Source organism: Denticeps clupeoides, chromosome 13 (genome assembly GCF_900700375.1).
Source record: "Denticeps clupeoides chromosome 13, fDenClu1.1, whole genome shotgun sequence".
Lineage (NCBI taxonomy): Eukaryota > Metazoa > Chordata > Actinopteri > Clupeiformes > Denticipitidae > Denticeps > Denticeps clupeoides.
Window position 1 is genome coordinate 1,300,813 of NC_041719.1, and position 144,179 is coordinate 1,444,991.

Consider the following 144,179-nt stretch of genomic DNA (forward strand, 5'->3'; position numbering starts at 1 on the left):
CGCGTTTTGGGTGAAGAAAGTGTGTGTGTGTGTGTTCACTAAATCTTTACATGAACAGCTGGGGCAAGTTAGAGAAGCAACGACTGGAGCTAACGAACAATTAAAGTCTATCATTTCACAGCACGGTGATGGGAACACAGAACCGCGAGAACCCAGGAGAACCACAGCGCAATTAGAATTAACAGAAGACGTAAAGCAAGTTGCAGTTTTAAAAACGCATAAACCAAGTTGGAACAGAACAGACTCTCCGGTTCTCCAATGCTGCCACCTGGTGGATCTGGTCCACGTCTGGACCTGAAACCCAACGTCCGGTTGTCCGGAGGACTTAGACCCGCCCTTTCAGCTTCTATCATGACTTGAGAAGTAATTAAAATTGTGCTTATTTGGGAAAAGAATATTAATGTGTAGACAAGTGATTTATGATCCCTTTAAACCCAGTGTGTCGATTTTTCAGCCTGAGGTTTCAGTCCCAGCAGGTGTAGGCCCCGCCCCTCACCTCCGAGGGGGCGGGGTCCGGAAACAAGACGAGGAGAGCGGGGCTCAGACTTCACACCTTTAATGAAAGTGACTTCCCCCCCCCCACAGTTTCCTGTGATGGACCACCCGAACGCCAGGGTACAATTCAGATCATGTGCAAAAAGGTCAAAGGCCACGCCCCTACAGAGGGAGGGCGTGGCACGTGTGCAAATGATACAGGCAGCTTGTTAAAGGGTTACAAACAAAAAAAAAACAAAGGAAAACCAGCAGGAAGACGACGAAATACAAAGAAGAGCGTACGAGCCGGCCGCAACATCCCCCTGCATTCACAGCAACTTGAGAAAGAAACAGAACCGGGTTCGTTCTTCAGGGTCTATATTGGTGGCAATAAGTTACACACACACAAAAAAAAAAAAAAATTATAACAATATTTCAATTCAAAATTCAAACCCTCAGGGGTAGAAATAACAAAACAAAAGAACCAATGGCATGGCGTGTCGACCCTCATCGTCCCCATGAAGCGGACATGACGGACAGATGGCGGTGGCACCAGCAACAGAAACATCCTCCGAACTCTCAACCCCGACAGCGTCGTCGTCCCTTTCGTTCTCAAACAAACATTCTCGTCAATCAAAGGCCACATAAGCGTGTACGATTACTGCAGTGCTAAACTATTAAACAGAAAAAAAGAAACCCAGATATATTTATATATAGATATAGATATTTACTCCTCCGCTTCTCTATAGGAGCATCTACATGGAAAGCAATGCCACTGCAACATATAGACAGGAGGGTGGGGGACAACGTCCATGCAGTGGTGCACAGCCAGCTCTGCCGATGGAGGACGCCACCAAGTGCTCGGAGTCCGCCAGGCCCCTCAGCCCGACTTGAAGAGCAGGATGGCCACCTGGCCCAGGTAGAAGTAGATGAAGTGCTTCGTCTCGTGGGTGACGTAGCTGCCGAAGTTGCGGCCCACGATGCAGTGCCACGTCGGGTTGTACTTCTTGTCGAACTCCTGCGAGGGGACGAGAGGAGACAAGACAAGACACGGTTTTAGACACGTTTCAGGGACCCGGCGTCTCCACGCCCACCGCTGGACGCGACGGGACCTCCACCTTTTTTATGTAGGCGGCGATGTCCTTCTCGATGTTGTACTTCTCCATGGCCTGCGTGGCACAGTCCACCGCGTCCTGCTGCATGTCCTCCGACATGTCCGCGTTCTTGATGACGGCCTTCCTGTCGGTCATGGTGCCTGGAGGGAGCGGGATTCGGGCCTCGCAGCTTCGGTAAATAAAACGCGGCGCTCGCCTGGCTTCGCGGTCCCTGCTGCAGCGGCGCGGCGTCGCTGGACGTTCTCTGGCGGCGCCCCGCCCCCGCGACGCTCCCATTGGCTGCGCTCGGCGGCGGCGCGCGTTTTCCTCCCGCGCCATTCCGCCCGCATCCTGTTTCATCCCACAATGCAACGAGGACGAGCGCGGGGCGGCGCGCACCTGCAAATTTACACATCTTCTCCACCTTCACCTTCATCTTCATCTTCACCCGCCGCTCCTGGTCCCAGGGCGGCCATTATTCCGACTTTACGGCATCACGCGTCCATATTTTGCGTGATTAGTCGGGGTCCAAGGCGCGAGTGATTGGGTGAAACGTGCGTGACCCGAGCCAATCAGAAGCAGAGTCTCTGAGTGGAAGGCGGGGCGTTGGTCAGAAGTGGGAGGGGCCTTTTTTTATGAATGGTAATCCTGTCTTCGAGCCGCGGTTATGATTTCGCCCCGTTTACAGAGATGGAGTGACTAGTGACAGTCCCCATGCGTCTCCACCAATCAGATGCAGCTCAGTATAAAATCAAATGTACGCGATCCTCTCCTAAAAAGTAAAAGTTCAGGTAAGTTGGCGGGTAAGGTTGCGGGTTCGAATCCCGAACCGCCAGGGTGCCACACTTCTGCTAACAGGGAGTGGTGTTTAAATGCAGTTTTTAATTAGATTTTTTTACTTGTCTAGACGCCAGTATTGTTTGTAAACGTGTCCGTGTGTGTGACGTCATGGACGCGGGGCGGGGCCTGGTGGGGCGGGGCGGGGCGCTGAAAGCGGCTTGCGGCTTGGTGCGATAAGCCCGCCTGTGTGGAGTTGCGAGGCTGTAAATTCCGCAGCTCGGGGCCAGATTAGGTTCTTCTGCTGCTGATGGGCGCAAATCGGCTTCAGCTCCTCCTGGTCCTGCTCCTGCTGGGACTCGCATCTTCAGGTCGGTGTCAGAGCTCCAGGAACCCTGCACGGTGACATCTAACGAAGGCAGCGTTTTACAGGGGGTTGGACTTGATGTTTCTCCTGGAATAAGACCTGGTAACCTTGTTTTAATCCCGGCGTGTGCCTCAGGGTTTAAGTGGATTAGGTGTGAAGGTGCAGTGGTGGGTGAGGTTTGCTGGAAGCTCCTCCACCCAGCCCTGCTGGTGTTTCTGCTGTGGCTTCTCTTGGTATTTCCTCCAGTCTAGCTCGCATTGTCCTTCTGGACACTGTTCCCACCGGGGAATATTTCTATATAGAGTTAAAATCGTTTCCTGACCGCTCGGGCCGCTGCGTATCTGATCTTGTGGAGTGAAGGTTGTTGGGGGTTTTCTGGGCTATGCAAGTTCCAGGGAGACATCCAGCGCTGGACCGAAACCGAAATGTCTTTCCTGCTGACAAGCACCTGCTATCTGGGGGTCGTGGGGTTTTTATCACACGTCCTTATCCAGAGCGCCTTACAATCTGTAGTTACAGGGACAGTCCGGGTTAAGTGTCTTGCTCAGGGACACTTGCTCGGGTTTGAACATGGGATTTTGGGGTCTTCTGGTTTATAGGTGAGTGTGTTAGTACCCTCTAGGTATTATCACCCTGATGCAGGTTTGGGGGTGGGGTCTCTTCTGGTTCGGAGGGGGTGTGTTCTCTGGACCGGTTCTGAGGAGGTTCGGTTTCTGGCTCGGGTTGGGGGGGTGGGTGGTGAGGTTGTCTCTGGTCCGGTCCGGAGGGGGTGTGGTCTCTGGCTCGGCTCGGGGGTCGGCTGGGGTGGGTGGTTAGGTTGTCTCTGGTCCGGTCCGGAGGGGGTGTGGTCTCTGGCTCGGTTCGGGGGTCGGCTGGGGTGGGTGGTTAGGTTCAGAGGGGGTGTGGTCTCTGGCTCGGTTCGGGGGTCGGCTGGGGTGGGTGGTTAGGTTCAGAGGGGGTCTGGTCTCTGGCTCGGTTCGGGGGTCGGCTGGGGTGGGTGGTTAGGTTGTCTCTGGTTCGGTTCAGAGTGGGTGTGGTCTCTGGCTCGGTTCGGGGGTCGGCTGGGGTGGGTGGTGAGGTTGTCGCTGGCCCAGTTTGAGGTGGGTATCTACAGACATGCAGCTGTTTCAGTACTGTGTGTGTGTGTGTGTGTGTGTGTGTGTGTTGATACTTGCCCAAATATTCCTGCAAGCTCCCACAGGAACGTTCTCCCACTCCCTCATATACAAACACATAGCTGAGGACGAGGCTCTTCATCGTCCAACGTTACTTGACTGATCAGATAATACTTTATATTTTCACCTTATTTCTCCTTTGTTTTATAAAGCATGTTGAATGTGAGAAAGGACCAACATGCATGTTGGTCTAATTTCTATTTGAATAACTTTCAGGTAGCCATGCATCCATGTCTAACCGCAGAAATGGACACGATCGCACTTTTGTACAGAACGTACGACTTATGCAAACTGAAGACAAGTGTTTGTTTAGTATTTAAATCATTCATAATTTCACCAGCAAATTGAAATAAATATTTTTGCTTCAGCAGAAAGATGGGTTATCCAGTTAAAACTTGAGTAATGGAGTCACATTAGTAGTATGTGACTTTTATGAGACTGTATAAAAGAAATGTGATTTAAAAGAAAAATGTTAAATGTAATTAAACTCATAATTAATCTGAGTTGATTCCAGCTGCTGCAGTTTACTGGCCACACCCGCGTCCCGATGAGGACCGGGCCCAAGAACTTATAAAGGAGTCTTTCCTCAGCGATGTGACCCCCCAGAGAAGGATGAGATGATTGGTCACGTGGTTCCATGATGAAGTCCACGTCGCTCCTGACCATGTTTGTGTTCGATGTTGAACGATGATCTTGTGCTGCATGTGAGTTTCTGCGGGCTTCAGCTTTAAGGACGCAGGGGTGAAGACGTGTGGACGTGCCGCATATCGTTCTGCTGATCCTGAGGGCCAGATGCTAATCTGCTCATGAGATGATCCTCCTGTCGGTGTCAGGCTGACAGGCGCCGGTTAAAAGTTCCTAAACCTGAACCGTTCTCCTCCTTCACACATTCTGCGGTCATGTTTGGTCTGGCTTCGTGTGTGTAAATATGAAAGCGTGAGCAGTTACAGCTGGTGTGTGTGGAACAGTAATCTTCTGGTCTGTCCCTCAACTAAACAGATCAGACGCTTCAGTTATCCGAGTTTGTTTGGGCCGAGACCCAAAACATGGCCTGTTATCAGCACAGTCTCTCTCTGTCTCTCTCTGTCTGTGTCTCTCGCTCTCTCTCTCTGTCTCTGTGTCTCTCTCTCTCTGTGTCTCTCGCTCTGTCTCTCTGTGTCTCTCGCTCTGTCTCTGTGTCTCTTGCTCTTTCTTTGTGTCTCTCTCTCTCTCTCGCTCTGTCTCTGTGTCTCTCGCTCTTTCTCTGTGTCTCTCTCTCTCTCTCTCGCTCTCTCTCTGTGTCTCTCGCTCTGTCTCTCGCTCACTCTGTCTCTCATTCTCTCGCTCACTCTGTCTCTGAGGTCTGTACGTGGCCCAGAGGAACAGTAAACAGACTTTTGGATCATCTCCCCCCTGCTCTTCTCTCTCACTTTTTTTTTTTTTATTCCCGCAGACTTTTTTTGTAATTAAACTTATACATTAAATAACAAACATATCAACACAGAATAAAAGAAAACAGAAGTAAAGCTCAGTGGAAATAAGCTAAAATAAATAGATAAAAATGAGTTATTATAAGTAGCTTGTTCCAAATGATAATTGATACTGTCATGGCAGGTAGAGACATGTAGAAAGCGTCCCATTGGTCTGTCTCTATTCTCTCCTTCCACATGTTCAGGGTTCGTCTCTCTCGTTTGAACTGGAATCCGTGTCGGCTATGCGACGCGCTCGTGGATGTTAAAGGGGAACCACGTGAAGTTCTGCCATTTACTGGGCTGGAAGGCGTCCAGCTGGAAGACCTCATTGTTCTGAAGAAGATGTACTGTAAATGTGGCCATTATTCCCCTCCGCCCGGCTTCCTGCCACAAAACACTGAAAGGAAGCGCTGGTTTAAAACGTGCTTGGCGAGAGGAGGTCCAGGCGGGTGGAGGCAGCAGGAAGTTCTTTACCGTCTGATAAGAAGTGCAGAAACGCCCGTGCCAGTAAACAGGAGGAGGGCAGTTCGGGGCTGCACCTCAGAGCTCCGGTACGCCACTCGGCCAGATATGAAATGGAGACGTCTGAACGTTCCTCTCTGTCCTCCTGTGGCCCGGGCAATTGGCGCTAAACGAGGGCAGGATGTGGCGGTTCAGGAGCTTCCTGTACCTGCTACTCTGCTCCCAACATGTGGGGTCACAGAGGTCAGTGTGGGTCAGTAGGTGGTCAGTAGAGGTGATCTCACGATTCAATTTGATTATCGATGAGGCCAATCAATTTTCCGACATTACTTTACTAGGTGGTAGTAGCCTAGCGGGTAACACACTCGCCTATGAACCAGAAGACCCAGGTTCAAATCCCACTTACTACCATTGTGTCCCTGATCAGGACACTTAACCCTGAGTGTCTCCAAGGGGGGGACTGTCCCTGTAACTACTGACTGTAAGTCTGATAAATGCTCTAAATGTAAATGTACTTCACATGATGAGAGTTGCGTGTATTTATGCTTGCGGGGTCCCACGTGGACGAGGCCGTACTTCTAGCCGGAGCGGCGCTGTACTCAGATCAGGCCGCCACAGTCACTACCGGCACTACTTTTAACTAGAAAACCAGCATAATAATCGCTTATTTCTGCACTGCGTCGTTCTGAGATGCATCCACCCCGGTAGGTGGAGACGTGACTTTGTCTCTGGGTGTGTGTTCGGGTCCACTTTCAGTCAGGGCGATGAGGGTGTACACGTCCGGCGAGGTGGAGGCCGTAAACGGCACAGACGCTCGGCTGAAATGCACCTTCAAGAGCAGCCACACCATCCAGCCGTCCAGTGTCACCGTCACCTGGACCTTCCGGCCTCTCAGCTCTGGGGACGAGGAGTCGGTGAGTCGCCCTCATCATAACATCCTTCAGAATCATAATTTTCATAAAAGAGGAGATGATTGGTTGACCAAGATAATGGCTCATTTTGATTGGCTGGTTTGGTGTTTAACTCCGCCCCCAACAGGTCTTTTACTACCACACCCGGCCGTACCCGCCCACAGAGGGACGCTTCCAGAACAAAGTGGTCTGGGCCGGTGACATTACGGGGCGGGACGCCTCCATCACTGTCCGACAGGTGAAGTTCATCTACAACGGCACCTTCACCTGCCAGGTGAAGAACCCCCCTGACGTCCACGGGAACCTGGGCACGGTGCGGCTGAAGGTCGTGACGACAGGTCAGTGGTGGCTTGACCTCTCCAGCTGCTCCAGAACGCTGCAGCACCACCCCACCGGCTTCCTGTAGCACCCTCATCAGAGTTAAAATACCGACGCTGGTTCAGGGTACGAGGAAAGCATTCCTCTGGACTTCCACTACGTGTTAGAACATCTGTGTCACTTAAGGTCTTCAGAGGAAATACATTACATATATTTATTACAAAAATAATAATACATGCATATGCACACTGTATCGTTGCCATGTCCTTTATACGTGTGAGAGCAGCAACCTGGCACATAAAGTGAAGTGATTGTCACATGTGATACACAGCAGCACAGCACACGGTGCACACAGTGAAATTTGTCCTCTGCATTTAACCCATCACCCTGAGTGAGCAGTGGGCAGCCATGACAGGCGCCCGGGGAGCAGTGTGTGGGGACGGTGCTTTGCTCGGTGGCACCTCAGTGGCACCATGGTGGATCGGAATACGGGGCCGCTTCCTTAACCGCTAGGCCACCACTGTCCCACATGACACCACACAACAACAACAACATATATTTCTTATATAGCCCAAAGTCGCATACAGTACGTCTCAATGGGCTTTGACAAGCCCCAAATCCCACTTACTACCATTGTGTCCCTGAGCAAGACACTTAACACTGAGTGTCTCCAGGGGGGGACTGTCCCTGTAACTGCTGACTGTAAGTCGCTCTGGATAAGGGCGTCTGGTAAATAATGTAAATGTGAGACCCTGTATTTGTTGTGTGAACTGTAATAAAGTTGGGTCCTGAGTTTCTCTGATGGACGTTTCTATGATGTAAGTGTCTCTGGAGAAGATGAACCTAACTGATCTTCTCACTTTTTCTCCCGTCTCCACCCTCAGCCTCCATGTCGGACATCGTGATCCTGGCCTGTGCCGTTGTGGGCAGCATCGTTCTGGTGATGATTGTCCTCGGCGTCCTTGTATGGACGCGGACTTGCCGCCTGGGGAGGGGCCGCGGAGACGAGGGCGCGGTCCATCGAGATGAGAAGGACATCAGCATGTGGTGAGAGGGCGGAGACCCCGCCCCCTTCACAGATCAGGAACAGCACGCTGACGTCGTGGGGGTTCTGCCATGGGTGGAGGTGAAGAACCTTCATCTGCTGAAGGTCCAGACTGACGTCATACACTGGAAACGAAAAAGTTTTTACAATCATGAGTTTTTCTTTTGTCCATTTCATTCATATAAGCCAAATATTGTCCTCCGGTTCTGGGGTTCTTCACGGTTCTATTCTGCCTGTTCCCCTTCCTTTCTCCTGTGAATATGATTTAAACAAGGTCACATGGTCAAACACTAACTGAATATGATTCATATTCAACTCTAACCCAACATAGAAATCAAGCAGATTTTTATTCAGCCGGAAAGTCGAAACGAAAGAATCCAGGAGTCGCGGAGCAGCTGACAGGAAGTTCCCGCTGGTGTCCATCACACCCAGACGATCGAGAGAGAGAGAGAGAGAGGGGACAGATGGACGTGGGAGTCACTCACAATAAAACTCCCCACTTTCCACCTGTTGCATCATCCAGACCCACCGAAATCTCCGTCTTTTATATCCATCAGAAACAGCACAAGACCGTCAAATCGGCCCCAGACGGACCGACGTGAGCAATATCCGAGTTGGGAAATCCATCTGGATTCAGATGTGGTGTGGAATTCTGCAAAACTCCCCCGAAATTACTTATCTGAAGTATGAGAACCTTCCAAAAATTCACTGCGCTCTATTTTTGTATGTATTTTTTATTTTATTTTCTGAAGAATTTTACATTTTGTACAATATGTTGTATTCTTGCAGTTTAAATGCAGGCCTGTTCTGGAATTTAAAATGTCTTCATCTGCCTCTTCTGTCGGATTTATTAGTAATTCTGCTGTTGGACAGCGGGCGGCGCCCCGCTGCCTTCAGAGGAGAAAACGCCACCGGCCACTGGGTGTCGCTGTAGAGCGACAGTAGGCGACAAGGCGGAATCACAGTCGTCACAGTTCCGCAATTATCAATCAATCAATCGATCGATCAATCTTTATTTACAGTGTACATTATCACAAAGCGCCTAACAAATAGAACATCCTTCCTCTTTAGAGAATATTTAGATGAACTTGTAACCTTCTTATTGTCTGAATCATGTATAGAAACTAGAACAGAGTGAATAAAAAGGTTGTATTCATAGTTGGGGGTCCTAGTGAACCAGAACCGATCACTTGGCGGCACCAACTACTACAGCGTTACTCGTGGTGAGGGGAGTGTAGTTAAAGTTGGGTTTTAAATACTGAGACTGTGTATGAATCCTTACTAACAGGTTAGTAAGATAAACTGGAGCAAGTTCATGCAAAGCTTTATAGGTGATAAGCAAAATCACCCATGAGGTGGAGTGAATGAATGTCTTCCAAACATATAAAAAAAAAGATAAATATATAAAGCACTTTAAAACTACAAAGGAGCTGATTAAAATGAAAAATGTAAATGACCAGGGACAGGACCGACATGGACAAAACGTTCAGTAAAAATAAAAAGAGTACATGCATTACATTTACAGCATTTACCAGACGGCCTTATTTGAACCTGGGTTTTCTGGTTCATTTACTAGATGCCCTAATCCAGTAGTTACAGGGACAGTCCCCCCCATGGAGACACTCAGGGTTAAGTGTCCTGCTCAGGGACACCATGGTAGTAAGTGGGGTTCGAACCTGGGTCTCCTGGGTCTTCATAGGCGAGTGTGTTACCCCATTAGGCTACTACCACCCAACTGCATTACATTAAAAAGGGGTCGAAAGACAACACAGTAAAAAAGTAATGAAAGGCCTGCATCAGAACACCATACAAGAATCCAGGGTGTAAAAGTGAGTTTTTGAAGGATGACACATTACACATTACAATGTGCAAAATTAAAGTGAGCAGAAGGGCGTGTATTAATATGACACTGACATTTTTTTAATTTGTTTTATTACCATCGTAAACTGGCCTCGGAGCACTTGCTTCCCTGAGTAAGAGGTATTCGTAGCAGAATGAGTGTCCTGGTTAAAGTCTAGTGCGGCTCGCCGCTGGTTACTGAATAACAGGAAGTGCAGGTGAGTGTGAAGGCCCCTGTGACCTCTGACCCCTGCGGCCCACGCCAGGAGCGGGCGTAACTCTCTCAGGGTTTAACCGGCCGACCGTCTACAGAGGCGGCTTTGTGCGGTCGGTCAGGTAACCGATACTCTGGGCAGAACAGCGAGGCCTTTATTCCCACAGAGAACCCGACCACAGGACAGAACCATGTTCCTGGTGCTAAGAATGCTCTAAATTATTGCATTAAAACAACTCGGAGCACTTGGAACGTTCTCACGCAACGCTGGAACTGCGTGGAACATACCTCGAACTATGTGGTTTGTAATGAAACGAACCCGAGTGTCTGTGGGTGAAAGCGCCTAATGAACATGCCGATGCCGCTCCAGGTTCGAATTTCTCCGTTCCACCTTAACAGCTGCAACAGCGCGAATCCGCCGGTAGGGGGCGACGTTCAGAAAATCCCGACTGTTCCACAGTGTTAACGCGCATTATTTATAAAACCGAACATTATTCGATGATTTCCCACTCGACACCTTAAACCCTGGGAACGGTGGCCGTTTCCAGAATCTTCCCTGCGTTATGGCGAAACGTTGTCTGGCGAACGGTGGATCGTTTAAGGTGGAACGGGAGAAACTCGAACCAGCAGCCGCTTCCTGCTCCACCTGTCGGATCAGGTGTCTGCGTCACGGAGTGAAACATGGAGGACGAGCCGAGCGCCGAACTCTGACCGAAGCTCCTGAGGTAAAATGGGTTCCAGTGTCGGGGCGAGAACCCGGAGCCCCGCGGAGCTGCTCCTGTTCCGGACTGTAATCCTGGGCGCAGGTGAGAGTCTGTCGCTTCGTGGTTTCACAGCAGCGACGCTCGTCACCTTTTTTACTTTCGATTGTTCGTTTGGTTCCCTCGGCCGGTTGGTTCCTGTCCTGATCTCACCTGCTGCTCAACTCCTCCGTTCTTCTACTCCTGTCCTACACGCTGCCTTCCTACTCCGACCTACAGCCAACGTAAAATAATGTCAGAAGTTCTGTGGACTGCAGGTCTCAGATCAGTCTTTAGCATTCTTCACTTTAAAAAACACCTGATCAGAAAGTCCCTGGACTGCAGGTCTCAGATCAGTCTTTACAATGTTCATTATAAAAACGCACGATCAGAAATTCTCTGGACTGCTGGTCTCAGATCAGTCTTTACTACTGTTCTTCACTATAAAACACCTGATCAGAAATTCTCTGGACCGCTGGTCTCAGATCAGTCTTTACTACCGTTCTTCACTATAAAACACCTGATCAGAAATTCTCTGGACTGCTGGTCTCAGATCAGTCTTTACTACCGTTTTTCACTATTAAAAAAAAACACCTGATCGGATCAGACCACCTGGAACCAGATATGAAATGTGCTTCTGGTCCAGACTGGGTTCTAGAGGAGGCTTCTGCAGTTCTCCATCTCCATAAAGTGAGTGGTGGCCCATCGGGGAACAGCTGATGACCAATCATGACCCCACCGTCCGGGTTCGCCGCCAGGCAGCTCCACCATAAAATGTACAAAATAACCGGCTCATGTCATTTGTAATGGATTTTTCCCGGAGGAAGAGAGATTTAAAACACTATTTATTGGTAATAGTTCCGGAAGTGACCCATTTCAAGACTGGATATTTGCATGTTTCTCCTTATTTTCTTCCTGAGATGTACGGAGCGGAGCGCCACCTGTCAGTCACCGGGCGGCCTGATTGACAGTTTGGGGACGGTGCTTTCTTTGGGAAGAGGAACTGTGTGGGTGTGGTGCCGAATCGTGTGTTGAGAACGTTTTCCATAAATGAGGTGGAACCTGGGTCCCATCCCAGATCTTCCTGTCCTCGAGCCTGGCGGGTACAGGTGTGGGGCCACGTGGACCCGGGTTCGGGGCCAGGTGGGTCCTGGTCACCTGCATTATTGTATCGCGTGGTCAAGCCACTTATAAAGTCTTCTGGCTGGGAGAACTGTTCTCCATAACAGAGCTGAGAACTTCGGTGAAAGTGAAGTGATTGTCATTGTGAAACACTGCAGCACAGCACACGGTGACACGGTGAAACGCGTCCGCTGTATTTAACCGTCGCCCTTGGTGAGCAGAGGGCAGCCATGACAGGCGCCCGGGGAGCAGTGTGTGGGGACGGGACCTTCATCAAGGGGACCTCAGTGGCACCTTGGCGGCTCGGGTGGTTCTAGGTCACCGCTGCCTCAATAAGGAGCTGCAAATGCTGTAATTTGATATTTTTAATAAATGAAATTTTGCATAAAATACGAGACTACGGTAGATGGAAGTAACCGGGGGAACGTTCTGTACGTTCCTTTATCATCTCACTGCTGGTTTGGACGGATGGCGAAATCTGGTGATTTTTGGTCACCAGAGATGTTCTCACTCCATAAGGTTAACCTTTCCAGAAGATTTCCGGCTGAAATTCTCCTTCCTTCCAGCGTCTTGTGTCCTTCGTCCTCACGAGCCACCGACACGTTCACAGCTCCATCCGACTGAACCTGCAGTGGAGGCGAACTTTGCAGGAAGTTGAGAAGATGATGACTGGAAATGTCATGCATATGCATGAAAACGTGTTGCGCAGGGAGAAGCGCCGGCAGGAGGGGGTTGTGGGCGGTGCCGAGTGACACCGGGGTCCCAAAATATTTCTTCTGCCTGATGGCGAAGCTGCTTTCTCACCAGCACCAGAATTCTACAGTTATGGATCCTAGTTTTGGAATTTTTGTTTTGTTTGCTTGACGTTGTCACCAGAGAGCATTGGGGTCGTCTGGGGACGTTAAAATCGCCACTCGCTGCTCCGTTATCGTTCTAATGGAACCAGACAGAAATCCGGCTGGAATTTGACCCTCATTCACTCGCACGTTCCGCCAGGGAACCGAATAAAAGCACGATGGCACGGGGCGGCTTGCCCCGCCCTTCTCCGTAACTGATAACGGCGCTGCAGACCAAACCCGTCCTGGTCCCGAGTCCACGTGGCGCGTCTCTGCGCGTGAGAGACGGAGAGATCAGATCGGCGTGGGTGTCTGGAGCGACGTCAAGGAGAGGGAAATAGAACGTGTGGACACGGTGAACGCATGCAAATACGAAGAAGAACCTTCTCTGTACGTCCATCACGAATCACCATTTCACCGTGAATTTAATCAAATTCTACATAACCGCCTACTTTGACCGATTGCTTAGATGAACTGATTTGGTTTGGTGGTCAAAGGTCATATTGTCCTCCATCTGATTCGTCTTTCCGTCCATCTTCTGACTGAATAGTCCCCAAAATGGACCTTCGTTTTTATTTCATTCCTCATTAATAGAATGTGTGTTGGGGGAAGCTGAGATGAATCTGAGGGAAGTTTGGTCTTTCACGATGTCGATATCAATAGCAGAACATAACAACGCACCCACGTTCTCCATCCGTCTTCCTTCACAGTCCTCTGCCCGGCATCTTCCATAAAGCTCAGCGCCCCAGAAGCGGTCCAGGCCATGAGAGGAGACGACGTGACCCTGTCCTGCTCCTTCACCTCCACCGCCCGCACCACCAGCCAGATGACCGTCGACTGGTCCTTCAGGCCTCCGGATGGCGGCCAGCTGCAGATGGTGAGGCACAGAGTCTTCTACAAGGTCCACAGGCAGTCCACTCCGGTCCCACGACCAGCCTTTAATCCAGCCGTTTCTAGCCATGGAACTAATGTCCCTTCTCGTCTCGTCAAGTCTCTGGGACCAGTTATGAATTTGGGTAGATTAATATTTTATATAAAAAGCTGCTCCAGACCCACACCTGCTCTGGTTATTAATGGGTGTGAGGACTCTGCTCCACGGATCTTTATTAATGCGCTACGGCGCTGTTCATATTTATTTATGAATGGCGGGAGGGTTTAATATCGCCTGCTACAGTCGGCCGGGGTTGTTGCTAAGCAACGATTCATTCAGTCAGCACAGTCGTGCAGGTCACCGCGCCGCGAGGACCCGAGATGTGGTCGCTGTCCAGGTACAGAAGATGGTCCAGCTGCTCCTGAGCAACGTGACCAGGTGGCTGGTGGAGACTGAACCAGAGGATCACACTTGCTACCATCGTGTCCCTGAGCAGGACACTTAACCCTGAGTGTCTCCAGGGGGGGGACTGTCCCTGTAACTACTGATTGTAAGGGTGTTAGTAGCCTAGTGGGTAACACACTCGCCTATGAACCAGAAGACCCAGGTTCAAACCCCACTTACTACCATCGTGTCCCTGAGCAGGACACTTAACCCTGAGTGTCTCCGGGGGGGGGACTGTCCCTGTAACTACGGATTGTGAGGAGCTCTGGATAAATGCTGTAAATTTTAATGACTGTAAACAGTGGAATAATGTAGACTGATGGAGTTGTGAGATGTTTACTCTCCAAGGAGCCTCTCAGCCAATCAGAATGCGAGAACTCAATTCCGGCCAACAACATAACATCCCCTCGACTTCTCCAGTAGGTCCTCTCTTAACGTTCCCTTCCCTGCAGTAGGGTTTCCACGCGCTCCTGCTTTTTTTTACCTCGTTCTATTTCCCTCACCGGTGGTGCCACCAAATGCCTGGTGTGAAGAACTGGTCGTGGGCGTGGTTACTGGTAAGGTCTTCTGTGGCTAAAAGAGGATTTGATTGCTCACCAGTTACCAGCTGGGATTAAATGTGATTTACAGCATTTACTAGACGCCCTTATCCAGAGCGACTTACAACCAGTAGTTACAGGGACAGTCCCCCCCTGGAGACACTCAGGGTTAAGTGTCCTGCTCAGGGACATGATGGTAGTAAGTGGGGTTTGAACCTGGGTCTTCTGGTCCATAGGGGAGTGTGTTACACACTAGGCTAGTACCACCCTGTAGTGACCGGGACAGTCCCTCCCTGGAGACACTCAGGGTTAAGTGTCCTGCTCAGGGACATGATGGTAGTAAGTGGGGTTTGAACCTGGGTCTTCTGGTCCATAGGGGAGTGTGTTACACACTAGGCTAGTACCACCCTGTAGTGACCGGGACAGTCCCTCCCTGGAGACACTCAGGGTTAAGTGTCCTGCTCAGGGACATGATGGTAGTAAGTGGGGTTTGAACCTGGGTCTTCTGGTCCATAGGGGAGTGTGTTACACGCTAGGCTACTACCACCCTGTAGTGACCGGGACAGTCCCTCCCTGGAGACACTCAGGGTTAAGTGTCCTGCTCAGGGACATGATGGTAGTAAGTGGGGTTTGAACCTGGGTTTTCTGGTCCATAGGGGAGTGTGTTACACGCTAGGCTACTACCACCCTGTAGTGACCGGGACAGTCCCTCCCTGGAGACACTCAGGGTTAAGTGTCCTGCTCAGGGACATGATGGTAGTAAGTGGGGTTTGAACCTGGGTCTTCTGGTCCATAGGGGAGTGTGTTACACGCTAGGCTACTACCACCCTGTAGTGACCGGGACAGTCCCTCCCTGGAGACACTCAGGGTTAAGTGTCCTGCTCAGGGACATGATGGTAGTAAGTGGGGTTTGAACCTGGGTCTTCTGGTCCATAGGGGAGTGTGTTACACACCAGGCCACTACCACCTGTGAGTAAGACTGTTCTGTGATCTTCGTAGGAGAACCGTCATCACCGTTCGCCCTCGTCCTGTAGGTTCACCAGCGGCTCTTTATTGATTTCTTAAATGAATACGTCAACGCGCGACGACGTAAAACATCGCTGGCGAGGGGACGACGACCGATGCCCCGCCCTCGCCCGCCCAGCCGCAGGAGGGGCGCCGAGGCTCCGTCCTCGGACGTGCCGTTGGGTTCCAACTCAAACGAACACTTACTGAAATTGAATGTGCCGGAATGATGATGTCATGACTGGGTTCAGTGGACGGAGCAACAGGTCGCCACGCTGCAGTGCCACGCCCAGTAACAGTGGGGTTGGGCAGGCAATCGATATATAAATTATCGATAAGTAATCTTGCAATTTCCACAAACGTTCTCTTGTGTGAAATCGAGTCCGGCGCGGGCCGAGATTGTCCGTGAACGGCGGTTATTACAGGTAATGGGGGGGTGTTAAATGTCGGGGTGCGGGTGGGCGGCGGTTATCGGGAGCCTCGTCTCACTGGGTCTCTCCAGCCCGGCGAGCCTTCGCTGGAATCTGCAGCGCGCCGAGCCGAGGTGTGGTTGCTAGGCACCGAGAGAGTGTGTGTGTGTGTGTGTGTGTGTGTGTGTGTCAGTCAGTCAGAGTGGAGGAGCAAAGCGAGGACACACACACACACACACACACACTCTCTCACACGCTTGCTCATGAGTCAGATGCCGGGCGTGTCCACTACGCACTGTCAGCCATGACTGTGTGGCGACCGGGTTTCATTGTTTTCTTCATCATCATCATCATCATCATCCTCCGTGTCTTCATTCCGTCTCCCTGTCTGATTGGCTCGTTGACCTGTACTCTGTGTGTGTGGGCGGGGCTCTGACCTCTTGTTCGTACGAGGTGCTTGATGTGGAAGTGCACTTCACCATCTGAGATTTTACCCATCAGCCTCTCTTCACGCGAGCGTGTGTGTGTGTGTGTGTGTGTGTGTGTGTGTGACGGGGTTTTACGTCTCCATTGTCACTCCCCTAATCAACTCATCTCGGCGGTGAGGGGACGTGTGACGCCGCGCCGGCCCACGGATCAATAATCTGGGACGCGGAGCAGAATCTCAACGCTGCCGCCGCCTTGTCCGGCCACGCCCCTCTGACACCAAGGCCACCGGAGCCCTGACGCCAGCAGTATGCAAATGCCGGTCACTTTCCCCCTAGTGGCCAGCAGAGTGCAGAGGTCTGCAGGGACAGTGGGGTGATGGGCGGAGTCTCTGACAAATGCCAGTAGCGCCATAAACCGTTACCGTGACGACGACACCAACACCCCCTCCTGTTCCCCCCCCCCCAGTTCTTCCATTTCTCGGGCCAGGCCCACCCGCCCCAGGAGGGGCGCTTTAAGGACCGGGTGCTGTGGCTGGGAAGGCCGTCCCGCGGCGAGGCCACCGTCCGGCTGGCCAACGTCACGCTCGCCGACAACGGCACCTACACCTGCTCCGTCAGGAACCCCCCCGACACGCACGGGGCCCCGGCACACACCGTCCTCACCGTCACGCCCAGAGGTACGTTGCGCCGGCGCGCCGCGCCATTTAACGAAGGCGAGTTTGTAACGTCGGGAACGACCGTCTTGTGGCGTCTGCAGCGGCGGCGCTGCGGTTCACGGACGTGGCCGTGCTGCTGCTCTTCGTCCTCCTGCCGTCGGCGCTCATCGCCCTCGGCCTGCTCTGCCGGATGTGCCGCCCGCTCGGAGCGGACCGGGCGCCGGGGTACCACTCCTCCATCGAGGTCACGGACGGGTGAGGCCACGCCCCGTTTTTTTTTTATTTAAATACCGGATAACGGCGGTGTTTATTGATCACCTCCCTCCCTGCAGAGAGGAATTCGGCTCCAAGCACCCGGACCATAAGGACCGGAGTCTGTGCTGCGACCTGTACCTGAAGGTGTGTGTGTGTGTGTGTGTGTGTGTGTGTGTACAGGCGTGCTTTAACCCGCTCTCGCCGTTCCAGGACTATTCCGACGACGAGATGGAGCTGCCCAGGCTGAAGGGCGAGGTGGTGGGCGTGGCCGAGTCTCACTGCTAACGTGTCCTGGTCACATGACTCTCGGCGTCACGTTCTACGGGGATAACTTGGGTTCTGTCCGGTGAAATGCTCCTTTATGGAACCCCCTGACGCGCCCCTACAAACATCAGTCTGTTTATTTATGTCTGTATCTGTACATTTATGGAAAAAAATTCAGCTTGATAGTGCAGCACTTTAGCAGCAATAATCAACCTATTTCTATTTTCAATAGAACGACGGTTCTGAAGAGCTCTTATCTTCTCGCGTCCCGTTGATATGTTGGTTTTTTTTTTATGTTGGATGTATATGAGTTTGGATAAAGAAAAAAAATGTTTATTCTAATTTAAAACCATTAAAGTCCTTAAAAGTCTCTTTCCTGGCACCGCTTCGTGTCGTGTCTTTGTTGGGGTTCCTCACACGGTTCCTTCTTCAGGTTCCTGCCTCAGCTTCACACACAGACAGTAAGAGAAGGCCACGGGCAGAACAGTGACTGAATTCAACAGAACCTTAAATAACCGCAAACTTCACGCGAGGCGGTTCCCTCGTTCTCCGCAACGTTCTCCTCTCAGACCGCAGCCTACTTAAGCTCCGTCCTGCCCGCGGGTTCACCTTGCTGCTGCTGTCGTCCAACACACTGGGGACGGAACGCGTCCCCGCCGAGGGACGGAACACAGCGGCCTGACCTGCTTCTGCTAGAACCGGCACTACTCCGGCTGCAGACGGAACCAGGTCCTCCCACACACACACGTTCCAAAAGCGATGATGCGTTGCAACTGACGCAGAACACGTGGTGTCTCTGACCGGTTCCACCGGTTCTCCGGTTCTTTTAGGGGCCGCGGTTGGCCTAGCGAGTAATCGGAAGGGCGCGTTCCGCGGAGAACCGGACTTGTTGCAGGGCGCGCGACGGCCCGGCGCTGGAGCATCTCGGCCACGCTGACCGGCTCGGGATGGTTGCCATGGTGAGGGATTACCTCGGAGGAGGCGGGGGTTCCGCGCTGTCCACCGGGGGAGGGTGCCGGCAGCCAGCTGTCACCATGGCGACGGTGGAAGGGGGTGGCTGGTTCCTTTTTCGCCGTCAGGTGGGGGGTTTGCGCGCATCTGCTGACTTGGAACATACGAGTCCAGTGGGGCTTGTAGGTTCTGCCCTAATAGGCCATAAAAGTGAAAAGTGTTGTTCTGCGGGATGAAAAGGGTTCTAAAGAACAATAGCCATTCTAAACACAAAATGTTCTAAAAAGCACTCCAAAAGGTCCTTTTGCAGGAACGTTCTCCAAGATTAGGATCTGGTTTGTTGGGGTGACAGGTGAGAGACGGTTACGGTGCTGGTAACACAGCGGACCATAAACTCCAGAACAACGGCCGGCACGGGTCTTTAAACACGCAGAACGTCCGCCCGGTCGGCTCTCTCCGCGGCCACCTGCCCGTCTGACCTCGCAGGAACGTCTCCGATCTGGGTTCTAATCCGTAGTGCGCCGGTGACGGATGTTTCCCTCCTCAGAACCACGGCCGCCGCCCCTACACCCCTGATGCCATTAGGCCGACGTTCTCCACCTCCTCTGCGGTTCCTGGGTAATACGGTGGGAATAAGACGTTCTTTGATGGACTCGTCGCTGTGATTGCATTATGTAGAGTACGAGATAGAACGCGCACGCTTTAGAACCCGGATTAGCCGCCATTACTGCACTAATTGGGTCTCGCTAATTTCCTCTTTGGCCGAATTTGATGGATCGAATTAGTTTTCTGCTCGATCGGAGTCAATTACAGCTGGAGGTTCCGAGACCCGGACGGTGAGGTCATCGGGTCTCCTGGTTCTGGCGCGGGGGTGGGGTTCTCTCGCCGTGTCACCGCGGCGATGTGTGAGGCCCCGTCTCCATGCCAACCGAGCGAATCGGTGGCTTCTGGGTCTCCGCCCGGCCTGAAGCCGAGCGGCCGGGGGGGTCGGGCCGCGCCCAGTCCTGGAGGGAGCGTCTGTGGACGTGGGAGACGGTGGGTGGGGCTGGAGGGTGGGCTTCCACTCATTGTTAGGCGAGCGAGCGAGCCAGCCAGAGAGAGAGAGAGAGAGAGAGAGAGGCGGGCGAGAGCAGCAGACAGCCAGTGTGTGTGTGTGTGTGAAGTGTGATGAGTAAAAGCATTCGGCGGCTCAGCTGTTCATACAGCCGGTGTGTGTGAGTGCAGAGCGAGCGAGCGAGAGAGAGAGAGGGAGAAGTGGGAAAAAAGGAAGGAAAGAAGGCGGAAGAAAGGATACCACAAGCATGCTGTGCTGCATAAGAAGAACAAAACCGGTAACCGTTCTTTCTAATTCTCTGCTCTTGGTAGAACCACCCTGGTAGAACCGGGTGGTGTGGGTCGTGGGAGGGGTTCTGCCCGTTCTCCTCGTCTCCACCAGCTTCGCCTGGGCTGCTGAAGCCGGTGAAGCCGGTGAGGAAGCGGCATGTGGGCGAGAACATTTGGCTGCTGGTCTGCTGCCTGGATGGTTCCTGCAGGTTCCTCCTTAATTGCTGCTCTAATTGCTTTGGTGGACGGAGGGGAGAAGTTTGTGTGAAAAAGGGTGTGGTTGGCGGCGGCTCACTCAACTCTGGATGGCGTGGGTGTGGGTGTGGGTGCGGGTGCGGGTGGAGGTGGGTCCGGTGCCGCAGTAGGTGCAGCTCGGTGTCGGTGTCGGGTGGGTGGGGGGCGGTGACGCGGTTTTCGGTGCCGGGACGATCGGATCCAAGCGCGCGAGCAGAAAATGGGAGCGTCAAGGGGACGCGCGCGCGCACGCACGCACGCACGCACGCGCGCGGGGCACAAAGGAGAGAACCCACCTGCGCGCGCCCGGATAAAAGGGCGTGGTGGCGCGCGCGCGCGCACGCGGCGGAGGGGGTTTCGCTGCAGGATCGCAGCTCACCCCACACACACACACACACACACACACACACCAGCCTCGAACCCAGATACGACGCGCCGCCGTCTGCGTCTTTGTCTGTATCTCGTCTGTGGTCAGGTTCCGGTTCCTCGTGTCCTCCTCATCCTCATCTTCATCTCAGCCCGTGATGATGACGTGGTGGTGGTGGTGGGGGGGGGAGGGGAGTCTCCATCATTAGGGTGTGGTTCCTTCTCCTCCGTATTCCAGCATCTTCGCACGCTGAAATTCCGGGGCGTGGCCTCTCTATGGTCTGGGGCTCCATATTAAATTCTCCTGGTGAATATTTTATCTGGTCAGGGCTGGTGGACTGATGGACATGTTGCGTGTGGTCCATCAGGATGCTGGAATGGCGTCCAGCAGAGCCACAACAAACTTAATGGACCTTGAGGGTCCCTTCCCCCATGGAGAGGCGGACACGCCCGTTCACACTGATTGGTTCAACTGATTTATTGGCGCCCCGGGAACCACAGAGGCTAAAGTGTCACGTCAGTCATTTTGATTGGTCGAGCGTCCCTGGAGAGCGATCTGTTCCCCTGGAGTCCTTGACATCTGGCGGTGGACGAAGAGTTGAGGATGAAGTTCTTGTGGTGGGACGTGAAACACGAGGAGGGTCTCTGGGCGCCGCTCACCATAAACCCCCAGAATTCATATCCCATTTTCAGTTAGTGGTGGCGGTCATATAGCGAAAAGGGCAAATCGATGCTAAACGAATCACGCCCCCCCCCGCACACATTTCACAGGGGTCACATCGGCAACTGATGACCTCACCCCCCCTGCCCCGCCCCTTGGTCCCGTTGGTGGTGAAATGTGGGGCTCATCGGGGTCTCTGACTCATGAAAAATGACTCATGACAGGCGGCCATGTCATTTTCCAGCAGCCACCCTGACGTCAACGCATCAGATGCAGGTGACGATGACGACGACCATGATGGCAGACACAATACATGCAACCTGGCCTAGATTCCATATCGAGGTTCTGGTCCGGTTCTTTCCAGAATTCCAGCCCATTCCTTCATTTCTTTTTTTTTTTTTCCTCTGTTTCCTTGATGGATCTGACTGAAGTGTGAATGCGTTCCTGCTCATCACTCCTCGTTCTTTTCAGTTCATCTTTCTTTGTTTTTCATCAGACGCGTATGAGTTAGAACTCGGCCCCTAGTTGGCGGACTGCTCGGTCTGCGGATCCCGGCGGCGAAGGTAATTATTCCCCCCCGAGCGCCGGCGACCTGCCCGACTCCGACTCGCTCGCTTCCTCATTTCCATTCCGCTTCCTGTCCACACACACACACACACACACACACACACACAACATCAACCTGGTTTACACACACACACACACACACACACACACACACAAACAGACACACACACACACACACACACAACATCAACCTGGTTTATACACACACACACACACAAACACAACATCAACCTGGTTTATACACACACACACACACACACACACACACACACACAACATCAACCTGGTTAATACACACACACACACACAAACACAACATCAACCTGGTTTATACACACACACACACACACACAAACACAACATCAACCTGGTTTACACACCACACACACACACACAACAACAACCTACACACACACAAACACAACATCAACCTGGTTTACACACACACACACACACACCACACCAACATCAACCTGGTTTACACACACACACACACACACACACACACACACACACATCAACCTGGTTTTATACACACACACACACACAAACACAACATCAACCTGGTTTATACACACACACACACACACACACACACACACACACACACACACACACACACACAACATCAACCTGGTTTATACACACACACACACACAAACACAACATCAACCTGGTTTATACACACACACACACACACACACACAAACACAACATCAACCTGGTTTATACACACACACACACACACACACACATCAACCTGGTTTATACACACACACACACACACACACATCAACCTGGTTTACACACACACACACACACACACACAAACATCAACCTGGTTTACACACACACACACACACACACACATCAACCTGGTTTACACACACACACACACACACACACACACATCAACTGGAGAAGAACCAGGAGATGTTTAATCTTGTGGGCTCGTGTGATGGAGATGTCTTCATGTCACCCAAGAACAGGTGTAGAGAAGAGAAATGGGAGCTCTGGTACTTTGTCGCCACCTCCAGATGTTTTTGGGTCAAGTTGCAGAACACCAGTCCATCTTGTTGACCACGTTCTCGTTCCTTGCAGGTCGAGAAGAACGAAGATGCTGATCTGAAGATCGAGCAGGATGGAAACAAGCCGGAGGACAAGGCGCACAAGGCGGCCACCAAGATCCAGGCCAGCTTCCGCGGGCACATAATCCGCAAAAAGATGAAAGACGGAGACAAGGAGGAGGACGAGGAGAAGAACGCTCCGGCCGAGGGTGCAGCAGAAGGGGAGGAGGAGAAGAAGGAGGCCACCTCACCTGCTGCTGAGAAGCCCGAGGAGACGGCCGACGCCAAAAGCCCCGTCTCGGACAAGCCAGCCAACCCCTCCGCCACCTCCCCCGTAGCTGCCAACGCGACCACGCCCGTCGCCACGTCACCCGCGGGGGGCGCCGCCGAGCCCACAGGGGAGGAACCCAAAAAGGAGACGGCCCCAGAGGCCAAGGAGCAGCCGAGGGACGCCGACAGCAAGGATGTCCCCGTCCCCGCCCCCTCTGCCCAGGCCACCTCCCCCAGCACCGAGAAAAAGCCGGAGGACAAGGAGGAACCCAAACAAGCCGACGTGCCTGCTGCTAGTGAGACAGCTGATTGTGAGGAAACAAACCAAACACAAGATAAACCAGGTGGGTTCCTGCAGGTTCCTGCTGGTTCTACCCGCCAGCAGCTTCTCCTGAACCATGATCAGAGAAGCTGCTGGAAGGTAGAACATGGCCAGGCGGAATATTTTGACTGCACTTTCTCCACACCTGGGACACAACGTGAGTACAGGAGCTTGATGGACATCCGTCTCAGACGGTTTTAAGGCGGAACGTTCTGTCCTGGGTTCTTGGTCCTGTCTGGGGCTTTGGTGAAGATGCTGAGATGTTTGGCTTGATGGAAGATTTAACTCTGACCTGTACTCATGATCTGGTCAGTGCTAGGTGCAGAAGGGGAGGGGCGGATTTAGCCCCGCCCTCCTTGCGATCCAGACCTGCACAGAGCGGTCAGCTGAAGATGATCTGGTCCTCAGGGGGGCAATGTAGAGGTCAACAGAGGTCATCTGTATCTGAATGTAAATGTTGCGTTTTTTTTTGTTCCAGATGCTGCAGGGGATTCAAAACCCACCGAGGAGACCCCGTCAGAGGCCAACAAGGAAGAGGAGAAGAATGAATAAGTTCCAGATGAGGGGAAAAATGAAGAAGAGTAGAAAAAAAAAATGAATCGCAAGGTTGATCTCCGCCCACTGGTCGTGAAGACACTTCATTTTTCTTTCTTTGTCTTCTATTTTTTGTGTGGCAATGATTTTCTTAAAGGTGGAGGAGTTTCCACATGTGGCTTTCGACTCAAGCTAGGACTGAAGTGTGATGGTGCTGCACACGTGTGAGAGAGACCATCTCCACCCCGTTCATTCCCCAACCATATGACCAAAGGACCGGCCACACCCTTCTTCAGCAGTGACCCGCCCCCTCATGTACCGTTCCGTAGTGTAGGTAAAATATGAATTAGTGCAGATTAAAACCAGGAAGATTGCTGCTGCGTTTCTTCTCGCATTTCATGAATAGCTTGAAAAATTGCATGGGAACTCCTCCATTGAGGAGAACGTTTCTCGCCGTCACCATCCAACAAACCAACCAACCCAACAAACGTGTGGCTTCTTTTTGATGTCCTTGGTGTTGTTCTGAGCATTTGATATGAATTGGAGATATTCCTGCACCGATGTTTAAAGAATTGATAAAAAACGACAACTTTTCCTATGTTCCAGTGAGTGCAATGTCAAGTTTGAATGTAAGGAATTCAATTGTGGAAAAATGGTTTCATTGTCTGTTTTCAGAATAAAGAAATGTGCCAATTATCCTCGGACGTGGTCTTTAATTATTATTACTCTCGTCCACGTAGCTTTAAAGAGCAGCAAACTAGCAGCCGTCATCGAATCATACACATGTCCATACGATAGAAAGAGGGATTATGATTCCAGATTTGGAGGAAATATGTAGGTTGGTGATCTGCACCATCATCATTTTTAAACAGAATTAGCTTGGGCATCGATATAATGGATGTAGAATTCATACGAGATATTACTGACTGTGTGGCAGCACGGGAAATGGCAGAAAATTGGACCCAAATACAAAAAGAGAGTGCAGCAGCGCCCCCTGGCGGCTCCTGCTCTGCCTTACACCACCAAGCAGAGCCTGCAGGGCCCGGAACAGGAGGCTCTAGTTCATGCAATCACCAATATTATTACACCAAAACCCAAAAAACTGGACAGACCCGCATTTCATTCCACCTTCAAATACAATTCAAACAGTTTTATTTCAATTCTTTTACATTTCATGGGTACTTGTACATACGTTTTAAGAAATTGATTGCAATAATCATAAGATTAAAACCAAAGCAATTAGAAAACATACATTGCACTGAGATGAGGACGGCAGACGGCTTGTAAATTTTCTTTTCTTTTTTTTGTAAAGTGACATTCGGTGTGACAGGATGAGCGGAACCAACAGGTGAAACGCAGGAGACCCGGAACTCGGTTCTCCAGACAAAAAGGGGCAAAGGTGAAGGAGCGTACAGACGCGGCTCTGCAGCGGAGAACCGAGACAGACGTGTCATGCTTTATATTTCAGTGTAAAACACACGCGCATTCACAAATACACACGTCATGACCAACTCTCACACACACACACACACACGTTCAACAGTCAGCCATGAAAAAAGCTTCCACACGGCACACAGGGCGGCTCCTAATGAACTTAATGAAACACCAAATCACAAGGCATCGCTCAGTCAGCCCAAAGGTCAAAGGTCATGTCAGTAACAACATTCAGTGTTATGTCCAAATCAGGAAAATAGAACACACAGCACGTCATGTGACCAAGTCTTCATTTTATGAGCGGAATCGTACGAGGAATAAAAATACAATAAATAAAAAAAAAAAAAAAAAAAAAAAAGGGGGGGGGGGGGGGGTGTCAACTGCGCGGCCCACACGGTTCCACGACATTCCCAGTGCGTACATTCTGAAGAGGAATACTGGAATTCTGGGAAATAGATTCCCCTGTTAAAGTTCCTGTGGCGGTTCCTCAGAGTTTAAGAGTTTTAAGTTAAAATTCAACAAATTACTATCTATTTAGAAACAAGGACATATATTAAATTGCTCTCTCTTCTTTTATAAGGACAGTGGATTCAAGTATATATATATTTTATTTTATGCACATACAATGTTAATGGGAAAAAATATATATATAGAACGGATTTCCATTTGCAAAAGAAAAGCAGCTGATCATTGGTCGGTGCTGTACAGGTGTGGAGATGAGATGCAGCAGCAGGAGAACAGGAAGCTGCGCGTCTACCGGCGCGTTCTAAAGCCGCTGCTCGCTACTTCTGTCCATTTCACCGTTACCGAGGGGTTAAAAAGCCACTCCAGCACTGATTTCTGCTCTAATGTGTGATGCGGAGAGGCTCGCTGCTGCTGCTGGCGAGGAGAGAGGAACGTGGGGCAGATCCCTCAGACGTCGTCTGGGTCTCTGCCGCATGGGACTTCATGAGGACGAACACACACAGAACCAAGCGGACGGACGGGAAAGGAAAGTGACGGAACGTAAAAACGGCGAGTTATCATCGACTGTTACAAAGAGCTCAGCTCGTCCCGTTATTATTATTATAATCATTTTTTAAAACCACGCGTCATTTGTTACTAAAACGTATGAATAGCCCGTTCTAATCGTTGTAAATTGTAAATGTGTCTATGTTGCACCCCAGGGTGCGGTAGGTTGGTAGGATTATGCGAACAGTCTCAGTGTGGTTTCAGGGTGGAGCTCTGCGCTGTTATTAACACTTCAGCAGAAGGCAGGTCAGTGTGGCCAGGAGGACCCACAGGGACGGGGTCACCGACACCGAGCCGTTGATGTCACGTCCGGTTCCAGGTCCTGAGGGCAGGAACAAACGGAACACGAGTCACAACAGGACAGAGCCACTGCCAGAGAACTCATTTAGCATCTTGTCTTTGGAATGATATGTCTGGAAAAAACGACTGATCTGGTTAATGGGAACCAGGCGACACCTGGTGGTCAAAGTCACAATTTCACCAGAGTCCTCCACCCATCCATTTACATTTACCAGACGCCCTTATCCAGAACGACTTACAGTCAGTAGTTACAGGGACAGTCCCCCCCTGGAGACACTCAGGGTTAAGTGTCTTGCTCAGGGACATGATGGTAGTAAGTGGGATTTGAACCTGGGTCTTCTGGTTCACAGGCGAGTGTGTTACCCACTAGGCCACTACCACCCCATCCCTCCTCTACAGCGGTCCTGAAGAACCACAGCCCACCTGATCGAGGTCACCTTCTGGTCACCAAGATTACTCAGCGATACACTCGCTGCAATGTGTAGAATTATTCATATTTCGCATGGAACCAATTTTTTATTCATTAAAAGGAACGGAACTCACTGTAGAGGAACACGCTGGCGTTGTGGATTCCCAGCCTGTTGGTGGCCACACATGTGTAATTCCCGTAATCCTCTTCTGTGACATTGGATACCAGGAGCAGCGTGCGGGAGCCCAGGATCTGAATGCTGATGCCCTGAGTGTTGGTCAGTCTGAGGGAGAAAACTCACATTAATAAATCCTACAGAAGAATCCTACAGAGGAACCCTGCACAGAAACCCTACAGAAGAATCCTACAGAGGAACCCTACATAGAAACCCTACAGAAGAACCTACACAGGATCTCCACAGAAGAATCTGACAGAAGAACCAACACAGGATCTCTATAGAGGAACCACGCAGGAACCTACAGACGAACCCTATAGAGTCAATTCAGATAGTAAAAACCAAGACAAGTTCTAAACTTCTATAGAGAACTCCTGTCATGATGAACACGATAGAAAAGGAAATCAAGCATCCCGCTCACACTGAGAAGGAAGAATAAATGGCGATTATCCAGTTGGCCACGCCCACCTCTTGTCATCTCTGTACCACTCGAACTCGGGTTTGGGAACCGCAGACGCGTCGCACTGCAGAACGCCCATCCTGCCCACCGCCGTCTCCGAGCTCTTGGCGTCCTTGATGAAGGGGGCATCTGCAGAGAGAAGAGAACCGCAGAACCATCCTCGCCTCTGCTCAACGAGGCGCTATTTCACAGGAATAACGGAACGGGGACCGGGGGGGACGTACAGTTGACGACCACGTTGACGTATCGGACGTCGGGCGTGGCCACGTCGTTGCTGGCCTTGCATTCGTAGCGGCCGGCTTGCGTCCGCGTGATTCCGGATATATCCAGGTACTCCTCCCCCTCCAGCGGCTCCGCTGCAGAACCAGAGAAAAGGAACAATGAGGAGTGGAACATTGTGGACTCAGCAAAAAGCGACATTTCCAGCACGCAAAACCGAAACCATCTGGAGGGGAGAAATGGATTCACGTCCCGCGCACGCAGCACACGGACCAGCGGACGTCCCCATTCCGTCTCCACGGAGACCAGCAGCCTGGATTAAACCTGCATCGCACACATCCCGTCAATCACGAGGAATCAGCCTCAACCAATGTCACGTTCCTAGGGGTCTAGCGGTCTTAGAAACGCACGTCCACTGTTACACACACAAACAAAGTGCTTTTATTTCCAGTGAGCTCACAGGTGGAATAAAACAGCGGACTCAGCACAGCTAACCAACATCAGTACAGCCTGAAGGAAGGGACGGTCCAGCGGGGACAACTCAAACAGGCACAAACATTAATGAACAGGGCACATAAAGCTAACAGGCTAACACTGGCTAACAACAAAGGGGTCTATAACACAAAGCAACAAGACACATGAATGAGATCCCCAACGGAGCTCCTTGCAGATCTCCGTGGACCCTGAGGACCTGCCGAAAGAGTAAGGGCCTAGCAGACCCTGGGGAGCTCCCGAGCACCATCCGAAGTCTCTTTATATAGGTGGAGGTGACCAATGGCAGATGGTAGGCGGAGCTGGTAGGCTTCAACTCCTCCCACAAAGTCCACCAAAAAGAGACCGGACACGAAAACACAGCCAGACACACAGAAGACGTGGGAGCGTCTGTAGCTCTATATGCTAATGAGGAGGAGAGAGGCGGGACGAGAAGAAGTTGAAATGGCGTAACCAACACCATCCACCAATCACAATGTTTGGCGCGGTCAGGAGCTCATTTTTACATCCCGTCACCGAACAACTGCAACGCTTCTCACGTTTGGAAGCCGTGACGGTCGGCGGACGGGAGGGGTGGGGAAATTCTCTTATGACGTCATAAGGGGACAAATTCCAGATCCGACCGTCTGAGCTGCCGCTCTCTGAACGGTGAAGCAGAACGGCCAAATTATCACCATTTCTAGCCACCGCAGGACCGTAGCGCGGTTCGGGGAACTCGTATTAATGGTAAATCATCTCACAAAGTCACATTTTCATGTCCGGGGACCTTTAATAAACGGTCATATTGATATTGAACAATAAATGCATGAATGTTGTATGGTCTGCTTAGCTCCGCCCATGCTTCTGTGTTTCAGCCAATTGACCGTCATATATCTTTTCTAGTCTGAATGGGTTTTTAATCATCTTTCTATAACGTTTTTATAACGTTATTATGCTATATGGTAAGAAGGCGTAGCCAGGGCGTGGCCCTCCGAGAGACGTCTCATTATGGGATTCAGGGGTCGGGGGTCAAAGGTTCCAGCGGAAGTGGCACATGACTGTGGTTGACATGAGTTTGATTTCTACAGAAATTCAGCGCAGGACTCCACCACACAGACCCGGGGCTGTCAGGTGACCCTGCGTCAGGTGACCCTGCGTCAGGTGACCCTGCGTGTCGGAGCGGCGCCATCAGGTGACCCTGCGTCAGGTGACCCTGCATCAGACGACCCTGCATCAGACGACCCTGCGTCAGGTGACCCTGCGTCAGACGACCCTGCGTGTCGGAGCGGCGCCATCAGGTGACCCTGCGTCAGGTGACCCTGCGTGACGAAGTGGCGCCATCAGGTGACCCTCCGTGACTCAGCGGCGCCGTCAGACGACCCTGCGTCAGGTGACTCTTCAGTGCCGAGCCGCCTCGGACGCCCCCGATGGTCCCAGCCCTTCGTTATTCTCCGTCGGTGTGATTTGTGGCTGAATGTCAGCGGCGCCGTTCACACTCGGCCTTGTCAAGAGACGCCTAATTAGGAACAGGGGTCACCGCGCCGATCCCGTCACCAGAGCGAGGCCCGTTTACGGCCACCGCGCCAGATAATGAGGCTCCGCTAATTACACGTCCATTTCTACACGCAGGTGTATAAAGATCTGCGCCGGCGGATCTCCGGTTAAAAATGCCGCTTTGTTAAAATGCTAATCAGACCAGAGCTGAAATTGATTTATTGTATGCAGAAATTTGCAGTTCCATCTGCGTGATGATGACGATGACGAGGCTGGAGGCCGTTTTTAAGCGTGGCCGTGATGGGCGGGAAGTGGTTTTCACTGCTGCCAATCACAGCGTATTGTGAGGAAGCGGGCGAGAATAAAGGCGCAGAAATGCAGGAGGCTCCGGCGGGTAAATACAGGTCAAAGGTCACTGCGTTGGTCCACGCGCGAGCGAAGTAAGGAAGAACCGGACAGTAAAAAAGCGCGAGCTGGAGGGTTCATTAACACCAAAACCCCCAGAGCAAATAAACCCGAGAAGGAGATGTTTACACAACATTCTAGACGCCCCCTGCTGGAGAAGCCCATGCGTGCACACACACACACACTACAAATACACACACCCCACATACACACACACTCTACAAATACACACACCCTACATACACACACACACACTACAAATACACACACCCCACATACACACACACACTACAAATACACACACCCTACACACACACACACACACTACAAATACACACACCCCACATACACACACACTCTACAAATACACACACCCCACATAAACACACACACACACACTACAAATACACACACCCCACATACACACACACTCTACAAATACACACACCCCACATACACACACCCCACATAAACACACACACACTCTACAAATACACACACCACACACACACCCTACAAATACACACACACTACAAATACACACACCCCACATACACACACACACACACCCCACATAGGGTGGTAGTAGCCTAGTGTGTAACACACTTGCCTATGAACCAGAAGACCCAGGTTCAAACCCCACTTACTACCATCGTGTCCCTGAGCAAGACACTTAACCCTGAGTGTCTCCAGGGGGACTGTCCCTGTAACTACTGACTGTAAGTCGCTCTGGATAAGGGCGTCTGATAAATGCTGTAAATGTAAATGTAAATGTACACACACACTCTACAAATACACACACCCCACATAAACACACACACACACACACACACACACACACACACACACACACTACAAATACACACACCCCACATAAACACACACACTCTACAAATACACACACCCCACACACACACACACACACCCCACACCACCCTACACATACACACACCCCACATACACACACACCACCACATACACACTCTACAACTACAGACACCACCACATACACACACACACATACACACCCTACACATACACACCCCACACACACACACTCTACACACACACACCCCACATACACACACTCTACAAATACACACACCTACATACACACTCTACAAATACACACACACCCACATACACACACACCTACATACACACTCTACAAATACACACACCTACATACGCACTCTACAAATACACACACCCCACATACACACACACCTACATACACACTCTACAAATACACACACCCCACATACACACACACCTACATACACACTCTACAAATACACACACCCCACATACACACACACCTACATACACTTATACACACACGAACACGTGCACTATTAGAGAATATTAGAGAAGAAACGGTGCCAGTGGGGGGCGCTGCAGACTCTGGACGGGGATGTGAAGTGAAGTCGGCCTTAATCGCCACAATCAAGGAAGCACTGAGGCAGAATTCACTCCTTCCGCATAGAAACTGCACCCGAACGTGTGTGTGTGTGTGTGTGTGTGTGTTTTAATTGGGATGGCGAAGCTTCGGCCTGATGTTCCATGGAAAGGGATTTGGAACGCAGGAGAACATCGAGTCGGGTGCAGGCTGCAGTTGCCGCCGGGAGGCTGATCTGCATGGCGATGCATTATTCATCAGCATCATTTATCTTGGCGCGGCGCGGCGCTGCGCGGCTTCGCTCGTCTACAGAGGAGTCGTTTATGCGCAACAGTTGAATGGAGGAAGTTGAGAGGAGCGGCGTAAGTGAGAAATTGCAGCGCGCCGTTTATCCTCTTTTGTCTGAAAACGGGGGCGGAGCTGCAAACACAGCACTTTATTAGAACTTTTCATGAGTTAAAACAGACAAGGTGACAGACTCAGATCCACACATAATCATCATCATCATCATCATCACCACATAGCATCTGATTAAAGATACGAACACATGGATGCAGTGGATCCGAGATTCCGAGGATAAATTGCGGTTTTTAAAAGGTTATACTTCATACACTTTCACACAAACGTCCCTTCCTGCAAGACGTCATCATCATCATCATCATCTGCAGATACTAATATCATTCGGCTGTGTCGCTCTGTGTGAGAGAGAGTGTGTGTGTGTGTGTGTGTGTGTGTGTGTGTGTAACACCTGCTACAGTCAGGAAGAGAAATCACCAACATTAACCCCGAATTCGACCCTTTTCCAGAACTTTCTACACAGTTCAATCAGACCGCACACACACACACACACACACACACACACACACACACACACACACACACACACAAGCATTATAACATGGTGAAGTTCCTCTGCTGGTCGGACTGATCATGACAAACGCAACAGAAAATCCCTTTAAACCGAATTAACAATATTCACAACCTACAATAAAAGATGAATAATTAACGAAGATTTGGAGGTGCGATGAAGTCGAAGCGAAGGGACACCGGGCTCCGGTGATCTGGCAGACTGACCGGCATTAATCATGGCCCCTGGACGTTATTCCACGAAACACACCTTTCTGCTTCCTGTGGACTTAATTAGAAATGAATTTATGACAAAGCGCCGGAAGCGATGCACACGCGGCCTGCGTGAAAATGAATTTGTTTTGGCATAAAATTAGAACATTTTCATGATTTCACTGAAGACAATAACAAGCGTTCAGCCAGCAGAGCGGTGCCTCCCTCAGGGCTGCGTGTAGAATACAAAAAAAAACCCCAAAAAACAATACCATCTGTCCATTTCATCAATATCTGCAGCCAATCCACTAAATTAAAACATTTTTTAAAAATATTCTGTTTAGAATAAAAATTGTTCTGAGGATTAAACGAATGTGTTTGTGATTATTCCTCAGAGAGAAGAATGAAATTTGAATTTATAATGTGAACGACTGATTAATAGTGATTAACGTCTCCGGATCCGCCCCTCCTGCAGAACGTGTGCGCGGTACGTTTTAACCCCGCCGAGACTCACGTCTGCCACCAGGGGGCGCGCTGGAGAACCCGGTGTGGAACACGGCCTCACCGGGACCACCAGGGGGCGTGCCGGAGAACCCGGCGTGGAACACGGCCTCACCGGGACCACCAGGGGGCGTGCCGGAGAACCCGGTGTCGAACACGGCCTCACCGGGACTGCGACGAGGGACGTGTACGCGGTACGTTTTAACCCCGCCGAGACTCACGTCTGCCACCAGGGGACACACCGGAGAACCCGGCGCGGAACACGGCCTCACCGGGACCACCAGGGGGCGTGCCGGAGAACCCGGTGTCGAACACGGCCTCACCGGGACCACCAGGGGGCGTGCTGGAGAACCCGGTGTCGAACACGGCCTCACCGGGACCACGCCGAGGAACGTGTACGCGGTACGTTTTAACCCCGCCGAGTCTCACGTCTGCCACCAGGGGGCGCGCCGGAGAACCCGCTGTGGAACTCAGCCTCACCGGGACTGCGACGAGGACCAGGCCGGATGCTGGAGGACCGCCGGACGGTGCCATCCATCATGCCTGCTGGTATCTGTGAGTGGACTTCACTCCTCGTTCCTCTTTCCGTTCACGGCGAGGAGAACAAACAGGAGCCGAGGGGACGGTAAGTAAAGCCGAACGGGGAAAGACTCGTTTGATAAATTCAATTTCGGAGGGAAATAAAATCGATACGTTCTCACGTCTCCCCCCAGCCGCAGCGCCGCAGGGCGGCCGGCGGTTTTGTTTGAGCGCCGCCGGCCCGCGGCTGGAAATGAGGATCAATTCACACGAACGGCAGAAGGTGGACGTGACGAATCAGACGAGACGTTTCTGAAGACTGCAGAACCCTCCTGGCCGCCGGTGTCTGCAGGGGTCCCGCGCGGTTCCGTTTCGGCGGTCCGTAATGTAAGGACACGCTGGCTGCCGCCTCCCTGCGGGACCCCCGCCTCCCCGCCGGTGACCTTTCCCTGCCCACCCGGCGTTAAACTCCACCACGGTGCCCGCCCACGGGCCCCTGACAGCCTTCCGGCTCCATCGACCGCCGCCCCTCCGGTCGATTCCGCCGCCCCGGCGCAGAGATGCCGGTTAAGATAACCGGTGGAGCGCAGGCCCGGGAGAGTCGGGATGAAAGAACGTCCCGGTGCTGCCCGGCCATCAAAGGTGACTTCTCCTCGTCTAATTAATTTAGAGTGCGGCTCCGTCCCCGACTGTCCCCACATCGATATGCCAGTTTCAGATAATCAGACGTCACGCCTGACCAGCGCCTGGAGGTCGGTCGGCCGCCGGCGAGACGCGGTTTATTAAACCAGGACGAACCGAGAGTCGAGAACAATACATCACGGCAACAACCCGCCGGACGGAACCACTGGAGCCAAACAATCACGTTCGGAAATGTACCTTCATGTCCCCAACATGAAAGTGAATGTGAAGTGATTGTGAAACACTGCAGCACAGCACGCGGTGACACGGTGAAACGTGTCCTTTGTATTTAACCGTCACCCTTGGTGAGCAGTGGGCACCATGACAGGCGCCCGGGGAGCAGTGTGTGGGGACGGGACCTCCATCAAGGGGACCTCAGTCGGGATTTGAACCGGCAACCTTCTGATTACGGGGCCGCCTCCTTATTCGATCAATATGTATATGATAATAATACTTTGTGGTCTGTACAAGGTCTGCGTGATCCAAACCTGAAATAATGAAAAGGCTCCTTTGTTTTCCCTTTATTCCTCCTACAAAAGATGTTGTTTATGACCTTGTTCCACTCTGTTCTAGCTCGTGAACCACCGGAGAGCCGAGTGGGAACACGTTTTTTTCCTCTTTATTCCAAGATCAGCACGAGCGACGACGAATTCAGACCATCAATGGCCAGCAGACAGAAGCACCTGCAGAACCCGTGCGCTAATCTGTCTGCAAAATGCAGGTGAGAATAAATATAACGAAATATAATGGTTCATTATATTCAGATGGTGCTAAATATATTTTAGATTTACCGCTGTGATGAAAGCGGTCATCTCAACTGGTCCTGTAACCTTGTGACAGTAAACACTGAATTGTTGGTGTTGCCAGATTGTGGTCCTCTGCATGTCTGACCCGCAGAAGACCATCGTTTCCATATTGATGAGCTGTGCACGGCAGGCCTTAACTGGACATGTTCGTGGCCAGATTGACACGTCAGCGTCTTCTCAGCATCTGAGCATCGGTAGTGAGTTTATGAAACCGCAGCTTTTCTTTCCCAGCCGTCCGTCTCAAAAGCTCAGCGTTAATGCACGAAAACGCTCATCTTTCCCCGCCGCCCGCAGCCTGACAGTCCTTCAGAAACGGGGAAATCCCCCCACTGTGGCAACACAATTTCACATCAAACGCTCGCGTGCCCGCAGGCAGGACCACCCCCCCGTCCCGCCGCGCGGCAGAGCGCCGGGAAGATTGATGCAGCTCCGAGCCGGGCCAGGGGGAGCGCGGCGGTGAGACATAAACGCCGGGTGAACCGGGGGTCGCGAGGGCCGCTCGTGACCAACATCGCAGCCAGGTGAGCAGCGTCCTGCCGGAACAAACGCGAGCTCCTCGCGCGTGGCTGAGCGCCATGATCCCCACACACGGGGGAACTTCCGCAAGGGCCCGCCTCCAGCCGAGAGGAAGAGACCCCACGGCCGGCAAATACGGGCTGACCACACAGCCCGTTCACGCGGAACCGCGGTGCTTCTGATGCCAAACAGCGATCCCCTCCCACCAAGAAAAACAAATAACCACATACACACACCACAACAGAAACACCAACCTCCTAACAAACATCACTGTAAACCCTCCCATAACCATACATCTACAGACGCAAGAACGCGTGACGTTCTAATACACCATAACCCTGACCATACAACTACAGACAGAAAAATGCGTTCTGGTGACGTTCTAATACACCATAACCCTGACCATACATCTACAGACACAAGAACGCATTCTGGTAACGTTCTAATACACCATAACCCTAACCATACAACTACAGACAGAAAAATGTGTTCTGGTGACGTTCTAATACACCATAACCCTGACCATACCCCTACAGACACAAAAACACGTTCTGGTGACGTTCTAGTACACCATAACCCTGACCATACAAGTACAGAAAGTAAAACACGTTCTGGTGACGTTCTAATACACCATAACCCTGACCATACATCTACAGACACAAAAACGCATTCTAGTAACGTTCTAATACACCATAACCCTGACCATACAACTACAGACAGAAAAATGCGTTCTGGTGACGTTCTAATACACCATAACCCTGACCATACAACTACAGAAACAAAAAAAACGCATTCTAGTAACGTTCTAATACACCATAACCCTGACCATACAACTACAGACAGAAAAACGCATTCTAGTAACGTTCTAATACACCATAACCCTGACCATACAACTACAGACAGAAAAACGCGTTCTGGTGACGTTCTAATACACCATAACCCTGACCATACAACTACAGACAGAAAAATGCGTTCTGGTGACGTTCTAATACACCATAACCCTGACCATACATCTACAGACACAAGAACGCATTCTGGTAACGTTCTAATACACCATAACCCTAACCATACAACTACAGACAGAAAAATGTGTTCTGGTGACGTTCTAATACACCATAACCCTGACCATACCCCTACAGACACAAAAACACGTTCTGGTGACATTCTAGTACACCATAACCCTGACCATACAAGTACAGAAAGTAAAACACGTTCTGGTGACGTTCTAATACACCATAACCCTGACCATACATCTACAGACACAAAAACGCATTCTAGTAACGTTCTAATACACCATAACCCTGACCATACAACTACAGACAGAAAAATGCGTTCTGGTGACGTTCTAATACACCATAACCCTGACCATACAACTACAGACAGAAAAACGCATTCTAGTAACGTTCTAATACACCATAACCCTGACCATACCCCTACAGACACAAAAACACGTTCTGGTGACGTTCTAGTACACCATAACCCTGACCATACAAGTACAGAAAGTAAAACACGTTCTGGTGACGTTCTAATACACCATAACCCTGACCATACATCTACAGACACAAAAACGCATTCTAGTAACGTTCTAATACACCATAACCCTGACCATACAACTACAGACAGAAAAATGCGTTCTGGTGACGTTCTAATACACCATAACCCTGACCATACAACTACAGAAACAAAAAAAACGCATTCTAGTAACGTTCTAATACACCATAACCCTGACCATACAACTACAGACAGAAAAACGCATTCTAGTAACGTTCTAATACACCATAACCCTGACCATACAACTACAGACAGAAAAACGCGTTCTGGTGACGTTCTAATACACCATAACCCTGACCATACATCTACAGACACAAAAATGCATTCTAGTAACGTTCTAATACACCATAACCGTGACCATACAACTACAGACAGAAAAACGCATTCTAGTAACGTTCTAATACACCATAACCCTGACCATACAACTACAGACAGAAAAACACATTCTAGTAACGTTCTAATACACCATAACCCTGACCATACAACTACAGACAGAAAAACGCGTTCTCGTGACGTTCTAGTACACCATAACCCTGACCATACAACTACAGACAGAAAAATGTGTTCTGGTGACGTTCTAATACACCATAACCCTGACCATACATCTACAGACACAAGAACGCGTTCTGGTAACGTTCTAATACACCATAACCCTGACCATACATCTACAGACACAAGAACGCGTTCTGGTGATGTTCTAATACACCATAACCCTGACCATACAACTACAGACACAAGAACGCGTTCTGGTGACGTTCTTATACACCATAACCCTGACCATACAACTACAGACAGAAAAAGCATTCTGGTGACGTTCTAATACACCATAACCCTGACCATACATCTACAGAAACAAAAAGCATTCTGGTGACGTTCTAATACACCATAACCCTGACCATACAACTACAGACAGAAAAATGCGTTCTGGTGACGTTCTAATACACCATAACCCTGACCATACATCTACAGACACAAGAACGCATTCTGGTAACGTTCTAATACACCATAACCCTAACCATACAACTACAGACAGAAAAATGTGTTCTGGTGACGTTCTAATACACCATAACCCTGACCATACCCCTACAGACACAAAAACACGTTCTGGTGACGTTCTAGTACACCATAACCCTGACCATACAAGTACAGAAAGTAAAACACGTTCTGGTGACGTTCTAATACACCATAACCCTGACCATACATCTACAGACACAAAAACGCATTCTAGTAACGTTCTAATACACCATAACCCTGACCATACAACTACAGACAGAAAAACGCGTTCTCGTGACGTTCTAGTACACCATAACCCTGACCATACAACTACAGACAGAAAAATGTGTTCTGGTGACGTTCTAATACACCATAACCCTGACCATACATCTACAGACACAAGAACGCGTTCTGGTAACGTTCTAATACACCATAACCCTGACCATACATCTACAGACACAAGAACGCGTTCTGGTGACGTTCTAATACACCATAACCCTGACCATACAACTACAGACACAAGAACGCGTTCTGGTGACGTTCTTATACACCATAACCCTGACCATACAACTACAGACAGAAAAAGCATTCTGGTGACGTTCTAATACACCATAACCCTGACCATACATCTACAGAAACAAAAAGCATTCTGGTGACGTTCTAATACACCATAACCCTGACCATACAACTACAGACAGAAAAATGCGTTCTGGTGACGTTCTAATACACCATAACCCTGACCATACATCTACAGACACAAGAACGCATTCTGGTAACGTTCTAATACACCATAACCCTAACCATACAACTACAGACAGAAAAATGTGTTCTGGTGACGTTCTAATACACCATAACCCTGACCATACCCCTACAGACACAAAAACACGTTCTGGTGACGTTCTAGTACACCATAACCCTGACCATACAAGTACAGAAAGTAAAACACGTTCTGGTGACGTTCTAATACACCATAACCCTGACCATACAACTACAGACAGAAAAACGCATTCTAGTAACGTTCTAATACACCATAACCCTGACCATACCCCTACAGACACAAAAACACGTTCTGGTGACGTTCTAGTACACCATAACCCTGACCATACAAGTACAGAAAGTAAAACACGTTCTGGTGACGTTCTAATACACCATAACCCTGACCATACATCTACAGACACAAAAACGCATTCTAGTAACGTTCTAATACACCATAACCCTGACCATACAACTACAGACAGAAAAACGCATTCTAGTAACGTTCTAATACACCATAACCCTGACCATACAACTACAGAAACAAAAAAAACGCATTCTAGTAACGTTCTAATACACCATAACCCTGACCATACAACTACAGACAGAAAAACGCATTCTAGTAACGTTCTAATACACCATAACCCTGACCATACAACTACAGACAGAAAAACGCGTTCTGGTGACATTCTAATACACCATAACCCTGACCATACATCTACAGACACAAAAATGCATTCTAGTAACGTTCTAATACACCATAACCGTGACCATACAACTACAGACAGAAAAACGCATTCTAGTAACGTTCTAATACACCATAACCCTGACCATACAACTACAGACAGAAAAACACATTCTAGTAACGTTCTAATACACCATAACCCTGACCATACAACTACAGACAGAAAAACGCATTCTCGTGACGTTCTAGTACACCATAACCCTGACCATACAACTACAGACAGAAAAATGTGTTCTGGTGACGTTCTAATACACCATAACCCTGACCATACCCCTACAGACACAAAAACACGTTCTGGTGACGTTCTAATACACCATAACCCTGACCATACATCTACAGACACAAGAACACGTTCTGGTGACGTTCTAGTACACCATTACTCTGACCATACAAGTACAGAAAGTAAAACACGTTCTGATAATGTTCTTGTACACCATTTGCCTGACCATACAAGTACAGACACAAAAACACGTTCTGGTGACGTTCTAGTACACCATTACCCTGACCATACAAGAACAGACACAAAAAGACGTTCTGGTGACGTTCTAGTACACCATTACCCTGACCATACAAGTACAGACACAAAAACACGTTCTGGTGACGTTCTAGTACACCATTACTCTGACCATACAAGTACAGAAAGTAAAACACGTTCTGATAATGTTCTTGTACACCATTTGCCTGACCATACAAGTACAGACACAAAAACACGTTTTGGTGACGTTCTAGTACACCATTACCCTGACCATACAAGAACAGACACAAAAAGACGTTCTGGTGACGTTCTAGTACACCATTACCCTGACCATACAAGTACAGACACAAAAACACGTTCTGGTGACGTTCTAGTACACCATTACCCTGACCATACAAGTACAGACACAAAAACACGTTCTGGTGACGTTCTAGTACACCATTACTCTGACCATACAAGTACAGACACAAAAACACGTTCTGATAATGTTCTTGTACACCATTTGCCTGACCATACAAGTACAGACACAAAAACACGTTCTGGTGACGTTCTAGTACACCATTACCCTGACCATACAAGAACAGACACAAAAAGACGTTCTGGTAACGTTCTAGTACACCATTACCCTGACCATACAAGTACAGACACAAAAACACGTTCTGGTGACGTTCTAGTACACCATTACTCTGACCATACAAGTACAGAAAGTAAAACACGTTCTGATAATGTTCTTGTACACCATTTGCCTGACCATACAAGTACAGACACAAAAACACGTTTTGGTGACGTTCTAGTACACCATTACCCTGACCATACAAGAACAGACACAAAAAGATGTTCTGGTGACGTTCTAGTACACCATTACCCTGACCATACAAGTACAGACACAAAAACACGTTCTGGTGACGTTCTAGTACACCATTACTCTGACCATACAAGTACAGAAAGTTAAACACGTTCTGGTGACGTTCTAGTACACCATTACCCTGACCATACAAGTACAGAAAGTAAAACACGTTCTGATAATGTTCTTGTACAATACAACCCTAATCTTACAATTCCAGCCACCAAAAACCTTCTGGTAATGTTCCGGCTGATTATCACTTGTGTGCAGTGATGTGTGTGTATGTGTATGTGTGTGTATGTGTATGTGTGTCCTGGTGTGGAGTTGCCTTCAGCAGAGGCTTTAGGCACTGATGATGGACAGTCTCATTCCAGATCTTTGTAACGCCGAATTTCACCATTTCCTGCTCGATGCCAGCGGCTAATAAATATCCCTTTAATGAATCGGCAGCAGCTCCGTTATTCTTCCAGCCAGGATGGTGAAACCCCCTCACTTAGCATAATGGATGAAACGAGTCCTTTGGGCGACTTCTGTTTTATTAAAACTGTAATAATATGTACGGCGGCTGCTCAGGGTGGCTGCAGTGCGGCTGCACGATTCATACCTGAGATTATCTGTCAGAACTCACAGAACCGTCCATTTCATCTGGTCATACCGTGTAGTTATTGAAATCGCCCGCGGCAGAACTCGTGTCTGGAAGACGTGACACCGCAGGGGACGGATGGCGCCGGAGACGGATGATGTTTGGCGCGGCGAAGATGCCGACTTCCTCGCAACTCCCGCCGTGCATCTCGCCGGCGTCAAAATGAAGAGGCTTCCTCATCAAACCAGCAGAATGCGTACGGAAATATGGAAATATTCTAAACTACAAAGCTAAAGCAAAATCAAAATGACAGCAGGACAAATATTGAAATGTTCCGCATTAAAAGTTGTTTCTTTTAATCACGCATTCATGAACCCATGAAGATAAATGTAATTTCACGCCAAAAACCGGATCATTTGTTCGTAATTGACACATACCTTCACATACGTTACGTTCCTTTTTGTCTAATGTTGGTAATTACGGCTGAAGAAATCATGAATCCAGCATCTCAAATTATCAAAATCAGTCAGAACACAAAAGCCTCCTTGTTTGCGGCCTAAAGTCTTGAAATAAATTCTGAAAACTATTATAAATTATAAAAACAAATGAGCTTTTTCACTCATTAATCGCGGAACTCCATGCATGTTCACTGTCAATAGGAGAAGAATGGAGGATAGTAAAGAGGGGAAATCGGGACGAACAGCAACACCACATCCCACAATGCAATGCCGAGTTGCAACGGCAGCTATGCTTGAACCTAAATTGAAAATTAGCCATTCTGTGAACTCTGAAGGGAAGAAAGCTGATTATTTTCCCACTAAATCTAATTAACGAGTTTCAGCTCTGGGGTTACGTCTTCGGAGGGCATTTCCATTTCCATGACGTTCCCTGCAAGAGGCGCTTAAAAATTCACGGTGAAGTATTACAACATGAACACACACACACACACACACACGTGTTGCCGATGCTGAGAGAGCGGTGCAGCGACGTCGGGGTTCCTCGGCTTCATAATTTACCTCGGAGCCGCGGAGCGGCCGACCCCGCCAAGGAACATGACGGACCGCGCCGCTTACCGACTCTGACAGGCCCGGGGTTCCGCCCGTTACTTAGCAAATAAACACGTTTACCCCAGAACGCAGACCTGGTTATCGGCGATTCCGCAACAACACAATCCATCACCGTCCGCATTTTCCACACGACGGAACCCGTTTCCACGGCGCGTCAACACCGCGAGCGGAGAACTGGGGAGCCGAGGAGAGCGGCCAAACCCCACTTCTTACCTGGAAAAGAGGGTCCTTACCTGACGGGTTCAACAGGCGCCAGGTGATGGATGGATCTGGCCTCCCATTGGCCAGACAGCTGAGCGTCACGTTGCTGCCTTCGTTGACGGTGATGTCCTCCGAGACCTTGTAGATGTTGGCAGGAACTGAAAGAGAGAGAGAGAGAGAGGAGATGATTACACCGGTCACCATGCCGACAGCCTGTTTCATCGACTCCGATTCGGCCCCGCCCGCCGCCATTTTTACATCTGTCACCCCCCCCTCCGGTAAAGTCTAATGAAGCTGAAGTTGCAAAGTTCTGATTCTGCGGTAATTTACGAGCGCGGCGCCGCCTCCCGTTTCCACGGCGGTCAGCACTTCAGCCGCCATCAATCAGCGGCGCGGACGCGTCGTACATCATCAGGTGACGCGCCGCACGGCGGGAATGACATCTTGTTTATTTTATGCAGATGAGCGGCGGGGCCATCATTAGCATACGAGAGTTACTTACCAGCGAGAACATCCATTACACAACAACACAACAACAAGTCAGCATTTCAAACCCAACCTCCAGCGGCCAATCAACACGACCCCGTAACTCAGGGAACCGTCCGGAACCTCGTTCCCCATTCCTCTCCTCCTTCCGACACGCCTGATCTTTCATTCCAACAAACTCGTCCTCTGAAACCGTCCCGGTGCAGACTGAGGAGGCAGAAGACTGGACGGGTGGAGCCACGAGCGCCGTGATTGGCTGGACTGCCGAACGACTGATAACTGAGCTGCTGGTGGAGATCCAGTCGATGGACCAGGAGGATTAGTGTAGCCTCCAGCCAGGATTGTTCTCTGATGGACGAGAACCTTTGATCAGATTGGACAGGAAGTGGATCTTTGTTCGAAAACAAGAGGGAGGAAAAAAAAAGAAGGATGGAACACTGCGGTGACTCTGGCGTTCTAGATCTGGAACGGTGAAACCGTCCGTTACTCTCTGATGCGAAAGCAGAACCCACTTCAATCTTAAATGGCAAAACAATTATGCTAATTTGGAGCTAAAAACGACAGCGGCAGTAATGGCTCTCCAGGCTTCCAGGTCATGCTGGAGGAAGAGAAGAAGCAAAGTTTCATGCTGGCCCCTCCCCTCGTGGTCCAAACACGCCACATCCAGAATCCATTTATTACAGCGGACCTGATAAAAAGTGAATTCGTGGGAGGAGCTTATTATAGATCTTCTCAGATCAGCCTGAGCTCTGCCATCATCGTGGCGTGCGCCGTTCCTCAGAGGTTCCTCGCAGGACTGATGGAAGAACTTGAGGAGCTGATGAATGACGGCATGCTGACATGATTGCTGCGAGATGATCCTGCTGAGAATCGTGTTTACTGCCGAAACGAAACGGCCGTCTCCTCCATCCGTGACTCATCCTCCCTCGAATACGACGAGGCGGAGGAGGGTGGAGGTTCACATCGACTCGCTCTGTTCCTCCGTCTTCCTGCCTCACGGCGTCTTTACTGACTCAGGGTGTCCCACTAACACGCATGAAATTACAGTCGAGGAGGTGAACCGGGGCGCAGATCAACAACACACTTATAACACACTCACATACCTACCACGTTAACACACTTATACACACGCATCTAACACTCAGACACACTCAAACACACTTAATCAACACTCACATACTACACACTTCAAATACACCTTATACACACACTCACATACCTACACACTCAAATACACTTATACACACTCACACACACTCACATACCTACACACTCAAACACACTTATACACACTCACATACCTACACACTCAAATACACTTATAAACACACTCACATACCTACACACTCAAATACACTTATAAACACACTCACATACCTACACACTCAAATACACTTATAAACACACTCACATACCTACACACTCAAATACACTTATAAACACACTCACATACCTACACACTCAAATACACTTATAAACACACTCACATACCTACACACTCAAATACACTTATAAACACACTCACATACCTACACACTCAAACACACTTATACACACTCACATACCTACACACTCAAATACACTTATACACACTCACATACCTACACACTCAAATACACTTATAAACACACTCACATACCTACACACTCAATACACTTATACACACTCACATACCTACACACTCAAATACACTTATACACACTCACATACCTACACACATTATGTGTGTGTAAGTATGTGAGTGTGTGTGTGTAATGTGTTGGTGTATATGTGTGTGTGATGTGTTGGTGTATGTGTGTGAGTGATGTGTTGGTGTATGTGTGTGTGATGGGTTGATGTATGTGTGTAGGTGTGTGATGTGTTGGTGTATATGTCTGTGTTTGTGTGATGTGTTGGTGAATGTGTGTGATGTGTTGGTGAATGTGTGTGTGCTGTGTTGGTGTATGTGTGTGTGTTTGTGTAATGGGTTGGTGTATATGTGTGTGTGATGTGTTGGTGTATGTCTGTGAGGGTACGTGGTGTGTTGGTGAATGTGTGTGTGTGCTGTGTTGGTGTATGTGTGTGTGTTTGTGTAATGGGTTGGTGTATATGTGTGTCTGATGTGTTGGTGTATGTCTGTGAGGGTACGTGGTGTGTTGGTGAATGTGTGTGTGTGTGTGTGTGATGGGTTGGTGTATCTGTGTGTGTATGTAATGTGTTGGTGAATGTGTGTGTGTTTGTGTGATGGGTTGGTGTATATGTGTGTGTGTCTGTGTGATGGGTTGCTGTATATGTGTGTGTGTGTCTGTGTATGTGTTGGTTTATGTGTGTGTGTGTGTGAGATGGGTTGGTGTGTGTGTGTATGTGTTGGTGAATGTGTGTGTGTTTGTGTATATGTGTGTGTGTATGTGTGTTTATATGTGTATATGTTTGTGTGTGTGTGTGTGTGATCAGGAATGTTTGAATTTTTGTGGGCGTCGGCTCTCATATTTACAGTAAATCTTCCTGCTGCCGCGAACAGAAATTAATTCGATTTGTATTCAAAAGCTGTGATGATGGAGCGCTTAATAACACAAAACGAGATAATAAAGGAAGAAGAAGCCGCCCACGGCAGCAGATCATCCGCTTCTCAAATACGACCAGAAATCTGGCATTTTCTGGCCAATCCGAATGATGATGATGAACCGCAGGCAGGTGGTGAGGCTCCTGTCTGCGGTTCTCCGGGTTCCGCGGCTACGCGGAAATGCAAGTGTGGCGAACGTGAATACGGGTCCTGGGAGGAAGTCAATCAACCCGACCTCAGAAGAAGACGAGAAGGCTCCTCCATCGCCGCACCAATCAGCCCGCCGAGTGTCCGTTTAGTCAATAATCAGGAGAGTTTCCCGGCAAATGGAAAATATAATGAAGCGTTTCCCCCCTTTACAGCCGGTAATGGTATTTCATGCAGATTTATCTGATGTAAAAATAAACTCGTCGTGAATTCTGCAGAGTTGCAAAAAAATGTTTTTTTTTTACAGCCAGGATCAGACGATTTGCTGGAGGAACCAGTCACCAGATTAAAAAGCAGGAAGTTCAAGTTCACCAGAAGACCAGAGCTTCACCACAATCTTCGCGACATTGTCATTCTCACCCGCGCCCCCCGGTTCTCCGTTTACATCAGGGACACAGGAACGTCCTCGAGGGACGAATTTCCTGCTGGAACAGAGAGGCTTGGCCCCGCCCCACCAGACATGGTTCTGATGAATGGGGGTGTGAGCGCACATCTGGACCGCAGCAGCCTGCAGGACGTCCTTCACCTGCGTCAGTCACAAGTGACTGAGGACGACGCGTCCCTCCTCACCACATAGAAAAGATCCGAGTCGATGTTCCGTCGTATTTCAAACCGACGCGGAAACGGAACCGGGGATTCTGCTTCATTGTGGAGTTCAAAAGAAACAGACAATAGAACCAATCTGTAGCGCCTAAAAATAACAGAAACACACACACACACACACACACACACACACACACACACAGACTGACTGAAATGCACACGCATGCAAGCAAGAGCATCCAAATTAAAACAAACAGATGTGCGTGTGCGTGTGTGTATAAACACACAAGTGAGTGTTGGCAAATGGCTGCACAAATACACTGCGAGGTCTGCAAACACACAAACACACCCAGATGCACACACACTCACTCACACACACACACACAAACACACTCAAATTGGCATGCACACACACAAACACAAATAAACACACTCACACACACAAACACACCCAGATGCACACACACTCATACAGGCATGCACACACACACAAACACACATATATAAACACACCCACACAAACACACTCAAATTGGCATGCACACACACACAAACACAAATAAACACACCACACCCGCATGCACACACACAAACACTCAAATCGGCATGCACACACACACACACACACACACACACACACACACAAACACAAATAAACACACACACACACACCCGCATGCACACAAAACACACACCCACATGCACACAAACACACACACACACACAAAAACTCAAAGAAACACACGTGCATGCACACACACACACACACACACAAAAAAACACACTCATGCCCACAAACACACACCAGCATGCACACACATACACAAACACAAAGAAACACACACAGTGAGCGTTTCCATGGAGAAGCGGCCCTGCTCCGTGTCAGGGACGCTACAGAGGAGCTTTCAGGAGGCGGCCGGAGCTTCAAGAGGTTCGTCAGGGACCTCTGAAAGGTCCACACTGTCCCCAGATAATTGGTAAAGGTCAGCGCTTCTTCCTGCGCAGACTTTCAAGTGGAGCGCATTCAGCCCCCCGCCGCAGCCCTCTTAAGGCCGACCGAGCCGCCCACGCCGCCATGGCCGCCACCGACACGGCCAATCAGGCCCCGGGACGGCCGAGCGCGCCGCTTACGGGATAAATGCGCCGTACATGAATGGATGATGACACCGGCGGGCCGCCGCAATAAAAGACTCTCGTCCCGAAGACGGTGACGCCGGCGAGGTCGTGCTAATAAACGCCGCGCAGTCATTAGCATTCCTCTCTAATTCCGCCGAGGAAGAGCGACTCTTCGAAAGCGCGAGACGCCGGAGTCTGAAAAGAGAGTCTGATTAGCCTCAAATTACAGGCGGCCCTGGCGACCATCAAAACTCGCCGTCTGTTCCTGCAGCGACGCCAGTCGCGCAGCGCCAAAAGAAGGCCATCGGCGTGAGTTTCAGTTCGCGGTTCCGCGAAGGCCTTTCCCGGTAATTACGTCACGGTTCCCAGACGCTCCACGATCCGTCCCATCCGAGACCTTATTAGTGAAAGTGAAGTGGTTGTCACTTGTGATACACAGCAGCACAGCACACGGTGAGCAGTGGGCGGCCATGACGGGCGCCCGGGGAGCGGTGTGTGGGGACGGTGCTTTGCTCAGCGGCACCTCGGCGGATCGGGATTCGAACCGGCAACCTTCTGATCACGGGGGGCGCTTCCTTAACCGCTGGCCACCATTAGGGTCGGAGAACAGACCAGCGGCAGCAATTATTCCCTTTCTGAAGCCAACAGAGCACACACACGTCCTCCTGTCCTGATCCTGAGCTGGAAAAAGTGGATTCCTGGTTCCGTCATCGTTCCTTTATGCGCCCGTCAGGCCATTTATTCTGGCAGAACAACCAGAGAACTAATATCTGTAATTTCACGCGTCAGAACGGTGCCGCTGTGCTTTATGAGCTTTTTAAAAAGCGCCGTACATCAAAAGAACAAGGAGGAAAAGCGGCGGCTGAATTAACGCCGGATAATTAAACCCAAATCCGTTAAACGGCGCAAGAAGTTTTGGCCGCTTTTAATTATTCCGATGTTCTACAAGGCTCCATGGATTCCGGGCGCGGAGCACAAATTGCTCGTATGGATCTGCTCCGTTCTGCACGGATATCGATTCCGGCTGCGACCTGCGAGCAATTAAAGGAGCGGCGGCTGAGCTGATAAGCGCCGAGGGGGCGGGGCCTGGAGCCCGCAGCAGGGGATGATGGGACGTCGGAACTGCCCACCCACGCGGCTACTAGCGCTTGCGGAGGAAAGGCGTGGCCTGAGGCCGTACCTTGGACGATGAGGAAGACCTGGGAGGTCTTGGGCTGCTGCTTGGTCTGGATGGAGCAGGTGTACGGACCCTCGTCGTACACGTCCACCTTCTGGATGCGCAGGCTGTACTCCAGCTGCCCTTTGGTCACCAGGTCCACGCGGGGGTCCAGAGACCACTTGTCCTGGCCGGCGAAGATGATGTTGGACCGGTTGAGCCAGGCCACCTTGGAGACTTTATCGTCCACGTAGCACCTGCAGGACAGAGGGGGGAGACGGGGATTAGAGACGCTGGTCCTGCGGACTAGCGCGGCGCTGACGGATGCCGGGCCGGACGTGCCGCGGGCCTGGCCGCGGGGGGAGCGCCGGAGCCATGTGTGAGACACTAATGAGGGGCCGGCCGGGGACGGGCGCGATGGAGGCCTGACAGCTCGACGCTTCACCGCCGGCCGGGGGGGCGGAGAACCCAGCTGCTCATTAGTGCCTGATTGACAGCAAGCCAATCAGACACCAGGACCTCCAATCATTTATCCTCGCCCTCCGCCATCATCGGCAGCGGATTCTCCACCGGCGGAGCTGCTACACGACTACCGAGAAATTAGGCCGTCGTGAGTAAATAAATTTAATCGCGAGGCGAGGTTTTAATTTAGTACAGGGTGGGATATTTATATCTATACACCTTAATAAAATGGGAATGGCTGGTGAAATCTAACACATTCTATAAGTGGTCAGAAACTTGTAAATAACTCATGAAAGAATAAAGTTACGTTAAAACCAAGCACACCATTGTTTTTCTTGTGAAATTACCAATAAGTTTGATGTGTCACATGACCCTCTTCCTATTGAAAACACAAAAGTTGGATCCAAGATGACCGACTTCAAAATGGCCACTATGGTCACCACCCATCTTGAAAAGTTTGCCCCCTCACATATACTAATGTGCCACAAACAGGACGTTAATGTCACCAACCCATTTCCCATAATGTCCCATTTTATTAAGGTGGATCCATATAAAAGCCCCCCCCTGTACAGAGATGTAATTATCAAAAACGAAGCGGCGTGGGCAGAAACACGTCACATGACACGGCCAGCGTGCTGTCTGATGAATCCGATTACGCCGCTTGTCGGCTTGCTGGTGCATCATGGGTACTTTTTTTTTCTTTTTCTTTCCCTAACAAGCGGTGGTGCACAGAAAGGCCCGATTTTGCGAGAATTTTCTTTTCATCCCGGAGCAGAGGGGAGGGCAAGAATGTTCTGGATGAAACGCCGACGCGGGGATGAAAACAGAACAAGTGCTGCATCATCAGGAGAGCGGCGAGCGGCGGCGGCGAAGCCTTCGCCTGAAACGGGGGATTCGTGCGCTTTGATCTGAGATAAAGGAGCCTTCAAATGAAGCAGCAGAAGCTTTTTTCACCTCGCCAGGAGAAACACGCTGGCCAAAAAAAAAAAAACACCTCTTCTCACCACCGACAGACACCTTCGCCCGGGCTCGGCGTCACCACGCGCCAGGGGACCGACACCCCGCCCCCCCCCGCCTGACCTACTTTGGGCCGACGGGCCTGCAGAGGTGGCGGAAGGAGCTGCTCCCTCACCGCTAATTTCTCCATCGTTCCGGAGGCCCGAGGCGCCCTCGGCAAGGCCCCTCCGGCCCGCGGGTGCGTGCCGAGCGCTCCACAGACCTTCAATTATTCATGGTGAATAGGATATGAATCGGAAAAAAACCGGAGCGGCGGGGAGTGGCGGCTGGATCCTTCTCGTGAGCTTCCGAACGCGTGCTAGTTTTAAAAAAAACGGAGGACGTGTACGTGATCGGGGGGGCCTGACCGGGTTCATCTTCCCCCGGCACCGTAACATCCGCGCACCGTAAGGCCTGCGCATCATTTACTGTCCCGTAAACGCTCGCCGGGGCTTCACCAGAGCAGGAGCAGGTCATGTGACATGACGTTTGAAGAGATGGTGAGTGATGACGCCGCCTTGATTCCGATTCTGCTCGATTATCATCTTTTTCTACCAGGGACCCTGGTGCTGAGCACCTGAGATGGATCACGTACTGTTCCGTGGAGACCGGTCCGATTCTCTTAATGGCCCCTGAGGATCAATAAAGAATTTTAGTTGAGTTGTCTGTGCAACCTGAGACGTTCAAAAAGGGTGAAGAACAGTTTCTCCTTAACTCACGTTTCTGCTACAAAGGAGAGAAAGCAAAACAGAAGCCTGAAATGAGACAGAAGATCCCATCGCTCTCCGAGGATATTACAGCCATGAAGTGTGGAAACGCTCTCATTTCCTGATGCTCTTCTGAGATCCAGAAGAGCATCAGGAAAGATCTTAAATGGCTTGGTTCCTCCAGGGGACTGAGATGATAACGGAGAAGCTCTCAGAGTCATTAGCGGTGCCGCGGCCGAGAGTGCAGGATTCCATCGGGGGCGTCGCCACGGTTCACCAGCGCCGAACCGCAGCGCTTTCAGCCCTCAGCAGTCGCTCCGTCATCGCACCTCCAGCAACCTCCGTGTCCACCTCTCCGCCCGAGGTCAGGAGGTGCAGTGGGAGGAGCTGATTACCGCCGCGCGTCTACGTCTTGATTTTTAAAGTGCTGCAGTAAATTAAAGTGGCTTTGAGAAACCGAGGGCCATCAGGCTGTTGGTCTCGGCCGCATCAGGGCACATTTTCCACGATACATCACAGCGGCGGCAAAAAAAACCTCCAATTTTATCAGCACTTATTTAGCGGCGCTAATCGCCGGGGGGGTTTAGTAACAATCTCTTCACACCCCGCGACGGAGGCGAGCACGACTGTAAAAAATAAAAGGAGATTAATTATGTGGAGCTTTCAACGCTCACGTTGCACCGTGAAACCGCGGTGCTGAAAATTCAGGTATGTGGAGAACATGGTCCACATCCGTTTCAGTTTACGGTTGCAACTGGATTCTGTGAATAACCGAGTCCAGTTTGGATTTAAGCCACGTCTGTCATCGGCAGATAAACTGAAATGAGTTGGAAGTGGGCGTGGTCCCAAGATGACGCCACCGAACCATCCGACTGACGGAACACCGCTGATCTTCATCTTTTTCCTCGGTGTCGGTGGAAGACTGCGTTTGATAATCATACCCTGAGAGATAATCACTGTTTGTTCTTCATTTTACATTTACATTTATGGCATTTACCAGACGCCCTTATCCAGAGCGACTTACAATCAGTAGTTACAGGGACAGTCCCCCCCCGGAGACACTCAGGGTTAAGTGTCCTGCTCAGGGACACGATGGTAGTAAGTGGGGTTTGAACCCGGGTCTTCTGGTTCATAGGCGACTGTGTTACCCGCTAGGCTACTACCACCTATCTTCAGAACTGAAGCCGCGCCCTGAGCTGCGTGAGGAACGAGCGAATTCCTGAGAAGGAGCCTTTATTCCCCGCCACACCATTACAAGCAGGAGCCGATTCTCCATGATCAATTAAAAGATCCTCCTCCTCATCCTGCTCACGTGGCCCCGCCCACTCCGGCAGCGTTAATTGGTTTCTGTGAAGGGAAGTGGCAGTCACACCCCTCCTCCCCGGCAAAGTGTTCCAGAAGATAAAGCTTCTTCTGTCTGCCGAAGCCTCCACTCTCCTGCACTTAAATTAACGCTTGACGGATTTTTCTTTTTCTTTTTTTTTATTTCTCCAGCTTTGTTATTACCAGGAGGGGGGAAGGGACGGCGCAGCGCTGAGAATAAAAAAAAAAAAAAAAAAAAAAAAAAAAGCGAAGTTTTTGCCTCATGACTAGATAAAAACTCGTTTGAAGCTACATCTGAGCATCTTCTGACAGCCTCACCGCCTCTTTATTCAAATTCAGCCGCTCAACACAAACTCCCGCAACTACGGTAAAACAGACTTCAACACGGCTGCCAATCAATACCCCAATACGCAGAAAGAGCTCTAAATCTGTTATTATCAGAACAAATCAGGCAAGATTATTTTACACGGTGTGAACAGTGAGCTCATTACTATATTATACTATATCATATTTTTTAAAACATGAATGTCTCCATTCGTGACAAATGATGAACATGTGAGAAGAATGAAGAATGCCGGTGACCAGGATGAAGGAGGTCGTCAGGGGCAACGCAGCGTGGGGCTCAGATTGGCCGATTTTGTTGCTGAATTGACTGTGCAACGTGCAGGACATCACTTTAACATGACATCCGGACGGATAATGGCTTTGTGTTTGTCCGTGTGCTGCTCTTGCCTCTCATAACCACCGTTTGCACCGGAGAACCAGTTAGAACTAAACACAGTTGCAAGGTGAAAACACAGAGCTCGGAAACGCAGACAGACACCATTCGCCTGAAGAAGTCGGGACCAGATGTTCTTCCATGTTCAATGGAACAGTAGAAGAGTAAAGCTGCTATTTGTGATTAACAGAAGCTGAACTTCACAACAAGAACGGGCCACTCAGGTCACATGACTTCAATTTTTCCCGAGAACAGTCCACTCAGGTCACATGACTTCAATTTCACCAGAGAACAGCCCACTCAGATCACAGGACTTCAATTTCACCAGAGAACAGTCCACTCAGGTCACATGATTTAAATTTCCCCTTGAGAACAGTCCACTTAGGTCCCATGACTTCAATTTCACCAGAGAACAGCCCACTCAGATCACAGGACTTATATTTTTCCCGAGAATAGTCAAATCAGGTCCCATGACTTCAATTTTTCCAGAGAAAAGTCCAATCAGGTCACATGATTTCAATTTCACCAGAGAACAGTCCACTCAGGTCACATGATTTAAATTTCCCCTTGAGAACAGTCCACTCAGGTCACATGACTTCAATTTCACCAGAGAACAGTCCACCCAGGTCCCATGACTTCAATTTCACCAGAGAACAGCCCACTCAGATCACAGGACTTACATTTTTCCCGAGAATAGTCCAATCAGGTCACATGACTTCACCTGGAAACCACCCACTGAGGTCACATGACTTTACCCTGAGAACCGCCCCCTCACATTCAATTATCACATTATTTATATCCTCGGTGTTTGGAATTTGGTTGATGTGCTACATCTGAATACGAGTTGTTATGGTTGAGGTCACGTTCTTCTGTGGAAGTTGCGCCTGTTGATGGACGTCACTGCGTTCCATCATTACTGCACCACCTCTCCACATATTACAGTCATCATGAAATGCTGCTTTTAAATGTTCCTGGTGAGAACGGTGCCCTGTGAAGGTGAGCCTGGGGTCTCTGTAGGCTCCGTGGTGTCAGGCTGGTCTGCAGTAAGGAGATCAGTTAATCATCGTGACAACGCTGCACTCAGGTGGAGCAGGACGGGCCGAGGACGAGAACCATCTCTCACCACAATGGAAACGTGGAAAACACGTGTAGAACGAAGCACCGTGGACAGACGGAGAGGGTCTCATCAGTCATCATTAACCACACCACACATGGACGAGGTCACGTTCTTCTACATCTCAATTACTGAAGACAGTCTTCCAGCGGTGTAAAATATGAAGATGTCCAGCACCAACACCAGCAGACTCCACAAACTAATTTACAAGATCTTCAAACCACGACTGAGATGAGAAGTGATTGAGCCGCCGCTCCGCGGTCGGGACCATCAGTTTTATTCAGCTGGTGTAGCTCTGCAGCGGTGTGTAGCTCAGACACACACACACACACACACACACACACACACACACACACACACAAGCAATCACCAAGATAATCAGAACATCTGCCTCCACACACACACACCGAGAGGCAGAGACGAGAGAAAATGAGAAGAGACGTAGGAGCGGGAGGCCCCACCCCCGGTAACCAAATTATCCAGATCGGCGGCGGCCATGACGCCACGCGGCCCCCCCGCACGTTCCTGCCCAGATCCCGACCGCAGAGTTATGTCCACGCGCCGGCAGGAGGAACTCGCCCAATTATCCCGGCGCGCCTGCAGGAGGTGAGTGACACCGGCCGTTTGAACCGGCTTGAGACGCGCGGCGCTGCTGTCAGGCCCGTCCTCGGCTGCATTATTTATGGCCCGCGGTCGCAGCAGCAGCAGCAGCAGCAGCCAGGACGGCGAGCTGATTACCGGCAAGGACCGCCATTCTGCAGGAAGGATCATCCGGCTTGATGGAGACGTCATCAGACGGAACCGTACAGAAGAGCACACGTCAATTCTCTTTACAGGTGCAGGACACGGACAGGGAATCCGAGACGGTGTTGTGGAAGATATAGATGTGTAAAGACGTGCCGAGTCTGATGGCACCGGGGAGGGACGTGACCCTGGTAGAAACGGACCAGGTGTGGGGTGCAGAACATTCCCTTTGTTGTCAGGTTGGAAGAACCTTCCATTAAACTTTTAGGAGAGTTTCAAGACAACAACGCGGATCACGAGGAGAAAAAAAAAACTTCTTAAATTATGAATATTCTACTTATGTTGCACCACACGCTCAGATCTTATATTCTGCTCTACTGAAAACCAATTTAATAGGTAAAGATAATCCATCTATAAAAAGGAATTCATATCACTGACAAATATTTAACCAGCGCAACCGTTTCCCGTATGACAGACGATTGTATGTAAATATTTCGTTTTTTTTTTTATTTTACAGTTAACTCTCCCGGCCGGTTCTATTATAATTCCGTTATGAGATTTCACCCTTGAATCCTCGTGAACCTGGACAAGTCGCGGTGAAGCCGTGCAGCTTTTTGTAGAAGTAAATCATTCATAAGCACCTCGTGCGGCGCAGAGACGTGTGGACTGTTCAGGGGAACTTTTTACAGAGTTCAGCTGCTCGGCGGGCTTGCAGTTGGAGGTAGAGCCTCTGAAGAACCTCCTCTGACCCTCTGAATGACGCTTTTTCTCTTTGGCCAGACAATTGCGTCTTTATCGAAATTCCGGCCCGCGGTGGCCATCAGCAGGCTCCTGAAACCCAACACTGTCTGCTTTATGCTTTCAAAGCGGCAGGCAATGAAGTCCACGGCTCTCAGACCAGAGGAGACACGGGGAACATGGAGAGTGAGGGGGCGGAAGATGTTCCTCACCGTTCTTCATGGTCGCGCTGGATGCCTCGCTCAATTTGCCTTTTAATTACTATAAATCCTGTTTAATGGAGATCATGTGGACGTCCCCCGTTTGCTCCGCTGCCATGTTGTATACATCCACGTCTCTCCTCGTACCACGAAACAAATTTATTTTTCTATTTTCCCACTTGCGTCCCCCCACCAAATCCTGTCCCATTTGTCCAGACCCATATTTCACGGTAATAAGAGTGAGCAACGCACGACGTAACTCGCTTCGTTTAACGCCGCTGATCTGCAGGGGCTGCTGGGACACGAGGCAGACGGATTTATAAGCCGAGAGCCCCTCTGCTCTGATTGGGCGACCTCTCGCCGCGCCGACCCCCTACGGCGGCGGGTGCATTTTAATGGAGGCCTGATACACGAGCGCGTGTCACCCAGTGGCAGGTGCTCCACACACGCGCTGAAGATGAACTGCGGTTGTCCTTCCTGTGGCTGCGATGTGACACAGACATGCATTCCCTGCTGTTCTAGCTCATTTACAAAGGGAACCGCACCGATGGACATCCCATCGGACGGTTCCACCCCATCCAGGTTCCTCTGTGCTTCTTATTCAGCCTCTCAGGCTCATCGTGGCTGGCTGGTTCACTTGGTCAAGCGAAAGAACGTTCCCCTCGGACCACGATGAAGAACCGGCTTCACATTCAAACCCATAAAAATAAAAATGTCATACGAACGGCAGAGAAACATCTGGGTTGCTGTCAAGCCCGCCCCTAGGTGACGCCCCCTTTCATTCAGGGGTGTGTCTAAAACAGGATCGGGGTGGGTGGAACTCGGAACTCATTACTAGCACGGAGCTGGGGGTGGAATTCATGTTGGCTCGTTCTTTTCATATTAAGATACAGTACAGGCCAAACGTTTGGACACCTTCTCATTCAACGTGTTTTCTTTATCTTCATGACCAGTTACGTTGGTAGATTCTCACTGAAGGCATCAAAACTATGAATGAACACATGTGGAGTTATGAACTTAACAAAAAAAGGTGAAATAAATGAAAAAATGCAGGTCAGTATACCGAGGTGCATTATAGAGAATATTCCCAACATCAGAAGTTTCTTCAAAATAGCCGCCCTTTGCTCTGATTGCTGCTTTGCACACTCTTGGCATTCTCTCGATGAGCTTCAAGAGGTCGTCACCTGAAATGCTTCTCCAACAGTCTTGAAGGAGTTCCCAGAGGTGTTTAGCACTTGTTGGTCCAGATCACCCCAAACCATCTGGACTGGGTTCAGGTCCGGTGACTGTGGAGGTCAGGTCTCCACTTTTTGTTAAGTACAGAACTCGACACGTGTTCATTCATAGTTTTGATGCCTTCAGTGAGAATCTACCAACGTAAATGGTCATGAAAATAAAGAAAACACGTCGAATGAGAAGGTGTCCAAACGTTCGGCCTGTACTGAACATTAATACCAACTAGTTTTAAAAATAGTGAACTGTTAGACTTTCTTTTGTCCTTCGTTTGTGGTTTGTGGTGCCGCCTAATAGCATCTAATCAATGATCAATACCCAACACTACAAAAGACTTGCAAATCACTAGTCCAGAACCCTGACAGCATAAGAACCCACACACACACACACAGACACACACACATCATTCTGTTATTTTTCTCGGTGGTTCTGTACCACAACTCTGGACTTCTCTGTTGCATCAGACCCCCAGAACCGGGCAGGACACGCCCACCTGTCCCTCCCTGCTTTACTAGAACCCCGGTTACATTAGTCCTGGTCCATCAGTATCTGAAGTAATGCTGAGGTGCAGCATCATCTCACCACGGTCAGAAGAACCAGCCTTCACTCGCCTGCGTTCCTCTTATCGGCACAACGGCGAGAGGAACATCAGAACAACAACTGCTGCAGCCGGAACGTTCTATTTTGCCTAATGAAGTTGGCGTCTCTGTTTTCATCCTCGGTAATGCGATCCTCAGCACACGCCCTCCGGACTGGAACCCAATAAAAAGAACGGCGGCGCTCTCTGTGCCTTCAGCCCTCCGCGGGCCTTTCGCGAGTCCCCATTAGATCCGACTCGAGGGAGACGGAAGAAGATCCGCCCACTCAGACGACAACAACAACAACACGAATAACCCGTCGGCGGTTCTGCAGCCAGGCCGCGTTTTCGCCGCATGAGCGTTCTCTTGACGCCTGCCACGTTTCAGCAGGACGGCCACGGCGGCGCCGAAGATTAAAATCCTGTTTGTTCGAGTCCCATGTCCTCCTCCCGCACGTCCCTGATGCATTTAAACGGCCCGCTTGCTGTCAGAGGCGGGGCTGAGGGATGCCTTTCATCACGCCGCAGCCTTCACGCCGCAGGTGAAACGACTGGATGGGCGGCCCTGAGGGGCGTGACGGACAGCGCGCGTCTGGCGACAGACGGGTAGAACCCGGTGGAACGCCGGAGGACTTTTATTTCCCAGCACCGAGAGAAAACGTTGCTCTCGGGAGTTTCCGGGGCCGGTTCAAGGCCGAGCCGCACCTCAGAGACTCCGCCCGCTGTCACCGGGGCCCCGCCCACCGTCTCGGTTCCACGCTAAAACTGCTCTTTTAAAAGAGAAGAGCACAGCCCCGCATCTCATTCACCTGCAGCTGCACTTTTAAACCGAGAGGAAAGCGCCATTTAGAACCATTATGTTCCTGCAGCAGATCTCCACAGCTGCTGCCACACCTGCCTCCGGCACACAGAGCTGCAGCGATCATCATCATCATCAGCGGACACATAAACCAGAATTTACTGGATCTCAAAGCCAAACCAGGCAGATTATCTCACGCTGAGGAGAGGAAGGTTGCGGGTTCGAATCCCGATCCGCCATGGTACCACTGAGGTCCAACCTGATGAAGGTCCCGTCCCCACACGCTGCTCACCGGGCGCCTGTCATGTTGCCCACTGCTCACCAAGGGTGACACGTTTCACCGTGTGCTGTGCAACCTTCCGATTACGGGACCGCTTCCTTACCTGCTAGGCCACCACTGGCCCTGGTGTTGAGTTCAGAACAGGAGTACAGGTAACAGAACCTCAAAACCATGACTGTCACCTGCGGATTGTTCCGGGGATTCATGGGCCTGAATCCAAAAAGGATTGTACTTTTTGGTCTCCAGGCAGCTGATTGGTCACTTGACAGATGGCCCCTCCCACTTCGCCAGGAACCGCATGACATGCCACGGGCTTCACAAAGCAGAAGCTGGAGGAGAGGAACATCTGGTTCATTTCACAGTTGTTCTCCTGCCTCCGCTGTTCCTCAACATTCTGATGCCAGAACCCTCACTCTAGTAAAAATGGACCAATCACATGATCAGAGCGGTGCTACACCGCAACGTTCCGGAATTGTCTGGTTATTTCACTAAACAGGGTTCTGTAGTTCCTTGAATAACACTGATCTGGAGCGATGTTCTAGTTCTATGAACCTCCTTGGATGTCCTGATTGGCATTACTGGTAACGGGGTGATTGGCACATTCAACAGAACCGCCCAGTACCACTAACCCCGCAGGGTCCAGTCCCAGAGGAACCGGGAAATGTCAGGAACCGCACGACATCTCAACCTCAACCACGGAAAAAGGGGATTAGAGCCACCGCCGCCGCACGGGGATCCTGTGTTCCGTCTTAAATATCATCTGGATTTCTGAAGGAGGAGTGGGCGGGGCAGCAGGGCGGCTGACATTTAAACCCGTTCTAACGGTTCTTACATCCTCTAAAACGCAGAACCGGCCGTTCTCCAGGCTGCACCCGCGACAAATGTGCCGCCTTTTCACGTCCAATTTCGCATTCTTTTCAAAGCGCGGGACTTTAAATCCGGTTATTGGTTCGGCAGCTCCCCGGAGAACGGTTCTGCTCCGTATCTCCCGGGCCTTTGTGTGTAGCTCGTTCCGTCGGAGACGGCGGGAAAGAATGAGGCCTCCGCAGATCCTTTTGTTCTCTTATTATTCATCCGGCACATTCATACTTATCACCGCTTTCATCTCAGCCGCGGAACGTGGCGGCGCAAAGAGGAACCGTCCGCGGGTCGCCGGCAAACTCGGGAGTCTATTGTGAAAACGGCCCCGGCGTTCCAGCAGGAACGACTGCGCCATCCTGGGCCCACAGCCGGAGAACCGAACCGGCAGCTGTTGACTCCGTTTACGCGGGAAACGAGAGGAATTTTTATCCGGGCACGGCGTGCACCGCGTAATGTCTAGAGAATAAGAACGCGCTGCACGCGCTTTGATCTGCTTTTGGAAGGGGGCGCGAAGGTCAGCGGAAGAAAAGCGGAGCGAGATTTTTCCCCGGTACCGCGACGGAGAACTCCCCGAGCGAGCGGCCCGCTCCTGATCTTTTATCTGCATGCTGCCGGGCGGCGCGGCCAGATGCCGGCGCCACTTTGTAGTCTCCTCCCACACTCGACAGCCATGCGGGCGTGAAGCGGCCGCATTGTTCTCCACGCGGTGGCATTCGCCAACGTGCCCGGCATTCGCGCTCGGGAACACACACAGGAACGCACATCAAAAACGCATCAGCATACGCGGGAGCAGACGAGCGCCGCCGCTGGAGCCGTAAACACCATCTGAGCGCCGCCCCGGCTCTCGGCCGATGGCGGCGGGCCACGACAGAACCTCGACTGGCACCTCAACAATCTCCTGCCCATCAAAGCCAGCGGCAGCGGTTCTACCTGAGAGAACGAACTTATTTTCGCCTGTTCGTGTGACGTAAACATGACCGATGTTCCTTTTTAATTCTGTGACATCGTGTACAGGAAGAGAGGAAGTGAGTCTAGATGTGGACTAGTCTAGTCACTCTCTAGACCACTTTCTAGACTACATCTAGACTACATGAGGAACTTTTCTGTAGAAGTGAGGTGACGACGTCTTATTTTCAGCTGTTGGTGTGACGTAAACGTTGATTCTGAACATCGATGTTCCTTTTTAGATCTGTGACATCGTGACCTTTCGCCACGTTGCGTGGTGGCGTACAGGAAGTGAGGAACTCATGAGGAACCTTCCTGTAGAAGCGAGGTGACAACGTCTTATTTTCGGCTGTTGGTGTGATGTAAACATCGATACTGAACACTGACGTTCCTTTTTAGATCTGTGACATCGTGACCTTTCGCCATGTTGCCTGGCAGCGTACAGGAAGTGAGGAACTCATGAGGAACTTCCCTGTAGAAGCGACGTGATGGTGTAATATAAACATCGATACTGAACACCAACGTTCCGTTTTAGTTCTGTGACATTGTGACCTTTCGCCACGTTGCGTGGTGGCGTACAGGAAGTGAGGAACTTATGAGGAACCTTCCTGTAGAAGCGAGGTGACAACGTCTTATTTTCGGCTGTTGGTGTGATGTAAACATCGATACTGAACACTGACGTTCCTTTTTAGATCTGTGACATCGTGACCTTTCGCCATGTTGCCTGGCAGCGTACAGGAAGTGAGGAACTCATGAGGAACTTCCCTGTAGAAGCGACGTGATGGTGTAATATAAACATCGATACTGAACACCAACGTTCCGTTTTAGTTCTGTGACATTGTGACCTTTCGCCACGTTGCGTGGTGGCGTACAGGAAGTGAGGAACTTATGAGGAACCTTCCTGTAGAAGCGAGGTGACAACGTCTTATTTTCGGCTGTTGGTGTGATGTAAACATCGATACTGAACACTGACGTTCCTTTTTAGATCTGTGACATCGTGACCTTTCGCCATGTTGCCTGGCAGCGTACAGGAAGTGAGGAACTCATGAGGAACTTCCCTGTAGAAGCGACGTGATGGTGTAATATAAACATCGATACTGAACACCAACGTTCCGTTTTAGTTCTGTGACATTGTGACCTTTCGCCACGTTGCGTGGTGGCGTACAGGAAGTGAGGAACTTATGAGGAACCTTCCTGTAGAAGCGAGGTGACAACGTCTTATTTTCGGCTGTTGGTGTGATGTAAACATCGATACTGAACACTGACGTTCCTTTTTAGATCTGTGACATCGTGACCTTTCGCCATGTTGCCTGGCAGCGTACAGGAAGTGAGGAACTCATGAGGAACTTCCCTGTAGAAGCGACGTGATGGTGTAATATAAACATCGATACTGAACACCAACGTTCCGTTTTAGTTCTGTGACATTGTGACCTTTCGCCATGTTGCCTGGCGGCGTACAGGAAGTGAGGTGGACCGGTGGGTACAGAACGTGCAGAAGTGTACGGCAGTTGTGATAGGCGGGGTCAAACTAAACGACATTCACGCCGATTTAGACTCTGCTTGATCTGAAGAAGATCTCCACATTCCCATCAGGAATATTGCTATTGATTCCACGGTGCTGGAAATGTCAGAGGTCACGTCCTCTTTCATCCCCCTCATCACGCCTGATGACCCAGGACAGGCTCCCCAGGGCGGACTGAGCCTCTGGCCGGGGTTTCTGTCTAATAGAACCTGAGGGACCGGTGCGCCATGGCGAAGAACGGCACATGCCGAGAAATAAACGGCTGCTGGTGCATAAACGTAAGACGGGGAGCCTATTCCATCATTTCCTGAACCTCCGACGCTGAAAAGCAGCAGCGGCCTGCCAAGCAGCCAGTCGCGGTTTGACCAGGTGCCAAGAGAAACCTGTTGAGGGGCCAGACTGCTAATCGCTCGGCTTTCTTCCTGTTCTCATCAAATCACTTAAAGCCATCGCCGCGCTCCGCCGCCATTAGCACGCTAATCCGCCACCGGCGGGGCCAATTACGCAGCGCGATTAGATAACGTCTTGCGTCATAAGGTGATGTACACAACCTGGCGTTCCCAACCACCTTCCCGATCAGGCTAGAGTTGTATTATAATCAGACTGACTGTCTGGAACCAGAAGGATCTTATTTTCTTTAAAACAAACAAACAAACAAACAAACAAATAAATAATAAAAATAAAATAGGGCCGGTGGTGGCCTAGTGGTTAAGGAAGTAATCAGAAAGTTGCCGGATCCTGACCTGCCAAGGTGCTACTGAGGTGCCACCGAGCAAAGCACCGTCCCCACACACTGCTCCCCGGGCGCCTGTCATGGCTGCCCACTGCTCACCAAGGGTGATGGTTAAATGCAGAGGACATATTTCACTGTGTGCACCGTGTGCTGTGCTGCTGTGTCTCACATGTGACAATCACCGTGGTCTTTTATTCAGAATTAGAAATGGCAGAAATTTTATCAGAATATGTAAGATGTTTCGAGACTCAACGCACGTGTAATATGACTGAACACGAGATGGAAAAGGGAGGAATTATTCTACAATTATTCCATTAGTCCTCATGCGTACAGGTATACAGGGTGGGCCATTTATATGGATACACCTTAATAAAATGGGAATGGTTGGTGACATTTTATAAGTGGTCAGAAACTTGTAAATAACTCATGAAAGAATAAAGTTACGTTAAAACCAAGCACACCATTGTTTTTGTGAAATTTGATGTGTCACATGACCCTCTTCCTATTGAAAAAACAAAAGTTGGATCCAATGGCCCACTATGGCCACCACCCATCTTGAAAAGTTTGCCCCCTCACATATACTAATGTGCCACAAACAGGACGTTAATATCACCAACCATTCCCATTTTATTAAGGTGGATAAGGTTCCTTCAGTAAAGTCGTTAAGGACGTCTGGGCTTGCAAGTTTAATTGACGGCACCACATGACCGACGTGGCAAATCCGCTGACTGACGGGCGGAAAATTCCGGTCCGCGGTCACGCCAGCTAACGCAGACGAGTCGACAGAACCATTAGCATCTCCTAAGTGACATTTGTTGATTAAGTTGCACTTATCGATCCGCCTCTCAATAAAACCCCGGGGCCAGGAACCCGCTGGCATGGAAAGGGCGCCGGGAGGATTCGCCGTGTTTTACGGGCCGCCATAAACCCGCGCCGTAACAATCTGCCTCGGCCCTGCCGGATCCTACGAGCTTTTCCTCACCGGAAAACTGTCTTGGTTTTGCTTACAGGCAGCCGCCAGAGGTGACAAAGTCCCATTTAGCCACAGTAAAGGTAGAACGCGGCCGGCTGTAAAACCACGGTGCAAGGCCGGATCTCCGTACTGCGGGGTCGCGGAGGTCAAACACGGGCAAGATGTACAGTAAACACACACACACACCCACCGGTAGCGGTGCGTTCAGACTAGATGGCGCATTTAGCGCGACACAAAACACGCTCGGTACCCCCGCTGGTCCGCCAACACCGCGGTTAACTGGAGGATCTCACGTGCCACGTGGTTTTATATACAAAAAACGAACGGATACGGAGCTGATAGACAGATTGGGGTAACACCAACCTGCCGATCTGCCGATGCATGCGGGTTTAATGCCTGCAGCCGCAGTTTACCCCGCATTCCCGGCCCCGCTAAGCCACGCGGCAGAGGTTTGGCCCCCGTCTCGGGGCACGGGGTGCCTGTCAGACGTTACGGAGGGGGGATGTTCGCCGGAAGCCGGCGGGGGAAGAAGAGCAGCCGGCTAATCAGGAACCCGGCGTGCAGTAAATCGGCGAGAACCAACGAGCCGCTGAAAGCGAGTCCGCGCCGTCGTTCTGCAGAGAGGAGCGAATCTGTGCGTTGCTATGGAAACACAGCGGCCCTGCCGCGACTTACATCGGCGTCACCTGAACAGACAGCACGCGGAGGCGCCGCGCCGCTTCCTCCGGCCTCTTCAGGGCCGAACGAACCAAAATACACACGAAGTGAAATGTTAAAAACCAAATTCGTCAACCGCACCGGCAGCGGCAGCAAACCCGGCGTTTTGTGGGCCAGACGAGCCACTTTCCCGCCAAGTCGTGCAACTGGAGGTCCATCTGTGCCGGGTCCTGGCGCCAACGAGCCCGGCGCGAGTAAGAAGGTCCCGGACCCGCCCCCGACCAGGGCCGCGAAGGAATGTTACGTTTCCTGGCGTGCCGCCGGCGAGTGTTCCGCTTCACGTCGCTCGGCGAGGAAATGCCGTGAAATGCGGCCCATTTCACAGGCCGCTAGCCGCGGCGCCGGCTAATGGCGAGCTTAGCCGTTCGCTTACTCTCAATTAAGCACTTCAAAATGCGGCGTTCCGCCTGACACGACCGCCGGGCCGTAGAGGAACGGCCAGAATCACAATTACGCGCTGAATACCGGACAGGTTAAAGCTAATCACGGTCAACTCGCATCTCGTATAGCGAATAAAATATCCCTTTTGTCTGATATTTAACGCGATCTCGAGCTACGGGGAACAGGCCCGGAACCCGACAGTGGTTCTCCGAACCGGCATGCTCGGAATTCTCCATGCAAAGCACCATTACTGCCCGGTTCTTCATGCAATGCAAGATAAATGAGACGTTCTGTCGCTGCATTTATTTATAACCGTGCGGGCACACACACACACACACACACACTCGAATCAACATGCCCTCTTTGGGGATCCGTGTGAGATGAGATATGACTCACACGGAACAGAACATATGTAGACAAGTTTCGCTAAATGACTCGGCGAACGCCGAACAATCTCCCCGGCAAGACGCAAGCTGCCGTTCAGCAGGATTCCCGGCCGCCGGCAGGCGCTCCGCAGCATCCCGGTTCCGAAACGGACCACTCCTGGCGCAGCCGGAGAGGCCTTCACCGGGCTTACGTGATCAACACCAACTTTTACTGGTCTCTGCCGCAGCCTGAACATGCCGCTCTGGAGGTGGTCACGTGTCAGGGATCCTCGGCGTTCCTGCGGCAGAGAACAATACAGCGCGGCGGCAGATTAAACTGTCATCTGCATGCGTGAGGGTGGGAGTGACGAGCGTCTGATCTCCTCCATCTCATCCGGAACGCAACAGCCGCTTCCTCCCACCAGCGTCCACCGGCAGGCTCCGCGTGGACACCAGCCCGGGGCCAGATCCGGATCAGCCCACGTCACTTCGCCGTCACTCGGAAACACGGACCTTCTACTGATCCCCAACTGTTCCACATTAACAGGACCGAGCAGAACACAAGCGGAATGGTGCTAGTAGCCTAGGGGGTTACACGCTCGCCTATGAACCAGAAGACCCAGGTTCAAACCCCACTTACTACCATCGTGTCCCTGAGCAGGACACTTAACCTGAGTGTCTCCAGGGGGGGACTGTCCCTGTAACTACTGACTGTAAGTCGCTCTGGATAAGGGTGTCTGGTAAACGCTGTAAATGTAAATGAAATTCCTTGTTTGGAAGATATTTAGGCCTGTAAAGGTCCAGAGTCTCTCAGACGTAAATCCTGATCTGAGTGCAGATTTTTATTATTATATATTTTTTTACATTTTATTTTAAGTTGCTTCAGTTCTCAGAGGCTAAAAGTCTGAACTTCAAAGCGCTATTTTGTGGTCCTGTCATTCGATTGTGTTTTGGCCTCGGGCGTTCCCGCTCCCCTACCTCCTACAAGATGCTAATAGCCGCCCCCTCGTTCCTTTTCATGGCCGCATCAGACGAGCCACCGTTACGTCGTGGAGGCGCCTTCCGCCGCATCCCATCCGCAGACGCGTTCGGCACACGCCCGTCTCCAACTTCGCCGGTTCCACTAACACCAACTGGCAATTAAAAGCTTCACCTCCTTCTCCACAGAAAGGAGGTCATTACGGAACCTCTGCTTGGAGATAATTGCTGCGGAGGAACGGCAAAAAAAAAAAAAAAAAAAAATTCTGAATTAATTCATTCCATCTGTCCTCCATCTCAAGTAGTTTACATATCGTATTTGAAATGCGAGTTTAAAGCTCCAGCGTCCACCGAGGAGAAGTCCCCGTGAGCGGCGGGAAGGCGAGGCAGCTCCAGATGACTGCTTTTAATTAGCGGGAACTCTGATCTGGATGGAGCCCGATGTTAACGGGCTCCCCTTCTTAATCGGCGGTAATCTCCACCCGCTCTGGCAACACAATATGATCTCATTCATAAAGTCGAATTAATAAGTTCTAATGCCGTCCAACTCCACCTGGGGCGCGGGGACACGTCCTTTAATTAACAGAGAAGTCAAGCGATTAATCGCCGAGCGACTGATCTTTAACTCCTCTTTCCAGGAGAAGTTACTGTTGGATGCCACCAGCAGGTTGGAGTTGCTGGACGAAGGTCTAATTCTCGGCGAGGCGGACCCGGAACAGGCCACTGCTCACCAAGGGTGATGGTTCAAAGCAGAAGACATCTTGGTGGGGCAGTGGTGGCCTAGCGGATAAAGAAGCAGCCACGTAATCAGAAGGTTGCCGGTTCGAATCCCGATCCGCCTGTCATGGCTGGCCACTGCTCCCCAAGCGTGATTGTTAAATGCGGAGGACAAATTTCACTGTGTGCACCGTGTGCTGTGCTGCTGTGTATCACAATGACAATCACTTCACTTTTTTTTTCTTTATGCAGAAGATCCTCAGCACCAAATCCAATTCAGACGTTCTCAGGTTAAAAACGTGTGGTGATTGGCATCTGACACAAACCATCATAACCGACGCCAACATGCTAACTTGTTGACACCAGAATTTCACAAAATTGTATAAATTTGTCACATAAAACAGCTCAACATTCACCACATTTTTTCAGCGACGGATTTGGCGGCTCGGACTCTTTATGCTGGAAGGTGGCGTCCGCCGCGCATCAGAGGGAAATTACCCACGCGGCGCTGTAACCTTGGAGCAAGGTGAAGCCCCGAGCCGGGCGATGCTATCGCTTTCTGTGGCCAGCCTGATCCCTGCCCGCCGCAATCCCGTTCGTCGCTCCGCCGGAACGCCGCTTACGCCTTTTAATTGCGCTTCACGAACCACGTGAAGCAGATCCGGCCCCCTCCGGCTTTTTTTGGCGGAAAAGCGCCCTTTGACCCACCGCACGGCTCTCCACAAGGAGCGGAATACACCGCGGCGGGAGGAACGTGGAGATTTGCTCCCTAATCTTCCGTGAAGCCACCTGGACTGGAAGGCGTTCCGGGCGCGGCGAGATCGGGGCCCGCCGCCGCCGTGGCTCCGCGGCACCTGTGATGTTGACAAATAGGATTAGTGGAGTTTGACTGAAAGGCTGAGGAGGCCGGCGGTCCTTGAGCGGCGTTCCGTGTGATACGCCGGGCCGCACCGTAACCTTTTCCGTGTCGCGCCTAAGCCGCGGCTTATCTAAATGAGCAGGCCCTCGTCTGACAAGGCGCTTTCCATTTCCACGCTCAACGGCTGGGGAACGACCGGACGCGCCACAAAGCCGCCGATTCGGTCCGCGGCAATACGGCCAGGAACGTTCCATAGCCGCGGCGGAAGCGTCCGGAACTCGAATAACAAACAGCAGATCAGAGGACGCGAGGAGGAGGAGGAGGGGGAGGGGGGGAGAACCGATCTGATTGTGATAAGCGGAGCCGGGAAAATATCGAATTATGCCGGCCTGTAAAGGAACCTTATCCTCCAGGACCACTCCGCCGCCGCACCAATCAGACGGGCTCTTTACACGCCACAGCGAGAGACCCGAATACGATACCAAACATTATCGCGCTATAAATGCGGGCCCCCTTTTTTACCCCCAAAAACATCCCTAGCTTCTCCAGCCGCGGTCCCCCCACCTTACAGACCCAGAGGAAGAGTAATTATCCCTCTGGGATCAGCAAATTTGGGATCCGGTAACAATCACATAATATTGACGGGAGACTCATTTAAATGTCAAAAGGTTAGAAGTATTGCTCAAACTCACGGATGATATACTGTCTCCGGGATTTTGGGCCACCATAACACTGTCATGGGGCTTATGTCCGTCTATACTGGAGCCGTCTGGGACAGCGGTGGCCTAGCAGTTAAGGAAGTGGCCCCGTAATCGGAAGGTTGCCGGTTCGAATCCCGATCCGCCAAGGTACCACTGAGATGCCACTTAGCAAAGAACCGTCCCCTCACGCTGCTCACCAAGGGTGACGGTTAAATACAGAGGACACATTTCGTTGTGTCACTGTGTGCTGTCTCACAATGACAATCACTTCACTTTCTTTAATCTGTGTGGCTTCAGTTCCTGCAGACTGTAAGATGGTTCTGCCTTGGTTCGCATTTGTTTGGGGTCCCCCGCTTTGTCGACACCCCCCCACGCGGCAAGGGCGTGACCGGGCGGAAACAACAAATTCTGATTGGTCCGTGGCAACTTCCTGGGAGTGGACACTAGGCACTTCTTTTTCCTCTCCATCGGGAAATGGGGGCCTTTCCCTCTACCGGTTTCTCTCCTGGACCAGGCCACCTCTCTGGAGCTTGGCTCATGTATGTTCTCTATCTTTCTCCATCCCTTTCTCCTGCCTTTTATTTTTTTGTTTTTTTTCCGTAACCTTTTTTTTTTTTACATATAATGTTCACATGTAAGTGCAATAGTAATTTACCGGTGTTAATAAATCAGAACCTGCTCATCCTTTTAACCTCTCGTGTGCCACGCCTCTTTCTGCCAGGTAACGTCAGATTGGAGTGGTTTGTGTGCAGAGTTTTAAACCTCTTATAGACCAGATCTCATTAAGGTGTCTGACGCGACGCCAAGTCGGAGGTAGTGGATCCACACAGCAGAAACTGGCCACCGACGAAGACGACCAACACCCCGACGGCTGGACTACGGTCACAAATGGGCGGGCCCATAAACGCCCCCGATTGGCCGCGTTTCCCGTATCTTTTTGGGGGGGGGGGGCATCCACGAGCAAGGTCTGCGGCGTCGAGGTAAAATGGACCAATATCGATTCACCGGCTGAAAGCCTCGGAAGACGTCTCCTTGGCCAAGGTCAGTTCGGCCATTAGTCGTTATTTGTCCGTTATGACATTATCGCCGGAACCGATTAGGTTCAGCACGCACATCACGTTCGGAACCGGACCGGCCGTCCGGTACGAACGCTTCGCTCATACGCATCACGAGGGCAGAACCGCGAACGCACCCTTCACGCGGGCCGCATGATGGACGCGCGAAAAGGTTATCCCGTCCGACGTATCGACCGAAGAGGTCGGCGGAGATCTCCTGACATTTCATTTGACGTCGGCTCCACCGCCGGAGGCCTCATTCCGACAGGCGGATTCGCCGGAGCCCAGAGAGCATGCTGGGAGGGATCCATCACGGCGACTCTGTTGCTGATGTTGATCACCAAACGATGGAGCGATGATGACGATGATGATGAAGATTCCGGCTGAACTGCGTTTGGGTGAAACTCTCTCGGCTATAAAAGCGGGAAACGGGCGAACGGCGGGTATCGATTTATCCCCCGTTAGCTGCTGAGTTGCCACCTTTTCTGTCACTTCGGCTAAACGCCGGCGAGAGGAGGATTGTTTTCGACTCCGGAACACGCCGGACGCCGCCCACAGCCCCAAACCCGATTAAACCGGTCCCCCCCTCCAATCAATCCTGCAATTTGCTGCTCATTTCCTGCCGATTATTTCTCCGCAGAATCAAATTTCTGCTGATTGGTGATTATTCCCCCATCATCCTCGGCGCCGCGGAGGGGGGATTTACGGCACCGGGACCGTCCTCGGACCGCCACGTCTCGCATTTCTAAACAGCGGCGGTCTGGCTTTCATCTTTTAAAACCAATCCAGGAAACGGCCAGCTGCGGCCGGAAGTTAATCGTAGCGGATTCGTCGCTGTCCGGGCCCGAGCGGGTCCAGCTGAGGCCCGGCGTGCTCCGCTTTCCGGCCCCTCGGTGCACGTTCGCATCAAAGCCGCCGCCGGAGGGGTGGGATACGGAGGCGAGGAGAAGCGCCACCTTGACGGCATCAGCGCCTCAGCCCTCCTTTGGAAGAAAAAAAAAAAAACCGTAAGCCGAGCTTCGCGCCCTGTTCAATAAAACATAAAGAAGCCTCCTGCGATCGATAAGAGAGGCCGGGGCGGCCTGCACCTCCCCCGCCGCCTCCGCTAATGTATGCTGATCCTCCTCCGTTCGCCGCGCACCTGCTCACGACTCCGGCCGGCCGCGCCGGGAATTAGTGCGTCTGACGCGGCTATTCTCGGTCCTCTTCACGAGGGCCGCGCTCCGCCGTCGTCTGGAATCCCTGCAAAGGTAACCTGAATTACCGGCGCCCGGCGCGGCGCACGCTTCAAATGCACTCCCACCGCCGCCGCCTGATGCACTATCAACGAGCACGAATCAATGCGGCCATTGTGCCGCCGCCAAGCATATTTATATTTAATATACAGGGTGGGCCATTTACATGGATACACCTTAATAAAATGGGAATGGTTGGTGATATTAACGTCCTGTTTGTGGCACATTAGTATATGTGAGGGGGCAAACTTTTCAAGATGGGTGGTGGTCATAGTGGCCATTTTGAAGTCGGCCATCTTGGATCCAACTTTTGTTTTTTCAATAGGAAGAGGGTCATGTGACACATCAAATTTATTGGTAATTTCACAAGAAAAACAATGGTGTGCTTTTTATGTGGGTTTTAACGTAACTTTATTTTTTTATGAGTTATTTACAAGTTTCTGACCACTTCTAAAATGTGTTAAATGTCACCAACCATTCCTTAATTTTATTAAGGTGTATCCATATAAATGGCCCACCCTGTATATTAAATATATTTATACCGTGTTCTATATATATTTACCGTGATCTGTAATTACTGGCCAATAAGGAATATGTCTAAAAATCTAAATATCTTATCTGCAATAAGCAATAATAAAAATCTGTGAACCTTTTTGACAGAATCATATAGTATAATATAAAACTTTAAAATAAATAAGTGAAAGTGAAGTGATTGTCATTGTGATCCACAGCAGCACACCACATGGTGCATGCGGCGAAACGTGTCCTCTGTATTTAACCATCACCCTTGGTGAGCAGTGGAGCAGTGTGTGGGGACGGGACCTTCATCAAGGGGACCTCAGTGGAACCTTGGCAGACCGGGACTCGAACCGGCAACCTTCTGATTACGGGGCCCGTGCGAGGGAGATATTAGAAGCAATGCTGCAGAGCAACTTTATTTTTACATTTTTATTTAAACCGAGCCCACTGCAGGGGGGAGACGTGTAATGAGAAGCGGCGAGCGGCTAAATGTTAACAGGAAGTTGCTTTTCTGCGATATTTAATCATGACGCAGCAGGATTATCCACGACACCCCCCATCCCCCCACCGCCACCACCATAATTAATCAGGAGGGGGGTCGCGTTTGGGCCACAAGCGACCCGAACCGCCGCGTCCTGATGGTACCTGACGTGACACCCGGTCCAAATCCGCCCTGATTAATTGACGGCGGCGTGCGCTATTAAAGGTAGAAATTAATAAACGCCTCTTCGTCAGTTTAATGGCATGTCGAGGCGCTTTTTAATGAGCTGCGCCGGGGAACCTGCCTCGGCCCTGCCCGCAATTTATCAGCGCGGACATGAAAAACGAGGCGAGGTGGCGCATCAGCACTTAAAGACTTTAAGCTGCTTTGACGCACGTTTCCCCGGGCGACCGGGCCGCCGGTGAGCTCGGCTATGAAGCCGGCGTTAAGAATTCCGTCGTGCACCCACACACCGGCGGAGAAGAGACGCTTGTGCGGGCGGCGGCCGCGGAAGCCGCCGAGGGCACCAGGGGCCGTGACGAACGGAGGTGTCCGTATCGACGGCAGAGATGGATTACCGCCTCGCGGGAGCCATGAGCAATAAAGTTATTTCTAATTGAAATTTCAAAAGGGAACACGAAACCCCCGGAGGGCCCCGCAACGGATCAACTCCGCCCCCCTCCCCCACAGGAAGTGCTCCTCGGCGCTAATCGATGTGCGGTCTGGAGTCGGGAGCCTCGTCAGCGGCGTTCCCCGCATGCTAATGGGGACGCGCGTTCTCCGGGTCCCACCGTTCCTGCACTGCGACGGAAAACGTCCACACCTCCGGGCCACAGGGCCGCGACGCCGCTCTCGTTTCAAGGTCTGTTAGCGTTAGCCTCGACGAAAGGTCAACGGGAACACGATCTGTGAGAACATGGTCTAGAACGGGTTGAAATTAGCACCAAAAAAAAAAAAAAGTGATACACAGCAGCAAAGCACACACAGTGAAAATTGTCCTCTGCATTTAACCATCACCCTGAGTGAGTAGTGGGCACCATGACAGGCGCCCGGGGAGCAGTGTGTGGGGACGGTGACTTTGCTCAGTGGCACCTCAGTGGCACCTCGGCGGATCGGGACTCGAACCGCCAACCTTCTGATTACGGGGCCGCTTCCTTAACCGCTAGGCCACCGCCGCCCCAAGTCCCCCGCTAGTCCCCTGCCACCACAGATCTGACACGGCTGCTCCACCGAACCGTTCCAGAGGGAACCGATGTTCCAACACACCCTCACGCCCGGACCGGCATTCCACGCCTGTAGAATATGGGTCACCTGATCGGACGGCAGCCAGGGACCCAACAGGCCGCCGCCCGTAACGGCGATCGATTCCTCCGGAAAAAGCAGCGGAACGCGGACGCTGCCGCAGAATAATGAGCATAAGTGGCGTTTTGTGTCTCCCACAATTTCCCCGCACGATAATAGAAATAATAATAATAATAATAACGGCGCTCGTACAGCAGCAGCCGCGGCTTCGTTCCTGGGACGGAATCGGTAGGTCGGTTCCTGAAAAAGAATAAAAAGCAGCGCCTGCAGCAAGGCGCCGGTACGGATTATGTATCCCGCGTAATTTGGACGGAACAAAGCGAGCAAAGGACGGGAACGGCGTTAGAAACAGCGGAGCGTACGGCAGAGGCTCCAATTTATTCTCCCGCTTGCTCTCCTAATAGCAGCCGCAGCCGCAGCATCCGCGATAAGAGGCGGCAGATTCCCAGCCGAGGCCCGGAATAGCGCGCCAGATAACGTACAGAACAGCCCAGCAAACAAACAAGGCCCGGCGGAACCTGGCAAAGTCTCCTTTTGTCCCGCGTCTCATTAACATCCACTTAGGAGGGTTGTTCTGGCCCAGCGGCCGGGGGCACAATTAGTGTCGGGCATCATTTGCATATCGCATCTCGGGGCGGAGCTGGAGGTAAACGGGGCCGGGTCCTGATGAGGACAGTGACGGATCTCCGGAGGAACCTACGCGGCTGCGTGGGATGAATGGTGATGAGTCGGGGGAAGGAAACGGAACGTTCTGTGGGCCCGGGGAACGTTCCGTTTCAGGCTTTTATTTCCGTCCTCACGAGGGAACGCAGGTAAAAGCCAACCTGCGGGTTCAATTTCGCTCCACGTTCTCCTGGGTTCCTCTATCTGCGGATCTGGACAGGGCCTAAAGCCGGTACCGCCCGTACCTGCGCGCACAGACAGGTGAGATTAAAGCGGCTGCCGCGCGGAACAACAACACATACATCTTCCCCGAGAACAATAGGTCTGCTGTTCTATCGCCTGACGGACGAAGGAACCCGCTAAGTTCCATGATGGATGAACCGACCACCACAGAACGCCACCTTTTATTAAAAACTCATACGCGCCAGTCATACATTGTATGCTCTCATCTGCTAATTGCTGCCTAAAGGTTGGATCTTTGGGGTTCCATCTCGGAACGAAACATTTCTGTGGCACTCAGGGGGCGGGGCAAGCGGCATTGTTCTTAGCTGATTGGCCAATCGTGTTGCAGCGTCTACAGATTAACACAAAATGCAGATGTTCTTAATGGTAGGTAGTAGCCTAGTGGGTAACACACTCGCCTATGAACCAGAAGACCCAGGTTCAAACCCCACTTACTACCATCGTGTCCCTGAGCAGGACACTTAACCCTGAGTGTCTCCAGGGGGGGACGGTCCCTGTAACTACTGACTAAGTCGCTCTGGATAAGGGCGTCTGGTAAATGCTGTAAATGTAAGAAGACGACGTTCTCATGACCGTGGACTCGTTTCGGTTCCTCTTTATTTCCACCGGCACAGGATCCGTCGGAGACTCTCAAGGTCAAACTAGTTGCAAAGGACAGGAGGGCAGCAGAACCACAGTTGTTCCCTGGCATGACGTGGCGTGACGTGGTGAGGAGATTAATTAGTGGAATAATTACTCGGCTTCGTCCCGCTTTTATTCAAATGAAGCGGCCGGCTCTTGTTCCACTGCGGGCCGGAATTAGCGCACGGCGGCCCGAGGCAATGCGGAACACTGACTCAGACGCGGAGGCCATTTTGTGATTTACGGCGAGTTTCTCGTCAACGGTGAACACCTTCTCGCGGTTAATTAACAGGAGGGAAGCAGCCGAGTGAAACCCACTCGTACCGTATCGTACGCTCTGGCTCCAGATTACAAACACCGGCCGTATAAATAAAGTTTAATTAAAGAGCCCGCGGTCGAGCCCGGTCGCCTTCCCCATTCATCCGTATTCCTTACGGCGGCCCTCCACCGAGTCATTTCTCCACCCCTCCTCAACCGAGGCCAATTAGCATAATAAAACCGGCTACTTCAATTCCTGCTGCCTTTAGCGCAGCTTTATTATTATTACTGTCGTTTCATAATCCTTAAAGTGAGTGAAGTGATTGTCACACGGTGCACACAGTGAAATGTGTCCTTTGCCTTTAACCCATCACCCTGAGTGAGCAGTGGGCAGCCATGACAGGCGGCTTCCTTTACGGGGCGGCTTCCTTAACCGCTAGCTGACCGCTGTCCCACTAAGGCCACCACTGATCCACTGATTATTATGATTATTATCTCCAATATAACCATGGGGGCATCTCCAACATTTGAATAAAGTCCATGCCCCGCCCCCTGCATGCTCTCAAAATGACGGACACTTCCTGTAAATAGCGGCGCCTGGTGACTCTGTCCTTCCTGTCTGATGGTGACGCGGCTCTTCATGCCCGTCCAGTCGTCCCTCGCTGTTCTGTCCACTTGGCTCGATGCCGTGAACCGTGGCCAGTGGTTCTGCAGTAATGGGCCTGAACGTGGGCGAATCCGTCCCCCGCGGAGGCTGTTTATGCTTTCCCTCCCTCTCGTATTCCGTGTCCTTGTGCTGGACTTTCTCCTACGTGCCGGTACAGCGGTGTGGAGAAGAGCTGGAGAGACCTTATCTCCGATGGCGGAGCCGTTGTTCATTTTTCGGCTTAATAACTCAGCCTGGGCCCTGACATCAGCTTCACTGTGCAAAATAGACTCTGACCTTGTCTTAAAGTTCCTAATCGGAACGTGGCACGGACCTTCAGAAGCGCTAAAAGCCTCCGGAGATTAAAGTTCTTCAAGTAAAAGGTAACTCAGCAACTATAGAAGGAGAAGAATCCTCTTTCTTTCCCATCAGACAATGATTCGGTGTCCTTCAGTACGTTATTATTCATGAATCACCACGTTTTACTTTATTATTTCTCCCCAGCAAGTGCTGGGCGTGCAAACAAAGAACATTTCGAATGCAATTTTTGGGGGATTTTGATGGCATTACGATAAAACATCTACCCTTCATGGTGTGATTTCCCAGCTCATCCTGACCTCAGCAGACAGGACTTTGATCTAGATCGAATTTGATCTAGCACTAGTGGCAATATAAACATGCAGCACGTGAAAAATCTTGAAATCAGTAACGTGACGTCAGAGCGGTTTTCCCGCACGTTTTAATAAAGGCGGGATTATGACGTTGTTGAGTAGAGCTCTGCTCGCGCTCCGCCCGGCCGGGAGATAAAAGTTCGGAAAAATGTTTAATGGCATTTCTAAAGGAACCCGCATGCATAATGGATTGGGAATGCAGCATTTCCCCCGTTTTATTTATAATGCGGCGCATTAAAAGATTTTATTCCTCGATTCCTTTACTTCACAAGCCAGCAGCAGGAACCCCGCGTGACCAGAACGGAGGAGCATCTGCTGCCTCAGTCAATCCGAGACGCTCCATCCCGTCCAATCTGGAACATGGGCGGAGCCTGAGACAGGAGACAGCAGCAGCTGACAGGTGATTTAACAGGCTGAGGATCTCCACATGAATATGAAAACACACCATGCGTCTCTATTTATTAACGGCTGATTAATTACCTCTCGAGACGCTCGCCTATAAACCACAACACGGTTCAAGCCCCACTTACTACCATCGTGTCCCTGAGCAGTCCCCAGGGGGACTGTGGATAAGGGCGTCTGGTAATATGTAAATGTGTTGACCATGTTAATGCCGAAAAGCTGCATCTCGCCGGGAAAAATGAACATGTCTTTTATCCTTTCAAATCGCTGATCTGCATTTTAAAAAAAAGTCCCGCCCATAAAATATCAATAAAGCGCAGCTGTGCTCAGAAAACCATTCACGACCAATCAGAACGATACCGAAACAAACGCGTTGTTTGCAATATTCCATCGAGCCGAGCGTCTTCGTTTGGCGGATAATTATCGCCGGGTTCAGGAGCACGACTGGCCAGCCAATCAGGGGCGAGCCGGTGTTTGTCTCCGGCATTAAAGAAATTAATGAACATATTCCCCACAAATCCCCCAGCGCAAACATAACGAGGCCGGCGCCCTAATTAATTGGGCCCAGGGCTCTGTCGATATCACAGTCTGCGGTGTAATAACCCGGCGTCGTTAGGTTACGGTAATTGGCCGGGCCAGTCATGCGGGAAGGGCGGCTCGGAGCCATGGGCGCGCTGACCATGGCAAATTAAACAGGAAGGACGGGATTGATCCCTGAAAAGGGGGACGGATCAGCGGCTCGTGGGGCGGAGGGGACGCGTAGGACTTGGGGTGCCTCGGCCGTGACCTCTGAACCCGCAGAGATGAGCGGTCCCTGTCGACCAAGTGCATTCTGGGAGTTGGTTTGATTTGAACAGGTGACCTGTTTACAATGTAAAAATGTGATAATCATCTTATCCGGACGGCAGATCGCGGTTTTGCTGAGTTAACGGCACCATCCGCCCCTCTAATTGAAAGGAAACTCCAGGCTAACCCTGCCATCTGGGCACACGTGCACACACACACACGCACACACACACACACACACACACACACACACACCACGGACAGCGGCACATGTGCGAGGTGGCGAGGGCGCCGCTGTCTGACAGCGCCTGTTAATTGGAGGGGTTCTTCCATCTGGGCAGGTAGAACACGGCGTCAGTTCGGATAATTAGCAGGAGTCCGCAGCTCAGGGGGCGTCGCCGCCGCGTGACGGAACTCAGAACCCGACAGCCACAACTACCCAGAGAGAGAGAGAGAGAGAGAGACAGTTTCACCCAACGGGCGTGAAAAGTGCAAATTATGCCTATGCCCCCAGGATCACCCAAAATGTGAGTTTAGTGAATACTGAGCTCCGATCAGTCGCTTTCGCCACTGACTTAATGTAAGTTCCTCTGGACAGTAACCTTCACTCGTTCAGTGAGTACGGAACATTAACACCACAGAACGGCGGCTGGGTAAACAGGGGAAGATGTTACAGCACCTCGCCAGTACCCTTCATTATCACCTTCATTATCATCCATAAGCTGTCTGCTCATGTGACATACCGAGACCGTCCCTCGATTTAAAGGGGCGAGAAACGGGACGAGTGGGCGGGGTCAAGCACGGAGTCCAGTTGGGGGAGAGAAACAGAACCGCAGCGTGTGTGTTCTAATGTTCTAGAGTCTCTGCAGGGGGGCGGAGTTTTGCTGCTCTTCCTCTTGCCGGCTGGAGCCTCATCCTGTGATAAGAGCGTTTTAGTGTGCTAATGGTGTGTGTGTGTGTGTGTGTGTGATGTATGTATGTTCAGCAGATGAGTGCTGACAGTGTGTGTGTGTGTGTGTGTGTGTGTGTGTGGGATAAATCTGCTACAGAAAGACAGACCCGCTCCTCTTGCAGACCACACCCACAAGCAGCCAGTGAGAAGTCTTTGCAAAACAAGGCGCAGAAGTCACGCCCCCTCTCGTCTGCCCCGCCCCCTCTGAAAAAGAGCAGCCAGTTTCTCCCAAGTGGCAGTTAGCTGCTGAAGTGCAAGAATGTGTCACCGTCTCGATCGGTGTCACCTTCACATAGTCTTAATGGCACAAAAAGAAATGTTCTGGAGTATTCTGCTTCTGGGGTCTCCAAACAGCTGATTGGCCCCGCCTCCCACTCATACACTTATCTGGTGATTCTAATACTCAAGTTTTTTTGTTTAATTTATGTGAATCCCCTCATCAATTATTCCTGATTCTATATGCGCATAACGTTTCGGGTCTACCAGATAAGGACCGGGTCTGCAGCAGGAGCTGCAGGGCGGTGAGAAGATCCGCCATCTGCCTGGCGCGGAGCGTTTTACGGGCCTGAAGGGCCGCCCACTCCCATCAGTTCTGCTACTGGCAGCCATTTTGATCGCGAGTAAATAAATGAACATTGCAGAGTGCCGAGGTTGATATTATCCAGCGATGAAACGGGAGCGTGCAACGTTCCCCTGAGCACAGTCAAGGAAACTCGCCACAGACAAGCGGCCCGCCTCCAGACGGAGAGGGCGGGGCTAAGATCACTCCACAAAGACGGACCCTGCTCCTTCTGCTCCTTCATGCAGAACCATAGCAGAGGACATTTTTTTTGCTGGGAGTTCAGGAAACATTCAGGAAACGTTCTGCACAACAGATAAATAAAAAAAAACAGTAGTTGATGAAGAACAGCAGAGACAGAACTCAAGGATGCTGATGAAGAGACCCTGACGCATCGACCTTGAGAAGGAGGAATACTTCTTTTTTTATGCTGTAGTGGCGGCTTGTAAAAACAGAACTCTCTTCCTCACAACGGAACAATTAGGCGCCGGCAAGCTAATGACTGCAGTCTGGAGCTTTTGAGGTTCCACCATCTCTCAGCACGGCTGTTCTTCGCTGCGGGGTCTTAAGTTGAGTTTAGCGCTGTACTCGAAACTTGGATGTTCTGAGAGCATCAGTCTCCCTGCAGCAGCAGCACGACTGATCTTCAACCTTCCCAACTTCTCCCACACCGCCCCTCTGCTACGTTCCCTCCACTGGCCTACAAAGCCAAACATGGAGTAGCACCATCCTACCTCACAGCCCTTATTACACCTCGCACTGCACCTCGTTTACTCCGAGCCTCCAGTACTGCTCGCCTGGTCCCTCCATCTCTGAAGGTAAAAGGAAGACGCTCATCTAGACTCTTCTCCGTCTTGGCCTCTCGGTGGTGGAATGAACTTCCAGCTCAGTCACTGAGCACCTTCACACGGCAGCTCAAGACCTTCCTCTTTAGAGAAGATTTAGATGAACTTGTAACCTTCTTCTTGTCTGACTTCTGTATAGAAACTAGAACAGAGTGAATAAAAAGATTGTATTCATAGTTGGGGGTCCTAGTGAACCAGAACTGATCTCTTCATCCATGGTAACATGGAAGCACGTTGTAAAGTCACATTGGATAAGGATCACTTAAAAAACTACAAAACATTTCTCCATAAAATATTCCATGATGAATCTATCAAGAGCAAAGGAAGAACCCATGAAGAACCCAGAGGAGATGAACACAGGTGGTACCACTTTGGCAGTGCAGTTTTCCAGCATCACAGAGAAGATTTAAAAAAAAAAAAGTGAAGTGATTGTCACTTGTGATACGCAGCACAGCACACGGTGCACACAGTGAAATTTGTCCTCTGCATTTAACCATCACCCTGAGTGAGCAGTGGGCGGCCATGACAGGCGCCCGGGGAGCAGTGTGTGGTGCAGGCCACCACATGGACGGGCCGCGGTGATGGGTGGAGATCCGGTTCTCCACGACGTGATTTGATGCTGGTCCCCGAACGACGCCCGCACGGTGCGGCCGGTTTGATCCCGGGGGTCGCGGGCCTCGGCCTGACGGATGGAGGTGAAGATCGGGCGGCGCGCAGCTCGGTGGAGGCGCGTCCGCGCCGCCGCTCCGTAATTTACCCGACTGCGGCGGCGGAGTGATTTATGCCGAAACGGTTTTACGGCGCGAAGATGATGGATATCGCCACGCTGCGCCGCCGTTAACCGCACACAGAAAAGCGGTTGGCAGCGCCGTCTGCAGAGAAACAATCATATCAGTCATCGCACGGCCAGATATTACCAGGTACACACACACACACACACACACACACACACACAAAACAATATGGAAACCTGACAAATGATTAAAAGCCAGGAATCCATCTGAGCCGCGTCCCTGCGTTCCGTATTGTCTAGAACGCAGCCTCTCGACGGGCCCGAGTATTAACCAGTCACGACTGCCCCGTTCCCCGCCGCATCGATCGTACCTCCGAGACGCAAGCGGAGGCCGCGCCATTCAGGAGGAGGTTCTGGGGCGGAACCGCCTTTGTGGGGAACCCGGCGCGATCGCGGCACGGTCGGAGGGAAGATGTAAAACGCTCCGAGTGTGAAGGAACACGGAGGCGGTAATTAGGCGAGGGCCGAACATGGCGCACGATTAATTGCCCACCTCGATCTGCACGGGTTTGTTGGGGCGCCGGTCCGATTCTCCTCAAGCTCTTCTGGTTTAGGGACCATCGATGGACCAGCGTGTTCCGGAGGAGGTTCCGGAGGAGGTCCCAGCATGCGTCTCGTTGTTGCCGTATTTATGGGCGCACAGTTACTGCGGGCCTGAATTATGGATGGAGCGCTGATCTTTATCGGATGCGGATTCCTGATTAGCGAGTGCGGTGCAGGGCGCGGTCATCAGCAGAACGGTTCCGCCACACACACACACACACACACACACACACACACACACACACACCAGGCCACACCCTCAGGACAGGAGAGCTTTTCAACATTCCCGTCAGTCATCATTTGCATTTGTCAGACGCCCTTATCCAGAGCGACTTACAATCAGTAGTTACAGGGACAGTCCCCCCCTGGAGACACTCGGGGTTAAGTGTCTTGCTCAGGGACACGATGGTAGTTTGAACCTGGGTCTTCTGGTTCATTGGCGAGTGTGTTACCCGCTAGGCTACTAACACCCCAGTATGACCATATCTGTTATATGTGTTATACCATCACTCTGATGCTGCATCTATTTAAACACCTTTCCACCATATTATATTATTTACGATCACAAGGTCACATGAGCGTCACTTTATGTACAGCTGGGTCGTAGATGAACCCTTTTTTTGTCACAAAAAGTTAAATCTGAAGCTCCACAGTAATAAGTGAAAGTGAAGTCATTGTGCACACGGTGAAACATGTCCTCTGTATTTAACCATCACCCTTGGTGAGCAGTGGTCAGCCATGACAGGCACAGATGTCCTTATCAAGAGCGACTTACAGTCAATAGTTACAGGGACAGTCCCCCCCTGGAGACACTCAGGGTTAAGTGTCCTGCTCAGGGACACGATGGTAGTAAGTGGGGTTTGAACCTGGGTCTTCTGGTTCATAAGCGAGTGTGTTACACACTAGGCTACTACCACCCACCATCATTCATGTACATTACCAAGTTTGGTTTTCTTCACCGGTTCTCCAGCTGAGCCACAAGAGGAACCTGGTTGGCGGCAAAGCCGGTTTATTAATCACAGTTCCAACAGCGACCCGGGCAACACTCAGGGTCAATATTCAATCAGGTCCGAACAGATGAAGCCGATAGAAATCACGATGCGACTGGGGCTGTCGGCACTGGGGAGTCCCTCTCGGTCCAGTAGGTCCATTAATTACAGCTGGTGGACAAACTGGTGGCTGAACGCCGACGTCTGAGGAGTCACCGGCGCTGGAGACGGAATGGAAGACTCGCAGCCCTGCCGTCACGTAGATGCAGAGCTCAAAGAACAAAACATGAGAGACTCCGCCCGATACGGCCCACCGGAGAACCCTCCTCACCTCATATTCCCACTACTGGACCATCACGACAGACATGCAACACACAACGTCCTAATAAAAACGCATCATTACTGCAGGATACGGACAAGAACAGTTTTACGAGCAAATAAAACCCGGAATCTCCCAGGTGCTCCGGTGAAAGAAGTAGAATTTAGAACCGCAATTAAATACCCGAATAAATAATCAGATCATCACAAACATTCTGAATGATAAAGAGTGAGACGCGTGTGTGTGTGTGTGTGTGTGTGTGTGTGTGTGTGAGAGAGAGAACCAGGAGTCTGGGTTCTGCACACACATGCAAAATGAATCCCTTTAAAAACCGCACTATGAATAATGGCGGCACGGGGAAGGAAATTAGAGACGGAATTCTGTTGATGTAAACATTCCACCCACAAACACCGATACTTCATGGAGTCACTTTTCCACACGTCAGGAACCAGGGTGTTTCGGGGGGGCCCAGGAGGAACCAGGGGGGCTGGGGTGAGAAGATGGCGCATCTTCTCTGAAGGACAGATTCAGATTTTTATGTAAAAACCTACATGAACATATTCCGCCATCAGGCCGTGGTCACGAACCTCCTCTGATCTGGTAAAGATGCAGCAGGAACCGCAGCTCGGTTCTTCGGCTGTAACGTTCTGCAGTGGATGAGTTTGTAAATGAGGCGTTTCGGGGGATTTCGGTGTAATTACGACGGATTTTTGGTGGTAATCTCGCCGCGACTCTTCACCTTCACGTCCTTCGCCTCTCGGTCAGCCGCTGTGGGGTGACGGGGGACCTGCGTGGGGACCAAGTCTGGGGACCCTCCCCTCATCATCTGTTCAGACATCCACCGGGTTCCGGCCGCGGGTTCTAATTAAACAGCAGGACGAATCCAGGCCACTCGTAATGGGTTTTATATTGTCCCGCTGCAGACCCCTCTGATCTATTTCCACCGACAATGATTTAAACAGAAGAGCCAACGTGCAATTAGCGGCCAATAAACTCCACGCCGGAGCCCCTTAAATCACGGCGTCACCCACGCCGCGCCGAGACCGCCGCCGCGCCGCACCTGCACAAATTCCAGCAGTTAATAACGCGTCCGGGTCCGCAGGGTCCCCAAACTGCAGACCCCAAAACAAACCGATCCAGCAGCAGTCCATCTTCCTCCACCGCCACCGCCGGTACTCCACGCCACTCAGCCGGCCGAGACCACTTCACACAAACAGCAGCTGCACCACGCGACCGCAATTACGCAATAACCAGATTATAAAGACGTTTTCAAAGCAAAACACACACAACTCCACACGGGGGTCAAAAATCCTGCATTCGACTGGAGGGTGACGGCGGTGACGGCGTGGAGGACGAGAAGAGGGTCTGAAACACACTCCCAGCGGAACGCCGTCTGCTCTGGAGGGAATCGCATCAAAACGAGGGGCTGAATGTCCCCGAGACGCAAAATCGAGACGTCCCCCCGAATAATTAGAGGCACAAAAACACCAAGATCAGAGAGTGAAAGTGGAACAGATGACTATAAATCTGCATCAAGAGCAGGAGAACACACACACAGGCACACACACACGCACGAACACGCATGCACACACACGAACACACACACGCGCACATGAATACACACACGCACGAACACATACACACAAACACACATGCACACACGCAACACACACACGCACATGAACGAACACGCATGCACACACATGCACATGAACGAACACGCATGCACACACACAAACACACACATGCACAAAACACACGTGCACACACGAACACACACCCACACGTTCTGCATGTTGCTAGATGCCAGTGTACTGTAAGCAGTATGTCTGGATCTCTGCAGAGTTCCTCTGCTCTCGGGAACTCGCGATAAACACTCAATGTTCCCCAAAAATACGAATCTTGAAAAGAAAGCGGCACGCGGCCACGCCCATCACTGCACCAATCACGGCGCATTCATGCTGAAAGTCGTCTAGACGCCTGCAGCGTTTCATCAGGCAATTTGCTAAACGATGTTTTTCATGCATCTTCCACGCGTTGAGAAAGGACGCGTCAGGCCTCAGCTCAGATATAATAATTATATTCTCTTTCATAAAGGGGCTCTTCAGGCAGAAGATGAACCACCAAATTCACCAATCACCCGCCCATAAATAAAGTTAATACTAAAAAGAAATCCAGTTCAATGATGGAATAATAATAATAATAACGCCCCGAAATAAACGTGTTAATTCTTGCATTAAAGCCCTGATGCCCTGGTCATCGTTTGATATCTGATCATGTCCGTGTGGATTTCAGATTCTGCATCTCAGCTGTAAAGTAAGAACCTGCAGCTCCACGCGCTTCCACGTCCCATGATTCAGTCTGTTTGTGTTGATGTGAGGAATGCGTCTGCAGATGTTTCTGGGTCTTTCCTCGCTGCTCTGTTAGCCCTGTCATCTGCGGCTCATCATAAAGAGGATTTTTCTTTTCTTTCAAAAAGCTGATAAAAATAAAGAGTCTCCTTCAAGAATAAAGGCCTGAAATCATCTGCAGGCCCTGGAGAGAGAAGGATGGAGACTCCTCCGTCAGATCCTTCAGTCTGGCTTTGAAATTAAACGGCTGCCGTAATGCGTCCCGACTGCTGCTTCAGCGCTTTCCGCAGGAGAGCGGCTCTGTAGCCCGGCAGCGTCCCACCACGTCCAGCTTCTGGAAGATGGAGGGTCCGCAGGGGTCTTAAATTGAAGATGATGATGATGATGATAATCCTCCACGATCGGCCAAACTCCGGCCCTCCACACACACACACAGTCGGCTCGGTCCATCAGCAAGATGGCCGCCATTGAAGGCATTTCATTAGCGGAGCGAATCAGGAGCCGTCCACCGGCCCGTGGTTCAGCCGGACGTGGATCTATAAATACGAGACAAACGCCGACTGGATCCCCGCCGCGGCTGCCGGCTAAGCCGACGGGGTCACGACCTCATTACTATATGTGAACAGCAGCGTTGGCAGCCATGTCTTCGTTTCATGGAACCGGCGAACAGCGTGAACCCAAGGACGATTCCGCAGGCTCCTACGCAAGCGACTACATACCCGACAAACCCCGCCCACCACATATTTATCAAAGCGATTCAAGTAATCGTCCATATTCATGGGTTTAACTCCTCTGACTGGTTGTCAGTTGAAGGGAATAAACACCGAAACCTGGCCGGATGTCCCAGGATGTCCCCATTCCTGTCACGTGACCTTCCAGAAACGAGCTCTGGTGCGAACAAACGTGCAGACCACGCCCCCCCAGCGCCTTCCCGTACGCTTTCGCTCAGAGTTCCGGCGCTATGATCCCTTCACGGATTTGTCATCACGTCGCGCCACCGGGGTGCCGCTCCCGCCGCGGGAGACAGGAACGGCTTCTTCTTCCCGGCGGCCCTGACGGCTCCAGGGGAGACGGCGAGGACGATGAGCGCCAGGATTCCTCCTCTCACGGCCGATCAGATGCAACACCTCAGTGCCGCGCCCGCAGCGTGACGCATCATAATTGGCACATTTTTGTACCACGCGCACACACAGAATAATGATGAAGGCCGGATCAATTTCCACGTTCCGGCAAATTAAAGACTCAGCCGAGCTCCAAGCATAATTCGCCGGAACCATTCTAGTTGTTTTTGGGGTTCGCTGGCGGTGACGTGGAGGGAGGAGTTACGCCCCGCCCCACACGCCTCCGAAAGCCGCAGCCGTCAGCCGGTGGCGGGGTTTAAACATGGCCGCCCTGCCCGCGGCCTTCGTCCGAGGCGTGGGCGTCGGGGACGTGGACAACCGTGAATTAGCGCCGCCGCAGGAGGAGAGACGAGGGTTCCTCTCCGCCGTCTGCACCGCGACACGGGACTATTTAAGTGCTAATTATACTCGGTACTTTCTCTACGCGTCTACAGAACCCGAGCCGGCGTCCTCACCGCGCCGTCGCGGCCAGATGTGACCAATGAAGCACGAAAGCCTCACATTACCGATAAACCGGGCGCCGGGTGACCTTTAACTCTCCGTTTATGAAGGAGCCGCAGGGCTGCTGCTCCCGCATCTCCACGCGCGGCGCCGCATTTACAGCCGCCGGTGGGACACCGGCGCAAAGCACCCGTTTAACCTGGGAAAACAGGGAACGAGCGATGGAGGGCGGCCGCGGCAACGCCGCAGCACCTCCACGGTGGCCTAGCGGTTAAGGAAGCGGCCCCGTAATCAGGTTGGAATCCCGATCCGCCGAGGTGCCACCGAGCAAAGCACCGTCCCCACGCGCTGCTCCCCGGGCGCCCGTCATGGCCGCCCACTGCTCACCAAGGGTGATGGTTCAAATGCAGAGGACACATTTCACCGCGTCACCGTGTGCTGTGCTGCTGTCGCAAGTGACAATCACTTCACTTTTTCTTTCCACACACCAGACCGGGTTCCACCCTCCGATCCCGCCGGACGGAACCGTGATGCGCTCCGATCGTTATCGCAACCACGCCGCTGCACGTTCTAGCCCGACGGAACGCGTCCTCTGTTCCACGAATAAACAGTTATGCAAATTAATGTTCTCTCTGAACGTGTCTCTGACCCCGTTTCTACGTCTCATTACAGTCTGCGGCCCAGAAAGCTACAAATGGCGCCCCGGCGCGGCTTTTTATTTAAAAAACGGCCCTTTTCCACCGCAGCCGCCCGGCTTTCCACCGCTAATTACATCTGACCAATCAGAGCCAAGCAGCCCGGCCCGCGAAGAGCCGCTAAATCTGCACATCTGACCCTCTCCCGAGGTAAAGGCAGAGAGCCTGAGATTAGAGATAATCTGACCGCCGGAACAGGCACCATAAAAGGAAAAATCAGCCGTCTCGGCCAATCCCGCGGCCCCGACTAATCCCGGCCAAACGCGGAGATGAAAATTAAAGTGCCGCTAATCGCATCATTTTCATCAGCGTTACCGGAGGCCTGGCGCGAGCGTGGCGGAGCCCCATTCAGAATCTGATCTGAGAGACGGGGAAATGAGGGGCCTGGACGGAGAACGTGGCGGGGCGGAGAGAACCTCCCGGTGGTTCCCCCGGAGTCTCCCCCACCTACAACTCGATTGGCGGCGCCGCGCAGGTCCTTCGGGGAGAATTCGGTCACAGCTGATGGGATAACCATAGGGGTTTAGAATCCGTTTAACCCCGCAGTAAGAGCGCCGGGGAGGCGTGAAAAACACGGGACAATAGGCGCCTCGCTCGGCCCTTTAGAACCCGCCTCGGAACCGCGCGCGCCGATTAGTCTGGGGTTCGACTGAAAGAAACGCGGAACGCTGCAATTACTCGGGGTCAAATAGAGCGAATGTTGAACAACTTCACCTTTACTTCTCATTTACGCTCTTTTGTTTAACCGGCGTAAATGAGAAGATGTAAAACAGAAGCTTCCTGCTTCAACAGAAGCAGGAAGTGAAATGCAGCGTTGGAGGGGCGATTGTGAGAAGATGGCGGGATGAGGAGAGGGTCATCTTCCATGCAGGTCAATCCACCGTCAATCGCCTTTGAAATAATTTAGATTCCCGTTGTCTGGTTCAGTGTCTTCTCCCAATGCCGAGCAAGTGTGGTCCTGGCAACATCTCAAAAATCGCACGCCCTGGCCAGGACAGTAGGTGCCCAGGAACATCTGCAGAACTCCCTGCAGCGAGGAAGCCTCATCAGCAGGGAAATCAGGGCAACCCACTTCTTGACCCAAATCCGTGCCGTGTTCCCTGAGAAGGGCGGGGCCGTCGGATCCCCTGCGCTACAGCTGTACAGCTGTTGGGGGGGCGGAGCTGAGTGGACTTTAATTGGGTAGAAGGACGTGGGACGATCACGATCGCCACAACGGGCATTTAGAGCAGGATTTTGGAGGAGAACGTGCTCGTGATGCTCCTGCAGGAACCAGACGAGGACGCCGAGCAGACTCAGATTCTGATGGGAGTTGAGGTTTTAACGAACCTTCAGCCGGTTCCATGGACGTGTCCAACGCACATCACGGCCGACCCGACAGCCAAGCGCAGCCAATTTAGGAGACCAGAAAAATCGATAAATATGAAGTCAGAATCAGAGCAGAACGTGTTTCCCCATCAGGCCGACTCCGCCACGATGACGCCGGCCCGTCCGCTGACTCCCACTCATCTGGGATGGGACCACTGAGGCAGAACCGGACGGTGGAGGTTCTGCCGCTCATGCCGTCATTCCCCAGATCGATCAACGGTGGAGCTCCTGGGAGGCCAGAAGACGTTTGTGTGAAGTTTGTTTGACCGAAAACAGACGGGCGCGGCCTCGCCACCACCCTCGATTAAGACGAAGCATCGGTGCTGCGGGGAAACACGGTTCCTCAATCAGGTCCTCATTAATTTCACTCGGCGCATCAGGGACTAAAAAGGGTGGTAGTAGCCTAGCGGGTAACACGCTCGCCTGTGAACCAGAAGACCCAGGTTCAAACCCCACTTACTACCATCGTGTCCCTGAGCAAGACACTTAACCCTGAGTGTCTCCAGGGGGGGGACGGTCCCTGTAAGTCACTTTGGTTAAGGGCGTCTGATAAATGCTGTAAATGTAAAAAACGAACGCTGCCTCTAGTGGTCAGTGTAATTACACGATTCTAAACCGACCATTCCCATCATGCAAGAGGAATTTTGCTCCCGTTCCCCGCTCACCACCGAACGCTGTTTGTACACCGCCGGTAACGGAAGCATGCGGTCGGTTTTGGAAAAATGTCCCCCGACCAGTCAAACTTGGAAGACCCGCGACATTCCGGCAGTAAAAACCACTGTGGCGCCGTCTCTGCTACCGGACCGAAGTCGGTCAGCCGCCCGGCTGCAGCTTTTTATTTATTTATTTGGAGCCGGAATGAAATTGATTTGAAAATCCAGCTCGGCGCCCGGAATGGCCTCGCAGGGGATTATGCGGCCGCAGCCCTAATGCTGCGTGTCCCGGTTCTCCCGCTCCGAATCAGGTCACCGGCCCGTCGGAGAAGGCCGCGGCGATAAAAACGGTCCCGGGGTGGCGAGGAACCGCCAGAAATGATATTTAACCGGAGTCCGGCCGGCGGAGTTGGGCCCCGCCAGAACCTTCTCACTTCTGAAGAACGCCAATCATCCCGGCGGGAACGGCGTCGTCCTGCTGTCGGCCGCACGGATCATCTTCATCTTCGCAGCGGCGAACCAGACAAGCGGGACGATGTCAAGTTTCACTGCTGGAGGGCGGGATTGGCACCTTTCCGAAGGAAAGTCTACTTAAGTGCCAACACACACACACACACGCTACTTTTTGCATATAAATGTTTTGTAAATGGCAACTCATTTGCATATTTATATATAATTTTTGTTGCCAGACGTATGGAACGTGGAGTGAATATTGCACAGAGAATATAAAAAAAAGTGTCCTCCTCGTGGAGAAGACTGCTGTGACCTACATGCTGACTGATTAGGGGGTTCAGAAGAAGGACAGGACCTCCAGTGGACGTTCCCACGGTAACGCTGAAGCCCATCATATGTGAAAACTCACCCACACGCACACACACGCCCGCTCTCTCTCTCTCTCCCTGTCTTTATCCAGTAGCAACATTGATCCACTCCCACCGGCGTCCCATCAGCCACCACTCGGTGCCACCGCTGCGTTAATGACAGCGCTCGTGTCCACAAACCGGGAGACCCGGGAGGAGAAGCCGGGATCGGGGCGAACGTGGCTTTGATCCCGCGCACATCTGGCTCCGGACCCTGCGGCGGCCAATCAGGGCGTGCGTGGGCACCGTTACACGTATCGAAAGGTCACCGCGGCGCCGCGGCTAATTAACGCCGTGATCACCAAACGCGCACTTGTCTGGACGTGGAAAGGCCGCGGTTTCGCTTCTAATGGGGTTCTTCTCGCAGACGTGCCGCCTGCCGTCACACTTTACCGAGCTGCCAAAGATGCAATTAGTTACTGAAGCGTCATTAGAACGGCGTTCGGTTCCGCCGCATCTCAGCCCAACACAGACACCTTCTAATCTCCGACTTACGGCACCTTACCGGCTCGCGTATTAAAAAGGTGCCGCGGTGTTCTGACGCCTCGGGTTCCGGTTCTTTATCTCCACGCGGTACTGCACCGCGCGTCATTAAAAAAAAAAAGGACGACACAAAGAAAGCAGTTCTGCTCGTCCCGACGTGCTGAGAAGAGGCGGTTTTATCAAGCGGCGCCACGCGACGTCCCCGAGCTCCACGCAAGGCCTCCGGCGCGATAACGTCACGCCGGCCGAACAACGGGACGGATCCTCCGGGCCGAGCCGCCACGCGAAAACGAGGGAACAATGACCTGTCCATGCGACTCGATGCCAGTTCACCGGAGGACCCCTCACATCTGGGGCAGTGGTGGCCTAGTGGTTAAGGAAGCGGCCCCGTAATCAGAAGGTTGGCGGTTCGATTCCCGATCCGCCAAGGTGCCACTGAGGTGCCACTGAGCAAAGCACCGTCCCCACACACTGCTCCCCGGGCGCCTGTCATGGTGCCCACTGCTCACTCAGGGTGATGGGTTAAATGCAGAGGACAAATTTCACTGTGTGCATCGTGTGCTGTGCTGCTGTGTATCACATGTGACAATCACTTCACTTTAATCTGCAAGCCCGTGTCACCGGAAACGGGGGGGGCAGTGGTGGCAGCGGTGGTCTAGCGGTTAAAGAAGCGGCCCCGTAAACAGAAGGTTGCCGGTTCGAATCCTGACCCTTATTTGCACTGAGCAAAGTCACCGTCCCCACACGCTGCTCCCCGGGCGCCTGTCATGGCCGCCCACTGCTCGCCAAGGGTGATGTTTAAATGCAGAGGACAAATTTCACTGTGTGCACCGTGTGCTGTGCAGCTGTGTTTCACAAGTGACTTCACTTTCACAAAGCGTCCCACGCCTGCTACACTGCCGTCTCAGCTGGAGGACGTCCAACTCGATCCCGGCCTCCCGGTGCTCGGGCCAATCCAACCGAAACGGAACCAACTGCCATTTTTACCAGTGGAACCCTGAGGGTGGACGTTACCACTCAGAGATCCTGTTACAGGGTACCGAGCCGCGATCAGAGGATGCAGACGGAACCGCCGGACACTTTCCACATTTCCTGAAGTATGGGGCAGTGGTGGCCTGGCGGTTAAGGAAGCGGCCCCGTAAATCAGAAGGTTGCCAGGTTCGAACCCCGAACCGGCAAGGTGCCACTGAGGTCCCGTCCCCACACACTGCTCCCCGGGCGCCTGTCATGGTCCCACTGCTCACTCAGGGTGATGGTTAAAGTCAGAGGACACGTTTCACCGTGTCACCGTGTGCCGTGCCTCACAATTACAGTAACTTCACTTTCAATCAGCCAAGTATGAAATCCTCAAAATAGGCATCAGCCCAAAACACACATCTACACCACCGCGAGGACCACCATCTTCTGCATAAAGTCATCATGTGAAACGTTTACATCAAAAAAAAATTAATTAGCGTGCAGAACGGCAGGAACAACATGTTTGTTTTCATCGTGAGTTCTTCTAGAACGTGCCGGGGCGGGGCGGGGCGAAATCGCTCGTTCAGGCTCACTTCTCCTCCCGAAGCTCCAGCATCCATCATTAGGACCCGTATATTCACCCCTCGAACAAACTATAATTGCTGTTTGCGTTGGGAGGTGGAGACGGCGCCTGCAGCAGGACGGAGGGAGCGTGCCGGGGCTGATGGACGACCGGCGCCGGGCCACCGGAGCGCCGCGCGCCATTAACGCTTTAGCGAACGAGCCCCGCAGCCCCGCCTCGCGTACCAAAGCAATTAAAAATGGCAGCCGGCGGAGAGAACCTTCTCCCCGCCCAGCTAGAAACCGGCGCGGCGAGAGAACCTTCTCCCCGCCCACCAGAAACCGGCGCGGCCAGCGGCGACTCCGGTCGATAACCATCATTCCAGACGCACGGCCTGGACTATTGGAAGAATTCCAGAAGAACGCGGCGGTCTCACCATACAGCGCCACACGGACACGCCCTCATCCATATTTCATCAAAGTGAAGGTTCTCATGCGTTAAACTGGATCCAAGAGGCATTCGTGGACCGGGGGACCTTCGACAGACGTTCAGAACGCTAGAACGCTCCGGCAGCGGAACAACCGCCGGCCCCGTCTGCCTGGAGGCGCGAGGAACCGTGATTGACGAGCGGATCGTCGGCATATTTACCTGCGAAGTAAAAAGCTAAAGAGGCCAGAAGATTTGCTGGGTTTCCGGTCCTCCGCCTGGAGAACCTGCTGAGGAACTCGCCGGGCTGAGAGGTCACCTGGGTTCCCTCGTTACTAACAAGGGCCGGGACAGTAAATCAATAGGGCAGCGCACGGGGCCATTCATCCTGTGGCGACACGCCGGCGTCAACCGATAAAGGTCCGGACGGACACGATATGAAGATCCGGAATAGTTTTGGAGGAGATGGTAGATTGTGGGATTTGGTTATTACGGGGAACAGCGTGCTCGGAGTGGAGCTCGACCGAGCCCTTGCTGCGGCGGGCCGTGGCCGAGGGCGTCTGAATCGGCGGCCAGCCACCGCATCTCCGCCAGCTGCCAACCAACCGTTCCCCCGGCAGGAGAGCAGAACCTGCTTACAGAACCAGACATCCTCCGCTGGCGGCTCCCAGAGGCCCTCGGGGAACCTCCTGGATCTTCTCCTGCCGCGCCTACAGCCTCCACTCATCTATCACACGTGCATACAAACCAGGGGTCACTACACACTCGTCACCCGCGGGGAGCGTGTATACACACACGCGCACACACAACACCACCATGTATATACACACACACACACAAAACAACCATGTATACAAACACAAATACACACACCACCATGTATACACACACACACACACACACACACACACACACAACACCACCATGTATATATACACACACACACACACAACACCACCATGTATATATACACACACACACACACACACACACACACACAAAACAACCATGTATATATACACACACACACACACACACACACACAACACCACCATGTATATATACACACACACACACACCACACACACACACACACACACACAACACCACCATGTATATATACACACACACACACACACACACACACAACACCACCATGTATATATACACACACACACACACACACACACAAAACCACCATGTATACAAACACAAATACACACACCACCATGTATACACACACACACACACACACACACACACAACACCACCATGTATACACACACACAGCATGTATATATACACACACACAAAACCAACATGTATATACACACACACCACACAAAACAACACGTACACACACACACACACACACACACACACAAAACCACCATGTATACAAACACAAATACACACACCACCATGTATACACACACACGTACACACACAACACAACACCACGTATACAGACACACACACACTACAACAACACCACATATACCCACATATACACAGACTAAAGTGTGGCGGGTAAACTGAGAAAAGCCTGGCTTTGCAAAACAGTGTGTGTGCGTGTGTGTGTGTGCCCATAATCAGCTTTTCCACAAACCAGACAGATCAGGAGCTACATGGATCTTTAAAAAGAGGAAGAAACACAGATGAGGAGGTGATGTTGCCGAAATCTATTAAATGACGGGCGGCGCGCATATTGTCACCAGCATCAGCAAACATGTGACCCGTCAATCAATCAAAATGATAAATACGTTCATAAAAACATGAACACATGTCATTCAATAACAATAGTCTGTTAACAGCTCCTGTGTGTGTGTGTGTGTGTGTAAAACTGTGTGTGCATGCCTGTAACTGTGTGTGTAAGTGCGTGTGTGTAACTGTGTGTGTGTGTGTTTGTGTAAGTGTCTGTGTGTGTAACTGTGTGTGTGTGTGTTTGTGTAAGTGTCTGTGTGTGTAACTGTGTGTGTGTGTGTGTGCGTTAGTGTGCGTGTGTGTGTGTTTGTGTAAGTGTCTGTGCGTGTAACTGTGTGTGTGTGTGTGTGTAAAACTGTGTGTGCATGCCTGTAACTGTGTGTGTAAGTGCGTGTGTGTAACTGTGTGTGTGTGTGTTTGTGTAAGTGTCTGTGTGTGTAACTGTGTGTGTGTTTGTGTAAGTGTCTGTGCGTGTAACTGTGTGTGTGTGTGTGTGTGTGTGTGCGTTTGTGTGTGTAAGCTGCGCGTGTCCCTCTCCAGTGAAAATGTCGCAGTTCCCGCGTTACGGGGTTTTTCTGCTTCTTTCTGACTTTTCCTCCTGCGGGGACGTCGGCGCGGCTCCGGGCGTCGTTATTCCCGGTTATTCCGCTGTGAGTAAAAGTTGTGGATTCGCGGCGCGGCGCGGAAGTTCGGGACCCGCAGCTTACCGGATGACGGCCGTGTCGCCCTGGCGGATGGTGATGTTGTCGGTGGGTCGCTGCATGTCCACGCTCCGGACGGGGAAGCCTGTGGGAATAAGACAGAGGAGCCTGAAAAACGCGGCGTGCAGCTGCCGCCATCCCGGCCCGCGTCCCCCCGACATCTCCGCGGAGGAAGAGAGACGCGCCGCGAAACCGAGCGGGGGAAAAAAAAGGCGACAGGCGGGCGCTGCTGGCTTTTATTCCACCATCCGTCCCTCTCCGGAGCTCCGGTCCTCCTCTCCGGTCCTCCTCTCCGCTCCTCTCCGCTCCCCACCCCGCCGCGCATCGCACTGCTGCCCCTGCCCAGCCTGACGCGCTCTTATTGGTCGTCAGGACAACCGCATCATCTGAGCCCCGCCCACTAAACCTCGCCAACTCGCGCGCGCCTGGAGCAGCTTAATTAATCATCATCATCATCATAATAATAAAAAGAAACACGTCTCTTTGTATGTGTTTGTATAGCTCATCCACGTTCTCTCCACTCCGGACTAGAACATTAAAACCAGTGCGACCCCTCACCCCTCCACCAGAACCGCACCTTCAAATCATCTGAGCCCCGCCCATTAAACCTCACCAACACGCGCGCGCCTGGAGCAGCTTAATTATTCATCATCATCATCATCATCATCATAATAATAATAATAAAAAGAAACACTTCTCTTTGTATGTGTTTGTATCCACGTTCTCTCCACTCCAGACTAGAACATTAAAACCAGTGCGACCCCTCACCTCTCCACCAGAACCGCACATGTCTCACCGATCATCACCGAGCACATGCTGCTGCTGAACCCGGCGGTACCGGACGTGTAAAACAGCAATGCTAGATCCCGAGTGGAGCTGGAGAACCGACTCTGTACCTACCGAGCCAATGAAAGGTCCTTTTTATAGAAAGTGACATGATGGTGGCTTATTAAAGGGCCTGTGTGCTGCAGTCTGCTGAGCTCCTTCTGGAGGGGATTAGATTGGGTGTCACTCTGCATCACAGACTGACAGCAACTGGCGGCCGACATTAACAATTTATTACGATATACATTTTCATCCCTCAAAATGTGAGCGGCTCATAACTCAAGAATTTCTTCAGCAGTTAAACCAGACGCCGACAGCAGAACATTCCTCACCGTTCCTGACAAGCAGCTGCAGGAACCAGGTTTATCTCATCAGACCACAACGCTGGTGTCAGGGAGCTGCAGGAACCGGGTCTACTCAGGAACCAGGTTTAACTCAACAAACCACAACGTTCCTGTCAGAGAGCCGCAAGAACCAGGTCTACTCAGGAACCAGGTTTAACTCAAGAAACTACAATGTTCTTGTCAGGGAGCTACAAGAACCACCTCTACTCAGGAACCAGGTCTAACTCAACAAACAACAACGTTCTTGTAAGGGAGCTACAGGAACCACATCTACTCAGGAACCAGGTCTAACTCAACAAACAACAACGTTCTTGTAAGGGAGCTACAGGAACCACATCTACTCAGGAACCAGGTCTAACTCAACAAACCACAACATTTTTGTCAGGGAGCTACAGGAACCACCTCTACTCAGGAACCAGGTCTAACTCAACAAACTACAACGTTCTTGGCAGGGAGCTACAGGAACCACCTCTACTCAGGAACCAGGTCTAACTCAACAAACTACAACATTCTTGGCAGGGAGCTACAGGAACCACCTCTACTCAGGAAACAGGTCTAACTCAACAAACTACAATGTTCTTGTAAGGGAGCTACAGGAACCAGGTCTAACTCAACAAACTACAATGTTCTTGGCAGGGAGCTACAGGAACCACCTCTACTCAGGAACCAGGTCTAACTAAACAAACTACAACGTTCTTGTCATGGAGCTACAGGAACCAGGTCTAACTCAACAAACTACAATGTTCTTGGCAGGGAGCTACAGGAACCACCTCTACTCAGAAACCATGTTTAACTCAACAAACAACAACGTTCTTGTCATGGAGCTACAGGAACCACCTCTACTCAGGAACCAGGTCTAACTAAACAAACTACAATGTTCTTGGCAGGGAGCTACAGGAACCACCTCTACTCAGGAACCAGGTCTAACTCAACAAACTACAACATTCTTGGCAGGGAGCTACAGGAACCACCTCTACTCAGGAACCAGGTCTAACTCAACAAACTACAACGCTACAAACATCTTTAAATGATTCCAATTCAATGTAAAAAGAGTCTGACATCGACTTCAGTGTGCCGTATGACCTCTGACCTCTGCTCCTCAAAACTGTGGAGAGGACTTTGACCTCCAACACCTTCCAAATCCAGATCGTTGGACAGATCTTCTCATCTGAATAAATAGACCTTCCCACGACATGGTTCTGCTCACACACCTTCACAGCATGAAACACCAGTTAAATTCCCAGAATACCTGATTAATGTTAAAGAAGCAAAACAACTATAAATTCTCAAAAATCTCAGATGTTTTCCCTGAATTCAGGGGAAAGCCACAGTGCTGGAGACTTTTCAGAACTACGTCTATTCTCAGCACAACACACACCGCCTGTCCTGGAACCTGCAGCTCGGAATGCCACGAGCAGACAGCAAGCACCATTATAAATAGCATGTTTTCATCTCAACTAACCAGGGCTTGATTTGTAGGTTTCCAACATCATTTGGCTTTAATGTCCCTCACGTCCACCTTCTCCTGCATTCTGAACGTCAACCATCGGCTGCACCTGTCAGTCAAAACCCTGCACCACCTGACACATAAAAGGACTTTGCGGGGGACATTTCCCCGCTGAGTCTAACGTGCCAGTTTACACGAGTGCTTACTGCTACACCGTTTACACGTCTGAAGGTTCTACTAGGGAGGTTCTTCACCTTTTCGTCCCCGCCGTTCACATGGGAACGTTGTTTCTGGTCCCGTAGAGAAAAGCGGCTGAAGGTCCGTCTATTAAATGTCAGAAAACGAAGCGTGGAATCCGACCCGAACTCGTCGCACACGGACTCCACCACCGTACAGTCACCGTGACGGTTTTCTCCTCAGATTACGGATAATCTTCGTTTTCGGATCCCATTCGGATTCACAATCCACTCTCATTTTTCACGTTTCACTTGAGCGATTAGGCCACTCTGCGCCGGTGACCCCGTGACCCCTGGAACGGCGCGTCGTAATTACGGCGTTAACGATGATGAAGCAGGACAGGGGACGGCGCAGCTTCAACCAAAGCGGACGCTCGTACCCGATCCTCTTTCATTCAGCCTCATTCACAGCGAAGCGTCTAAACTCGTGCGGAGAACACGTTCCTTATCTGTAATTTTCCCGCTGGCGGGTGAAGCAAGACGGCTTAACTGGGAATATGATGAAGTAATCAATCCGGTTTTAAACGCCATTGATGCTGGACAGCGAAGTAAGCTCCGCCGCTTCGTGTCAAATCGAGCAGATAACAATCCTGATTGAACATCTATCGCCCGCAAACCAGCCGGCTAATGTGCCGGGAACGTCGCCGGCTCTGCGGGTTCTGCGTCTCAGAACCACGCGCGGGGCTGCAGGAACTCGGAAGGCCCGTGGAACGCAGGGCTTCCGCCGTGCGGCAGAATGAGTGACGAGCGGCGCCCTCACCGCATTCTGCGTGCGGCAGCAGAAAAACGCACGTTTAATCGCTCATTCACCGTCGAAAAATCAAATGAAACGCGCCGAGACGGGCGGGAAAAGTTCAACTTTCAGGGAGCGAACAACACATTCGTCATTTGTACTGCGGAGTCGGGGGAAAAACTGTGTACGATTGTCGTTTCTTTCAGAAACTCTTACTGAAACATCCAGCCAGAGGCATTCTTAAGCTCCAAACGTTATGAAGTAGGAGATCCTGGACTCATCGTGCAGAAGGCCAGGTGGAGGTGGCCTAGCAGGTACGAACCAGAAGACCCAGGTTCAAATCCCACTTACTACCATGGTGTCCCTGAGCAAGACGCTTAACCCTGAGTGTCTCCAGGGGGGGACTGTCCCTGTAACTACTGGGTGGTAGTAGCCTAGCGGGTAACACACTCTTCTATGAACCAGAAGACCCAGGTTCAAATCCCACTTACTACCATGGTCTCCCTGAGCAGGACACTTAACCCTGAGTGTCTCCAGGGGGGGACTGTCCCTGTAACTACTGACTGTAAGTCGCTCTGGATAAGGGCGTCTGGTAAATGCCGTAAATGTCTGTAAATCTAGGTGTCTCTAATAAAGTGGCCAGCATGAATGTACCGATGTAAATGTGTAAATGGAATTCCAGACAGAATCACAGAATTCAGGAATATAGTTGATTTATTGGATTTCAACGTGAATATGTTAAACAGCTGGATGAAGAACCTGCAGTAGAACGTGCAGTAGGATTATGAGAAGAGGCCTGCATCTCACGAGAAACTTGTTCCTGGGCAGAACGCTGGTGGAGGAGCCGCTGCGTCACTTCATCCTGGATGATGAAACCGGAGCAGATAAACCAGCGCTGAGCGGGAAGTTATAAGGATCCGCCGCCACCCCCTCACCTCCTCCACCCAAGCAGCGAGGGTTTCACTACACAGAACACGGAACAACAGCGCGGCATCTCAGAACCACGCTTATAGTCACCTGGTGAAGAGAGTTAAGACACAAAATGAAGATAAATAGATGCTGGTCTCCTAAAATTAATAAAGGAACCGTGAGATGTTCCTTTCTGCGGTAAATTACTACAGATTATCTATAGACACCCTCTGTATTCACGAGAAGTGAACTTCTCGCAAACCATTCCTGGCACTAACTGTAATGGACTCCGGTCTTCTAAAATCTTCCTGATACTTCGAAACATTGATATGGCAACAACACGAGTACAAGAAGTGTTCATAACATGTACAGAAGAGGCAGGAACCGAGGTTCTAGAACGACGCACGGGCAGGAACCCTCGTGTGAGCAGCACTGGTGTGGTTTATTGAACCAATCGCTGTGATCGATTGCGGCTTCAATTCAACCCAGAGAGCAGACCAGCGTCCTGCGGTCTGGAGAGAGAGAGAGAGAGAGAGAGAGCGAGAGCGAGAACGTTCTAGAAGAGTGACACTAAACACAACGATGACGTTCTTTTTTCACACAGATCATTAACTATTCATTCAGCTGCACTCAGTCCCCAAAAACCAACGCACTGCATCTTCATACACTTCACACCAAGAGGAGAACATCAACCAGACCTTTCCTCCTGCGTGCAGAATCTCGCAGGGCTGGTGCTTTCAGGGTGATGGACGGCAAACATAAAGCTGAGGAGAAGAAGCTTCTGTTCGGGTCTGAGTGGCCCCAGCAACGCCTCCGGGTGAACTTCAGTGGTGAGAAGACGATTTCATCTCCAATCCTCACCATAAAACCACATTTAGTGTCACACCCGCGGGCCGTTCACCAGCCTGGAGCAGAACATCATCTCTTCACTCTTAATTCCACAGTCCATCTCCTATAAAGATCTACAATCCTGATTGTCCCCCCTCTTTCAGGACAATCCAAAGACAATGCAAGGTCCTCTGAGTTCCAGCCTGAAACGAGGAGCTTTTCAGCCTTTTTGTGCGGACATAGTCCTGTCTGATCTCCATTTCCATTTTGTCCAGAATTCAAAAGAGACAAAAACGTCTTTCAGGCCATCGACCTTTTCCAGCTGTGCGTGGCCAGCAGAGCCAGAACCGTTCTAGTCAAGGTTCCTGTCTGGTTCCGCATTTCAACAGCAATAAAGCACGGTCCTCGCTGGCTGGAGGCCACGCCAGAGGGAACCGCAGGAGGAGAACACAGTCGGTTCTCAGGCTCGTTTATATTCTCTGCTGGTCTTTCACATTTATTCTGTGAATATCGTCCACGATTGTCTGAACTGAGACGGTAACGACGCGCATTTAACCCGAGGTAGACGTGAAGTGTCACAGAAGAATCATCTTCTTCTACCATCTTTTCCCTCCGCTGAATCTGTGTGTTTTATTCACGGCCTTTAAACTCATCAGGGAAAATTAACATTTCATATGCAGCAGTTATGCAGTGCAGAATGCAATTATGCAAATCTGCCCGCTTGACAAAACAGCTGATTAGATCAATACAGACGATATGATCAGGACGAGTGGCGGAACGTATGGAACCGGGCGGGGAGGTGCTTCGTATGTTAGCAGCTCTCACTGTGAAATGGAGAAATTCTATGAATCTGAAAGTAAAATGTGAAGAACCGGGTGGCGTCATGACATCTCATCAGCAGCCTCTCCACCGAAATTACATCGCCGCCCGGCGCCGCCACTTCCACACACACACACACACACCGCCTCCGGTCCTCGCATTACTATTCATACCACACACTCAAACATACACACACACACACACACACACACACACACACACCATGGTTTCAACGTTACTGAACTGTTCGCTCTGCCCTGCATGGTCCAACACGCCCAATACGTCCCGCAGGAGTTCGGTTTCGCTCTTCTGTTGACGACTACGCTTCACACAGATCCAGAGATTATTCATAAAAAAACACAACATAAATTCTTTAAAAAAAAAAAATAATAATAAAAACCTGCAATGTTCCTAACCTGCCTCACAAAAAGCAAAATGAAGAGTTACATGTCACCTCAGGTTCTCATCCACACCACAACGTATGGCTTCGCTTGCCAAGCGCCTCGGAAAGAATCTTCTGGCTTGACGATTCCAGGCCTGACACTGGTCTGAAGTGGTGTCATTCCATGCCACATTGTCACCGCGTCAAGAGTGGGATGCGCGCACGCCCCCGCGGCCGGTGAGCTGCCACAAAAACCACGAAGACGAGTAAATAAAAACAGCAGCGGAGGCAGGTGTCCTACCTATAGAGAATTTTCTAGATGTCTTTCCATGTATGAACCCGTTTGTCCCTGCATTCTGTCTTTTGGATTATCCCCGTCTGCCATGCTGTTGTGGACCACTGAATTGAATGATGATCTTCTGGGTGTGCATGGTGGAACCTGACATTGATCACACCAACAGGTCTACAGGCCACAGTTAGCTCATCAAGGAAAGCAACATGCTGCTCAGCATCGTACGCAAGCCAATACAAAGTCTGCGTCCCACCAGAACATCTTCTGAAACAGTTGCACACATGGTGATGTTGGACACGTTGTCCAGGTACTTTGATCGTTGACTGTTGGCCAATGAAATTCCAACTTCTCCTCCTTGTCTTTGCCAAGTTGAAGCCTGCCTCATCCACAAAATCCACATGACTCTCTTTCTGATGAGGTCCATGACCACCACTCTTACGAGGACCAAGTCCTTTTCCAACATGAGGCCCATGACTACCTCTCTGATGAGGACCAATTCTTCCTCCAACATGAGGCCCATAACCACCTCTCTGATGAGGACCAAGTCCTCCTCCAACATGAGGCCCATAACCACCTCTCTGATGAGGACCAATTCTTCCTCCAACATGTGGCCCATGACCACCTCTCTGATGAGGACCAAGTCCTCCTTCAACATGAGGCCCATGACCACCTCTCTCACAAGGAACAAGTCCTCCTCCAACATGAGGCCCATAACCACCTCTCTGATGAGGACCAAGTCCTCCTCCAACATGAGGCCCATAACCACCTCTCTGAGGAGGACCAATTCTTCCTCCAACATGTGGCCCATGACCACCTCTCTGATGAGGACCAAGTCCTCCTTCAACATGAGGCCCATGACCACCTCTCTCACGAGGAACAAGTCCTCCTCCAACATGAGGCCCATGACCACCTCCCTGATGAGGACCAAGTCACACACACACTCACATGCAAACAGGCACACACACACACACACACACACACACACACTGAAAAATATACCAAATTGCATACAGTGGGAAGGTCAAAGGTCAAAGTCCATGTTTGCACATCCTTCTAACTGTTAGCAGCTCAGTCCCCGCCAGTAAATGTCAAGTGGTTGTAATTAGAGATGGAGATTCATCATCAGTGTGACGGATGAGGCAGAATTTAAACCGCACCACTCCGGTTGTTCTCTGGTTTGTGCATTTTTGTTGGTGATGTCTCATGTTCTTCACCGCGTCTCAGCGCTGGTCCAGATCCAGTCAGAAGTAAATGCATGTGAAGATTCAACACTGAGCATCTCACCATACGGTGTCCAACGGTAAAATGGGGGAGGGGCTGTAAATGGGCGTGTCCATACGCCTCTGAAGCATTCCCTTCTGAACTAAAAGGAATGTTTTATGCACATTGATTAAAAAACGTGTTGTAGATGATATCAGCAGAGTCCCGCTGTTCTCTCAGATGATTTATTTCCGCAGCGCTGGAAGAGAAGGCGAGGAGAGGGGGGAGGAAAAGTGCAGCGTCGTGTCTGAGCATCTCGCACAGAGAAACTCTTTAATTGGCAAAATGGTGTCAGCACACGGACGGATCCGGACACCTGCTCCAGATCTTCAGCCACCAGGCTGCTGGATTCTCCTGCTCAAATGCTCACAATGTTCCAGTCACACAGAAAAAAATGAATCTACAACCTCACAGTAGAAGGTTCAACCAGAGACATTTTTTATGATGGACCACAGCGATGGAGATTATTCATCCCCCCCTCTCTCTCTCTCTAAACCACTGAACCCCACACATCGTTCCTCTCCAGAAACCCACATTCTGGAATATGAGCGACATTCCGCACGGCGCTGGACTCGGTTCGTGTCTCACGGCGTCAACATCCCACGTCCCCCTGGGAGTGACGCCCCGCCGGGCCTCCTTACGGCTCTCGGCCATGTTCCTCGCTGTTTTAATTAGGACACAAAAACTTTAATTACGGACCACAAACCACCACCGCGCCCCCATCTCCGCAGCTGCTTTCACAACAGCAGGGACGAGGGGGAAGAACGAGGGAGGAACCGGGGAGGAGGTGAAGGATGAAGAGACGCCAGGAAGCTCCGCCCTCCTCTCTCCCCAGAGTCACAGATACAAGACGTGACCAGAAACAGGCGAGGTTCTACAGCATTATCCAGAACAAGTGCTCATCAATAATGAAGTTTACACACACATTACAGGAGCAGCCCACACTAATGTGTCTGATCTCCTGACTTAATGAGCAGGTGCCCCCATGCAGACCCCCCCCAGACCCGGCGCCGCCGCTAAATGGATCCATCAGCGATTGAAGGTCACAGGGGACCCACAGCTACCCACAATTCACCAGGGCCGCGCTGCAGCGGCACCACGCCCCCTTCCCCTGAAGGCCAATAAACACGTTTCTGCTCCTCCCACCTGCCCTGGTAAGCAGAACATCTAAAAACGTCCTTCAGGCTCCACACTGCGCTCCCCGTCTGACATCACTGATCTTCACTTCTCCACACAGGACTCCTACTTCTGTCAGGTCCTCATTCCTCGTGGAGATTTTATTATTTTCACTTTGAGGCTGGAGAATCCTATGCTGAAGGCCATCATGGGAGTGAAATCAAAGCAGGTTCAGCCTAAACTGCTCCACCGTTCAGTTAAAAAGCAGGCGTTGTTTCTGTACTGAGATCAGCGTGTGAGGAGTAAAAAGACCCGGATGATATTTAATAAACGTGCGATGCCGCTCATCATTTTGAAATGTGGATGTTCCACAGCAGCAGTAAACCCTGGGAGAACAGGAGGTCGTATTTCTCCACACGCTGATACTGTTTTTTATTTTATTTTTTTATTGAAATGCCAGAAGCGTGCCGCACCGCTCAGCGCATTCAGATAAAAATGATCTATTAAACAGAAAGAAGTGTCTGGAAGTCCGAGCTGTAATATTTAATCCTCTACATCTTAAGGGGGAAGTAAATGGGGAAACTTTCTCTTCACAAAACTTTGTGGCCTGTTTCATCAGCCTGCATCATCTCAGTTGTGGAGGTGAAGGTTTATTAACGTTGGGAAAACCTCTCGTTCCCAACATTAAAACCATTAATACCATTAATACCTACTTCCAGGGAGAAGTAGATGTTTTCAGGACCTCCAGGTCATGTATTTTCCGCAACTGCCTGATATTGGTGTTGCAGCTATGAACACAGTCTACGCAGCGCGCTTCTCAGACGCCTCTGGAGACGCGGTTATTAAGAAAAGTGAGATTTCGCGTGTCGGCGCGCCGCAGAATGGATGAGTGTTTGGATGAGAATCCTCAGCGCTCGACCACGTCGCTCCACCAGCCTGGTTCTGGAACCATCACAGGTCCCTGTTGAAGGGAGTCCTGCTCATGTTAACACATCCTCGCCGGACAGGGAGTTCGGTTCCTTGTTCCTGCCCTCATATTAGGACCAGCGGAGGACTAGAGATGGACCTGAGGAGGAGGTCCATGCATTCGTTTAGTATGCTTTGTCCAGGACTCCTTGTGAACCTGAAAGGTGAGTAAATAGATACTTCTGCTGAAACAATCTCGGGTGAAGATATTTAAAGAGACAGTAAAAGCACGGACGGTGGTATTTGGATTATTGCAGGTTAAAGGGTCTCATGGTTGGAGGAGACCAAACTGCCATCAAATGTATTAATCACAACCACTGAAAAAAGTAAGTCTGATAAACGGGATAAAGTAGAGGACACCCATAACCAGGGGGGTCAAGCAGAGGGCAAATGTGCATCGTAATGAAATATCATGAACAAATGTTGTTTTACATTTACATTTACAGCATTTATCAGACGCCCTTATCCAGAGCGACTTACAATCAGTAGCTACAGGGACAGTCCCCCCTGGAGACACTCAGGGTTAAGTGTCTTGCTCAGGGACACAATGGTAGTAAGTGGGATTTGAACCTGGGTCTTCTGGTTCATTGGCGAGTGTGTTACTCACTAGGCTACTACCACCCTGACAATAATGATGATGTGAAGAATCCTGTATTTACCTTCCAGTCAGCTGATGATTTAAGGTATTATGACTAATTTAGTCATTAAAGTTCCCATTGGAGTGAAGTTACCATGGAGACAGAATGCCTGGTCGGGGATGACTGCAATGTCCTTCACTGATTCACTGGTGACAAGTCCACAGACTGATGGTGTCAGCCGATCTGTAGATATGAGCTCCTCCTCATCAGCGTGGACCAGACACTAAACAGGTCCCCCTGAACGTCAAAAGGAGTCACATCTGCTGTCGCGTCACGGATCTCATCGTTTTTTCTGGTGCCAGCTGCGCTTCGGTTTCCATTTTCCCGATTTCGGCGTCTTGTGATGTGCATTCGCACTCCTTATTTATTTTCTTCTCACTTTGCACCACAAGCCGTCTGTAAAGCATCACATGCATAACACACCATCGCAGAGTGGCGTTTTCATGCGGCTCGTCGCTCCGTGCTTCTTAATGACGTGGGACCCAGCAGCCTAAACAATGTTCTGCAGGAGATCCGGTGGCGAGCTGGACCGAGCGCGGCGGAGATGTTCATCTCAGGCCACAGCCGATATGCGGAGATACGTCCATAATCTCCGGCATGCGCCGCTAATTACGACCTCGCCAATTAGCAGCTCGTCCCATTATATCCAACACGGGCGGAAGCGGCACACGCGCAAGCGACAGAAGTCCCACGGCGGGTCTCGTCGCACTCCTGCCAGCCAATCAGAGGCCAGCTCACCAGAGGCCTGTGTAACTAGAAGCAGGTGCTTCGCCTAACCAGCCCGAACGAGCCCCAGAGACGAGGTGGCTCCGCCCCCCAACCAGCCCCTGGGATCGGTTGTCCAGAACACGAGCGTTTAATTACCTAACGGGCTGACATGGACATGATGTCGTAACTGGCGACGTGTGGTGGTCAGTGGCGTTTGATTATAAATCGTCACGTGACCCAGCAGCGGCGGGTCAACCTGCGTGTCACCTGCGTGCGAGGTGGGGGGGGGGCGAGTGACGTAGGGAGGAGATGAGAGCGGGAGGTAATGAGCCGAGAGCACGTCACTTCACGCCGGGCACGCCAATAAACGCGGGTCAGTGGATCCGCAGCGGCGCGCATCACCAACACCGACCGCAGCCATTACGCTAATGTGAGGAGCAGCGGTGTCAAGGCGTGGCTTCTCACTTGGTGTGGACCTCTCAAGGGTAAAATCGTGACCGACAGGCTGTCAGATATCGTTTTGCACCTTATTTTTCATAAATTCGTGATCGGCCGGTCACTGCTGGGCCCAGGAACACTATTTAAATCCATCTCAGGGGGGCATTTAGCCAATTAACATCTTTGGCCAGATATGTACAAGATGAGAAGATGAGGGTCCTGTTCAACATCTCCATTCATCAGGCGGCCTGGCATTTCCACCCTTTCTCTGTAAATTGTGGTTTTTTGGAAATACGGAAATCTGCTGCACGCATCTGGTTCAGAACGTTCTGACCTTTCCTCCACGCTGGACGATCCATCCACACCACATTCAGTCTGCAGGACGAGGACATTCATTATGGATGCACACACGCTGTTTTAGAAGCGGTGTATTTCTAATTCTAATAAAAACAGCATTATGCGATAATTACATCAAGGTCATCCCCAATTCATTAGTACAAAATTCAATAATTCATCTTCTGTCCACGCCACAGATTATCCAGGAACAGCTTTCATTTTCACTAGTAAAATGAATAGAAATAAAATAAAATTTATAAGGTTTGCTCATTTGCATATGATAGGAAGGAGAGAGTCTTTAACAGTTTATTTGAATTCGTTTTATTCGTCATTGGAGCTCGACTGCTACTTCAGTCAAATTTTATTCATCCGCCGCCTTCATTCCTCCCCAACTGAAGTCTTTCGGGCAAAACAATTATCACTTCTCTTCCCGGGCAATTCATCACCAGAGCAGAAACGTAAACAGGACGTGTCTTACAGCTTCATCTTCACGCCCGCTCCTTTTCCGGAACGTTCTCGGGACTCACGCGGCGCGACAGGTGCCCAGGTAGGCGAGCGGGAGCCAGGGAGAACTTACTCACACGCGCAGCAAATTCCGAAGCATCACTCTCACAGGTGCACGTTTTAAAACGTTTCACGCTAATGTGCAGAAACAAGATGGCATTTCCATTTCAAAGTCATTTAAAGGTAAAATGCGGTGCAATGGATTGTGAACAGGAATTCTGAAATTGTCCCTGCGGCAGAGACTGTGCATGTGGACCCTGTGCCCCTTCCTGCGGAACTCGGAAAGTCACACGTCCGTCACCTCGATCAATCAACAACAACAAAAAACAAAACAAGTAAGATACGTGAATTCATTCATGCGCTTTTGGCCTTCGGTGGCGTTCGCCTTTAGAACGAAATCAGGTCCTTGGTCAGAATTTTCATTTGCCTCCACTGAATCACACGAATGTCACCAGAGTCAATACGACTCCTACACGCGAATCCGCAGGAGAGCAGCAGAGACGTGGAAATCCTGACCTGCGGCGCAGTTAGATGGAGACGGGGGGGAACCTGCAAATGGCAAAATATCAAAACGGTCTTTATGGAAATATCACACAACAGCTGAGCACCTTGTGGTCATCATTGTGTTTAACTCGCTTCATCTAAAATGAGACAAAATGGACATTCCACTGGCAGGAACTGAGATCTGACCCTCCGCCATGACCCCACGAGCCCCAGTTCCAAAAAGTAAAAATATCTCAGTTTTCACGGATCTTTCTACAAACCGAGGCAATTATTTAAATTTTAACGATTTTTTTCAGGCTCATTCATTATCTACTATGATTTATGGTCAATATCTCATTGGATACATCTTCTAAACACATCTAACACATCTACATAAACACATCAGCTTCACAATACTGTAATAGTTCAGGACGTGTTTTCGGCTTGTAAGGTGACCCGTCTGGGGGGGTGTGTGGCACCCAGCTGGTGTTCAGTATGGAGTGAGGACTTCACACACCACACAAACCGGTCTCATAACCAAACACAGCATGACCCAACACATGATGAGTGGAGTGTCATTCCAGCAGACTGCAGACGTCCATCAGTGTCAACCCTTCACAACATCAACACCAATGTGGACAGGGAACAGCTAAATGAGGAGGACGGCAGATGGAATTATTCATACACAATCAGTTCATGAGCCTCATCCATCACGGTCACAGAAACCGCATTTGCTGCAGACGACCACTAGACTAGTCAATGGGACACAACAGGTCAACAATTCCCATTCAACAGGTCACGACCCTTAGGAGGTGCTACAGGGGTGTGTGTCAACCAGTCAACCAAACAATCATTCAACCTATCAACCAGTCGACCAATCAAGCAAACATGGGAGTCAATCAGTCAACCAAACAATCATTCAACCAATCAACCAAACATACAGTACAGGCAAAAGTTTGGACGCCTAGTTTTGATGCCTTCAGTGAGAATCTACCAACGTAAATTGTCATGAAAACAAAGAAAACACATTGAATGAGAAGGTGTCCAAACTTTTGGCTTGTAATGTAGGAGTTAACCAGTCATAAGAAATAAAGGCAACAATTCTCACACACATCTGTTTAAAAAATAATGAAGTAGAATTTTCATTTTTTAAATTTTTATTTAGAGGTATTTTGACTGCTTCTAAAGCAGGTTTAAGGTGAAGTCTATCAGGTAGAAATCAGCATCTCTGCGGCTCATTAAGATGCTTTAAAAGGACGTTCCATTGCATTCTGCTCGACTGACATTGTACATTTTTCCCTTCTTGCACAAGGACACTTGTTCACCATCACTGTAAACATGCTGAGCGTGAGCAAGCAATGACGACAGCAAAGACAGAACAAACACAGCAAGCCAGCAGACGGGAGGACAGTTCTAGCAAATTCCTTTAATCAACGACGAGACTGACCGAGAAATGGCTTCAACTTAATCAGCCGCAGGGCAGAAAACAAACCATCTGAAACACCTTCTCCTGATCTAGAAGCGGATCTGTGTCAGGCGTCCTCCTCCATAACCATCTGAGATCCCACCAGCCCGCTGCTGCCGGGTTATATTTGGCATTTCCTCTCCTCACACAGAGAAACAATCAATTTCACACACACACACACACACACACACACACACACACACACACACACGTCCCAATTCTTTAAATGTGATGTCATTTCCTTCTTCTGCACATCTTTCTGCTGGTTGTGTGGTCGTGTCGGGCGCAGGGTGTCAGCTGCTGACGTTGGAGGTGGGAGGATGACCCCGGGGGGGTGCCGCTGTAGATTAGCGTGACCTCTGCAGCACTATCTGGGGCACCGGGTGGCCCATTTTTACTTCCAGTGTGCAGAGAGAGCGTTGAGCACCTGGTGTTCCGTGCACACGACCCGCCACGCTCCCGTTCCCGTTCCACAATAACACGCTCACTACATGCATAATGCATTTACTCAACACGCGTTCCTTTGTCAAACACCAGAACGCGCTCATGTAACTTGCTGCTCCTGCAGGCCTCTTCACATCAATCCGCCCAGCGCAGAACCCACCAAATCCCGCCTGAGAGAGACGCAGCTGCTAAAGGACAGTCAAAAGGGCAAAGGTCACCACCCAACAGGCCGCGGAGGGGTCAACGGGGCGCTTTGTTCATCTGTCAAAAACCAGAATGCAATTAAACCCCCGGCGTTCTGAAGACCCCCCACCCGTGTTTACCCTGACCACGCCCCCCCCGGCCCCGCCTGCTGGAGACGCGTGATTGGACAGCAGCAGTGTGCATCGCTTCGCAGAGATTCTGCGATGTCACATTCTGATGACATCACCAGCTGGTCCACCGCTCTCAGACGGATCACGCCGTTGGTTGTTTATTCTGTGGGCGTGGCCACGAGATGTTCTGCATTTGTTGTGCCGCGTGAGTGAAAGTCCTGGAGAACGTCCAGAGTGAACTGCTGCAGATGCTGGCTGGCATTCACCGCGTTCCTCTATTACATTTCATTCATCACTTACCATCGACGCGATAATTAATTCGGCATTTTAAAGCCGCGGATCATGATGGGAATTTTTTTTTTTCTTATAAAGCAGAGAACCGAGTTGAGTTAATGCGAGGAACATGATGGGGTCGGACAGAGTAATCCTGGATAAAAAATAAAGCGCCTGCTTGCTTTCATCCTGACGACTTTGAACAATCTGTCAGGCTTTTCTATGAAAGGAATGAGGAACGGCCACAGAGGCGAGGCTCCACAATGCTGGGTTCTGTCGCGTTCTGCACAACAGAACAGAAGAGCCGCGCTGAACATGAAAGTGTGAGGAACACAGGAGACCCCCGGAGTGTGGAACCTGCTGCTAAAGCTGCCAACATGGCCTCTGTGGTCCACCAGGTTCTTACAGCAGAACACCAGGCCCCACCCTCTCAGCTTTACAAAGTTCTAAATGACCCGCATCTCTGCATAATGTACCGATGGACATGATGAAGATGGGGTTTATGGCTGTTTCTGGGCACTGTTGGCCTGGACATCTGATATAAATCTGTCCTGCCTCCATTACAGGAGAGCATCAACCAAAAACCACCAAAGATATGAGCTCCATCAGCTTGCGTTCATCTGCGGATTTGGATCATGCATTGTTGGGGATTAGTGCTGACAAACCTTCTCACAACATCTTCTTATTAATAACCGAAAAGGACAAAACCTGTCCAAAATCAGACCAGGTCCCTAAAGGTCCCATCATACGCTTTACATATGCATTAACCAATCAGAAGGGTCCTGGTGAAGGGGGTGTGTCCTTCCTCATTCATCTCGTTATTTCGAAGAGCTGGATGAACGTTCCTCACGTTCCTGAAGTGCCCAGTTGGTATTTATTTCTCTGTTTTTCTGCTGCTCTGCACTTCATTATAATGTCGACAAAAGGTCAGAGCAGAAGGTGAAATGATTCCATAAAGGTGTCGTGTTTTTCTCGTGATTAAAAAGCGTTTTTATGGCCATTCAGATCGCCGTAATAGGATTTGTGCTGAAACCCAACAGATGTGGCCACTTATGTCGAGTTTTCTGTGGAGCATCAATCATTCCGGGCAGATGCTGTGACCTCTGTTTACGCTCGACGTTTATCGCGGCTGAAGCTCTCCGGCGCTCCCAGATGTGTCGGCCGCCGCCCATTAAAGGCCCATCTGTCCGCCGCTGGTGCTGGAAGGGCGGAGGAGCCCGGGGTCTAAAACAAAGCGGCATCACCGGGAACTCTCCTCATCACCCGCACCTCACCGCCGACGAGCGGCCCTCAACAATCTCAGATAAATTAGCGGCGCGGCGCCGGAGAAACGGAGGAGCAGATGAAAAAGAGCGAAGGCGGAGAAATGAGAAGAGACGATGGTGCACAGAGAAGGGAAAAAAACGGACGGGCGGGGCATGGGGGGAGGGATGGAATGGCAGAAATATTACTGATGCATGCTGGGAAGAAATGAACGGATGTACAGCACTTTGCATTTCTGTTTAGAGGGACGTTAAATATTTAATGTGTTCCTGGTTTCTGCTCCATTATCACCAGACCCCCACCGATCCACTGGAGTTTAACCTCCTAACGTTCCACACAATCGCTGCTGCTGGCAAATTATTTCTGACACCCAGAAGAGGAACTTCCAGGACATTTTTTCCAAACGATGTTTAAAAGGGGAGGGGCCTGTGGGCATAATTGGTGTAGCACAGCATCCATCTCCTCCCTTTCTCATTTTTCCTTTCTTATTGGATGTTCAACATGTGACCACGCCCACTACTTTAATTCAAGCGTTCTAGTGGGTGAACTGGTGAATCACTGACAAGTAGTGGACATGCCCAACATTATGCTGGGAGTGCTGGACAGGACACGCCTCACGTTCCTGCAGTCCGAATCCTGGCACTTCTCGACTAAATATTTTTTGGTTTAATTTTCTGTGTGGATTATGTTGTTGTTTTCAACTGAATGCAAAAAAAATTAATTACATTTCCATTTAAAACAATTTTAGGAACTCTGGCCAGATGGACGGAACATTTTCTTTTCACATTATTTAATTGGCTTTTTCCATTTACCCAAAAAGTAAAAAAAAAAATCAGTAATGATTTATTTATTTTCTATAAAAAATATTTGTTTCAAACCAATCTGGCCACGTGAAAAACTAGAGCATCCAGGATCTTGAGTAACTAATAATTAATAACTAATTATTTAAATGTTCACCCCCCTGCCAAGTCCTGGCACTTGCATCTTCTGATACTGAAACTATTAATATTACAAAACAGCACCAAACCAGCACACTGCTAAAGGCTGCCACACCTTCCTGGTGCATGATGGGATGTGGCGTAACCAGACTGGACCGCTTGACAGCTGGCGCTGTTGAGAAGAACGGAACCGCACTGCGACTTTAAATGAGCAGCTGGTTGAAATGAATATAAAATTTGATTTAATCCAAATGGTCAATGGAACCGTGGTTTTACTGCTAAAGAGGCGAGGCTCTCACTGGATCGCGAAAGTGACGTGATTGTCACTGCAGCGCAGCACACGGTGACACTGTTGAAACGTGTCCTCTGTGTTCAACCGTCACCCCTGGTGAGCAGTGGGCACCATGACAGGCGCCCGGGGAGCAGTGTGTGGGGACGGGACCTTCATCGAGGGAAGATCGGGATTCGAACCGGCAACCTCCTGATTACGGGGCTGCTTCCTCACCCGCCAGGCCACCGCTGCCCCACTTTCTATCACAGAATCTTGTTAACGTTTGTTACGTGCCAGTCTAGAAGTACGGCCCATAACAAAAGAAGAGAAAAGACAAAAAAAGCCTCTTTTATAGCCTCTTTTATACTGGCTGTCCTCAATTGGCTGTCCACAGGGTGGTAGTAGCCTAGTGGGTAACACACTCGCCTATGAACCAGAAACCCTGGGTTCGAATCCCACTTACTACCATTGTGTCCCTGAGCAAGACACTTAACCCTAAGTTGCTCCAGGGACACTGTCCCTGTAACTACTGATTGCTATAAATGTAAATGTAATGTAAATGCAATTGGCAATAACCAGCCATCCTGCTACACAACACAAAAAGACGTCCAAACACCAGGACGTAGCGCGCTGAATAAACGAGCTTCGGTGTGTAATACAGTTAATATAATGCCGGTATCCTGCACTTCGGTTTAACAGGAAGGAAAAGGTAAAAATTATACATTTTTAGAGGAGGAGGGGTCAAGTGATGCTCTTCTGGACACAACCGTCAGGGATTATTATTAACCACAAACCCACTTAAAAACCCTTAATGCCAGATCAGCACCACCAGGATTATAAATTCTGATTATTCGCATAATTCAGATGGTAAACAGAATCTGGTCATGCACCGCACACTCAAATCATTTATTTTACAGATAAACCAACAAACTGTTCGTTCTCTCAGCTGCGGGCTGAGAGTAGGGGGCGGAGCTTCATCTCACGGCATGTCTGCACATCACGATCTTGGAAGATGGGAGCAGCAGGTTAAGATCCATAAATTATGTGTGGTGATTAGAAATATATTTTATATATTTATAAATATATATTAATTCATTTAAAAATGTGTAAAAATTAAAATTTCGGTGTGTCTTTTTCAAACGAATTATTAATATTATTGGTAGGTAGATGTGTGGAGGTTTAAAAGACTTTCTGTTCATCTAAGGATCTTCGTCTACGGAACTTCTTTAAATCAATGGCCTTTTGTTGTCATTTTCTTTCATGAATCATCCATTAAAATGAGCAGTGCTAATTGAAAGACAGGACAACGACCTGAAGGAAAGGGGTTGCCATGGAAACCAATTGCATGGCTTTTAATTTCTTCAATAGTACCTGTTTTGTGATTAACTGATTTCAAATCTCTACCTGGATTAATCCCCAGAAATCATCTTTACAGTTATTCTGTTCTATGCAGAACCTGCTGGATGTGCACAGAGGTACATTAGACGTGTGCTGAAGCAGTCAAGTGTCATTACATTTACATTTATAGCATTTACCAGACGCCCTTATCCAGAGCAAATTACAATCAGTAGTTACAGGGACAATCCCCCCCCTGGAGACACTCAGGGTTAAGTGTCTTGCTCAGGGACACGATGGTAGTAGCCTAGTGGTAACTCACTCGCCTATGAACCAGAAGACCCAGGTTCAAATCCCACTTACTACCATTGTGTCCCTGAGCAAGACACTTAACCCTAAGTTGCTCCAGGGGGGGGACTGTCCCTGTAAATACTGATTGTAAGTCGCGTCTGATAAATGCTGTAAATGTAGTAAGTGGGGTTTGAACTTGGGTCTTCTGGTTCATAGTCGAGTGTGTTACCCACTAGGCTACTACCACCCTAATCCTTTTTTTTTTATTTTACTTTGTGTTACTGCTAAGGCTAACGCTAGGCTACGAGCACCCTATTTGAAAGTGAAAGTGAATTGTGATTCACAGCATCACGTCTACTCTGTATTTAACCGTCACCCTTGGTGAGCAGTGGGCAGTGGGGACGGTGCCTTCAGTGGCACCTTGGTGGTTCAGGATTTGAGGGCCGCTTCCTTAACTGCTAGGCCACCACTGAGATGATGGAGAGAATCGGAGCCACCAGCAGATGTTGTCTTCAGTCTGATCAGTATTCAACTTTTCACACGACAGCGGCGCCACGTCACTCAGCCAAGCAGATGGAGTCCTGATAAATACTCAGGAAGATGAAGACTGTATTTACAGACATGCTTCATCTCATTATCATCGACTGGACCCTGCTCAGAACTCATATCTTCATTACAGATTTAGAGTGGTTGAGATCTTGTATTTTTTAATTAAATGGTTGCAGGTTCGATTCTGGAATAAATTCCAGGTAAATATGGAGGTCAGCTACTCCCTGGATGGTTGGATTAAGGTCATATTCATAAGAATAAAATACTTCCTCACTCACTACTCACCACTCACAGTCAGGGCTGCCGGAGTCCATCCTGGGACACGGCAGAAAAAAAAAAAGATTCCTATTTATGTTTGATCTAATCTCAAGGTCATATTCATCTCTCAATGAAAACTGACCATTTTAAATCAGTACATTTAATTAATCTGCATAATTATTATTTGTGTCGATGACAAAGTTGAGGGCAATGAGGTCACCAGAGGAATTATTCTCTTTAGAATTAAATTCTAACACAAAATGGTTAAAACATATGAGAAATCTTTATAAAATGGAAAATTATTAATCATGAAAACAATCATAAATTAGAAGTGAAGTGATTGTCATTGTGATACACAGCACATGTTGCACACAACGAAACGTGTCCTCTGTATTTAACCGTCACCCTTGGTGAGCAGTGGGCAGCCATGACAGGCCCCCAGGGAGAAGAGCTTCGGGGAGGTTCGGGATTCGAACCGGCAACCTTCTGATTACGGGGCTGTAACGATGGCCGGTGTGAATTTATAGAACTTTGTGAACTTTAAGAATAAGGTCCATGGTGGACATCATGTGACGCACAGTCCCCTTCGTCATCAGTTTAGCTGATGAATTGAACAGTTATTGTCTGCATGAATTATTTTACAGATTTAGGGCTCCACGCCACTGAGGAATTCCTGACCTTCTTAAAACACACACACACACACACTCAGTTCCTGTTCCCTGTGTTCCCTGTTCTTTACATGGTTACGTGTTCTGTGTGTGTCTCCAATGTGTCACACATCTCAGCACAAGCAGAGAAACACGAATCTCATAATGAGGCATGATGCAGCAGGAGGGGAGCTGGAGAGCGCTGCAAGACCCCTACCCCCCAAACACACACACACACACACACACACACACCTCATTAGAGTAAATGTTTACAAAGCCCTTCTCATTAACATGGAGACGATTCGCTCATGAGCGCCAGTGTTAGATATGCAGCACTGCTATTAAGCAGCCACCAGTACACACACACACACACACACACACACACACACACCTCAGTAGGCTTTATTATTCTCGTCATCCAGTGTCTGCAGAATCCATAGTAAAAAAAAAAAACGATAGTACCATGGTGCTGTAGAGAAACGGACTAATATCACGTAAGCATGGAGCATCCATGTTTCATCAGTTCATCTCAGAAACTTCCTCCTCGTCAGACTACGAGGCCGTTTTGGGGCGCAGAGAGAACGAGGTGTTGGAGGACGCTGAGATGATGAAGATGTTGCCATCAGACTACACCAAGTGAAACCTTGGGAAGAGGACCAGGCGTGAAAGAAAGACCACGGTGAAGACGTCCGTCCTCCTTGGTCTTCGTTAACGGGGACCCGATTGAGCACCACAACACTCATCTCTGAACACCACGCCAGGGACACCGGAGGGTAAACCGGAGCTGCACGGTTTGGGCAGAATTTGCATAGAGATTGAAATCTGTGTCTCTGGTATCATCATCATCTTCCAGAGGTGTTTAATTTTCAGGTCGTCTTTCAGAGATGCCTTGATGCCCACGTGTGAAAAAGCGAACGTGGAGTCCCGACCCCATTACTTTTTTGAATGGTTGCAGTTGGAAGTGAATAAACATGAAAATAATTGTGCCGCTCCGAAATCTGGACATTTTGCCGCTCGAGGCCTTGTACACTTTTATTTTTTCTTTTAATCCTCCGAGTATTTCTGCGCATCGCCAACATCAAAGGCTTTTTTCATTTTCATTAATGAGTAGGCATTCCCAGACACTTCACAGTGGATCCACAAAAGCGCTTCCCACTTCTCCATCTTCGGCCGTTGACAGGGAGAAGATAAAAAGAAACGATTTTTTTTTTGTAAAGGCCTCTTTAAATTGAGAGAGAAAAATTCATCACCTTGATCAAAGTTGGCAGGTCCATATTAGTGGCACCTGCGTGCAGGAAGGCTTCAGAGAAGCATCACATTTTGGTTCTAGTTCCTCTGTGGAGACAAACCTCATTAAAAAGCGAGGGGAAGATGATGAGACACCGTTAATCTTCCTCTTCATTAATCCCGTTGACGCTACACGACGCTTCGGCAGGCTTGAAGGAAGCCAAGAGCCGGGACGTGTTCCTATTTCCTGGCATCTCAGCCTGCATTTCACCCACGCTGGCACATCTCGCGTCGAGGAACCGGGGGGACGGGCCGCCTCACGTCGGCGCGATTAAGCGGATAAACGACCCCTCGCTGCCGCGCGCCACGGTAAAGCCCGGTTTGTCTTCATCGGCGTCTCTGATCTCACACTCTGCAGCGTCAGGGTTCCACAGGGACCAGCTCTTGGCACCGTTGTTATTTACCATGCGCGCGGCACTTGTTCTGAATGCGGTGGCACTTCTTGTCATGTGCAGAAATGTTCTCTGACGGCTCCTTGGCAGCACGGCTCACATCTCAGCAGACGATGGCGGCTGGAACGCCGCCGGAGCTCAGTCCTGGGTTCCTGCTTTACATCTTCTCAGGGTCATTTCGCAGCGCACAATTTGCATGTCATCAACAGCATTGCCACTGCAGGTCAGCGGAGTGCCGCAGTTTCCAGGAAGCGTCTCTTGAGGTGGACAAGCGCAGTAATTGGAGCGTCCCTGAGATCCCTGGACAGGCCACTGCTCCGAAACACCCGGTCCCCGGCGTAATAACATCCCTCCTTGTTTTTATTGCTCCACGGGGATCTTCTGAGAAGTTCAGAACCCTTTTACCTGTGGCCTTACGTGCTCAGAATAGAACCGAGGCGAACGGTCCGCTCTACCTCCCGCCCTACAAACTCTGATTTATGTAACGCATCGCAGCGTCCCGCCGGGAAGTTCAGCAGCTTCCAGCTACATGTGCGGTGAAAACGGCCGTTTTAATGCCCACCGTACGGTAAACGCACCAGCCACGTCAGATGTTACTCTGCAATATGGTTTCAGCTGACTCTTTTTTACCAAAAGAAGAGGTGGACCCATCTCTCCATCCATCCGGCATCCCGCCGATTCCTCGCCCACCTGCTCGCTCCGTTCGAACGTCGCCGCATCCGGCGCATTTCGTGTTCGCCGCTCGACTCGTTCTTTCTGAAAACTCTGAGTTGGCATTAGCTGGGTCCGTATTAATCACTGGGGGGGGAACATCTATATTCCGATAAAGCAGCAAACACCAGGAATTAAGAGAGAGGAGTGAGCGGACGCGAGCGGCCGATTCTCCGGCAGCAGCCAGAAATGCTAAAGCATTGCAAGCTGTTCCTATATTCTGGCCCATTAAGCACGGTAATACGAAAAGTCAGAGCGGCGGATAAACATTGCGGCGCCTCAGCAGAATATTCGAGGTGGCAGCGCCGCTGCGCTGCCCAGTCAGGAACAATTTCAGCACGCCATTCATTTCACTTTGCCGCGCTGGTGACGCCACGCTCGATCCCGGCGACCTTCGCCGAGCGCCGCTGCTCGTCGAGCGCCGCTATCAGATTTACATTTATCCTCTAATCGGGGCTTTCGTTCGCTCTGGCGTGGAAATTAGCCGCCTAAGTGCCGTATACAAGGGTCTCCTTATCTGGAGCACACCCAGCGTGGAGGAATCGATACCGGCGTGTAAGTCAAGAGTGCCGAGCGCGGGGCTGCTAAGTAGCCAGAAGGGGCAAGGAATGCCATCAGATAGGTGGTCCGAAGGCATTAGAAGCGGCGGTGGGGCTTCTCCACTGCGCCGCTGATGCAGGGCATTTATTAAAATGGCATAAACCAAAATACAGTTCTGTGTAGTAATAATCATAATAATAACTATTTCCACCCTGATGTTCGGGAGGTGGATTTAGCTCGGATTGCCCTCATTTCACCCCTTCTGCGGGCTGAAGGTGGTCAGGAGGGCTGGTTTACAGAAGATCTCCAGAACAGATGAACCCCTGATGCCTCCACCCACCTCCACCTCCATACTCATTTCTGAGAGACTGCGAGCAGAACATGGTCCCCAGAGGACCGCGCGAATGCACGTCTCGCTAGAGAAGAAGGGGAGGTGGTGGGATGAGGTGGCCCGGGCTTTGGATGCGTCACTGATGAGAACGGCATAATGAAACGTGCGAGATGTTTATACCCGCTGTTCTGCAGCCGGTTACGGTGCATTTCATCATTAGTGTTGTTCCGTCTGAGAACAACAGCCGTGCGTCACCGTCGAGATGCCGTCGAGTTCTCTTGTCAAACGACACCCCACGAGAGCAGAGGTCAGGACGGACAGGAGAACCGGGTTCTAAATGACAGGCGGCGGTGCGGCTTTTTCCCGGTTCTCGCAGGGCCGGCCCATTCGTACCCCGAGGCACTCCACCCACCTAATGAGGCCACATGCTGCCATGTGCCTGACGCGCTTAATGCCACTCGGTCATCTGAAAATGAGGGCATCTGCCATACAGCAGGAGATGTCACGTGAACTACAGAAAATAAATCATTATATCCCATTAATATTCCAAATCTGCTCATTTTATTTAGATAAAAAAAAACTATATTAATATTGCGGTGCGAACCGCCACATCATCACTCATTTCATCATCTGCCAGCCCAACTTCGGTGAGTTCAGGGTAGAAATCTTGACCTGCTCTTTCACCAACAATCATCTACAAAACGAGCTTTTCTACAGAAGAATTTCATAATCTAGACTCATGAAGATAAAATGCATGTCATATTAAAAGCTCCTAGTAACGTTCTTTCATCAAGTCTCAAGTCTCAGAATCAAACACGCCACACGGAGAAGATCCGAGGAGGATGAGGGGGGATCTAGGGGTTGCATGGAGACCAGGGGGAAATTTAAGTGTTCAAAATGACGAGGGCAGCAGAGATGATTTCAGCAGCAGATGTAGTTTAAAATCCGTCATTATCTCTGTGCACAACCTCCTCCTGGTTGAAAATCACTCCCTCTTTCCCGTCTCTTTCTCTTCAGAGACCCTCCATCCAGCGAATGAAAAGATCAAAGCGATGGCGGCTCCTCCATGTCCAGGCATCGTGCGCCTGATCACTCCTCCCCCATCTGAGTTGAAATTCAGAATGGATGAAGGGGACAAGGAGATTGGCTTGAGATAGAAAAGTCAGATTGTTCTTCCCACAGAGAGATGGGGGCCGATTTTCAGGCCAGTGGGTGAATGGCAGCTGACAGAAATTGGACGCTTGTAGCCCATGTGGAGGGAGGGTGACAGGGTCACACCGCCTCTGCCATCAGCCAGGATGAAAGCCTCGTTTGAGAGGGAGCCAACTAAACGCCAGAGAGGGGAAGTGCAAGCCCGTTACCATGGAAACAGTCAAACATCCCGGAGCCACACAGGCCATTATCCACATTTTTTTTTATCTCCATCCCAGTGCAGCCTGGGCACCTGCAAACAAATCATCCGACTGACCAGAGAAGTTAAATCAACAACCCTGCAGTCACCCTGCAGTCACACCACTTTCTGCCCCGACCTCCAACCTCCAGACCATCCTACTGACCAGAGGAGTCAAACCAACAACCCTGTAATCACACCATTCACTGCTCCATCCTACAAACCATCATACTGACCAGAGGAGTCAAACCAACAACCCTGCAGTCAACCCATTCACTGCTCCACCCTACAAACCATCAAACTGACCAGAGGAGTCAAATCAACAACCCTGCAGTCAACCCATTCACTGCTCCACCCTACAAACCATCAAACTGACCAGAGAAGTTAAATCAACAACCCTGCAGTCACCCTGCAGTCACACCACTTTCTGCCCCGACCTCCAACCTCCAGACCATCCTACTGACCAGAGGAGTCAAACCAACAACCCTGCAGTCACACCATTCACTGCTCCAACCTACAAACCATCATACTGACCAGAGGAGTCAAACCAACAACCCTGCAGTCAACCCATTCACTGCTCCACCCTACAAACCATCAAACTGACCAGAGGAGTCAAATCAACAACCCTGCAGTCAACCCATTCACTGCTCCACCCTCCAAACCATCCTACTTACCAAAGGAGTCAATCCAACAGCCCTGCAGTCACACCATTTACTGCTCCACCCTCCAAACCATCCTACTAAACAAAGGAGTCAAACCAACAGCCCTGCAGTCACACCATTTACTGCTCCACCCTCCAAACCATCCTACTAAACAAAGGAGTCAAACCAACAGCCCTGCAGTCACACCATTCACTGCTCCACCCTCCAAACCATCCTAGTTAGCAAAGGAGTCAAACCAACAGCCCGGCAGTCACACCATTCACTGCTCCACCCTCAAAACCATCATACTGACCAGAGGAGTCAAACCAACAACCCTGCAGTCAACCCATTCAGTGCTCCACCCTTCAAACCATCATACTGACCAGAGGAGTCAAACCAACAACCCTGCAGTCAACCCATTCAGTGCTCCACCCTACAAACCATCAAACTGACCAGAGGAGTCAAACCAACAACCCAGCAGTCAACCCATTCAGTGCTCCACCCTCCAAACCGTCCCACTGACCAGAGGAGTCAATCCAACAACCCTGCAGTCAACCCATTCACTGCTCCACCCTCCAAACCATCCTACTTACCAAAGGAGTCAAACCAACAGCCCTGCAGTCACACCATTCAATGCTCCACCCTCCAAACCATCCTATTTAGCAAAGGAGTCAAACCAACAGCCCTGCAGTCACACCATTCTCTGCTCCACCCTCCAAACCATCCTACTTACCAAAGGAGTCAAACCAACAGCCCTGCAGTCACACCATTTACTGCTCCACCCTCCAAACCATCCTACTAAACAAAGGAGTCAAACCAACAGCCCTGCAGTCACACCATTAACTGCTCCACCCTCCAAACCATCCTACTAAACAAAGGAGTCAAACCAACAGCCCTGCAGTCACACCATTCACTGCTCCACCCTCCAAACCATCCTACTAAACAAAGGAGTCAAACAAACAGCCCTGCAGTCAAACCATTCACTGCTCCACCCTCCAAACCATCCTACTAAACAAAGGAGTCAAACCAACAACCCTGCAGTCATGCCTGGAGTCAAACAACCTCACAGAACTCTAAAGAGGTGTCACCAACTCTACATGCAGAATGCTATGCTTATTATATTGTATCTTGGTTGTTATTACCGTCTCCTATGTTTGAATTGGTAGTTTTTACCCGCACACTTGACATTCCCTTGTTGCAGGATTTCATTGACCTTCCATGGCGCAGGTCACCACATCATGTTTAACCCTGAACTCATCATCTTCCTCAGCGCTTACGTCCTGTTTCCATCTCCACTTCATTGAAAAACGTCACCGGCGTTTTTCAAATCCATTGTGAGCGTTTCTCATCAGCACTGCTCAGTGTGACAAGGACGCCCATGGAGTAGGAATTATGTGCCTTAAACAGGATTGTGCTCCTTGCTGTGACATTGTTGAAGGGTGTTTTACAAATCCCATCCATTCCGCACTGTTGACCCAGGCCTCTGTCTCCCTCTCACGGAACAAAGCGCCAGGCACCATGAACGCGTTCACCCACAGCCACGTTAATCCAGATTAATCGGGAAGACTGGCCGAGAGGAAACGTTTTCATGAGTGCGGTGAACATCGACACGTTGGTTTGGCCAGACACAGTCAGAAATCGGAGCGCTGGCACTCCTGGAGCTGAGACACCGGAGCCGAAGCAGGATCTACTGCTGGATAAAGGATGAAATGATGTGACCATAAACCCCCCACATCAATCATGTGCGTATGGAACACATCGTCCCTGAAGAACCTGCAGCTCGTCCACTGGCCCCGACTGCAAAAGGACGGGCAGAGTGGATGCTGAACAATGGATGCTGCACTACACTTGGCACGTGACGTGTTGCCATGAGGGGGGTTCAAATCCTAGAGTGAGGAAGTAGGGTGTGTGAGAGCTGTCAATCATGCCTACAGGCCCCTCCCCCCGTTAAACTTCATAAAATTTCTGAAGACATGTGTGGCCACCTGAAAATGGGCACACCATGTTTTCTGGATGTGTGAAATATTCAGGATTGACCCAGTTCACCTTCAGCGGGTTATTATAAAAGCCGGGTGTGACAGGAGAAGGATGACATGTTCCAACCACTTCAGAACAAATCAATAAAAAGTGCCAGCGCCCAGAATCTGTGGGAATCATTGTTGGGCCATTTTAGCTATAACTGCACCCAGGCTAACAATCAGAAGCACAAACAGCGCGAGAAGAGATCAACAGCCACATAAATAGAACCCACTCTGGGAACGAATGAAGTCAGTGCGATTTTACAGAGGTTTGCTGTAATGGACCGATGGCAACGCTGTACATTACCTGGAGGTTCTCCTGCGTTACATTGGGATTCATGCCTTTCCCACGTGGTGGCCTAGCGGTTAAGGAAGTGGCCCCGTAATCAGAAGGTTGCCAAGGTGCCCCACACACTGCTCCACTGCTCACTAAGGGTGATAGTTAAATACAGAGGACACATTTCACCGTGTCACTGTGTGCTGTGCTGTGAAAACAGCCGAAATTTGTTGATAATCAGATCCGATTATTAATCACAGATCAGATTATTAATACGTGATTGTCATTGAGACGCTGATCTTTCACGTCTAAAAAGATGCCGATAGCAGCTGAAGTTTGGACTCAACTTCTTTAAATAGATGTGAAGAAGTAAAAGTGAGTCAACGAAGAACAATAAATGGACGTCAGGACTAAGGAGTGACGATGTTTCATATTCGTGGTGTCGGTGGTACCCGCTGCGGGCCGAAGGCGCCGCGACTGGATGTCTCATTCTTAAGGACACCAGCTTTTCCCGCAGGATAAGAAAGCCGGAGCTGTCACCCCCCCCGTCCCCCGTCCCCCGTCCACAGATTCCATTACTTTTTCATTTTTGCGTGCCGAGGCTGCTGCGGCCAGCAGACGGCGGCGGTGCAAGTAAATCCAAATAATAAATGACTTGTCATGTAAGGGAAAGTTCAAGTCTACATCAACAGGAGCAGGTCAGTCCAGAGGTGCAATACGAGGACGGGGAGGGAGGCGTGGTCCTTATAACTCCTGCAGACGTACATTCAGAACCGACCTGCTTCATCATCGGCATCATCTTACAACGTTCTCGGATCCGCACCATCGTCAGCTTTCATAAAAAAACGATAATGCAGGTAGATGATTTAACAAATGAAATCACACGGACGTTTCATGGAACAAACAGATGTTTCACCTCACAGCCGAGCTGAGTGCTGACGGAGGGAGGCGGGCGGGGCAGATGGGGATGAAAATCAATCTCGGCGGCTCTGTAATTGAAACGTTCGCAGCCTCTAAAATAAAAGCGGACACTCGGTGCTCATATTTGTTTTGTTATCCAAGTTGAAGAGGATCCATTTATCTTGATTCCACCGCTGCCACCGGTGCAACATGGTCCCGGTCCCCGAGACTCTGCGTCCGAGCACCCAGTCCAGATCCGCATGAAGGACACGTGCTGGGCGTTCCTGCCAGGCACTTCATCAGAGCATTAAATTACAGTTATGAACAGCAGACACAATCTAACTAATAAACCATAACTGGTTATGGTTATGGAGCGGAAATGCCCAGAAATGTCTAATTAAAACACCAGAACTGACACGGATGATAATATTTCATCACGGTGAACTATGCACTTTAATTATAATAAATACCTAATAGATAAATATTATTATCAAGACGAATATTATGGATGTACAACAGTAAACATGAAATACAGGAAGTGCTTCAGATGGAGATTTAGACACATAGCAATTATTGTAAAGTACAAAAGAAATCGTTTAAAATATCGCCACGCAGCGGCGGGTGTAAAAAAGTGGAGGAGTGAGGAAGAGAAGAGGCTGGAGTTCAGCAGCGCGGAGAACGTGCAGGAGGAGGAGGAGGAGGAGGAGGAGGAAGCCATTCATCTCTCCTCCTGCTGCTGTGTTGAGCTGCTCATCCGTGTGATTGCCAGGTCGTTTCAACACTATCATCTGATCCGGCCGACCCGCCTAATCCAGTTCTCCTCGCTTCGTTCGTGTTCTGAGACGAGAACCTCTCAAGCAGGCCACAGAACCAGCTTATTAAAATACAACATGACGAGCGGAGCCGGGTTCCCATTAATGGCTCAGAGCTGTCTGCTTTCCTAATTAAACGGGGCCACCTAGTGGCCGAGAAGCTGTCAGCAGCCGTTCTCATCTTTCATTTTCAGACATGTTCTTCATCATAACCAAACCTCGTTCATGTGCTGCTTTTTAAAGGAACTGTTCTGAAGATGGGAATTCGTTCACATGGGGATTTAATGAAATGTGTCCTCTGCCTCTGTGCAGCCATGACAGGCACCTGGGGAACAGTATGTGGGGACGGTACCTTGATCAAGGGGTCTACTTCCTTACCCGCTACGCCACCACTGCCCCAACTGAGGCTAGTCATGCACTGCTAACTGCTGCATTAGCATGTGATGTTTGGTGCATCACAATTATGAACATTTAAATCACATTTCAGTCACATGTTATCTAAAAAAAAAGTGATTGTCATTGTAATACACAGCAGCACGACACACGGTGACACGGTGAAATGTGTCCTCTGTATTTAACCATCAACCTGAGTGAGCAGTGGGCACCAGGACAGGCGCCCGAGGAGCAGTGTGTGGGGACGGTGCTTTGCTCAGTGGGACCTCAGTGGCACCTTGGCGGATCGGGATTCGAACTGGCAACCTTCTGATTTCAGGGTCGCTTCCTTAACCGCTAAACCACCGCTGCCCCAATCTATCCACTTCAATACCATCTTTGCATGACAGGTGACAGATGGTGATGACAGATATATGTGATATGTGACAAGTATTGGACCTCGGGTCCAACACGGGGTCCACCCTTGGGGACCTTGTTGGCCGGAGCTGGCAAGTTGGAGCTGTTGTGGACAGTGCTAGTGTGGGCGGAGCTGGCAAGGATGGGTTTACGAGGGCGCAGCTGGTGTAGATGGAACTGGTAAGGTTGAAGCTGGTATGGGTGGAGCTGGCGAAGGTGGAGCTGGTGTGGGTGGAGAAGGCGAGGGCGGAGCTAGTGTGGGTGGAGAAGGCGAGGGCAGAGCTGGTGTGGGCAGAACTGGTGTGGTTGGAGCTGGCAAAAGAGGAGCTGGTATGGGTGGAGCTGGAGATGGGCTGGTGAGGTTGGAGCTGGCAAGGTCGAAGCTGGTGTGGGTGGGGCTGGAGATGGTGGAGCTGGTGTGGGTGGAGCTGGCGTGGGTGAATCTGGTGTGGGTGGAGCTGGCGAGGGTGAAGCTGGTGTGGGTGGAGCTGGCGAGGGTGAAGCTGGTGTGGGTGGGGCTGGCGAGGGTGAATCTGGTGTGGGTGGAGCTGGTGTGGGTGAATCTGGTGTGGGTGGAGCTGGCGAGGGTGAATCTGGTGTGGGTGGAGCTGGCGTGGGTGAAGCTGGTGTGGGTGAATCTGGTGTGGGTGGAGCTGGCGAGGGTGAAGCTGGTGTGGGTGGAGTTAGTGAGGGTGAATCTGGTGTGGGTGGAGCTGCCGTGGGTGAAGCTGGTATGGGTGGAGCTGGAGATGGGCTGGTGAGGTTGGAGCTGGCAAGGTCGAAGCTGGTGTGGGTGGGGCTGGAGATGGTGGAGCTGGTGTGGGTGGAGCTGGCTTGGGCCATCAGTGTAAACTGGCTGAATAAACTCCCCTCATTACCAAATGCAGCCTAATAATTAGACAGATTTCTGATCAAATGACTGGATTTATCTTTATTTATGAAGGCGTCACCCTCTTCTCATTCCTGCCCTGGTGATGTGGGTCCAGTTGCCATGACAACAAAGGAACACAAAGCTGCTGGTGCTGCAGCGGGATGGGGGTCCTAATGAGGAAGAGGTATGCTCACACACACACACACACACACACACACACACACTCCTCATCTCCACTCAGAGGCGGCAGGAGTATGTGGCTCCGTGGGGACTTCTGTCTTCTCAGAGCCGACAGCTTGGCCGCTTCTCTTCAGTGGTCATGTGACATTTAATTAACACAAAACCTGTTACATGTTACCGTCACCACGTGATCTGCAGATTCATCTGTAACCAGACACCAGGGCTCGTGTGTGTGTGTGTGTGTGTGTGTGTGTGTGTGTGTGTGTTGATGTCACTAGAGGGCGCTGTTGACGACATTTCATCACCGAATTTACTGGAATTAAAAGTAATTATAATCAGCTGACTTGGTAAAATAAGATCGTTACACCCCATACAATCTACAACTCATGCTGATGTATTCATGTCTCCTCATGTCCTGAACCAGGGGCAGACCGGGGAACTACAGCCTTCCACGAAGGAAGCTCTGCAGGGAGGGCTGTGGATCTGTGGACCTCCAGAACACAGAGCATGCTGTAAAATGTATTCCTGCTCTATCTTCCTCCCACACGTTCCTCTCCAGCATCGTTAATGGGAGATGGAACCATCTGGTTCGAATCCCGATCCGCCAAGGTGCCACTGAGGTGCCACCGAGCAAAGCGCCGTCCCCACACACTGCTCCCCGGGCGCCTGTCATGGCTGCCCACTGCTCACTCCGGGTGATGGGTTAAATGCAGAGGACACATTTCACTGTGTGCACCGTGTGCTGCGCTGCTGTGTATCACAAGTGACAATCACTTCACTAAACCTAGCCACGTGCATTTAAAATGATGTAAATTTCCAAAGATTCCTTCGTATAAAACCATCACGGACTTTCTTCTAACGGCGCAGCGCTTTACTCCGCTCTTTAAACACACACAGTAATGAGTCAAACACGAAGGGAAAAAAGTGTCACCTGACACGTAGTTCAACCAAGACACCACTGGGTGGCAGTAGAGACCAATTTTCAATCCATCAGGCCCATCCAGGAAGAGGTGATGTGTGAGAGTGTGAGTATGTGTGTTTGAGTGTGTGTATGTGAGTGTTTGAGTGTGCGTGTGTGTCTGTGTGTGTTTAAGTGTGTGTGTGTGAGTTGCGTGTATGAGTGTGTGTGAGTGTGTGTGTTTAAGTGTGTGTGTTTGAGTGTGTGTGTGTGTGAGTCTGCGTGTATGAGTGTGTGAGAGTGTGTGTGTGTGTGTGTATGTGTGTGTGAGAGAGAGTGTGTGTGTGTGTTTGAGTGTGTGTGAGTCTACGTGTATGAGTGTGTGTGTGTGTGTGTGAGTCTACGTGTATGAGTGTGTGTGTGTGAGTGTGTGTGTGTGTGTGTGTGTGGGGAAGGAAACACGATTAGTCGAACTCGTATGAAGTTAAACGCGTGACGTGCTTTTCATTAATTATCATCGCTGCTGCGCGACGTGCCCACAAGTCCCCGGTTTGTTTGTCACTTCCTGTTCCAGGGATTTTTACCCCTCAGCTGAAGCGAGAGACTTCTTCCTGTTCACGGGAGGATCTCCCATTACGCCCTCGTGTCTAATCACTCACTTTTTTTGTGCCTTTTCTATTAAAGGGGGACGCGGATCGCTTCGTAATTGCCGTCATTTTTCACGGCGCCATGGAAGAAAAGCTACTTAATTGCCATTCCGAGGCCCGGAGTGTCACGCCACATGTTCCGCACCTTCGAAAATTCCCCACGTGGCTGCCGATGGAAGCCCGCCACCTCCGCGCCGTTGTCATGGAAGAGGTGACAGTATTAATAACGACAGCGTACCCGCCATTGGTGACCAGCAGCGCCGTGTCCGCAAGCGGAACGTCGACGGAACCACGGCTACCGGAGCAGGAGCGCAGCGTACAGCTGATCAACATTTACAGTTAAAGTTTAAAGTGAAGTGATTGTCACATGTGATACACAGCAGCACAGCACACGGTGCACACAGTGAAATGTGTCCTCTGCACTTAACCATCACCCTGAGTGAGCAGTGGGCAGCCATGACCGGCGCCCGGGGAGCAGTGTGTGGGGACGGTGCTTTGCTCAGTGGCACCTCAGTGGCACCTTGGCGGATCGGGATCCAGAGCGACTTTACAACGTGCTTCCATGTCACCATGGATGAAGTGATCAGTTCTGCTTCACTAGGACCCCCAACTATGAATACAATCTTTTTATTCACTCTGTTCTAGTTTCTATACAGAAGTCAGACAAGAAGAAGGTCACAAGTTCATCTAAATATTCTCTAAAGAGGAAGGTCTTGAGCTGCCGTGTGAAGGTGCTCAGTGACTGAGCTGGAAGTTCATTCCACCACCGAGGGGCCAAGACAGAGAAGAGTCTAGATGAGCGTCTTCCTTTTACCTTCAGAGATGGAGGGACCAGGCGAGCAGTACTGGAGTATACGAGGTGCAGTGCGAGGTGTAATAAGGGCTGTGAGGTAGGACGCTCGGAACGGTGAAAACATTTACAGAGAAGCGGACGAGACCAAAAGCAGCAGCGTAAATAAATAAGGAGAGAAAATACACGCAGCACCATGGAGAACCCGGCCGCCATGAATCATTAACAAGCAGAACGTGGATGCACGAGGGCCTGCTTTTACGTGGTCGGGCCTTTGGAAGCGGGGGCGGAGCTTGGTGTTAAGAACCCTTGGCCCATTTTAGGGCCCCGTCGTTGAGGGACACTAATTGGCAGGAAAGGAGCGTAAGAGCGTGGCGGCTGCTGCCCGGCGATGGCAGACGGAGGATTTAGTCCTGCGAACGGCCAGATGCGGCGACCAGATGGGGACCCGTCGCGACTGGGAGAATTGTAAATAATGCAATTAAAGCAAACAAATCCAGAATTAATAATCGTTTTGCGCATCACACGCTTGACAGACATTCGTTGTTTTATGGACGCGTGGCAGAGGACATCAGAACAGAACACTGAGGCCATCTAGTGGATGAACGTTGAAGAGCAAGCACTCCTCACACGTCCATCTGTACGAATGTGTACAAACTGAACAGATATGAACATTCAAATTCAGAATGTTCTGTTCAGAACTAACATTTACATTTATGGCATTTATCAGACACCCTTATCCAGAGCGACTTACGATCAGTAGTTACAGGGACAGTCCCCGCCTGGAGACACTCAGGGTTAAGTGTCTTGCTCAGGGACACTGTGGTAGTAAGTGGGGATTTGAACCTGGGTCTTCTGGTTCATAGGCGAGTGTGTCACCACTAGGCTACTAGCACCCATGCTAGCACTTCATTGCTATGGACTGTGTCTTCTGCATTATGGACTACGAGTATTTGTTGCCTCCTTCCCTGCAGAAGCACGTATGATGAAGGAACGGGGTAATCTGGGTCTGATTAATAATCATTTTGTTTTATTTTTTTTTTAATGATTTTGTACAGGTTCTGTGGATCTGTCCCCGCAGTACAGGAACTGTCACCACTTGTGTCACTGCTACCCTGCAGTCCAGGGTCCTGCGTGGCACCGGCATCCCTCACTCGGCTGTAAATGACTTTCACCTCCGCGTGACAACTGCGTGTCATTGAGTCGTTCCCGTAAAACGGGCCCCGGTGACTCGCGGGGACGGGGACAGCCTTCGGCGAGGGCCGCACGCGCCGCAGAGCCACCGCCACCTGAGTAATTACCGCCAGAGACCGTCCCCCGCACGATAGGCCCGCCCTGCGAGCGAAGGTCCCGCTCTCACAGCCGCTCCACCGCAGCGTGTCACAATCCATCTCGTCCACACGGGCTGAAAATAGACTCACGCAGGAGAAGCATCCGCTCTGATCGTCACCGAAACCTGCCAGAATCCAGCCGCCGCCTTCTAATGCAGACAAGAAGCCAACAAAGTATAATAAGAGCGTTTCTAATGGGAGCGTATGGATTAGGTAAGAGCACCAGGAACATTTAGAACCACTCCCGCCTCCCCGCATAGAACAGGGTAGAACAGAAGACAGTCATGTGGCAGGAAGCCATAAATACATCACTTACATTTACAGCATTTACCAGACGCCGTTATCCAGAGCGCCTTACAATCAGGGACACTGGGTGGTAGTAGCCTAGTGGGTAACACACTCGCCTATGAACCAGAAGACCCGGGTTCGAATCCCACTTACTACCATTGTGTCCCTGAGCAAGACACTTAACCCTAAATTGCTCCAGGGGGGGACTGTCCCTGTAATACTGATTGTAAGTCGCTCTGGATAAGGGCGTCTGATAAATGCTGTAAATGTAATGTAAATGTAAATGTAAATCAGTGGTGACAGGGACAGTCCCCCCCCCCGGAGACACTTCCACATTCCCACCCCTACCACAAGTTAAGCATCACGAATGCAATAATTTTATTGCATGTATAGGCGATTCGATGTCAGTATTTATATGTTAATTATATTAATTGGAAATGTGTCAAGGCAGAGACGAGGTTGCCAGATTGGGCAGGTTCGAGCCGGATATTCCAACGCAGTTCACGTTGGGCAACAGTCAGGAAACGGAGGACGTGAAAAGAGAACAAGAGCAGCAGCCAATCACATCCCCGGGTGAAAAGGTGATGTAAGCCGGGGACACAATTGACATGCAGCAGACAGGGCAGACGGAGTTAATACCGACTTCCACTGCCTGACGCACTTTTATTTACTCTCACTTATCTTTTCATTTTGTGCATGGATGCATTTATTAACTGATTAATTTTACTCATTTCCTTTTACTGCATTTTCATTTCAATTTTACCGCCCCGATTCGTTTATTCCATTATTCATTCATGACGTTCATTAGCATTCAGTTATTGTCTAATATCCATTAGCTCATTAGTAATTGTTGTCAGTTGTTGGTGTTGTGCTACGGTTTGTTAATACAACCCATGACAATCCATGACTCACGTGGCCTTCACAACCTTCATGTTCCACAGTCCACTCCGCGCCTACATGCAGTAAATGTCATAATTATTTTTCATTTTACTATGATAAGAAGATATGGTTTATTCTGGTTTATATGAGACGTTGAGGGAGTTAAATAAAGTCCTCTTTCTCCATCCGAACGTGTGTAAATGTTTAAATTCCAGTGACACACCGTGTCAAATTATCCGGTTCTGACCCAGGTCCTGGATCCAATCTAGCAGATGAGAGCTGCTGGTGTCAGAGGTCACTCTATAAAACATGAGCTCCATAAAACATTTACACTGCGGCGGGGAGAACACAAACTGTGGACGACAAATCTGAACTTCACTGGACTTCTCCATCACCAGCGTTATTCCAAAGGAACACATGAGGTGCCACCAGAAACATGGCTTCCAGGGAAGAAATCTGGTCCACAGATGAAAAGTTCTTGAGTGGTTTGCCGTCCCCAGTGAACTTGCATTAGAAGCGATGTTGCTTCAGGGCGTTCTGGGCAGGTGGGACCAGGGCTGGAGCACCTGTGAAGATCTGGAGCCAGACAGCGGCGAACCGGCCAGAGATGTGAGCGCTGGCCGAGACTGCGTGACAATGCGGGCCGTCACCTGGATAACGACAGACTTTTCACTTCCTGCCAACAGGCTGAGGGCGTCCAGCAGCTGAGCCAAATAAAACCAGACAATTTTCATCTTCCGCTGATAAAACATGAATTTCGGCGGAATGATGCCAATGTTCTCCTGACGACGGGACTCGGCGCGGAATCACGGGATGCAGACAGGAAGTAGTGTGGCCGTGGAGATCGATGGGCGTGGAGTGAGAAGCTGAGTGCCGCGCCTGATAGCATCTGGACGAGTTGAGGAAATCCGCACCCCCGCCGTTCTGACGCAGATCCGTATCGGAACCGCATGTGACGGAAGACGGCCGATCGGGAGCCGCAGATGTGACAGGTGAAGGACTCTGTCACCAAGACGGTGGAGATCTGACGGAACTGGAAAAGAGGGATCTGAGGAGGGGGTGAGGAGCCGTGTGGAGACACATTCCAGCGCATCAGCTGGACACACGCACACACACACACACACACACACACACACACGCACGCGGAGCTTTATTTATGGATACGGTGGCATTTCACACGTCCGTTAGGATTAGGGCTGATCTGAGAAACACGCCGTGGAATTTCATCACATAAAGACTTAAACCGATCTCCAGCTCTTCATCCGCAGAACCTGCAGAACATCTGACGCATCCCGGCGCCGACCTGACTAGCGACTGTGAGACCGCTGGTGTAAAATACGGTAAGAGTTACGGCACATAACGGAGGCTTTAGAAGCACGGAAGAAGAAGGAGATCAAGTGTTCACCCTCCACTTCCTCCTCGATTCCGGCACTTAGAGGCTCCTGAATGATGGATGAATTCTTGGGAGGTAGAAAGTGAAAAATAAGAAAGTGGAACGACGCTGACATTATACACGATGGAAAACAAGGCAGGGAATTCTTTTTGGTCCCAGCGTTGGAAAGTTTAGGTCGGTCCGCAGTAATCATGCATCAGCATTAAGGAACTTGCCAGAACTTGAAACGGGTCTTTGTAGATCTGACAAGAAGAAAAATGTAGAGTTTAAGTGTAGAGTTTAAACCACCGACCATCGCCGCACCATCAGAAGAGCTGGAGATGTCTTACATTCATATTAAAGATGCAAATACACTACTAAATAAAATGAATCTCACTTAAATAATTTTATTTGTCACATACACAGTCGTACACGGTATGATATGCAGTGAAATGTTTTTATCGACTGTACAGACCTCAGTATTGCAAATGTTGCAAGTACACAATGAAAACCAATATGCAAATATTGCATACATTACCAAATAATACACTTTTACATCTTTAACATAAAATATGTGCAACAGGTAGGGTGAAGGTGTGCAAATGAGTGAAAGTCAATGTACATATATATATATATTTTGTGCAGAGTCAAAAGAGCAGAGATTTTGTGCAAAGTGAGTTTGTGAGTTTGTTGCGAGTGAAAGTGCAACACGCCGATTTCCTATCAGGTAGAACGTGTTGAACGGAGAGGATGAGCGGGACGAAGGCTGATATTTAGTCCTTTTTACTCGCGTATGAATATTGGAGCGGACTTATTTATTTCTTTACACCAATCCCAGTGAGCGTCTTAAATCCCATTAAAACGTGATGAGCGACGGCCTCTAATTGGTCGACTCGCCGAGCGGCGAAAGAGTGCCGCGATTGTTCCACACGATCAAAGCGCTGCGGTGTTTACTGTCTTCATTAAAGATGAGGCAGATGGGCGGGCGGGCAGGAGGAGGTGGAGGTTCTAAATGTTCCTGCCAAACAGAAGGACGGGAGTTTAAAAAATACCGAAAACGAACTAATGCAGAGATTAGGCCACTGACCGCTGACCGGCCCTCACAATAAAGGCCCATCACCGGAGGAATGATCGAAAAATCCAGCGTCTGTGGCACCTTCATTTTAAACCGGGAAGTCCTTGTCACAAGGCCGTCCTAATTCTGAGCAACGCTCGCTGTTTGGAAATTAGCTTTTGGCAAAAAGCACGATAAAAAAGCAGGAACTGACGGATCCGGCGAAATGCAATAAATCTGTAATTATTTCTCCCGTTTCGCAGAAGCGATCAAGATGTGGCGCACATTTTGACTTTATTAGCTGTCAGCCACGCGTCAGGCTGGAAATGGAGTCTAACGAATCCCAGATTCGCCGTAATTACAGTACACAGAGCCAGGGGTTAATCGTTCATTTGTCAGGCCCCGGCGCTGCTGGTGGAACGCTGCCGCCGTGTTCCGGACCGCGTTCCTGCGCGACACTCAGCTGAACAACCAAGGTCAGGGCAGGATTTTCACTCCTGAGTACGTCCTTCAAACGGAACTTAATGGCGGAAGGTACTCGGCACATAAAGGACGGGCAGAAGAGCTTCATCGACTCATCTCCAACATAGATCCCAGCGCGAGCTCTCGAACGGGCCAGAAAACGCACATTTCACCGGGCCCGGAACGCTCGAGAACCGACATCCCGAGTTAAATTACAAAACCACCAAAAAAAACGTGCAATCGACAGATCGACCCGCAACTCAGACTCATTGGTCCATTCATCGCTCTACGCTCCAGCCCTGCTGGCCACACCCAGCCAGCCCTGCTGGCCACGTGACCGACCGGTCATTTTACTGCGAGGCAGGTTCTCGACGGAGGGGGGAGGAACTTTGCTGCTATTGGAGGGACCGCCATGTGGAACCGGTTCTTTTTATGTTTTTTTATGGTTCAGCATTTCAGAATTCATCTCATGAAAAACATCTTCAGCTGGTTCTCTGAAAATAACCACAAAAAAAAAAGAACCATTAATTTATCCGGCGCTTGGGCCAAAACTCTGGGCCTGACTGCACCACGGTTTCTGGAGCCAAGTTCCTCTGATGCTCTTCAGAGCCCCGGTTCATAATGTTCTCCCCACTGAGCCTTTGCTGCGGGCGGCAGGAAGACACTCGTCTTTACACGGAGCCGCCGATCGCTGCCGCCGCTCTCTGGCCGCCGTAACAAGGCCCGCTGGGCCACCGGCTCCGAATGATCGTCTGCCGATAAATTCCCAAAACCTCCCCGGGAAAACGGGGGCTGGCAGAGATGTGTTCCACCCGGGAACGCCGTCATTAACCAAATGGACAACTGGACCGGAACCTTCATTTACTTTATGGCCAGTTGGTCACCAGAACTGATCGCCCAGCAGGGACAGAGACGGGTGGGACTGTGGGTCCCCTGCAGGATCGTATCCATTCCTACGTGGACAGTTTCACACTTTGTCAAGCTGGAATAAACGTGGAAATATTTTAGCTGCATTACTGAAATGTCGGGTTCCACTCGAAATGAATGGGATAGACACTGGACATAAACAGGCAATAATCAACATTTACACATCAACTTCAGCAGTCACTCTTCTAATATTTATTCACACAAGAACCCTGCTGAGACGTTACGTAGATATTCATTGAAAAGGTTCTGTGTTCGTGATCTACGTAATTCCCTGCTAAACTCCAGGAGGGTGGAGGAATCATTTGTCCGGTCAGTAGAGTCCAGATCTCAGCCGCTCTCGGAATTGGCCTGTTTCTGGGTGTATGGAGAACCAAGCTGTGAGACGAGCTGTAAGAGATCATTCTAATGAGGTTCTCTTAACTCGAGTGCCTTTGGATGTAGCGCTGAGCCAGAAGATGGGCTTAAGCCCCCATCGTGTAGCTGTGGAGGATATTATCTCCTGAGATAGATCTCTCAGCCCGGCGTCTCCTGCAGAGCTCTTCTCTCAGAACAGACATCGGCGGTTCCGTTTTACACAGTGGCGGCGGAACGGGCCCACCGCCAGCAGCTCTTAACCTCGTCGGAAACGGCGGAATCCCGGCCCACCAGGACTCCAGCCGGAGCTCCCCTCCCCTCCACGTCCACATCCATTTTGCACCCTGGGCAGAGGCAATAAGAACCCGACCGCTGCAGCTATAGAACCTTGACCGGTGAGTTATTATTTAACGACGCTTCGCAGTTTCCACGGCCGCAGTTATGAGGTCTTGTTTTTAGGTGGGAGAGATCATTAGAATATAATTTCTCATTTTCCTCACATTGCATTGTAATGACTGCATCATGCTACATTGCACTGTTTCATAAAGTGGGGTTCCACATGAGTTCCCAAGTCATTATCTGCTGCCTCTAATGGGATTCAACAGGAAACAGTCCAAGCAGAGGGAACGTGCCTCAAAACCGACGTAACGTCTGCAGACGAGAGAAGCTGTGGTTTCATACAAAAACAAGCACCACACAGAACCATGCAAAACCATACAGAACCATACAGAACCATGCAAAACTATACAGAACCTCGCAAAACCATACAGAGCTGTACAGAACCCCACAAAACCATACAGGGCCATACAGAACCATACAGAGCCATACAGAGCCATACAGAACCACTCCCAGCAATCCAGAGCCATACAGAACCATAAAGAACCACACAAAATCCTACAGAGCCATACAAGACCACACAAAACCATGCTAAATAATACAGAAGCATGCAAAACCATACAGAGCCATACAAAACCATACAGAACTGTACAGAACCCCGCAGAATTATACAGAACCCTGCCAAACCATACAGAGCAATACAAAACCACACAAAACCATGCTAAACAATACAGAGCCAAACAGAACCATAGAGAGCCATACAAAAACCACGTAAAACCATACAGAGACATCCAAAACCATGCTAAACCTTTCAGAACCACGTGAAACCATATAGAACCATACAAAGAACACATAAAACCATACAGAGCCATACAAAACCAAGCTAAACCCTTCAAAACCACGTGAAACCATAGAGCTGTAAATAACCATGCAAAACCCTACAGAGCCATCCAAAACCACACTAAAACATACAGAATCGCGCAAATCCATACAGAGCTGCTCATGACCATGCAAAACCACACAAACTATACAGAACCATACAGAAATGTCTAGAACTATACCAAGCCATACAGAACCACACAGAACTGTATTCTGAACCAGAGCTTTAGAGCTCTGCTGAGAAAGAGAGAAAATGACTTTTACAACTTATTCAATAAAACCATTTCTGCACTTAAAAGCCTGCATACTAATCCTGAAAAAGGTTTAAAATAAATTCTCCCTCTCTCACACACACACACACACACACACACTTGCCCACCACTAACAGTCTGCCACATTAAATGCAAATGAATTCAAGCTGAATTGAATAAATTCGGTATAAAATCTGAAAAGCAGGACATGAGAGAGCAGCAGATGTGAGCGATATCATCTGGTCAAAAACAGGGTTCTGCCGCATTTGAGGCGAGTCAGGAGAAGACAGGACGTCGCCCTTCATTCCCGATCTCTTTATCCTTGAGAAGACCGCATGGATAAACACACACACACACACACACACACACACACACACACACAACACCAAATATTTCAATTTGTCTGATTCAGGTCAGGAACCAGCAGTGCACTGCAGCGCCACCCACAGACCTTCTCCACCCCCGGTCTTAGTTCCATGTGAGGGGTGGCCTGCCTCTGATCTGAATCTCGCCCCGAGATCCTGGTGTACACAATCCATTTTTCCGACGACGACAGGCTGAGCATCAAAGGAACCGGATCTCCATCTGATGTCTGATGCGGTCCAGCCACAAATCTGACAATGTACTAAACGGCACTGTATGGTTGTGTTTACTTCACAAATAGCCATGAACCTTTTTTATTCTACACATTTGTGATGCACATATTTTGTATGAAATGTTTCTGCACCAAACTGTGCCACATACCAAAAAAGAACCGTCTCTCCTTCGTTGGTAAGAGGCATTTTATGAACCATCAGCTCGGAACCCGTATTCGCAGGGTGCGATGCGGGTGGGAAACTGGCCGAATTTGTGCTGGAAGATGAAGGTTCTGCATTAGACGCGCTGGGCGGAACCGTGTGCGCCGCAGCCAAGGCCAACACAACGGATAAGACACAAAACAAGACAATGCACCGCCGCCCATGGGGTTCTCCACAACGGAACCCTGCACTGATCCGGGAGCAGCCCTGATAAACACACACAAACACACATAATAAAGATGCGGATTAGCAAAGCGTGAATAATTCCACAAGTCTGTCACCACTAATTGAGCCCGTGGCCCAGCCAGAGCGTTTCATCTCGATAAGCATTTTATTAAAAAAACATCATAAACTGCAGAGATGACCTTTCTGTCTGGATATGAAAAACACGAGCAATTACAAACACCGGGACTGTCATGAGCATTTCCTGACATTTGTTCGACAAATTATAATTCAAAGCACAGATTAATGCAGCGCGTCTGCATGAAAAGGAACTGCTGAGTGAACCAGAGATGATCGGCTGGTCTCCTCGGATGCTGGGATTACTTCAGAATTTGCAACTCGGCATCCAGTCGGCGCGGTTTAAACTTTACTCTTTTTATAAATTCATGAAATATTCACGTTCCTGATGCAATCGGTGCCGGTCATGAAGACGGGGATACGTGTGTGTGGGTTTGCTGCAGTTCAACGTTTCTGGTAATCACACTTGGGGGTGAAATAAAATGAAATCCTGATTATTAAAGGTGCTAAAGAACAACCCAACAGCCCACAGCCACCTCAGAACCTGCATCTGTCACCGGAGCCCTGGATACCTGGACTTACAAGGCTCTAGATGCAGTAAATAATCAATAGTGGAACCTGAAGCAGAACCTCAGATTGCTGTATGAGGAGCTGAGTGCTGATTGGTGGAACCAGTTTGGAGCTGAAGCGTTAGCAACATTTGTTGGTATGATGATGATCCTAATGGAGGCTTCTGCTGCTGCTACTGACGTCACACGCAGCAGATGGAGAACATGCGAGTGGATAATGAAACATTCTGCTCATGATGGAAATATTGTTGTTCACAGACGAGTCACCAGCACGCCGTATGGAGAGCACATCTCGTGGTTATACAGGCCTGGAACCAGATTCCTAACACTGTGCTCCACCTTTGACCTTTATCCCGTAAATATTTTAGATGTCCCTGAACTAATGACTTTATAATAAAGCGCAGTGTCTCCATCACGGCATCTCCATCAGAAGCACGTTGGAACTGTGGAAATAAATGCAAATAGACCCTCACCTACTGACACCAAACCTCCAAGAACGGAGAAATCAGGTGACCTGCTGTTGCTGAAGAAGGTTCAGGATGCCACTGTGGGACGTTTCCAGGTTCTCCTTTAGGAATTGCTGGAGGTGCTCATGGTCTAATCTCCATCTCTGAGGGATCTGCTGAATAAAACTAGTGAGCGTTCTCCCACACACCAGACCTGCTCCCTGATCTCCAGTGGTAGTGGACAGAATGCTGCAGGCTGCTGGAGGAACATGACTGGGCCACATCGCGCTTCTGCAGTTTTAATGTGGCTTTGATCTTAGTGAAGGTTGAGTTTCAGCAGCTTCTCCAAGAGAACGTTGTCCTGTCCACTTCATTCACTGCAGATGAGCACCAGACCCGCTTATTAATCTCATGCCTGTCATTTTAATACATATTCAATGCTTTTAAACAGCAGGTCTTCCAGCTTGTCTCATTAAAAATGATTTAGAAACAAGCAGCATTCACATGCAAGGTGTTTTTAGATTTGTTCTTTTCTGGTTCTTGAAACATTCATCGGCTAAATAGCCTTGATCAGTAAACGGGACGAATAAACAGATTTGATGTTCATGCAGGATCTGCAGGGCAGATGGAAATGAGAACAGATCCGGTTTAAAGGCAGTCGGGGAGCTGAAAAGGGAAATAATAATAATTATGGCAATTTTCCACTATTAACCGCAGAGGTTAAATGGCTGAATATCCACACGATCCTGCCCCGCCGTATATATGATGATTATAAAGCGACATGCTGTCCCTGTAATTAAGCATCGAAAGCATTAAGAAGAGCAAATAAAAAAAAAACAATTAATTTGTGGGCTGCCCCGAGCTGAATAATAAAAAGAATAAAACCTGAAGCCGTCCTCTGCCAGGAGTGTAAATGTAACTCCGGCGCAGCGTTGCCAGGTTGTGACCCCACATTCAGCAGGAAAAGCCAGGTTTCAGCAGAAAAGCACTTATTCCTCCTCAGAGCCCCAAGGCCACGTTCCCATTTGCATTTAGAACGGACATGGCGCCGGCGAAACCGGGCCGCAGTCCGGGGCTGAGAACCAGGTTGGAAGTGTGCTTGTGTCGAGTGTGCCAGGCGCTGCGCCATCGAGGTCCGGAGGAGGTGACCGCGCAGCGGCAGGACCAGTCGTCACCGGGAGGAGCAGCTAATGGCCCGGCGGGTGAAGAACGCCATTCTGCCGCTTTTTCACCGGCTAATTATCTTTAATGTAAAGTGCACGGTAAATTTAGCCGTCATTATTCACATTGCCACTTAACTAATTGAGATAATTGCGCCGATGTTTTGAGATTATTACAGGAAGCGGGTAGTGAAGGCCTGAGCCTGTCCAACTTCCTGCGTGGTGCAGGAACAATGAAAGCTCCTCCTCCTCCTCCTCCCCCTCCTGCTTTCGGCCGCCGCCGCTGCCTAATCACCGCCGCGCCGGCGTCTCTGAGACACGTAATTAATTACTGCTGGAACTCGGGATGGAGTGAAACCCAACAAACGCACGGGCGCCCCGGGAGTGGAAGTGAACAAACCGACGGCCTAATAAATCACGGGCCGCTCCAATAGTCAAGCGCCATCTATCAAGGGCTGCCCTCTTTTCCCTCCACGGCGAATCACAATCAGCCGTCCGGCGCGTGGGGGCGGGCCACTTTTTAATAACTAAACGCCGAAAACCGTCCCACGCCCAGCAAGTCAGGAATTCGGCCATTTCGACCATTTCATTTCACCCCCGACGACAGCGGGAGATAAGATGAGGAAAGATGGCCGTCCCACAATGCCGTGCTGTTCTGCTGAGAAATATTTACGCGGCCCATTTGCCTCGCCTTGACAACTCTGACATTCACCGGGCCGACGGCAATGCGGCGAGTCGCTGGGCGGAGCTTCCGAAACCGCCGATGCACAGGTGGGAATGAGAGGCATCCGTTTCATTTCATGTCCAAGCGAAACGCCTGCAATCACGACGGAACAATTTCCAGTTTCTATAAATATTTAACGCGGCGCAGAGCCGGTGAGTGACGCGCCGTCGGCGAGACGCGACTGTCACACTTCAATTTGGGCCCCGAATTCATCGGCAAAAGCTGCGGCGGGCCGAGACTAACGGACCGGTTCCGCTTGTTCCTGCCGGGTTCTAACCCCCTGCCCGTGATGAGAGCGTCCTGGTGCCAGCAGTCGGTGCCAACACATCTGCCGAGGCCTGCGCCAAACGCGCCAAAACCCAATTCAAGGGTAATTTAGGTCACAGCAGAGGAGTCACTTTCCCATATGCACGTTATTTAAGTGACATTTGCATATGGAACACGGAACATCTGCAGCGCGGAACAGTCGACTAGTAACAGCTCCCAGTTTATAAGGGGACGCCCGTTCCACCGGTTCTGTTCTCCGGCTCTCCTCAGATCATATCAGTATTATAAATATGGATTATAATATTATAAAGGTAAATCTGAATGGAATGACTGATGTTGTAATAGTGTTCAGAGGAGAAGGTTGGCAGGATGACCATCAGAAGATAAAGTGACTCCTTTTATCCCATTAGTCCCCAGTGACCCTCACTAAGTCCTTTACGTACAGAGCACCGTATGTAAAATACACCATTAGTGGACTCTCACCCAGAGCCGCTGCTGTGCGCGTCAGATTCGAACCCGGCTGCCCACGGACACCATTACCAGCCCGCACTGGCGAACGGGGGGGGCGCTGGAGCTCTTCTGTGGGGCCGGCATTAATGCAGGAGAAACGCGGAACTTCCATTAGGAAAATTACCCTGTTTAACCCAGCGAACGAGAGAACGGCGCCAACAGCCCGACTCGCGCATATTTTACTGGTATTGTGGACTAATAACCTGCAGACACCAGGCTCACTGTGGATGAGTAAAGATGTGTGTGTGTGTGTGTGTGTGTGTGTGTGTGTCTAAGTGGCTATAAGCAAAAGAATCAGCTGGAGTGAATCCGATCGGCTGGAGCGAATCTGTACACGTTTAGATGGGAGGAGTTCAAAGGTCAGAGGGCCATCCGGTGATGTCAGTCTTTTAAGTAAGTGAAGTGATTGTCACATGTGATACACAGCAGCACAGCACACAGTGCACACAGTGAAATTTGTCCTCTGCATTTAACCCATCACCCTGAGTGAGCAGTGGGCGGCCATGACAGACACCCGGGGAGCAGTGTGTGGGGACGGTGCTTTGCTCAGTGGCACCTCAGTGGCACCTTGCCAGCTCGGGATTCGAACCGGCAACCTTCTGATTACAGGGCCGCTTCCTTAACCGCTAGGCCACCAATGCTCCACCGCCCTGTCGGGGCGCTGATTATTATTTCACGTTTGCCCGGAGATGCAGGTGGCAGCTGGTGACGCTACGTGCCGACGACTTTATTTACTCTGGTTCTAAAATACAGAAAAGAGTGTGAAACGTTCCGGCCGTTTGTCACTAGAACGCAGGAACCGTCACAGCGTTACATTACCGGCCAGCGATCTGCATGGAAGAGCCACCCCGGAAAACCAGTCTGTGCCTTTATTTCCGCTTTACCGTGCAGCAGGTATTATGGGACGTCTTTCCCGTAAAAAAGAAATTAGCATATAAATAAGCCGCCTCCTTATCAAGTCTATTTAAGAGCCAACAACATCCAGGCGAGTCGGACTTTTTCCAATGCAAAGAATATTCATCATTCCGCCACTATCTCGCCCGCAGAACCAGCAATTTTCATCAAAGTCTAAACGGCTCGCACTTCCGCAACGCCACCTTCCGCCGCGCCTCAGCTCATTAAAAGATCTAGAACCCTACGGGGCCTCGGCCCGCGTTCCTGTCCGATAGTGGCAAATTAGCCCCGTTCCGTAATTATGCGGGACAACAAGCTGCCAATCGATCGGCGACACACACACACACACACACGTTCCACCCAACAGGACCCGCCGAGCAGCTTCGATATTCAGAACAGGGCATGGGTCGTGAACCGGAGATCAGGGGTTCCACGTCGGTTCCTTTTTTATTCGGGACACAGTCACCGCCGGATCCATTCTGGCCACTTTATGAAGAGCGCCGGAGCCTCATTAAAGCCATTTGCACAAATGGACGCGCTGCTAAATGGACAGTGCGAGGCAGGAACAGCCGCGGGGCGTAAATAAAGCAGGACGGTGGAACGCCGTCCACTCTCCACACAGAGAACAACAAACATCTGGATTTACTCCGAGAACCTCGGCTGCCCGGCGCACGAACCTTCCGCGCAGAGATG

General features: G+C 50.4%; 5 protein-coding genes across 5 annotated transcripts; 3 read left to right on the forward strand and 2 right to left on the reverse strand.

The window, feature by feature from the left end:
- Positions 1–624: 624 nt before the first annotated feature.
- On the reverse strand, positions 625–1,850 carry dynll2a (dynein, light chain, LC8-type 2a). Its single transcript, XM_029000440.1, has 2 exons — positions 1,593–1,850; positions 625–1,492 (listed from the first exon to the last, which is right to left on the reverse strand). Exons 1-2 carry the CDS (start codon positions 1,722–1,724, stop codon positions 1,355–1,357), a joined length of 270 nt encoding a protein of 89 aa, XP_028856273.1. The 5' UTR covers positions 1,725–1,850; the 3' UTR covers positions 625–1,354.
- A 728-nt stretch (positions 1,851–2,578) lies between these two features.
- LOC114802085 (myelin protein zero-like protein 2) lies at positions 2,579–8,907 on the forward strand. The gene is made up of 4 exons (XM_029000736.1): positions 2,579–2,716; positions 6,557–6,714; positions 6,839–7,049; positions 7,914–8,907. Exons 1-4 carry the CDS (start codon positions 2,656–2,658, stop codon positions 8,078–8,080), a joined length of 597 nt encoding a protein of 198 aa, XP_028856569.1. The 5' UTR covers positions 2,579–2,655; the 3' UTR covers positions 8,081–8,907.
- A 1,336-nt stretch (positions 8,908–10,243) lies between these two features.
- LOC114802206 (myelin protein zero-like protein 3) lies at positions 10,244–18,079 on the forward strand. Its single transcript, XM_029000910.1, has 6 exons — positions 10,244–10,933; positions 13,536–13,702; positions 16,989–17,199; positions 17,280–17,433; positions 17,511–17,577; positions 17,644–18,079. Exons 1-6 carry the CDS (start codon positions 10,858–10,860, stop codon positions 17,716–17,718), a joined length of 750 nt encoding a protein of 249 aa, XP_028856743.1. The 5' UTR covers positions 10,244–10,857; the 3' UTR covers positions 17,719–18,079.
- Positions 18,080–19,784: 1,705 nt separating this feature from the next.
- On the forward strand, positions 19,785–24,688 carry LOC114802225 (neuromodulin-like). Its single transcript, XM_029000936.1, has 3 exons — positions 19,785–19,979; positions 22,901–23,480; positions 23,937–24,688. The coding sequence occupies exons 1-3, from the start codon at positions 19,950–19,952 to the stop codon at positions 24,008–24,010; spliced, it is 684 nt and encodes a 227-aa protein (XP_028856769.1). The 5' UTR covers positions 19,785–19,949; the 3' UTR covers positions 24,011–24,688.
- Positions 24,689–25,109: 421 nt separating this feature from the next.
- LOC114802503 (limbic system-associated membrane protein-like) lies at positions 25,110–95,280 on the reverse strand. The gene is made up of 7 exons (XM_029001471.1): positions 94,967–95,280; positions 49,138–49,370; positions 43,096–43,221; positions 28,006–28,137; positions 27,790–27,910; positions 27,281–27,429; positions 25,110–26,759 (listed from the first exon to the last, which is right to left on the reverse strand). The coding sequence occupies exons 1-7, from the start codon at positions 95,119–95,121 to the stop codon at positions 26,662–26,664; spliced, it is 1,014 nt and encodes a 337-aa protein (XP_028857304.1). The 5' UTR covers positions 95,122–95,280; the 3' UTR covers positions 25,110–26,661.
- Positions 95,281–144,179: the final 48,899 nt, after the last annotated feature.

What these genes read in the sequence shown, in the direction of transcription:
- dynll2a (XM_029000440.1), bottom strand. Translation starts at nt 1,724, where the DNA reads ATGACCGACAGGAAGGCCGTCATCAAGAACGCGGACATGTCGGAGGAC. An exon ending in TCGCCGCCTACATAAAAAAG is followed by an intron (nt 1,493 to 1,592) that starts GTGGAGGTCCCG and finishes GTCCCCTCGCAG; the next exon opens with GAGTTCGACAAGAAGTACAA.
- LOC114802085 (XM_029000736.1), top strand. Translation starts at nt 2,656, where the DNA reads ATGGGCGCAAATCGGCTTCAGCTCCTCCTGGTCCTGCTCCTGCTGGGA. An exon ending in GCTGGGACTCGCATCTTCAG is followed by an intron (nt 2,717 to 6,556) that starts GTCGGTGTCAGA and finishes GTCCACTTTCAG; the next exon opens with TCAGGGCGATGAGGGTGTAC. An exon ending in GCTGAAGGTCGTGACGACAG is followed by an intron (nt 7,050 to 7,913) that starts GTCAGTGGTGGC and finishes CTCCACCCTCAG; the next exon opens with CCTCCATGTCGGACATCGTG.
- LOC114802206 (XM_029000910.1), top strand. Translation starts at nt 10,858, where the DNA reads ATGGGTTCCAGTGTCGGGGCGAGAACCCGGAGCCCCGCGGAGCTGCTC. An exon ending in ATGGCGGCCAGCTGCAGATG is followed by an intron (nt 13,703 to 16,988) that starts GTGAGGCACAGA and finishes CCCCCCCCCCAG; the next exon opens with TTCTTCCATTTCTCGGGCCA. An exon ending in TCCATCGAGGTCACGGACGG is followed by an intron (nt 17,434 to 17,510) that starts GTGAGGCCACGC and finishes CCCTCCCTGCAG; the next exon opens with AGAGGAATTCGGCTCCAAGC.
- LOC114802225 (XM_029000936.1), top strand. Translation starts at nt 19,950, where the DNA reads ATGCTGTGCTGCATAAGAAGAACAAAACCG. An exon ending in GCATAAGAAGAACAAAACCG is followed by an intron (nt 19,980 to 22,900) that starts GTAACCGTTCTT and finishes CGTTCCTTGCAG; the next exon opens with GTCGAGAAGAACGAAGATGC. An exon ending in CCAAACACAAGATAAACCAG is followed by an intron (nt 23,481 to 23,936) that starts GTGGGTTCCTGC and finishes TTTTTGTTCCAG; the next exon opens with ATGCTGCAGGGGATTCAAAA.
- LOC114802503 (XM_029001471.1), bottom strand. Translation starts at nt 95,121, where the DNA reads ATGTCGGGGGGACGCGGGCCGGGATGGCGGCAGCTGCACGCCGCGTTT. An exon ending in GGTCTTCCTCATCGTCCAAG is followed by an intron (nt 43,222 to 49,137) that starts GTACGGCCTCAG and finishes TCTCTCTTTCAG; the next exon opens with TTCCTGCCAACATCTACAAG. An exon ending in GCGCCTGTTGAACCCGTCAG is followed by an intron (nt 28,138 to 43,095) that starts GTAAGGACCCTC and finishes CTGGTTCTGCAG; the next exon opens with CGGAGCCGCTGGAGGGGGAG.